This window comes from Rhinolophus sinicus, linkage group LG12 (assembly GCF_036562045.2).
Source record: "Rhinolophus sinicus isolate RSC01 linkage group LG12, ASM3656204v1, whole genome shotgun sequence".
Taxonomy (NCBI): Eukaryota; Metazoa; Chordata; class Mammalia; order Chiroptera; family Rhinolophidae; genus Rhinolophus; species Rhinolophus sinicus.
In genome coordinates, this window is record NC_133761.1 from 42,455,305 (window position 1) to 42,599,483 (window position 144,179).

The window sequence follows — 144,179 nt, forward strand, 5'->3', positions numbered from 1 at the left end:
TCTGTCACACCAGCCCACTCCACGGTGGTTCGGAATGACACACAACACAGGCTAGAAGAAACAGGGCTGAATCACAGGATGGAAGGCAGGCACCCCAAACACGACTGTGCCCAACTCGGCCGTCAATACATGTTCCTATTCATCACAACGTAACCGCATTTCTGTAACTGCTCAGTGGCTCATGACACTGAGGACACTTAAGACTGTATACCTGTGATCATATAAGAAGAAATCAAGTTTTAAAAAAGTAGCCACTTTTTTGTCCCTGACCTTTTAACAAATTCACATGTGAACAAAGAATCAACATCTAAATAGACTTTTATTTCTTTCTTTTACTTATTTGGACAGAAAAGAAAATTCATCAGCTTTCATTAGAGTCTCCCTAAGTGTTGGAAACACATTAAACTCAGAAATAGTGGACCTTGTAGAAAAGCATCACAAATTAAAAATATATTTCTCCATGTGGTAAAAGTGCTTTCAATCCAATTACAGGACACGGCGAAGGTTTGGAAACACAATTTAAAATCTGGCCTGCAGTCCGTGGCACTGAGTGAAAACCAAGGCTGAGGACAAGGGCAGCCAGCATGAAGCGAGGACAGTGGGTGGCATGGAGACCACAAGCATGCTGCCGGCAACACTGCGAATTAACTGAGTGTGAACACGGAAGAAAGTCCCAAAGCCTGAGTAGAATAGAGTTTGCACTTGTAAAAATAAGGGGGTGACATAAACTAGGGTGGAGGGGCATTGTGTCACCCCAGAAATGACTTGCTTCTTGTCCGTGGAACAGCCAGACCAGCGGAGGGCTCCAGGGAGACACGTGACCTTGGATCAGACAGCCCCAGCTGCTTTGGGAAACAAGTGGAGCCCTTGCTGCCAGCTGCTCGTCATGCAGCCCTTTCAGTCCTGCGTGCGCAGCCCCCGTGCCCTGCCCCCTTCCCCACGGGTGGCCCACCCCGTGTGGGGTTTGCCGTGTCAGCCACACTGTTCCGAGGGTGCAGCCAGACAGCCACCACGGCCAGCTCACTTACTGCACACGAGGGGAAGACACATAGCAAGTGCTCATCTGTGGACACAATTTGCTGTTTCAGCAATGCTACATATTTTTCAAAACAAGTAATTCTGTCAATGATAATGTCTCTGACAAAGTGTAAGGTCCTTGATGGAATGCAACCATGTTTGTTCTGGAAACAAGCTGCCCTTTCCGGCCCTGGCACAGGCACAGGGCCCAGAACACGGAACCATGATCATGCAAGGAGCCATGAGTGGGGTGAGGCAAGGGGGGAGTGGAAGAGAACGGACACGTTTTCTTTTACAGAAGATCTTAAGCAACAGTAAGAAAATAACCTGAAGATATATTTAAAAATAAAAAATAGCATCACAATTCACTGTAACTGTTGGCATTTCCCCTTCCTCCCCTGTCCGCCAGCCAAACAGATGATGTGGGCAGTTCATTAGTCAGAATGGGCAACCACTCCCCACTCAGCAGTGCACTTAATGGCACCCAGTCATGTTTCTTCTTCCATGGGACCTGTTCTAAGCTGCCTGCATGAGGCAAATTCTGGAAAACTCTCTGGTCTCCTACACAACCCTAATGGTACAGAGCCAGTATTTACTGGCTTTGGTCACCTGTAGACATGGCACAGAAGTGAGCCATGTCACAAATGTCCTTACGTCTTCACAAAGCAGGCATTTCTAGCAGAACATGCTACGGCTCAACCTATCCCTGGCACCTTCGGTGGCAACAGCCTTGCCAGGTCCCGGTGCTGAGAGCTGAGCTCTCCTTCTGGCTCCACAGCGGGCAGTGAGGATGGAGTGCCCTGCTGACCCGAACAGGACAGACAGTAGCACTGGTGGCATGTAGTCTAGGTGTGGCACCCCATCCTTGCAGAGCGTCACCATGAGGTGGGTAGCCCTTCCCACAGGGGGGACGTGCTCTTCTTTGAATGGAAACCTGGACAGCAGCCTCCTCTGACCAGGTCAGCTGGTCCCTGCAGAGGCCCCAGGCGCCCCTCAGGCTGTGGCCACACCAGGGACCAGGGCAGCAGGCTCCTCCCTGCCCCCTCCCTGCACCTGGTCCTGACCTAAGCCTGGCCCGGCCCGGCGTCAGTGGGTGGGGGAGGTGGTCTCCAGGCCCAGCAGCTCCCGCACAAGTCTCTCGCCAAACTGCGCCCGGCTGTACCTCTTCACGTGGTAGGCGTCCGACATCTTGTACAGGATGTAGGCATTGTTGACAGCAATGCTGACGGCGAACCAGAACACCTGCTGCCATGTCTTGTTTGGTTTATGAGAAATGAAATACCTGTGAGGACAGAGCGATGAGAAGGGCTGACCCAGCAGGCTCTCAGTGGCCTCACTGTGGTCAGCAGGGGCTGGGGGCAGGAACCAGGCTGGTGGTTCCATGGGGGGGGGGGGGCAGGAACCATGCTGGGAGGGGGCCCACGGGGTAGAAACCAGGCTGGGGGGCCCATGGGCAGGAGCCAGGCGGGGTGGGGGGGACCGTGGAGGGCAGGAACCAGGCTGGGGGGCCACTGGGTAGGAATCAGGTTTGGGGGGCTGTGGGTGTGGGTAGGAACCAGGCTAGGGGGTGCTGGGAAGCTCTTGCAGAGGCTTTGTCACAATCAACTTTCCTTAAGGAAGACAATCCCCCTCACAGGATAGGGCAGGCGGGGAAGAAGATATAAAGCCAGGAGCCAGGCTTTCTGTGGCCTTGTCCAAGGTTGTGTTCTGTGCACACCTCCTCGTTCCCCACCTTCCCTTTAGATTGAGGGCAGATGTCACCTCAGGGAGGCCTCCTCTGCCTGAGTGCCCTTCCTGGGCCAGCCCAGGGGAGGACTCCCAAGGTGGGTCCTCTGTCTACACCTCTGTCTCTGCACCAAGTGAAAGTGTGAGGTCGGGGCTTCAAGATCACCAAGGTGCCCACAGGCGCCCAGCAGATGGCTCCTCAGTAATGCAGATTGCTCTGTAAGAACTGCAGGGAGCTCAGTGCGGTGTGCACCGCATAGTAGGTCCTCAATACAAGCTTGTCCATCCAGGGCTCCCTCAGGACTCGGTTCCCTCTCACACCTAGGCTGTGTTTTCCAGGGAGGACCAGGCCTTGCTTTTCCCTCTCCACATGGAAAAGCCCAGAAGCGGGGGACGCCCTCGCCTTTGGGGTTGGTGGGACCCTGCTCTGGGCAAGAGGCCCAATCTTAGTAATTTGGTGGCACACGGAGGTCTGACAGCAAGCATCTCTTAGCTCCTGTGATGGACATGACAGCGCCCGGCAGGAGATGGCATAGTGGGTGTATGTTTGCACATGCATTGTACACACCCCTACACTGTGTGACACTGAAGACGAGACCACACCCAGCGCAGGGGCCTGTGGCTGAAGTAATGAAGTAACCAGTGTTGGTAGGCAGAGGGCTCTGTGTGACAACGCCAGGGGCTCCCTGAGGGTGTGGGTGTGGGTGAGGAGGGCGGTCTGGGCTAGCAGGACACAGAGGGTGCAGGGTCTGGGCCCACGCTCGTGAAGGGGCAGCGAGGTGGAGAGGGGGCAGGGCTGCCTGGGCGGAGCCTGGAGGTCAGGAGGAGGGATTTATCTCACAGGGTCATCATCTTTCAGTACTGAAACCAGGGAAACTACTGACCACCCACCAACTTCTCCCCTCTGTGACGGTGAACAGCAGGGGCCCGGTGGACAGGAGTCGGCTGGTCACTTACTTGCTGTACTTGTCGTCATATTTGCAGATGTAGCTCAGGTGAGCAGCAAACGCCTCCACCGCCAGGGGACAGGGGATCTCCACACTCTTCCTCTTGATGATCACGCCTGAGGAGGAGACAGAGGGTCAACCCCCCACAGCATCCTGCAAACACCCACCACAAATGTGCCTGTCTCCACCCTGCCTGGCTGTCCTGATGGGAAACAGAGAACAGGAGAGGGGAGAGGGGAGGCAGGAAGAGGAGAGGGGTGAGAGGGCAGGGAGCACTAAGTTTGTTCTCCTGACTTGGTTAAAGCAGGAGGAGGAATCTGAGGCTCAGGAAAGTGGGGTGCTCCCCCCAGCATCCACCTTCTCACCCCCCAGAACTTCTAGGCCCCTGTGGACTAAGGGATAGGAAGACCCCCTGCACGGAGCCCCTCCTGAAGCTCTGGTTGCTCACTTGCTCCCAAGCTTTCGATGCCTTTACCGCCACTAAACAGAAAGGGATGAATCCCAGGGGCTCCGCCCAAGCCCAATTCTGGCAGGATTTCAGGGTCCCACTGACAGGGCGTGAGAAGCCAGAGGACATCAGCGAGCCGCCCACACCCCTCCACCCCAACCCTGCAGGCTGCTTTCTTCCAGCCTGCGCGTGTGTGCAAGTGTGCTTGGGATTTCCAGGCCATTCCCTTGGCCTAGCCGTCTGCCACAGCATGTGACTGTGAGAAGTACTCTGTGTGTGTGTGTGTGTGTGTGTGTGTGTGTGTGTGTGTGTCTAAGGGATCAGTTCAACGAATTGTGAAATTTTGGCACTACTGAAACGGACAGAGTTGAAGTAAAAATGGCATGTCCCTTGTAGCACAAGGGGCTTTATCTGGGGCACCCCCTCCCCCTCTCACTGAGGGACACGAGGGAGACCAGAGTTGAACAGATCCATCTGTCTAGACTGAGTCCTGGGCTGCGATCTTCCTTTTTCATTTTGTCTCCCCCGCCCCCCAAATACTGGTGTTTCACAGAAATACCTGGAGAGCTTGTGAGGAACTCAGATCCCAGTGCCTCAGTCCTACAGAGGCCTGGGGGGCGGGGGAGGGGGAGGGGCAAGCATTGCATTTCCTAAAGCCCCGTGAGGGTCCGAGGGGCCCAGGCCAGAGGGCTGTGGACTGGACTAGCTTATGGATCCCCTCTCCGTTCTATGGTCGGGTGAGCCAGTCTCCCAGGGCGGACATGGCCTGCAGCCTCCCCACAGGGCTGTGTCTCCCCAACACCCTTCCTAAGCACATCTGTTATCTCGCCACCCCACCCCACCCCACCCCACACTATCCCATCCCATCCCATCCCACCCCAAGACCTGATGGGAAAACGTCCCAGTTGGAACCTCGAGGCCCTGGCCTTGGCAGGTTCCCCATCTCCAGCTCAGTTTTCATGTGCCTGACTTACAATGACAGCTTCCTCTGGGTCTAAAGTATCCTTTTTCGGGCCCAAGGGAATCCCTGTGGGTGCAAGCAGGTCAGACCTTCCCTATGAAGAAACAAAATCCCTTCTGTTCTTTTCCCAGAAGTGGAGGACAGCTGGCTCTGAGTCACCAGGGCCCCCTGCGACTCGGGCTCATCTTGAAGGACACACCTTAGAGCTCAGTGTTGCCCCAGCTCCTGGAGCCCTCACCACTGGCAGCTTTGGCCTCATGCCTTCAGCACAGCCAAGGGTGTCACCCAGCCACGGGAGCCTGGCTTTAACTCTTTGCTTCCCTCCCATGTTTTCTCACCTTTGAACTTAACACGAGGATTTCAGCTTGAAATCTCAGTAGAAGGGCTTCAAAACCCAGGTCTGCATTCATCTCCTGAAGCAGTTCCCCCAGTTCATAAACCACAGCCCCCTCCTCCTTGGTGATAATTTGTATTCTGAGATACTAGTCCACCTGGAAAGGGTAAGATTACCGTCTGTCCTATAATCACCTTTTCTGAGGATTGAAAAGCTTTAGACATGGGAAATGTTGACCAGAGGTTCTCTGATCTTCCTGGTCTTTGCTGTCGTCATGACCAGGATGAATGAGTGTGTAGCCCACAGGCTCCCTGGGAACCTGCCCGTTCCCAGCTGTGTGTGTGCATCTCTGGGCACTCTATACCCGCGTGGCTGCCTCTGTGCCCGTCACATCTGCATGGCACATCAACACTCCAGCAGCTGTTTGCCACCTCCCTTGGGCTTTTTGTGGCTTGGCTGGCATTCCTTCCACCATTCTTTGAGTCTGAATGCATCAAGACCTGACTCAGCGTCCTCTGCAGGCATTATGGATTGGCATCTGTCTCATGGAATTGGAGCCCTAAGTGGGCACAGACTCTGGCAGGGAGAGGACAGACTCAAGACGGATTTCAGGAGCAAAGCAAAAGCAGCTGGTTCTCAGTGGGGATGTCCCCTGACCCGTGACAGCAGGAAACTGGTAAAAGCCTGGGCATGTGCCTACCCTCTGAGAGGAGGGTCATTTGTTCTTAGAATCTGGAGTCAAGAATAATAAACCAATTCTAAAAATGTTCATAACTAGTTAGATATCTTCTAAAATCGGACATTCTACTCAACTTGTAGAAGAGTACATGTGGTCGCAGCAGAGAAGAGTACCAGGTTGAGAAGCAGTCTTTAGAACACAAGAGACTTTATCACCTGGATGACACGTAAAACGAGTAGGGAAAGGTAAGTGTACTGAGTTAATGGCTGAGGCATGAGGGCGCTGCTTGGTGAACCAAGCCTTGCCATATAACGAAACCCTGTCGTAGAGGCCCAGCTGCTGCCAGGCATCAGAAAGAATTAAAGTGGATTCTGTGAAGAGCATCTCCTAGAAACAAGAGGCAGCTTCTACTTGTACCCGCGAGATGTACACACACTGTCCCTGCCTTGGGACAGAGCAGGGACTTTCAAACACGACAGTAGAGTGCATGACCAACAGATGTGCCTATCCAGAAATGAAAAATGTTTTAATGTTAAAAATGCTAACCATAAATAAAAGCAAAAGGAAGACAAATGTAGAAAAGTATTTGCTATTGGCATAAAATTTGCTTTCAAGTCAATAAAACAAATACCTCTAAAGAAAATTTAAACGGACGTGAAGAAATCATTCAAAATTAGCCAATAAACACGTGAAGAGATGTTCCACTTCACCGTAGTCATGGCAATTTATATTTAAAATTTTGTAGCACTTTCACCCACCAGGCTGACAAACTTAGAAAAGAAAAAAAAATGTGTGGGTAAAGCAGGCGGAATGCCGGACCCCTGTAACCAATGCAATGGCAATTATGTACAGCCTTTTGGTGACATATCATCAAAAGCCTTAAACACGTGCAGACCCTCTGGCCCAGCACTGCACTTGTAGGTTTACTTAAGGATCAAAGATGTACCCAAGATTTAAATATGAAGATATTCACTACATCACTATTCATGTTGTGAAAAAAATAATCCTTAAGGGGGAGAGATATAAAAATGCGGACATCTAAATGGATGGAATACTAGGTGGTGGTTTTAGACAGCTTGTTTCTGAGGTACGTGGAAAGGAAAACTCCCTTCACCAAGAACAAGACTCTGAGCTGTGGACTGGGAATGGGGTTTCCAAGGGGAGGGGCATCTGGCCCAGCCCCCACCTCCACTGCATGTCTCCCTGTATCCCCTTCTCCATCCATCCTTCCGTGGGGGACCAGGCTCTGAGCTCACCTGCAGGGTGTCCCCGCACTGCACCAGGGTGTCCTGCCCACATTCCACCTGGAGTGCTTTCCAGGGGCCTGTCTGGGGGTCAGTCTGCGGTGCTGCTGTGGGCGCACTCTAGGATTGGGGCCTTATGATTTATAACAGATCCTTTAGAAATGGACACTATAACTGAATTAAACACAAACACCAACTTGCAGCCCACTTAAAATCAACTCTACCAATTTTCTCTTCTTCCCCCATCAGTATGCTCCTTACTCGTTGCCTTGGTTTAAGGGTGCCAACCCTTAAGATTGGGGTTTTAGGATTTGTCATCTGAAGTCCCACTGCACACTTCTTTCTAGCCTGCCAGTGCACTCTTCTCTGTGTTACCCCATTTCACCCAGCTCAGACAAGTGACAGCCTTTCACTTACAATAATTTGGCAGGAAGCAGCTCCTGCACCCCACTCCCACACATAACCCCTATAAATGCCCGTGGCCCACACTGAGGCCCAACCACTACAGCAGATGCCCAATTCAGACTCTCGCCTTCAGCTTGCAAGGTCAATTCCAAATATTTCCTCTAAGTGCCCTTGACATTGCACTTGAGAGTGGTGGCTTCCACACCCTCTAAACCTGCGTGGGATGAAGCCACCCATGTGCCTGAGTCCCTCGATTGTACTCTCCACTGAAATACAATGTCACTTCGGTGTGTGTATGTGGGGTGAAGGGATGGGATTAAATGAACAGACATTACACACACACACACACACACACACACACACACACACACCCGAGCTCTTTGACAGTATTCCTTCAAAAGTGAAGAGGAAAGGAGCCTTAATATAAAGGAACATAGGGATATTCAAAATATACTATAAAACTGTAAATATTTTTGTAAAGTGCCCCTTTGTCATTCAATTTCCTTTCCAGCAGTTAAATAATGTTGTGGTTAAATATAGACGCCTTGCTAAACAAATCCCTTTGTTATCAGTGGACTTTAAACCCTAAGGAAAATGAATGAGGAAATCAACTGAACACCCAGAAAACCCAGAGCAAGTACTTACCTTCTCAGGTAGACACTGAAAAGATAAGAACAGTTGATTTCCCCATCTCCCATCAGAATAGATTTTTACAGAATCCTAGATGATAAAGTGGTCATGTAAGGCCATTCAAATATAGCCAATTATGGACCCCATGTACCACCTGGGGGACCTACAGAAGGTGGCCTATGTCACCTGCAAACCCCACCATCATTGCTTCTCTGGATGGCTGATAGTGGTAGGGAGCTGCCGCCTGTGGCCCAGGAAGCACCTGGGTAGATGCTGGTCCATCTGCTACCTGGCCCAGCCGCTGAGCCAGATACCAGGGCTGCACGGCCAACCAAGGATCTCAAACTCAGGCCCGCATGTGCCCTGCTCAAGCTCACCCAAGTCCCCTCTGCCACCGCCCTGTGGTCGGTGGTGCCCCCACCTTGCTGCACGGGCGAGTAGGCGTTGGTCAAGAAGCGGAAGTAGCCTTTGTTGTACCAGCAGATCAGAGACATGTTCCCCTTGGTCCTGATCCGGTGCTGGCCCCGGGCCAGTGGCATGGCTGGGTTCGTCAGCATGGAGAGCGGCAGGCCTGTGCAGTCGCTCTTCCTGGGGCTCAGCAGACCGCAGCAGAAAATCCCTGGTGGGAGAGGGACACAAATGCTCACACATCACAGACACCGCCGAGGCTGCCCTGACCCGTGATGCTCGGGGAAAGGCCGGCACGTGGGAGACAGACCTGCGAGGAGTCCCTCTGGAAGGGACTGCCTGTCTGGGGACTTCTCTTCCGGTACTCCCACAAGTGTACTTAAGATTATTTATGACAATGCAGCTATGACATAAGCAGGGAAGTAACTAAGCGCTAACTGAACAGGTAGACCTGTCATCCCATCTGCTTCTAGAAACTTCTGCACTCCCATTATCACAGCCACATTCCAAAAGGGGGACTGCAGCTGCAAGAGGCTCCCAGGCTCCCAGCACAGGACCGACGTGTGAACTCAAGCACCTTTAAGTCACCCCAACACTCCCACCAGGACCGGAGCAGCGCCGGCTGGCCCTGTCCTGTCTGCACAGCACCCAGCGCAGCCCCCACCCAGTGCAGCACAGGAGAGTCGCCAGGCGGTGTGCACTAAGCCACGTCCCGCCTGCAGGCCCCAAGCACAGTGTGCAGATGAGAAGCTTCCTGAGGGAGAGGACTCTAGCCCCAGAAGGTTCCGTGGGGGCAGGAGGGTGAGCAGAGACCAGTAGAACAGGAGGATTCTAAATTCCTCCCTGGGCTCCAGGCGGACACAGGGAGCTCCTCCCCAGAGACCACGCCTCAGTCTGGATGCCTGGAGGTGACAGGAAGCCGCACTTCTGACTGAACACCTGGGACATTTATTCTCGACTCGGCTCACTGAAGGCTAACACCGAACGGGCAGTAACCTGAAACATCCTGTAACCCATGCGTGTCCCGCGTCACCGCATTCCCACCCCACATGGAGGACACGCGGGAATCCTTCTCCCTGAGCCCCTGTCCAGTCCCACCGCCCTGGGGAGCCACCCTGGGGGGAGAAGACCCTGCTGGTACAACATCCCCAAGAGGAGCGGGCACCCTGCTGCGTGGTCCTCTTAAACGGCACATGACTAAGATTTAAACAGAAGAGTCTACTTTTCCAACAGAGAGGACATTTGACCTCCCCTGGCCGGCAGAACAGCAGCTGCCTTTTCCTAACGGGGAGAAGAAATCCCAGTGCAGACGAGTCTTCACAAATCCATCCCTTTGTGAACATAGTGATTGTTACATGAATGTCTTTTTGTGGCTTAATAGCCAGAAAGTAAATTGGGTGCCCCTGCGAGAGACAGCCCGACCTGCATGAGGACTGCCCCTTCCATCTTGGCCACACACAGAATCCCCTGGGGAAGCCAGCCCAGACCAGTGCAGTCAGTCCCTGCGGGGGAGCAGCCACCGTCGGGGGCCCACGCAGAACCACCACTCATCGCATGTGAGGCCCGTGAGGCCCCGTGTGAAGGGCTCACAGCTTGAGATGCTTCTAAAAATAGGCAATGAAATCTTTGTTTGCTCTTGGGAAAACTCAAATTCCATGTGTAATTATTGCCTCCCCCTAGAAGGTTCTCCCCCATCCTGCCCCTAATTCCTGTGCTGGGGAACATGCCCTCCTCCCAGAGTCACAGGCAGCGGGAGGGAAGCAGACTGGTGACCTGTGACAGTCCCTCGGTCTCTCACTCTGGCCACGTGCTGTGAGCTGGCCCTGACCACACCACCTGACTCTCGGTCCAGGGAAGGCAGGAGCAGGCCTTGTCGGGCACAGGGGTACTGTCAGGCGGTTCACTCTGGGGCCACAAGGGCTCACGGCCACGCATGGGGCACCACACGCAGACTCACACACACGAGGAGCCAAGACTCGTGCACCGAGGGGAAACCCTTTCCGAGGCCCGTTGTACTGCTGCCACATAGTTCACGATTCTCCAGGTAGAAGGGACCCGTTATGACGGGGCTGCGTTCAGACTTCCTGGAGTCTTGGGAGGAGCTTTGCTGGGGAGCTAGAGAATGAATGTGCACGTCCCCAAGTTCCTCTGCTGAAAACCTAACACTTAAGGTCGTATCAGGACATCAGGCAGTGGGGGCTTTGGGAGGTGCTGAGGTCATGATGGTGGGGTCCTCGTGATGGCATTGGGGCCCTTAGAAGAGAGATCCCACAGAGCTCCCTCCATTTGAGGACAGGGAGAAGGCACCGCCAGTGACCCAGGAAGACGCCCCACACGACCACGCTGGCACCCCCATCTTGGACCTCCAACCTCCAGAACTGTGAGGAAACCTTCCTGTTGTTTATAATCTACCCACTCAGTGTTTTGTTACAGCGCCCCAAATGGACTAAGACACTAGAAGGGCTCCTTATAACAAAGGACACGAAGAAATGCACCCTAATGACTGGCAGAACTTGCTGGTGACGTGTCCCCCAGACCACCAGCCTGTGGCTGCAGCACCCACCAGGGCCCAGGTGGGCTGTGGGCTGGAAGGATCTGTGCCCTCAGGAAGCCCTGCACCCCAGGCCTCTCCCGCCACGTCTCCAGGGGAGCAGGGCGCATGCGCAGACCAGCCCGCCACTGGACAAACCTTGCTTTTCGAACTCTTCAAACAGGGCCAGGCTGCTGATGCTGGGCCCCGTGAACATGATGTAGTTCTTGCCGGCCGCGTTCCGGCACAGGCTCCTGGCCACCGTGCTGTGTAGCTGGGGCTTATTCTTCAGCGCATCCAGCCCATCTGGGCCTCCGCCTTCCTTCAGGTGGACGTGAATCTTTAACAGAAACATACAGGGGTCAGTGAGCTCACAGCAGTGTCAGGCCAGGCCCAAAGCTTCGGGAAGCGCAGGCTTCTGTCACTGGGCTGGAGCATGTGGGAAAGCCACCCCTCTCTGAGCCCCTGCCACCCCTGCCATCTCCTTAGCCCGCATAGGCCCAAGGTCACCCCGCAACCTGGGCAGCTGCTGGCTTGGCACAAGGCTCTTCAGTTTGGAACCGTCAAGGTGGGGAAGAAAAAGGACAAATGGTTATAAATAGTGAACCTGGCCGCGGAGGGCAGTTCAAACACATGCCCCAGTGTTGAAGCACAGGAGTGACTTGAGTGCACAATAAATAACAGTAAGGCTGTGTCACCTGGAGGATAAAGTGATCGTGCTCTTTTCATTTGAATACAGCTTTTCAATTCACAAAAAACATCATGTTATCATTTCCTGTATTCTTCACGGTAACCACCACGCAGGCAGAAAGGCAGTGGCCACCCCACACTAGAGAGGGGAGATGGGATCCGGATTAAAGTGTCAGAGAGGCCCCAGGACCAGCAAAGAGTAAGCAGTTTCTAACCCATCACACGAATGCAAAAGAAATGGGAGTGGATTCAAGTGTGTGACCCTCCCTAGAGCTGACTGAGCCACGAAACGTCATCACACAGGCATTAACTACTGTTCCCCTTGGGGACAATACTTCTTCCCGTGGAATGTTCTGGGTGCCTTTGCTGCAGTTCACAGGCTAATAGTGCCCCCTGTGTCTGTCCCAGCGCCACACCTGATGCTTGGGGGCAATGAGGCCAATGTCCTCTGAGGCACAGAGCTGCTGAGGGCAGAACTGTCCGTGAAAACCGCCAGTGATGCTCGCCTGAAGAAACCCGAGCTGGTCACAGGGAGGACCCGGGCCGTCCACAGTCCTGTCCTTGGTCAAATGACCTCAGACAATCACTCACAAAACAGTGTCTGATAGTCCCAGGGCAGGTGTATGCAGGTCTAATCCTCAAAGCCACTTACCTTCTGAGGGCAAATCCTGTCCCAAACACACAGCCAAAGCGTCTTCGGGGAGCGGGGCAGGCAATGCCTTAATAACACAGAATGTTTTTGTGGGTAACTCATGTTTCATTTTGGGGTCTCTCTGCCTTTACCACCTCAGTTTCCAGAAGGAATCTGATAGAGGTAGAGGAGCCAGTCATCACTGGCACATGCCACATGTGATTCTGGCTGAGCACGAACACATTTCTTAGAAGCCATCTTCTCTCCTTCAGCCAAGCCCCATTCCTGTGGCCTTTGCACCTGAGGCCAGCTCTGACCCACAGCCTCCTCTCCCAGATGCCCTACCTGAACTCTCATAACACGCTGGGCACGGTGTGTCCCACAATCCACTTGAGGGACAGTTAGTTTTATCTAATGTGTCACTCGAAAGAAATCCTCCATCCAAGCCTAGTATTGTCACCCAGAATGGGGCACACGCAGCCTGAGGCAGGCAACATTTCACAGGGTTAAAGGTGAAGTGCTATGACCAAGTTCAAAAACTTAGCTGCATCGAGTATAGGATGCAAAAATGTGACTTGGCAAGAACACTTTTAGGAAACAAACCAGAACAAAACCTTGGAGATGGATGATGGTCAGAACTGGATACCACAGTGCCAGGAGCCATGGGACCTGGGACCTTGGCCTGCGTCGTCAGCGAGGCCGGTGACCACCTTATTCTTCCCTGGTCAATTCACGACAAGGTGTAAAGAGAAGTGTGGGGGTTGGTGCAGTCTGCTCATGTAATGCAGGCAGCCATTACAAAGGACTGCAGATGGGGCAGGTTCAGCAACAGAAAATCCTCTCAGTCCTGGAGACTGGACATCCAAGATCAAGGTGTTGGCAGGGCTGGTTCCCTCTGAGCCTCTCTCCTTGGAGTGCAGACGGCCGTCTTCTCCTCATGTCCTCACATGCTCTTCCCTCTGCATGTCTGTGTCCTGATAGCCTCTTGTTATAAGGACACTGGTCTTGTTGGATCAGGACCCACCCTAGTGACCTCATTTTATCTTAGTCACCTCTTTAAGGACCCCATTTCCAAATACAGTTACTTTCTGAGGTCCTGGGGTTAGGACTTCAACACACAAATATCGGGGTTCAGTCAGCCAATAACAGACGAGGTGAGGCTAAACCTGGGTGGGGGGCACGGAAGAATCAACAGCAATTGTCAGGGGAGCTGGACTGCAGTGACGACAAAGGTTTTCTAAGGCAGAACCAGGGCGAATGCACAAGACAGGTAAGCACACAGACCGACTTGGCACCAGAGCCCTTCCTGACACTCAGAGCAGCCCAAACACTGAACGGGTGGCCTCAGAGAGGCTGCAGGACAAGCAGATGGCCACGCGGAAGGTCTGAACACCAACTGCAGGCTGGGCTGGGCAGCTGTCAAGGTCCTTCCTGACTGAGATTTCAAGATTTCCTTCACACCCCTTGGTGTTCACCTGGGTCTGAGTTTCAGATGTGGGGGAGTGTGTCAGCATCACAGGACTGCAGGACCACACACACGTCGCCTGCGGATGTGCCAACAAAGGGGCACACAGGACAATGCCCCCCTTTGATGAACGTGCAGCCCTGACTCACGAGAGGACAGAAGCCTGGAGGGCGCAGTCTGAACATGCCACCTCAGGGTGACTGACCACAGCAGATAACTGCCCTGTTCCCATCCCAACACAAAGGGTCCCATGGCGACACTATTTAAAACCCAGTGTCACAAATTATTTCTGCACTGACACACATAGCTGTCCTCTCCTCACACAACTTGGGGCACTCTTTTTATGGCTGGTGTTCCTGTACAGATATCCATACTGAGATTTAGAGAACTCTGTGTATTTGTTGCTTTTTTGCTGTTTATGGCTGGTGTTCCTGTACAGATATCCACACTCAGATTTAGAGAACTCTGTATATTTGTTGCTTTTTTGCTGCGCAAGAAATTACCCCAAACTCAGAGGCTTAAAGAATCCCATTTATCAATCACAGCATGGGCGGTTTTTCTGCTCGGGGTGGCCCCAGGCTGAAACCACCCACTCACCATTCTCGTCCAGGCTCAGTAGCTTGTTCCCTGTGGCTGCAGACTGAGGTCCCCACTACCTGTGGGCCGGGGACTGCTCTCAGCTCCTACAAGCCGCCTGCACTCTTTACCACATAGTCCATCTGCAAAGCCCGCAGTGCAGACCGCCCCTCAGGCTGCCCGTCTCCCTTCAAATCCCTTCGCCAGGAAGAGCCCGGGTCCTTTTCAAGGCTCCCCTGATTAGGCCAGGCCGACCCAAGACAATTTTTTCAGATCAACGGATTTAGGACCATACTTATGCCCGCAAAATCCAGACCCCTTCACAACAACAGCTAGCTCAGAGTCTGGGTGGTAAGGAGAGCTGCACACTCACCAGGGTGGGAATCTCGTGAGCACCTCAGAATTCTGCCTATCACCCACAAGACCACATTACTTGCACGGCTTGGAAGAACTCACGCACTGTAGCTGACAAACAGGTGCTCCCCCTTTATGAAGAGTGATGACGCTCTCCACTTCGTTCCCTGGCACATGTGGACATCCATGTACGATGATGGCGACCAACAGCGATACCTCCCCACCCAAAAACCCAAACAGCATCGGAGAGGGTTTGGGGGCTCTCGTCACTGCTGGGGATACGAATTGGATACAATCCTTCTGAGGGAAACTGTGCCACATGAAAGAAAATGCAGGGGTGCGTTTGGAACTTGTAGCATTTGGGAGAGCCCCAAACCCATCTCATGGCTGTTAATACACAGCTAATGTATACTGTTAACTCACTGTTAACACACTGTTAACACACTGTGAAGCACACACCTCAAGATGGGGGCGTCTGCCAGGCCGTGGCTAGCCTCTTGCTCTCCTGAGAAGAACACGCTGCCCCCAAAACCAGGGACATGACGATGACGCCCTGTTACAGGACCATCTGGCTTAGTCTGTCCCCACAGGCACGTGTGAACACTGCCACTTTCCCACATGCCAGCCAGTCTCTTCCCGAGAGCTCAGCTGCTCCATCACAGAGGGGAGACATATGGAATAAAGGGTCTTCCTGCCCCCAGGAGGAACCTGGAAGAAGGTTGAGGCCAACGGTGGCAGTGATGAGAATACAAGGAGGGGCCCCAATTTGTGGCGCTCAGTGCTATACAATAAGGAGTGCATTTTAAAAGTGAATAAAAATAGGATCTACGTTTAAATCGGTGATATAAGGAAATAGTAACCTCAAAAGCCCCACACGAGGGGCAGGATTTAGCGAGAACTGTTAAGAGGACAGTGGAAACCTGGCCCAGAAACGGCCAAGCATGACAGGTGCCGCTCAGTCTGGTGGCCACGCTGGTCCAGTGCCCCAGGGGTCTGCGTTTGCTTTGCCTGAGTAAGTTTAGCTGGTCTAAGATGTCAACTTGTACCCCTTAGCGGGATGAATAAATCTGTGAGCCTACGAAAAATATCATCCTCTCCAACGGAATCTTTTCCCAACTACACGCCATTGCTACAACTGCTAACGAGATGCCAATGGCTGTGTGCGGACTGGAAAGCCCACTGACCAGCAGCCTGAGATCGGTGACAGCACATATCCGCACACCGACACTGTGCTGCTGTGCTCTGGAAGTGTCAGACGGCTGGTCTGCTTCTCCAAAGCCTCCTCTCCCGCTGCGCACACCTAGAATGGCAGCACAAGCACACTACGCAGTCCCACCAGCACGTGGTCTCCCATCACTGGGGACATGGGATTTGCTGTAGTCACTTTTATTCTCTGAGCTACAAGCTTGGTTGACAAGTATCTTCAGGGCAGAAAAATGTATCTTTCAGTTGTCAAGCTCTTCACTTTTCCTAAAACACGTTCTGTGCTCCTATGACTCACTAAGTTTTAGACATTTAGATTGAGGACTTGCAAGAAGAAAAGGATGGAGGGGCATCACGCTCTGCCCAGGACACTCCTCATGTGTGTTCTATACTGACATAAAACAGAAAGAACCTCGTAGTACAACACCTTAGGGGCACACGTAACAAGTGACTATCTGACCCTACATCGGAGATGCCGCAAGACCTCGAGAGCTGGGGCCTGGCTCCATCCCGCCAACCGCACCCCAACTTGTCAGGGACACTGTGGCACCTGCAGTAGCGATGGGCTCAGATGCCATGGAGACACACTCAGCTGTCGCTTTGGGGCTTTGGTGCCCATCTTCGGGAAAAACGGGTTCAGTACACTGGTCTGGACCAGATCCCCTACTTCTCTTTCAGAACAGAAAAGAATCAGGAAGCAGGTTCCTCCACTGTTGGGCAGGGCGGGGGCAGGGAAGTCACTCATTAGGGACTGTGGTCCTTTGCTTGGATCTCTCATTTGCTAGCTGTACAGGCAGCAGGTGACGGGCGTACCCCCAGCAGTGCGGCAGACAGCATGAGTGACTGTCTCCCTCACGGAAACAACACAGCACGAGCTCATGGAGTAGTGCCACCTGGAACGTCTAGGGGGACGGCCACTCACGACAGCTGTAAAATTTAAATGAAGTTCATGCACCATGAGAGGAACTGAGTCTCCCACAAGGAGACAGTGGGGGCATACGTGCTGGATTCGATAGGCACGGGTGTGGCGCTTCCAGCTTAGCTAGTTTGGGGTAAGTGGCTTGCTGGCTCTGAGCCCCGGTTTCCTCCTCTGTAAGGATAAGACTCTGTGGACCTTACATGGCCACTGTCTTGAAGTGAATGTGCTATATGTAGAAATGATATTTTAGAGCAAGGCTTTAGCTCCACACGGTAGCCTCTAGACAAAGGGCCGTTTTAATTTAAGTCAACTAAAATTAAGTAAATTGAAAACTTCAACTCCTCAGTCATACTAGTCACATTTCAAGTGCTCAAGAACTCTTGAGGGTACCAGTCTAATCAGGAAGTGGCAGTGGCCATGCCAAAAAAGAAGGCGTCAGCTGTGGTCTCGCGCAGCACAGGGTGTCCCGTGCCCAAGGAGCCATACGTCTCAGGATTTCCTGAGCCTCACTTTATAAGCGACCCCGGCCTGCTTACTCCACTGCTGGTAAAAACCTAGACCCTGCAAGAGATCACAGCTGTGTATGCCCGGCTGTGGGCACTTCGGAGGGAAAAGGGGCCTCCATTCGCCCTGATGCTTGTTCAGTGTAGGGACAATCACAGCATGGATAACCCGATTCTCCGGAAAGGGACACGGCAGGGGTGAGTCAGAGAATACTTTCCACGTGGACACCGTGTGTGCAGTGACAGCCCTGAGCTGGGTGGCTGTGTGTCTTCCTCTGCCCTTGGGAGCAGAGGTGGCAGAGTGGGGAGCCAGCCACCCTTTGGCTCCCATTTCTGCCACCACCTATCAGCCTTGAGATTCGGAGTAAGAGACTTCATCTCTGGGAGCTGCAGTCATCCTGTGTAAGGAAGGGTACTTCTCAAAGGCTGTCTGGTGCTCCGTGGACGAGCCGCAGTGTATGGCCTGCGGTGAATGACGCTGGCTCCCCTCCAGTCCCTCCAACCCCTTGCAGTCCCAGCTCACCTTCTTCACAGGTACATCACACACTCTGCTCTACACACCTCGGGGGCCTCGCTCAGCCTGCAGGTTCCTTCCTACAGCCCATAACGTTCCACGCACACCCCCAGGACTGTACCCGTCACACTGCATAGACGGGTATTGTTAATAATGCCCAAAAATACGCCCACCTTTCCTACTAGAGAGGCAGCAAGGGCTCCATTTACCTGTGGGTCTTCAGTGCCAAGCTTAACTCTAACTCCACGAAAGTATGGTGAAAAACAACCTGCACTTTGGTTTTCATTGGTGGGGAGCTTACCTTCCTATCCATTTTGTAAACTCCTTGATAATAGGGACCTATCTAGACTTCATTCTTAAAAAAGGAAAAGACAGAAAACCCCCTGGGGTCTAGAAAAGCAAAGCTGAAGAAGCCACTGACCTGGCCCTCTGGGAACTCAGAATCCAGGCTGGTCAACAGCAGTGACCCTGAGAAACAAACAGGCCGCATGAGCCCAGACTACGGCGAATTCTTCTGCAGGAGAACCAATAGGATGGGGATATATAGAGATTGATTGATCTATTTACCTGGAGGTATTTATTTTGAGGAACTGGCTCATGTGATTATGGAGGCTTCATAAATCCAAAATGTGCAGGGCAGGCCAGCAGCTGGAGACCCAGGGAAGAGTCACAGTTTACATCCAAAGGCCGTCTGCTGGCAGAATTCCCTCTTCCTCAGGGCAGCTCAGCTTTTTTCTACTAAGGCTTCAACTGATTTGGTGAGGCCCACCCACATGATGGAGAGCAATCTGCTTTCCTCAAAGTCTACTGATTTCAATGTTAATCTCATCTAAAAAATACATTCACAGACAACCCAGAATAGTGCCTGACCAAATATCTAGGTACCATGGCCCAGCCAAATGTACACATGAAAGTAACTATCACACCCTCTGAGCCCTGATGTCAGGGGGTAAAGCCGGAAAGGCCAGGTCAAGGAGGAAGTGAGGCAGAGTGGACACTCACACGGGCTCGTGGTGTCCCACAGAGCTGCCCGGGGACACAGACAGATGACGATGGGACCGAGTGCGGTGAAACTCATCCACTGTCCCAACCACTCGTCTCTCCGTACTTGGAGTTCCACGGGCACAACACACAGAGACCACGGTGACGCTGACCAGGGGAAGTGCAACAGCTCGGGGACACAGCCCCAAATGTTCACGCAGACCCAGGCACCAGTGACCCCACATCTGAGCTCCTGCAGAACTGACGGTGTCCGAGGGCGCCCTGGCTCGTGTGGATACAGTTTGTACGTGACAGTGTATGTCCCCCAGCTGTCTGGGATGACAAAAATGCTGTGGAACTGGAGGGCGGTGGTGAGTGGACAGCGCTGTGAATGTATCTAATGCCACTGAACTAGACACTTAAAAATGATTAAATGGTAAATTTTATGTTATGTGTATTTTACCACTGAAAAATGATACGCTCCTGGGGCAGCTGGATGGCTCAGTTGGTTAGAGCGTGAGCTCTGAATAACAGGGTTGCTGGTCCGATTCCCACATGGGACAGTGAGCTGCGCCCTCCACAAGTAGATTGAAGGACAATGACTTGGAGCTGATGGGCCCTGGAGAAACACACTGTTCCCCAATTAAAAAAAAAAAAAAGATACGCTCCTGAGGACAGGCACGTGCCTTTCCTTTTAACCCCCACAATACACAACATGCGTGTCATTCCTCCTGTCACAGATAAGCAGGTGACCAGACACCCCAGGCCGGGTCTCACAGGTGGTAATCTACCTCACAGAGCAGCGTGGTGGCCTCATTTGATTGTTCCTTAGGCCTTGAGCCCTGCGTGGTGGAGTCTTCACATATTGACTCAGTGCAAGTTTCTGGTGTGTGGCCAGACACTAGATGGACATCGTGGACCAAGGTCCTGCAGGGCAAGTCTACACGCCAGCTGCGAGGCCGTTCACCTGCTGAGCCGGTGCGGCACGTTCGGGATTGCTGCAAGGAGCTCTGGAGGAGATGTGTGGACAGACGGGCCGTTACGAGCAGGACAGCATTTACACGGCATATACACGAGGGTCTGACTCACACTCTTTTCTCCTGGGAACGTTCTACTTCCTACCTATTGTACTCTCAGAATGACAGTTAATTTCTTTCTACTTCCATCCTACCAAATACAGTCGTCCCCTCTGATCCATGGTTTTGCTTTCTGTGGTTTCAGTTACTCAAAAATATTAAATGGAAAATTCCAGAAATACACAATTCATTAAGTTTCAAATTGCACGCCATTCTCAGTAGTGCGATGAAATCTCAGTCCGTCCCGTCTGGGACATGAATCATCCCTTTGTCCAGCGTCTCCACACTGTATGGACAGGACAATAAGATACTTACTCTGAGACAGAGAGACCCCATTCCCACAACATTTATTACAGTATATAATGTTATAACTGTTTTACTTTATTATTGTTGTTGTTAATCTCTAACTGCCTAACTTATAAATCAAACTTTACCACAGTTGCATGTGTATAGGAAAAAATATAATTTATAGAGGTTCGGTACTATCAGTGATTTCAGGCATCCACTGGGGGTCATCGGACGTGTCCCCCACGGATAAGGGGGGACGACATTTTCTTCATGGGGGAAACCACATAGCACTTTTAACCACTTTCATCTGATTCTAAGATTCCCCTTCAAGTGAACCCAAGAAACTGAAACCTATAAAAACCCAGGAATTCTCCTAACACCATCATTGAGAGCATTGTCTTGGTCTAGCTGTTGGCTTTCCCCCCTCATCCAGATGCCCGTGGAGATAAACTCGCCACTTCTGAAGCACAGATGACACGAGCTGGTCACATGGAGCGCCTGACCAGCTGTTTGCACTGACCACCTCTGGGACCACTTGAGAAATCACTAACCGACTTGGAATTTCTTTTCCTCTCTTAGCCCGATACAGAGTGTGAAGTAGAGCTAATCCTCACTGCGGCTCTACTTCAGAAGGGAGCAGTCTGGCCAGCAAAAGCTTCTGTCTCAGCAGAATGCAACTACAAAGCCAAAGCAGAACCCTGGTCTCTCCTGGAGACACACCTGCAAACCTGCAGGTCCGTTCAGGATACCATCTCAGTGTACGGCCAAATGGCTGGAGAGTCAGCACTGCAGACCCTGGTGACAGACCCCTGTCGATTATGTCAATGCATAGCAAACAGCACAAGAGGCCAGCGGTGAGCTTCTGGGCTCACGGGGCCATAGGACTCGGTAACCCAGCCTGGACATTTCCTCCCGGTCAGGGCAGAGACACCAAAGGGGCACCGTGCACACGCCCACCTCAGGCAGGGCTGGGCAGCCTCTGCCACCAGTGAGGGGACAGCGGGATGGCAAAGGATCACCCACACAGCAGCCTGGCCAGAGTATCTTTGAGGTTCAGTGACGGGGCTTCTCTGGTGGAAAGTCATTTAGGAGAAGAAAGGACGTGACTAAAACGCAGAGAATGTTCGTGTGTATACAACCCTACATGTGACATCTGCAAAGAGGACAATCACAGAATCTGGCAGTGAAGGGTCCTTATCGACTAATTTACCCCATCCCTTCACTCTGCAGATAAGGACACTAAGATCCAGGGCAATTTCAGGACCTCGCTAAGTTCCCCCCGGAAGCAGCAAGAGCTGGGCCGCTGCTGTCACTCAGGACCGAGGTGGGACACCACACAGGACACAGAGCATGAGGTGCCGCGTCTGCCAGCGGCACGTCCTCTGCGAGCTGAAGCACCTCATCTGGGAAGCGGGAGAAATGCCCTCCGTCCCCCACAGGCTGACATGAGCATGGAGGAGATGGGGGGCGACATTACTGCTCCCCCCTGCCTCCCCCCACCCTGGCCCATCAAGCTGTCAAACCAGGACTCGGATCTGCAGAGCCAAGAAAAGGGCCTTGATGCTAAAAACACAGCCGCTCCGGCCACACTGCTCCTCAGTGGCTCCTGGCTCCTTACAGGCAGGGGTGTCCCTTCCCTGCTTTGCTGCCTGCCATCGGCACCTTCACCTGGACCCAGGAACAAAGGGGTGAACTGGGGGGAGTGACGGGGTACTGAGAAAGCTGCTGCTGCTCCACCGTGGGACAGCTGCAGCTCAAGGGTGACGGTTCCCGTGCTCGGCGCTGTGAGCAGGTGTGTTCACAGCTGCCCCTGCGACGGTGGGAAGCTGGCTGCCTCTGGATGGGAGCTGCCAGCCCCAGTTCTGCCCTCAGAATACAAACCTTCATGCTGCCGCAAAACCTCCTACAATCATGTTAGAAATAAAAGAGGCCTATCCAAGCCTTTTATTCTGTCGATGGGATTTTATGGATTCTGTAGACATTGGGCAGGGCCTGGACTGAGAGAGGTCTGTGGCCTTGCTCGGTAATGGATGTGACTTCTAGCAACTCACCAAGTTTACGGTCGACAGGAAACGGAGATGCATACAGAACCCAAACATGAACGTTTACTCAAAAGCTACACAGGCAGAGCTCAGAGAAGGCAGGGCCACGTTGTCACAGCCCATTACCTGGCACAATGCTGGACTTCCCTGCCCCCATGGAGTGTCACTGCAAAGGACATTACAGAGGTGGCAGGGCCACTGGATGCTGTGCAGGGACAGACGGCCCAGGCTGCACATCTGGAGCGAATCCCGCTCTGGGACAGGCCCACTCTGGTGACTGCCTGACGCCTGTGTACAAGCAGACTCAGGCCAGGTCCCAGCTGGAGACCGTGGCCCCAGCCCATTCTGAAGGTCCCCCAGGCCTACAGGGAACAGGGGGACCGTGCTCTACCTGGAGCACGTGCACCTTCCTTGCTGTCGCTCTGAGCGGATGTGTGAGGAGGTGGTTGGCTGAGTCTTAGAAATTCTCCTCCAGCTCAGGGGGCAGGGGGCAGGGGGGAATACAAAACCATGTGCCCTGGGCCTGGGGCTGCAGCCAAGCAAGGGCTGTGTGAGGGGTCAGCTGTGACCAATGGGGGAAGGTGCCCAAGTCACAGGGCAGGACAAACCAGCTGAGGCCAGAAGCCATCACTTAGGTGTCTGTCACCTTCCGGTTGTCACCAGGCCCCATCTGCTCCTTTCGAGCCCTCTGCACCCTGGCTGCCCCTGGCTGCTCAGAGTCCGACACATTTCCTGGAGCACAGCTCAGCCACCTCTTATGAAATATGCGCCCATGTGTCTGGTGTGAGCTGAGGCAGGGAGCAGGTGAGGGGCTGGTGCTGGCCTGGGGCTGCCACACAGCATGCTCTCAGGGAGGTAGTGGTCCCGCCTGTGACCGCTGTTTCAGTGAAGCCTCCCGCCGACACTGCCAGGGCCTGAGTCAAGGTCAGTGTTTTTACCGCTGTTATTTACCTAGAGAGGCTGGAGTGGGCAGGGGACAGCGCTGGCCAGCCAGGGCCCCAGGGAGGAGGGGGCGGCCCAGCCCCAGCCTCAGTGGAGCATCGGGGCGACACACAGTGAAAGGGGCACGTGAGCGGCAGACTGGCTGCCCGCTGTGCTCTCAGCGCTCACTGGCCGGGCCTCACCTGGATGATGAAGCCAGTGGAAGAGCACTGCCTGACCCAGAGGCTGAACTTCCGCTTCTTCCTCTTCCGCAGCTCGCGCTCCGTGCACGTGGCGATGAACACAGGGTCCTCGTCTATCAGGGGTTCATGTAGCACCTGCCGGGAGAGTGAAGGTGGAGACCATCATGGGAGGAGCGTGAGCTCAAATCTCATCTCTGCCTTTGACCAGCTGTGTGGCCTTGGCTAAGTTACTTTACCTCTCTGATCCTGAATGTCCTCATCTATGAAAGGGTGATGTCAACATCTACACCAGGGTTTGGGAGGACTGAGCAACAACTGGGAGCAAAGCATGTAGCACAGGCCCCGACATGTAGCAGTACTTAGTAACTGGAAATAATAATGTTCATTATCACCATCATGATTAGCCGAAGGTCCCCAGTCCAGCCTCCCACTTGGCAGAGGGATGTCCAGCAGGGGTCCTGACCTCTGCTGGACATGCCTGGTGGTGGGCACCCACTTCCTTTCCTGAAAGACCTTTCCACTGATGGACGATGGCTCCAACTGCTAGAAGTTCTTTCTCTCACTGACTCAAAGTTTATCTACATTTAACCTAAACCTACTGATCTGGCTTCTGCCCTGGGAGAAACAAAGAAAAACGTACGATTTGTTTAGGTATTCAGACAGCTCTCACGTTGGCTATGATGCTTTTCTTCCTGGCCTGGACACTCCCTTTTAGAAACCGTTCCTGAAATCACCCCGGATCCCTGTTGCCATGACCCAGCCTCTGGCTGTCCCCCGGTCACGATGTCCTTTCTCACATGGGATCCCAAGGTGAGTTTAAACTCATTTCACCCATTTCACCTTCTTGACAACATGGTTACAAGACTTTTTCAGTGACAAGACAATAAAGTAAAAAGAAATGCCATTACGAAAATAGGCTCCAAGTGGTGGTCAAAGTTTTGTTTCTTCAAGTTAAAGCTTTTTTGGGAGACTTTTGGGTAAATTTTAGGAGTCTGGTACACTTCCCTCGCCCATCAAACTTGATTATGAATTGGCGTGTATGTCTGTAGTCACTTAAATGGGAAGTGTAGGAAACAATGATTCCAAGACCTTAACACACAGCTCTAGATCAGGGGCCAGCAAACTACGATCTAGTCCAGCCCCTCTGTCTGGTATAGATAAAGTTTTATTGGAACCTGCGTGCTCATTCACATACATGTTGATGGCTGCTTTGGGGCTACAATGGCAGAACGGACAAGTTGGAACACAAGACTATATGACCCACACAGTTGAAAATATTTACTCTCTGGTCATTGACAGAAGTGTACCATCCCTGCTCTCCATCGTGCTTTTCAAACTTCAATGAACAAACTAGTCACCAGAATGCAGACACTGATTCAGTAAATTTGGGGCAGGGCCTGCGTCTCTGCCTCTCAAAAGCTCCCAGGTGGTGTCAGAATGTGGTTGGCCGGCAGAGGGCAGGACAATACTCACCACCTGTGATGTGGACGTATCCGTCCATTCTTCTGTTAAGGTCACCTTCAAGTCTATGAAAGTAGTGTTCGCTCTTAGTTGTCTATACTGCCCCCTCAGCTTTCGTCGTTGGCAGTGGGGGACAAGCCGGCCTTCCCTGTCTCCTGCTCCTGAAGGCACGGGTGGAGAAGCTCCTGGCCCTGAGGCTCACAGGCTCACGCCTGCTTCTGAACTCGCAGGCTCTGTGTGGCTTGTAAAACACTCACAGCCCCACTGGGAACCACTTTAGCAAAATGGACAAGTGCCTCGCTGGGTGGGGGAGTGGAGCGGGGGAGGGGAGTGTGTAGAGACGTCCGTCACTCATCCTCCAACAGCCACGTGCCTGCACTGCACTTGTATTTAAGGTGTACTCAGTTGCACATTTATATTTCCTCATGTGCCTCACCAGAGCAGAACTTCTGGTCCTTAAATAAAGTCTGAACAGGTCACTACTACACGCAGGACAGAGCAGTGTGCTGTCCCCAGTTCCCCAAACCACCGGACAATCAGCTCCTGCTCCAGGCTGCAGCCTGCCCAGCACTTCTCAGCTACCCAGCTGTGCTTCCTGTGTGCCCTCTGCGTGTGACAGCCTCATTGTGGGGTGGCAGTGGTACAGGAGGGAAAGACAAAGCACCCCTTTCTTCACTTGCATAATCCCTCCCCCCAAACCACTCCTCTAATTAATCTGCCCCCAATCCTGAGGGAATGCAGTCGCCATTTTGTATTTGTATGTAAAAACACACGTGTGGACAAGCGCATGCACACACACAACCACACACACACACACACACACACACACACACGGCTGCTTGGGTTACCACTGGATTCTGGTTGTTGCTGGAATTCTGAAGACTGTGAAAGTTCTAACTCATCCCAAAGGGTCACATTTGCTGGAGTGAAGAGCTCCTGATTGCAGGGCAGAGGGTGTGTGGGTAGGTGTCCGAGGGGCGAGTGTGCTGTGTGTCCCAGTGAGTGTGTGTGACGCACAGCCACGCCAGGACCTGGAGCCGATCCACCCCCAAGTGCTGAGGGACGGGGGGCTGGCCCAGCAGCCTCAGCAGGCAACAGCGATGCCCCAGCTAGGGAGCTTGGAGGTTGCTGGGCGGCCAGCTGCAGCCGCAGCCAGACTCACTCCTGATCCCCTTCTCTGTGAGCTCCATGTTCCAGAGCCCAACAGGGACAAGTTGGGAAACCTGGAAAGCTCTAGAGCACCCGGCTTCTCCAGGACCAGCACAGGCGCCCTCCTCCCTGTCTAAGAGGGGGACGAGCCTTTGAGAAGAAATGCAGGAAACAAGCATTGTGTGGCCGATCGAAGGGAGAAGCCCCTGTAGCCACACCCAGGGACACAGAGCTGGCTCCACAGGCCTAGGGAAGAAGGAAGGTAGAAAAAGAGGAAATTCCATCTGATCATCAGCCAACTGGAGAATGGGTTCAGGGACCTTGACTTTCTGTCTGCCTCATGTTAATGTCTGTCAGGTACACTGTACTGGGTGCTCTGTTTGCCCCCGACCCACTTCTCACCCTTCCAACCCTGTACTGTGGCCTGGAGGCCAACCTCTTACAAACTACAGCACCCAGGCCCCTGCCCCCAGCATCTGGCCAAGCGGCCAAGTAAGAGGCATGAGCAGACACAGGACAGCCACACTCCTGTCCTGACCACGTCCTCGGGCCTCCTCGCTGGCTCCCTGGGCCTCTCCCCAGGTCGTGGCCCTCTGCTCCTCCCTTGCTCCCTTCTCCTTGGCCGAGGGCTGCCATCGGCTTCCCACTGCTGCTGCCTGGGCTGCCTCAGCACCCTGGTCACCCTGAAACCTGGCCACACCCTGTCCATCGTTCTTGCATCTGACTCTTTTCAACCACCCTCTAGTGGTTTTGTTTCCTGCTCAGATCCTGACCATCAACAGGGCACGGGGTAGAAAATGGCACCAAAAAGAAAACAACTTCGCAAACCCCAAGGTGAAGGTTAAGTACAAAGTAACAAAAAAGAAAGGGAGAAAAATAAAGTCCAACATGACCAGGGAACCCTTCCCCAAACTGAGCCTCATCTCAGGTCTATCCTCTCTCAGCCTTGTCACCTGGATGCAAAGAAAAGGTGTGCGGCCAGTGTAAAGTGACCACCTCTCCAGGGTCTCCCTGTACCCCACCCCCACTGCTGTTGGTGTACCACGGAGGAAGCAGAGCTGCCCCTGAGCCACCTGCCTGCCGACAGTCCCACAGTGTAGATACACCCACTCAGGGCACCCACACGTAGGCTGGGAAGGGGCAAGCCCCAGATCTCAGAATTTGCTAGTGGGTGCTGCTGCGTGGTCCCCAGGCTCTGGGATACACACACAGGTGGGGTGATCACCCCGGATCTACCCCTGCAGTTCCAGAAGGTACGGATCACAGGGCCGGGGCTACTGTGAGCCAACAGTGGGTAAGGCTCGCCGTGTCTAGGCCGTGTCTTCAGGCGGTGTCAGTCATCCACGGGCTGGTGCTTGTTTCTTGGGAGGCACTGAGGTACAGTGAGCCTACAGCCTTCTCCAGGAGCTCTTCAAGGACCCCAAGGCTATGTGACCCAAGCATGGTCAGAATGTTGTTTTTTCCCTTGCATCCAGCCAATGTGTCTCTGGTTTGGTTCATTTTCAACCAAGCAAATATTCAGTGACACGAAAAGCAACATGCCAGCCCAGTATTTGGTCCTGCAGGGCCCACTTTAAGGCGGGGCTTGTGCCCCCCCAAAAGCCCCCACCTCCTGGGAAGAAGGCAAGTGACACAAGTGGGAGATAAGACAAATGGCACTTGCCTGCCCTGGAAATGGGTGGGGGTCAGGAGAGTGAAAATCAACGTGGGAATGTGAACCTTACATCCGGCTGAGAGAGGCAGAGATGACAGAGAGCACAGCAAACACCCGGAAGTCACCATGAGCCTGGCAAACACCCGGAAGTCACCATGAGTCCGGGAAACACCCGGAAGTCACCTTGAGCCTGGCAAACACCCGGAAGTCACCATAAGCCCAGTGAGCACCCGGAAGTCACCATGAGCCCAGCAAACACCCGGAAGTCACCTTGAGCCCAGTGAGTACCCGGAAGTCACCATGAGACCGGGAAACACCCGGAAGTCACCTTGAGCCCAGGAAACAACCAGAAGTCACCATGAGCTCGGCAAACACCCGGAAGTCACCATGAGCCCGGGAAACACCCGGAAGTCACCAAGAGCCCGGGAAACATCCGGAAGTCACCTTGAGCCTGGCAAACACCCAGAAGTCACCATAAGCCCAGTGAGCACCCGGAAGTCACCACGAGCCCGGCAAACACCCGGAAGTCACCACAAGCCCGGCAAACACCCGGATGTCACCATGAGCCTGGCAAACACCCGGAAGTCACCACGAGCCCGGCAAACACCCGGAAATCACCACGAGCCCGGCAAACACCCGGAAGTCACCACGAGCCTGGCAAACACCCGGAAGTCACCATGAGCCCAGTGAGCACCTGGAAGTCACCATGAGCCTGGCAAACACCTGGAAGTCACCATGAGCCCAGTGAGCACCCAGAAGTCACCACGAGCCTGGCAAACACCCAGAAGTCACCAGGGGTAACCTGGACATGACCTCAGAGTCAGGGCATGAAGGGGAGGATGCCCAAGGCCACCCTGCTTCCTGGCGCTGCCTCCCCGGGGCCAGGCGCAGGGAGCACAAGGGGATGCAGGAGCTGTCTCCGGGCAGTGGCCTCACCTGGGTTTGGGACGGCCTGAAGGCGGCGTCGAAGCCGTTCTGCAAGGAGTCGAGGAAGGGCTGGACCTTGTAGAGGCCATGCGTGGTCTGGCTGGAGCGGAAGGCCACGACGTGGAAGTACTTGAGGATCTTCTCGAAGCGGGCCTGGCTCATGACGAGCGCCAGGCTGCTGTTGCCATAGAAGCCGCCGCTCCAGATGCTGAGGACAGACTCGCAGTGCGAGATGCTGGTGGAGATCATGTAGCCCAGGAAGGCCTTCATCTCCGCCAGGGTCACCTCCGCCCAGGTGCCGTCACTGCCGAAGCGCTCCTGGAACTTCTTGGCGTACATGTTCGTCTGCAGCACCATGGCCCCGAGGACATTGTCGGGCACAAAGAGCTGGAAGAAGTCCATGGCGCTGGCGCCGGGTGGCATCTTTCGGGTCGGACCTAAGACAAAGACAGGCCCAGCACTTATTGCCGAGACCGCCATGCTCTGGCCGGCTGGCGGACGCGCTCCGTCACTGGGCCGCTGCCTGAGTGCTACCCTTCCCAACACCCTTCAGGGAGGAGCTCAAACACCAGCCCGGAAGCTGTCCTGCCCCCCAGTCAGAGACCCCCGCCATGTTCCCTGGGTCCTGGCACCCGGGGCCCCTCTTTACTCTGCACACACCACTTTCTTACAGATCTGGCAAACTCAGAAATACTGATCCAAAGAGTAAGGGACATGTGTGGGGCAGGGAGGAGATGCAAAGGCACATGGAATCCCTAACCCAGGAGCCTGGCCACGGCTTCTGCCCGTTCATTTTCTTGTAGGTTAAGGTAACTCTGTAAATAAGAATGCTTGCACCACCTGGGGCCTGAACAACTCCATCCAGGTGACACTGCAATCCTTACTTGGCTTTCTCTTCATGTTAACTTTTAATTTATCAGTGAATAAATCTGGAGGGACTGGTTTAATTTCACCATTGCAGTAACAACCTCACAGCTATTAACTAAAGCTGGGACAGCCTTTCGAAATACACACACACACACCTTTCACACATGTATTCGTAAGACATGGCTCTGGACCCCACGCAGTGACTTAGCCAGGCAGCAGGGTGCAGACATTCGTAGAACACAAGCTCTGCTCCTACCTCTGTGTGGTGACGTCTCATGAAAGCTGTGCTCATTCTTCAGAATTTTACTCCCCTCCCAAACAACTTTCCTCTACTACTGATTTGCGCAGTCTCTGAAAACCAAGTTTTCCACAGCAAAATTAAAACTGACAGAGATATAAAGTACAGCATAGGGAAGAGAGTCAATAACATTGTAATAACTGCGTATGGTGCCAGGTCGGTACTAGACTTATCGGGGGATCACTTGTTAAATGATATAAATATATAACCACTACACTGTATGCTTGAAACTAATACAACACTGAATGTCAACTGTAACTGAAAAATTAACAATTTTTTTAAAAGACTGACAATGTACATGAGACACTAACGCTTTAGAGTCAGTCAGATTTGGGGAGCTGAAACCCTCAGTTTCCCTCCAGCTAACTGCAGTCTTAGACAAATGTCATCCCCCATGTGTAAGAAGGGAGGGGCAGCACCACCGTGCAAGGCTGCTGTGTGAGGTGGGCGACAGGGACGATGCACGGCGTAGCATCTGCCCCAGGGAAGTACCTACACCTGGGAACTCTTACTGAGACATTACAGAAGTCCACCGCCGGCCAGGCTGAGGGCTTACAATGCTCTAACTGCCCTCACTTTACAGATGAAGGAACAGGCCCAGAGAGCAAAGTCACCACCATATTCACTTAAATCAACCACTTTTTAGAATGGCGCTGTGTGGTGCTGGTCCCACGGGTACCAAACTGGCCTGGAAGGAGGAGGCCGCAGCTGGCATGACAGTGGGGCCAGGAAGGCAGAGGGGCCGCAGTCAGCAAGGACAGCTCCACACCCACCCTTCATGAAAATCATTCTATTTCAGCAAAGCCTTGTGGCCTCCAGTGGGCAGAGCCATAAATTATTCAGGGATAGCTCTCAAAACAGGAGGAAAACCAGCATTTTAAGTGTTACATTATGCAGGGTAGGCAGAAAGAAATTTTCTCTTCCAAAAGTTACCCAAAAAGTAATTTTGCCTCCTAGGCCATTTCAAAATGAATTCACACAGCAAACCCTGGCCGGACGATCTGCTGAACAGAGCAGGAGGCAGCCAGCCCCCTCCCCTGCTTAGTTTTTTGTTTGTTATTTTTTAATTATTGTTTTTAAACTTATTTTATTGGGGAACAGTGTGTTTCTCCAGGGCCTATCAGCTCCAAGTTGTTGTCCTTCAATAAAGTTGTGGAGGGTGCAGCTCAGCTCCAAGTCCAGTAGCCATTTTCAATCTTTAGTTGCAGGGGGGCCAGCCCACCATCCCATGCGGGAATTGAACCAGCAACCTTGTTAAGAGCTCGCGCTCTAACCCACTGAGCCATCCGGCCGCCCCCTCCCCTCCACTGGCTTCATTTTGATTGACAGGCATCTTCCACGGCCTCGAAGAGGTTGTGATGCTTCGTATTTGTTAAGTGTTGGCACAGGCCGGTCACCAGGAAGTGAGGGAGGCAGCGTTATGCAGGAGATTCAGTCTCTCTCACCAAATTAATAACATGGTCCGGGGATGGGCAGCACCCCTTACGTTTAACTCCTTTAGAGGGAGCTGTTCCAGGTAACCCCACGTGGCCCTCAGAATATCCCTGTGATGGTCAACCTGCTGTGCAGGCGAGAAACAGGAATGTGTGAGTGCCGGGTCAAGGGGTCTCCTTGTAGCGCAGGAGCAGTGAGCGTGAGTCCTAGTCGTGGCCCCTCATCTGTTGGCTGGGTGGGACAACAGGCACCTTTCTCACTGGGCACCTGCCAGCAGTGTCAAGGTTCCCCTTTCTGTTTAGGTGTGATCTGCAATGCTTGGTAACGCACCCAAATTAGGTTCAGATTAGGGCTTCTAGTCCTCCAAGTGGTACTTTCCAACAGTGGACACATGAAGCTCCGAACCGATCTCCAGAGCCCTTAGGGAACAGCAGAAACCTGGACAGACAAGCTCGCGTACAGAGTCAGCTACATGATGGATCAGCTGCTGGAATTCCTTATTAGGAAAGCACAAGCAGAAACTGCGTGCGTGTGTGTGCGTGCGTGTGTGTGTGAGCGCGCAGGCGGTCTTCCTCAAGTTAATGCAGCACAGCACTTGGCAAAGCTGGCAACACAAAGAAACACTTTTGGAATCAGGCACCTGAGTGAGGCTCACAGGAAACCGGACCACAGAATAGCAGTACAAAGGTCTGACAAATTCGCGAGCTTGTTGCAACGATGCTGCTAAATGTGTTTTGATATCAGAGGGATTATTCATTATGAATTTGTACCAACTGGACAAACAGTTAACCAAGTTTACTATTTGGAAGTGCTGAAAAGGCTGCATGAAAAAGTTAGACGACCTGAACTTTTTGCCAACAATTCATGGCTCTTGCATCAACACCATGCACCAGCTCACACAGCACTGACTGTGAGGGAGTTTTTAGTCAGGAAACATAACTGTATTGAAACACCCTCTCTTCGCACCTGATCTGGCCCCCAATGACTTCTTCCTTTACCCGAAGATAAAGGAAATATTGAAAGAAAGACATTTGGATGACATTCAGGATATCAAGGGTAATACGATGACAGCTCAGATGGCCATTCCAGAAAAAGAGTTCCAGAATTGCTTTGAAAGGTGGACTAGGTGCTGGCATCGGTGCATAGCTTCCCAAGGGGAGTACTGCGAAGGTGACAATAGTGACTGATATTCGGCAATGAGGCATGTAGCACTTTTTCTAGGTTGAGTTTGTGAACTTACTTGTCAGACCTTGTATGTTGTCCTTAGGGAAAGGGGCTAATTTGTTGGGTAAAATAGACATTAAATCCATAACCGTGACAAGATGTCATGTGACAAAGAGCTGGTATCCAGAGAAGAGGTGACATGCACATAAGCCTGATATGCCAAAAGTTTTAAAGACAGCTCATCTCCAGAAACACTCATCCTTCCACCTGGATCAGGTTCACCCACTAAGACCCTTTGCCACCAAAACCAGATTTCACTTTTCCTTAGTACCGAGCTACAATGAAGCAGGAGAGGGGTGTCTGTGAAGAATGAGAGACGGAGTTACAGTTGTCCCCTTATCCACACTTCCGCTTTCTGCAATGTTAGTTACCTACGGTCCAAAAACATTAAATGGAAAATTCTGGAAATAAACAATCCATAGGTTTTAAATTGTGCGTTGTTCTGAATAGCATGATGAAATCTCACACCATCCTGCTCCAACACACCCAGGACATGAGTCACCCCTTTGTCCAGTGTCTTCCTGCTGCCAACCCTCCCCCGTCAGTCACTTAATAGCCACCTCAGTTATCAGGTCGACTGTTGCAATACCCATTGCTTGTGGCCAAATCACCCTTATTTTACTTAATAGTGGCCACAAAGCTCAAGAGTAGTGATGCTGGCAATTCAGATATGCCAAAGAGGAGCTGGAAAATGTATGTATTATGCATAGAAAAAACATAGCATATATAGTGTTCGGTACCATCTGCGGTTTCAGGCATCCACTGGGGGTCTTGGAACGTGTCCCCCGCAGATAAGGGGGGACTGTACTTGCAGCTGGGGTTGGGGTGGGTGGGGCTGGTTCTGTTCCTGGCTCTTTCACTGTCTGAAGGAAAACTCCATGAAGCTGCAGTTTCTCTGGGTCTTAGTTTTGCATTGGTAACTTGCCTCATCAACCTTCCGAGACAAATGAAGCAATGGCAACGATGTAAGTATGTTGAGGAATGTGAATAATTACAGAAAAGTCCCATGTTACGATTCTGAAACAGTTGCTGTCTAGCCAACTTGAGGATATGCACTGGGCCCGAGCTGCATGGCTCCTGAGCTGTGTGACCTAGGCAAGTTACTTAACCTCTGTCTTGTCCACGTGACCTGCTGGAACAGAACACCAGAGGCTGGCGGCCTGAAGAGCAGGAAGTTATGCCTCATAGTCCCGAAGGCCAGAAGCCCAAGACCAAGGTGCCCGCAGAGTTGGTGTCTGGTGAGGGCTACTTCCTGGTCTTCTCACTGTGTCCCCACACGGGGGGAGGGGCCAGGGAGCCTCTGGGTCTTGTAAGGACACTAACCCCAAGACGAGGGCCCCACTCTCATGACCTAGTCACCTCCCGAAGGCCCCACCTCCTGACACCATCACTTGGGGATTAGGCTTCGCCTATGAATTTGGGGGGATTGAACAGTCTACAGCCCTCTTTGAACCGCAGTCTCCTTGTTGGTAAAGTGACGATAACAATAGTATGGAATTTGCAGAGTTCGGGTGATGCACAGTGCCTGCTTTCAGGTGGGTACCCGATAGTGGAACCCAGTCACGTGCCACAGAATCTGCTAACCCCTCACCCCGGGCTTCTGTCCTCTTCCCGGAGCTGACCTGCCATACGGCTGTCACAGAACAGCAGTCTTCGCGACTGAATTTATGTTTCATTTAGACACTGTGTCTGCTTTTCACATGGGGCTATATTGTTAAAGCCTTGGCTTGGGTACAGAAAGGAGAGAAGTGTTCTTCCCACTCGGCAGGACACGAGGGGGAAGGGACGGGACGGCGTGGAGCTGTGGGCTGCTGGCCAAGCCCTGCCCATCTCATCAGGCCCCATCTCATGCAGGGTGACCAGGGGGGTTGGGCCACCCGGATAGTCAGCTCACAGCTTCACACGACTTCACAGCTTTTCCTGCTTCCCCTCTTCCTGCTCCAAGCCCATCAGGTCCGTGTCCGACTTCCTAGGACACTCTCTTCCTCAGGCTCCTTCCCAGACCTACCTCCTCCTGCTCAGGGGGCCTCTGCTGAGTCACTGACAGCCCCCATGGACTGATGGCCCTGGCCGCTTCCCCAGGACCCACCCAGCACATCCTCCGAGAAAGGGGCCACTTGTGGAGAATCTGAGAGATGAAAAGGACGGGCAGTGATCTGAGGCTTCGCGAAGGGCGCTCGGAGCATGAACCTGACAGGACAGGAAAGTGCGCCCAGGCTGGGTCTTCTTCGCATCAAGCGCTCCCGCGAGCACTGATGGAATTCAATTCTCTCAACAGCCAACCGAAGAGGTACTGGGTCATCCACTCTGCAGCCATGGAGCACGGGCTCATGGAGAAGGACACAACCCAGGCCACAGAGCAGGGAGTGTCCCGTCACTGCAGCCCACACGAGCGGACAGACTCCCTGGCAGCTGAGCTTTCCAGCGTCATGGTTGCGTCTGATTTTCTATGTGACGAAGTCTTGGGTATGAGGATGGTGTAAGGAGGCGGTCAAGGAGAAGGCATAGGAAGGGGCGGACAGGCTTTAGAGAGACAGAAAAGAAGGTGGGTGCAAAAATAACTGTGGTTTAAAAGGTTAAAAATTGCAAAAACCGCAATTACTTTTGCACCAACCTAATATTTAAATATATATGGGCTTGGGAGTTGTTTTCTCAACAGATAAATTCTTAGAAAGAAATGTGTGCTGAGGTGAAAGGGCCCACCCTGAGAGCTGGTGAGGCCGGTGGGGGGTCCAGGGGAGCAGGACCAGTGGTTCTGGCTGCTGACGTGCAAACACGAAATCGTGGGTCATTTCAGAGGCTGTCAGCAGGGATTCTGTCACTTATGGCTACCAGAGGGGTACAGTAAGGTCCACAGGGATGGGGCTTCTTGTCTGTTTTGTTCCCTGCTGTGTCTTTGCTGCCTGGAATGGAGTCTGGCCCACAGGAGGCGCTCAACAGATACCTTGTTCAGTGAGTGAATAAATAAATATATGAAGAATGGACGAAATAAAAGGGAGTTGAAAATAAGAAGGGTAATGACCTTCCAGCAGCCTGCTGCCAGCTCAAGGGTCTAAAGCACTGAAGGGCTCACTAGAGAATGACGAAGCAAGAGGAAAAGTCAGAGGGCAGGTCCAGTGTGCCCAGCTGGGGCTGGAGCTAGGGGCTCTCCGCGGCAGCCTGAGGGACGTCCAGACAGGAGCACCCCAGTGTGGCGAGCGCATGCATGTGGGCACGTGTGCCTGGGTGGGACCCACTCTGCCCAGGCCCCACAACTCCTCAAGACCCCAGATTCATACCTCTGTGCTTATCTGCAGACGAGATCAGACGTATAGTTGTGGAGACCTACACGCTGGGCTGGGCCTATAAAATCTGCCATTTCTGCAATCCTGTCTTAGCATGTAAGGAATACTGGGAGCCTTAAGAAGCAAACAAACATAGAACAAGTGGCAGAGGCCTGCCTTGAGCTTGGGAAGGCCGTGGCTGCAGGCCCCAGAGAACGAGCGTCTATGGGGAAGCCAGAGGCCACGTGAGACCCCAAAGGGAAAGGGTCTGGCTCTTTCCAACCCAAACAGAAAGTAAAGGTCACATCGCCACATGACCCCCGACAGTGGACATCAGGAGGGCAGACCTGGACCTCCAGCCCAGGCCAGAGCGCTGCCTGAGAAGCAGCTAATTTGCAGCAATGTCAAGAGTATGTGCTGATGTGATGGTCGTCAGGCCACTGATGAAAATGACATCAAAGAAAACTGTTAAATCAGGCCTGGGGAGCAGGGGAGCTTGTCCTCTGCTCACCCTACAGTCCTGGCACGGGCAGCTGGTTCTGCCATGTGCGCACGTGCGTGTGTAAATGGCACTAGACTCCCTCCTTAGAAGGACCTACTCGGACATGGTGGTGGCCCTCCCCAGCTGATTGTTTTAGGCAGACCCCTCCACACACACACACTCCTGGTTTACAATCACTGGTGCAACCCATCACCTCCTCTGGCAGACATGCCGGTCACCTGCTGAAGTCACACAGCCCAGGCCTGCGGCCCCCGTGCTGTGCCTCCCTCCATCTTCAGGACCCTGTGTTTGCTCTGAGTGTCTGCGTGCAGGGACGGGGTGTTGGAGCATGGCTGTGGGCAGGAGGGAGCAGGAAGAGCATGGAGGTGTGGTGTCCGGGGGGGTCCACGGCCCTGTCTGCACCACCAGAGGGCCCATGCGGCCCACAGACAGACAGACGGCAGCCAGGCCTGTCTCAGCACAGCCGGCTCAACAACGTGAAGGCAGGTTGGAGCTGCTTATCCCTGGAGACGAGTTCTATTCCTCTCATTCCCCATGTGCCCACCCACACCCTGAAAGGAGAGGGAAAGCAGGAGGGGAGGGAAGGAAACAAGGAGAAAGGGAGGAGGCGCCAGGAGGAAGGGCGGGCAGCAGCTCAGCCACTGCCTGCCTGTCCGCAGGCAAGTAAGTGACAGGCTTCCTCATCGTAAAATGAAGGTGGATTGGTGACAGCCAGGGCCTCTGCAGGTGCAGGAGGGCGAGGACGGGACAGAGCGGGCAGGGGGCACGAGGGCTGTGCCGAGTCAAGCCGTGGTGGGAGCACAGCTGCCTCTGCGTGCAGGGCACTGTCCCACTGGTCACCCTGTGGCCTCCAGGACAAATAGCACCACCAGCCTCTTGTCACAAAGAGGAAACAGGAGCCAGAGGCCACTGTTACAGTGAGTGAGCTAGGCGATTCTGGCCTCCCGGCTCCCACTACCCACTCTTCCTGGTGGCCTTTCCTTTCTCAGGTCGTACTTCCCGAGTCCAGCTCCACAAGTGTTGCCAAGGGGAATATTATATTTACCAGTAAACATGAACAAATCAGGTTTATTTTATGACATACATGCACACAGCACTTACGTGTTTGCATGTAGGTGTGTGTTCTGCCTGCTTTATAAATGAAAACGCAATTCACTTATTTCTTGACAATAACAGAGATCTGTCCAATTACTTACCCCCCGCATCCAATGAGGAAACTGAGTCACAGAGAGGTTAAGGCACTTGCCTGACGTAACCCAACTGGGAAGGGGCAGAACCAGAATTCACCCGATGGCCCAGTTCAAGCCCACATCCCTGACCACCACACTGTGGTCTTACGGGAAGATTCTCCCAGTTCCAACGCCCCACCCCAATTACACGACCTCACAGCTCCTACACACTGATGGAGACAGGGCACAGAGGGCCAGGAGCCCCGACGCGCTGTGCCTCACAGAGCTGCCCAGATGTGACTGGTCCCCGGTGTGCAGGGAGGTAAGCCCCACAGGTACAGAGGCTTATTAGTCATCGTACGCAGTGGCATTCCATAAATGCTGGCTGGCCGAATAACATTTCCAGGTGTGCCCTCGGGACCCCCTTTTCCCTCCTGAGTTTGGATGGGATCAGGGCACTCACAGACCCTGTCCGAGTCTGTGCCCTGCTCGCTTCAAAAGGGAGACTGACCTTCACCTGTGCGAGCCCACCTCAGGTCCCTGAGACGCTGTGGCCCGCTCAGCACAAGCCCTGACTGCAGCCAACACAAAGACCACTCAATCGCCAATTGCGTCGCGATGTTACTTTTTCCTAAGACAACCAGCGGGACCTGGATTCTAACAACTCAGGGATGTTTAGGAAACACCTGCTCTCTGAACAGCTCAAGGCACAAAGATGACCGCTGCCTAGCCCGTGGCCATTGCTTCAAAGAACGAAAGAGCAGATATCCAGGGTGACTTGTTTTGTGCCCAGATTCGTTCCCGTGGACACAAGTCAGATTATTCCTTCCAGAAGGAAGCCTCTGAGGTACATCCTTTAATTCCGTGAGGCCCAGTGTGGGGAGAGGACACTAACCTATGTGTAGAACTGACGATGTGCCCGGAGCGCCATGGGGATTTACGTGTGTTGACACGTTTCTCAGGGAAGTTTCACACATGAGGAAACAGAGGCACAGAGCTCGGACCAATCATTCAAAGTCAGGACCCAAGGCACTTCCTTCTGAACCCGGAAGCGTGCTGCCTGGTGCAGGGCCCTGTGCCAGTCAAAGCTGGGCCGGCCTCCCAAGCCCCAAGAATGTCCCATTGAGGCAGCCCTACCCAACCAAGGCTCAGGGACCTCGATCATCTAAGCGGCTCATAACAGAGGGACACTTGTGTGTCTGCAAGCAGCACCGGGAGAATGGCCCGTGACGCACAGGCAATTGCATTCATTCGAATACTGGACGCCTAGGAAAAGAGCACGCTGAAGGCGGTTATGTTTGGAAAGGCGAGGTGCTCTGCAGCTCCACACCCACCTTCCAGCAAATCAAATTACCCAGGCTGGCTCTCACTGTGACGGTGTTTAGACAGCAGTTTTTTTCAGATTTCCTTTCTGTTCAAGGCAACCCCAAGCTAGAAAGGCCAAGTGCAAAACACATACACAACCATTTCTTATCTTCACGCAAAGACCAAGAACATCTAGACTGAATAATCAAAAGTGAGAGGCATTAGGAGACGCAGAACACTAACCACAGTGAGCAAATGCAAGACCCTGTCTTCTCCACCATCACAGACTAATGCGCTCGCTCCCGCACAGCACCCCACACAAACGCTAAGAACACAGAATGCACCTCTGACCGAAACTCTTCACATCAGAAGGGTGCAGAAGGCTATTCTGCATCTATGCAAACCTTAATTACTGCAGTGTCTTTAGAGAGACATGTTCTCTCCACTGGCTGAATGGGGATGGAGCTGGAAGCTACTGCCCCACTTATCCTCATCACACACAGTGCGTCCCTTCCCGAGATCCAGCCAACCCGAGTGCCAGGCAAGGGGTCTCAGGGCCCTGGAGCAGGTGCCCTTGATCCTGCCTCTGGCCCAGCCTGTCCACGGTGCATCCCCCACCTGCCACTTATTACTCACACTCTGCAGCCAGGACCCTGACTGTGAAGTTAAGTACCAGGAGAGGATGCCTCAGGCCTGACCCTTCCCTAGGGGTTTTCCTGTTCATGAAGGCTTCAAGGACTAGGGAAGGTTCCCACTTCCTAAGTGACTCCAGCAGTAGAGTGAGAACACAGAGGCTCCTAGGTGTGGAGGACGGCAGTGAGGGGGCTCAGATTTGTAGCCTGTGGTGTTCCCCAGATGCCTACAGAAATATTGCCCAGGGTATTTCCAAAGCCAGTCTGTGCTGGTGTTACCTCCATACCCCCAAACACACACACTCACTTTTCCAGAAATGAATAAACCAGGACTTGGACGACCCTTCAGAATAGGTGTCAGTCCCTGATCAGGAGATGGCAGACAGGTTTTGGCTCCTGTGTCAATTCTCATAGTTAGCACCACGCTTCCCCGAAAATAAGACCTAAACGGAAAAGAAGCCCTAGCATGAGTTTTCAGGATGACATCCCCTCAACATAAGCCCTAACGTTTCTTTTGGAGCAAAACTAATGTAAGACCCGGGCTTATTTTCGGGGAACACGGTAGCAGCGGCACACTTGTTCAGGAGGATTCTGAAGCCCTGGCTGGGGCTGGGGGAAGGGTGGGCTGTGACTGATGAGCAAAGTCTGCTGTGGGGGAAGGTAGCCAGGGTGCAAGGGGCCCTGTACCTGCCATGCCGAGTGGGGAAGGGCAAACCAGGAAGGTACCACTGCTCCCCCAACAACTTGACCTTACAGTGTTTGTAAGCTTCGAAGTTATTCTAAGGAAATAGAGAAACACGTGTTTTGTAATAGAAAATCAGTGCAAACAAATGAAATGTCACCAAATAGGAAATGCCCATGATTTGGAAGTCCCCACATATTAAAAAGGAATGTTCTTGAGGAATATTTAAGAGTATAAGAAAATTTTCACGAGAACATCTTTAAAACCATTACAAAAACAGTATGAACAGTATGATCCAAACTTAACTTCAAACTTTAAAAGTGTGCCTGTGAACTCAAAATGACTGAAAAGCTCCAAGACAAGGGCTTCGCAACGATCATCGTCAGGGGTATTTCAACCCTTTTCTTTATACTTCTCTGAATATGATTTCTGGAAATAATAGATATAATTAAATATATGACCTTTAGAAGTAGAAAAAGAACAGCTAGTGATATTTTAAAGAATGGGGCTCTTGAGGTCCTAATGTTCTTCTAAGGTTCCTTTGAGGTAAAGGGCTGCTTTCATTTGCAAAACCAGAGAGTGGGATCTGGGAATTTCTAGAGTACTTTCTAGCGCTGGTATCCAACGGCCTGTCAGCTTCAAGCATCAGGTTCTTCCATTCCTTGAGCAGGAGGCCACCAGCCCACAAGGAGAAAGTGGGGTGCCGCTGAGTCCCAGGTCCTCCCCTCGAGCCCACAGCCCCCTTGCCCAGAGAGCTCGCTGTGGCCCCAGAGGTTGGGGGCAGTGATCTGAAGAGACTTCCACAGGCTTCCAGCCCCTCTGTCTTCTTGGGACTTCCTCCTCCCCCGAACCAAGTTTCGAAGAAGGAATAAGAGAGCATAGGAGCAAACCACCCAAACTTATGGAGACTGAAAGCAGCACAGACCTCAGGGGATGCATTTTGAAAGAGATTAGAAGAAATACAAGAATCCCACAAATGTTAATATGGTAATCTAGTACTTGTTTGTGCTTCCAATGGGTTATAAATATTCCTCTTTGTAACCCAGGGTATGGTTTGTCAAGACTGCAGGAAGGAGAAGCAGCCCTAAGCAGATGGGAGAGCCCAGACTGGAGGGGCAAGTGCACCGATGCGTGAGTGTGTGTGTGTATGTGTGTGTGTAAATGCTAAAGACGCGGAAGCTCCCCCCACACTCTCTCCTGATTAGCTGGGAGTCAGTCCAAAACTTGAAAGCAGGTTGGCAGGTTGAAATCTCCACACTGGAGAGCCTTAGATGCACCAAAGAAAATAACCCCTCCCAGGCAAGAAAAAGCGAAGGTCCGAAGGTCCGCCTAGACTTGGAGTTTTCAAAGGCACCAGCTGATATCTCTCTCTCTCTCTCTCTCTCTCTCTCTCTCTCTCTCTCTCTCTCTCCGGATGTTACAACTTCAGAATGAAACAGCAGAACATCCAGGAGGACGTGGGCAGACAGCAAGCACAGGACTCTCTCCCTCATCTCCCAGGGGCTGTCGTGGGCACTTCTACATGAGATTTAAAAGAAAAAAATCCTCCCACAACAACTAGTGGGCAAGGTGCAGATTCTGGCATCAAGGGCCTGGGTGTGACTCTGCCACTTGTTAGCAATGTGACCTTGAGCGAGATACTTCCTCTGTGTGCCTCAGACCACCTGCCTCTTCGGGCTGCTGCAAGGATGAAGTGAGTCAGGACTTACCAGGATGCCCTCAGCAACTGCGGGCTTTTCCTTCTGTGGTTGCTGTTCCCATTATTTTCATTGTCATCCACAGCCTCTTCATGTGACATGGAATCAACAGAGAGCAGAGCGTGGGCAGCGCAGCACGGGATGTCCAAGCTGGAATGCGCAGACCCCTTCCTTTCTGTGTAGGCACAGTTGCAAAGGATTGCTTCAGGGAGAAGCTCTGTGTTGTTTTATCAGCACACTTCACTGCTCCGCACGCCCCACCAAACCCGGAGCTCAAGCTGCTGGCTTCCGCTGCAGGACTCTTACATTTGAGGTCCAGGATGCCCACAGGAAATACAGTGACCGCCCGCACCTGCAGCCCCATTTGCAGCTGGGCAAACTGAGGCCCTGGCCCTTGGTGTCCCCTTGGATGGCCCTGGCTCTGCAGAGCTGCCCCTGGGGCTGTCACTGTCATCACGTCATGGTCTGTTCCTATTACTCTTATTCAGAAACCTCATTCTCACCCCAGATCACTTTAAACACACTCTGCAGGGCCAGGACCTGGTACTGTGCCCACTGGCTAGGGTGGGCACTACAAGTGGGTACCCAGACACGGGGCAATGCCCGAGCAGAGAGAAGGGGGCTGCAGATGGAGGGGACGGGCTCCAGTCCGGCTCCACCCACCATGGATGAGCGGCCAGCTAATGACTCTGATTCCCGGCGTCAGGATGAAGGGGCTGCACGTACTGCGCAAACTCCTCCTGCTCCCGAACAGCACGGTGCGTCCACAGTCAGGAAGCAGACGTCTCCTGCTCCTGCTGCAGGGACGGGACGCCCGTCACTAAGGGGCAGTCACATGTGCCTGGCACAGTCCTGGTGCTCAGTTAGCAGCCGCTGCAACTACCATCAGCCCATAGGGAAGGGCCCTTATCTGAGGGAACGTCCCAAGAAGTGAGACGAAGGGCTGCCCTGCCTGGGTGTGAAGTCGGTCCTGCCGGGCCAGGCACCTCCTCGACCTGCAGGGCGTGAGATCTCACATGCGCAGGGCAAGGTGCTGGGCTTGGATCCCCTTGAAGCAAATTCCTGAGCTGGAGGGATGGTGATTTATCTCCGACCAGAGAGAGTCCTTAGACGACTCAGGCTTGATCCCAGTGCCGGGTGCTCCTGGGTCTGCAGAATCAGGTGAGTGGTGGCAGGAAGAAATGGCAACCGATGTGAAACACTGACGCTGATGGTGCCAGCATCGGATCAGCAGCAGCTGCGGGGAGGATGCTCACAACACCCTGCGGGGAGGACCCGGCTCCCAGAGATGAAGGCCCTGCTGATGCAGCTCTGCCCGGGGACGGGCCACCTTGAGCACAGCCCTGGCCGGGACGAAGCTGAGCTGCTGTGTCCGGCCCTGCCCAGTCCCCGCACAACGTCTCCATGAATGCGTGCTCAGGCACTCCTGAGGCATCGAGCAGGCGCCACGGACAGGTACACAGCCTTCCGAAGCCGGGTTTTCCCGTCAGTACAAGGGGATGGTTGGTGTACGGACCTCAGAGAGCAACCATGAGAATGAAACGAAACACTGCACGCAAGGCGCAGAGCTAGCGTCCTCAGTGCCATCTGGAAGGCTGCCACTGGGCACACTCCTCTCGGCACAGACACGGGGGTTGGACAAAGCTTCCTAAAGACCAGTGAGGCCCACTCAGGATGCACCTCAGGCTTGATCTGGAGTCTGCCGGGGAGGGGACAGGCACTTACAGAGGCTGACATCGCTTTCTGGCTCCCCTTCCCAAGTCCAAGTTCAGACAGCACAGGAGGCCCAGCAGGAGAGCACATCACAGGTTAACAGACAAACACCACACTCACTTTCCTTCGGATCAAGAGTGACAGCAGTTATGCCGGGAACATGTTGCTCACACACCTCCCGTTTCCGGTTATGATTTTACCACCATGTGGGAAATGCTCCCACCTTCCGTCGTCGCCCTTCCATGGAGAGAGGATCTAACAGCACGAAGCAAGCACATGGGCCCCTTTCAGGGTTCTAAAAGGGTCATCAAGTGGTTCTTTCATCAGTAAGATCTGCTGTCAAGTTGCTGCTGAGTGCCAAGGACATAAAAAAAGTCACCCCATCACCCACCCCGTGCTCATCCCTGTCATCCCTTTTCTCTCCACGATCGAAAACGCCCCAGACACAGGGAGCCACGTGGCTAGTTCATATCCACCCACCTACACACTCCCAAACATGCCTTAGAGTCCAAGCAGCAGTGGCATTGGGGTACAGCCTGGAGTCGGAAGAGCTGGGGACCTCCTGGCTATGCAGTTCTCCACAGGAAGGTGCTTATTCTCCCTTCACCTCGGTTAGAACCACCCATCTACTCCTTGTCTACACTGCATGAACCTTACGGGGACAGTATCCCTGTAAACACACTCCAGGCATGGAGGCTCAGATCACAGGCCTGGCCTCCTCGTCCCCGTGCTGGGCAAAGCCCAGCATGCCCGAGTAAAACGAGGAGCCCTCTCCCAAGCCCTCACTCCTGCCATCCTCTCAGTGACCCTGTGAGCAGTACCAATTTTATCCTCCTTTAGAGAGAAGGTCACTGACGAGTCAACCCAGAGACAGCCATTGTCCAAGTTTCCGGTGACACACACAAAAGGTATGAAGGACCCAACTGCCAAGTCACCTGAGGGGGCCTTCTTCCAGACCACAAAGCTACCCGAGGACTGGCGGGCCCTGAAGGAACTCACGTGGTGCCTCATTGCTACCCACAGCCAGTGCCACATGACCACCAACCACAGCCAGCACCACATGACTGCCGACCAAGGTCCGTGCCATGTGACCACCACCCACAGGGTACACCCCCTGATTTCTGACGTTTACCCAGCTCCTGAGCTACTCACCTTCACATCCACCTCTGGGGCCACGCCCCCGACCCAACATGGTCAATGGGTGCCCCTCCCGGCTGCCCCTGTTGGTGACTGGCACCTAGTCACTCGGTTATTCCAGCCACACCCTGCAGCCCTCCTTTCAGTCCTTGCCTTCCCGTGGCCTCCACACCTGTCAGCAGGCACTTCAAGCCCACAACCTGACTCACTCCCACCAGGCCCCGTCCTCAGGCCGAGGCGCCCATCTCTACCTTCACCATCACCAGTTAATATTTTTAAAATGGGACCCTGTAGGGAAAATAGAATTGGTCAGGCTGCTTCCCCCAGCCAGTTGACCTGGCCCGCTGGTCTGATAAGGTGGAATGTCGCACAAGTACCACCCATCCTGAAGCTGCTGTGTATCGCTTATGTAAGCACCCTGGCTATGAGCCAGCTTTGTCTCTCTACGGTATAAAGGGGTCCGGCCATTTTACTGGGCTGCTGCTATGGGCTGTGCTGTACTATGCTGTGTCCAGCAATGGGGCTGCTGGTTGTACCCTGAGAAAGCCTGACTGTGCCCAGAGAGCCAGGGAAGAAAACATGTCTGCTCTGCCTTTGGTTCCACGCATCTTCTTCCAGCTCCCAGAGTCACAGACACCTTACCCCCGGGACACCACCCAGTCGGACATCGACCTGACAGACCCTCATCATGCCACAGCCCAGTGGAAGTGCCCCTTGGTGCCCCAGTGCCTACAGCGCGAAGGTCAAAACCCTTCACTGGGAGGGCCTGACAGGACTGTTCAGCTACCTGCCAAGCCATCTCCCACCTTTGCTTTATGTACCTGCTATTGCAAGGGCTCGCCACACGCACTGCTCACGCTCACAACATGCACACATCAGACCTCGCTTTGCATCGCTCACTCCCGTGCTTCACACATTCCTCCTTCAACACCCAGCCCTGCCTGCCACTCAGCACCCCTCCCTGTGTGCTCGTGTAACCAGCTCACCTTTCATGAGGAAAGACAGTTACACAGCATGTCCGAAGTCATGCCAGGTGCTCTTCTAAGCTCTTCTTCCTACCCTGTGAGGCCTTATTATTGTCCCCATTCTACAGACACAGGAAACTGACGCGAGAGATTCAGTGACTTGCCCAAGAGGCTGGATCTGCACCCAGGAGCGGGGCTCCCGTACCTCGGTTCTTGGTTACTACCCGTTACACTTGGCTGTGTTACTGATTTCATGTTCATTGGCTGCACGCCTGGGCTGTGCTGCAGGGCAGGGCGTCCAATATTTGTGTAGCCGACCAGCACTCAGTGAGGGTTGCTCAGGGCAGCCAGGAGGCCAGGGCCAGAGGGAGTGTGCTCCAAGCTGCCCCAGTTAATTGAACCAAATGGCCCTCCTGTACATGGGGATGGAACACAAAGCCATGCCCTGGGGCAGCACAAACAGTACCCTGTGCCATCTGCCTCTACTTAATAACATGGAGAAATAACCCTGCTGCCAGTTCTGACTTTAGGCGCCAAACCAGTGACAGTGGCAGAGGCCAGGACCTCAGGGACCTCAAGGACAGGGCATACCTAGGCCAGGCGGGCAGCCCACAGGCTGGTCATTCGTGAGGGCATGAACCACTTCTTGGACAGAAGTCCACCCAGCCCGCTTTCCCTCCCCCACCCCAAGGGGACACATGTAAGAGCCTCTCACTCTTGTGCCCAGAATCTTTGCATCAGCAGAAAAAAGAAAGGAGAGGTCATATGCTGTGCACACCAGGCAGCTGATGGCTTTGGGGCTGCTATGGACCCTCCTGTGAGCAAGGCACACCTGGCCAGAGGCACCCACAGCCACACCCAACGCCCCGGGCACACGCTGTGCTGTGCAAAAGCCTCAGCTGTAAAGACAAGCGAGAGCTTAAGTGGAAAAAGGGTAGAGCACTGGCCTGCCCAAGACAGAGCAATGGGTGGCATCAACCCAGCAAAGAGCCAGGAAAACATGAGAACGAGCAGCGGCTCGGTGGCCGTGTGGAGGACAGGACGGCCCAGAGCCGCCAGACAGCCCGTCTGGTTCTTCTAGACAAGTGACAGTGAGGGAGGCACCTTCCGTGTGCACAGTACTCTACAGCTTATACATCGCTGTCACACACAGCCTCCTGCCGTCGTCGTCACAATGAACCCCTCAACACCTACTACTGGGCCCATGTCACAGATAAGCGACGGGGAGGCTGAACAAGGCTGAACTATAAAGTTAGAGCCAGAACGAATCCCGGGTTTTCTGTCCCCAAGCCCGGAGCACTTTCTTTCCCGACATGCTCCCCCGTCAGGGTGTGACCACACTCAGCCACAGTGCATCCTGCTGCACACAGTGGTCACCTCGCACCGAGTTCCCTGGGGATGCCATCGGCCTCCCCTCTGGGCGTCTCCAGGTTGGAGGCTGGAGTGACTCTAACCCCTGCAGCCTGGGTGGTGAGGTCAGACGGCCACCACAGCAGGCAGGTGGCACTTCTTGGGCGCACAGTCTCAGCACCATGCCGTGGACGGGCTGTGCACCCCCAACCTCAGAGTGGACCCGCTGCTGTCGGGGCTGGCCCATCCCTGCCCGAGCACGTGGCCTGTGGGCTGGATGGCGCCTGCTGAAAAGCATGTAGCAGAGAGGGTGGTGAGAGCCTCCCCCAGGCCACCTCCGGCATTAGCACACCAATGCCCTGACTACTCACCGGGTGGAGCAGGGACCCTTCTGCACTGGTCCACATCCCAGGGCCCCCAGAACCTCCCCCTCCACAGCACCCAGCACCCATGGCCCCTTCTTGTCCTGCACTCTCATTTCCCACCTCTCTTCCACCCTGCTGCCCCCAGGTGAGGAAGGACCCATGTTCCCATCCCACCCATCAGGCTGTGCCCTTCTCCCACCCACAGCTTGCAAATCCAGCTCAGCTGGGACTTTTCTCCTGAAACTTTTCTGTCTTCATCTTAAAAAAAACAAAAAACAAAAAACCCACTCCTTCCTCTGGTTTCTGCTGCACCCTGTATCTTGCTCATAGAGATTTCAGCTTCTCACCAGCCTCCTGCTGTTTACAGTGAGTGTCGGCTTCAGGCCTGCCCAGTTCTGCCCCTGCCAGCCCTCAGCATGGCACCAGGAAACACTCAGTCCACCCCGCACGTCTGTCTCGGTACAGAATTAGCCCGCGTGCTCAGGAAGGTGCTGGAGCACATCTACTCACAGCCTCTGTGTCCCTGAACAGACACAAAACACAGCAGAGGGCAGACCTGGCACAGGACCCCTGTCCTGCCAAGAAGGAGGTGAGCCTTTCTCCCAGCAGCCCCCACTTCAGCACCGGGCTTGGGGCCCAGTGGGCACCTGCATGGCCTCTGGTCACGTCCGCTGACACAGGGAAGTTGGGAGGGTCCTTCCCCAGAGTCCATGGGCCATCTGGGCCATCCTGCATTCTGCGTGCTTTGTCCTTTATTCTAATTCTGGATCTAAACCATACTGGCTCCTTAATAAGTAACTGAATCAGGGTCAAGAAAGGACGGTACTTTCAGTAAGGCTAATTTATTGTTGGCTGAGAAATAATGAATCCTGGAAATGAGGTTGTAAGTAAGGTCATTTCAAACCATGAACATCTTTAAAGCACATTTTTTTCTTTTTGTCCACGTTTCTACCTGCTTTCCATTTAGAATTTTCAAGTTTTACATAAGTGACCCTGTATACACACACACACACAAGATAGTAGTATTACCTGCCTGCTACATTACAAGGTTTATTAAAAAAAAATAACAAGTTCGGCAAGTTCCATGTTCTAAAAACTCCAGCATCAAAAATAGAAGAAAACAGAAGATGCTCCTTTCCAACGTCCGGCGAGGCTCTCTGGGCCCCTAAGCCGCAGGGACCGACCATCCTGGCTTGGAGTCAGTCGTTCAGTCAGAGCTTTGAACTCACTTCTTCCATAAGCGACAGTTTTTATGTCGGTTTAAGGAGGAAAGCACCGACAGTTACACTGAACATATTCTCCCAATGCAGACTTCCTGTGCCCAAGTCCCAGAACCCAGCACAGGGACAAAACACCATGAAGCAAACTACCTTTGTGACACATTCAAAGAGATAATATCTATGTATATAGGAGTTCTTAGCAAATCAAGGAGAAAAATGACAACGGCCTCAAAGGAAAAAGCAACAAGGGACCTGAACAACTGACGTGGTCAAACCAAAGGCCAGTAAGGAAACGCAGTCATGTTTAACCACACGAGTCATCAGATGAACTGACCACTGGTGATGAGGTCCCACTTATTTTGATCAAACTATCGAATATTTCACAAAGGATCACCACGAGAATCAGCCTGGGGAATGCGCACTCAGACTTCTGGCTGGCGTGAGAGTCGGCAGCTGTCGTGAACGGTCTACGAGGGGCGCCCTCCGCCTCTAATGCAACCCAGGCAGAAAACCAGACAGGGACGTGAGGACATGTGGTGTAAAGAGACTCATCAGAGTCTGAGTACAAAAGTGAAAATTTGTATCAAACCTACATGCTCCCATAACAAGAGACTGGTTATCGAAATTTGTAACACATTTGTAACATGTGATATTAGAGATCCATTTAAAATGATGCAGTTCAGGAGCTCTTAAACTCTGAAGCAGGTAAAAATCACCGGGCTCTTGTGAAAAAGCTGATTCTGGGGCCTGAGAACTTGCATTCCAACAAAGTCCTGTGATGCTGGAGCAAGGACCCCACTCACTATCTGATGTTAAGTGGAGGTGACACCAGGTTATCAAAAAATAGAACAGAAGCTCATCATTAAATTAAAAAAAAAAAAAACACACACACGCGCACACACACAAGTCTCTCTGCCTGTCTGTCTGAAAAGACAGTTACCAAAACACAGACGGCTTTTAGCTCACTGTGGTAATTTTGTGTATTTTTCTTTCTGCTTATTTGTATTTTCTAACTTTCCCCACAATGAATAAAGTTGCCCCTTGGCACAGGAAAAAGGGTGGCGGCAGGAACGGGCTCCAACTCGGCACACATGTGCCACGCGCTGCCCATTGAGACTGCCTGGAGGAGCGGAGCTCCGGCCTTTCTCTTCCTGCCATCACTTGAGAGGAATCTTAGTCAAGCTTCCTTTCCCCAAACCCCTTTTGCATCACGAAGGGAGGTATTTTAAGGATTCATTTAATTTTTCCTGTCACGTAAAAGCTGTGGCTCTGGCTCTTTAAAATACTGCTTTAGATGCTTCATTAAAAAACAAGGCAATTACTTGCCAATCCCCTGCTGTAGGAAGGAAACCTGGTAATTACCAAGCATCTGTCTCCCAACTCAAAGTCAAGGCCCCACAGCCAGAGGACACTGTGATTCAGCAAACAAGAGGGCAGAATGAGCGATGGGGGACCTACAGCCAAGGCCTCAAATACCATGTGCAGGAGACTGAAATTTCAAGCCAAGGCTGGGCGTGAATATATCAGAGGAGAAAAAGGCAAGCCTCTTTCATTTGGCATGTAGGCTGATGGGCAAAGTAAAGGCAGCAATTTTAACTGTCACCTTTGCAAAGAGCAAAGTTGAGTTCAATGACAAAAACTGTATTTCTTCAACGATGGTCCTTTTAGCTGAGTCCCCGCTACAATTCTGGGAAGACTAAGGAGGAGGAAGTCAGCAGGTCCGGACCCACATGGTGTTTCAGGACACAGCTTTCTAGAGCAACAGCTAAGCACTAAAGGAAGAAGGGAGAGGGGACATTTAACCGAGCACCTCTGGGTCCCGAGAACTATGTTAAGAACCTGTTCTGTTAGGAACTGCATTATTTCCTAGAATCACAAAGTGCCCCTTTTGCAGATGAGGAAACTGAGGTGGAGAGGCGGCAGGGCATAAAGCAAGAGTCGCACAGCCCTGAGATCCTCGCTCTGCTCTTACACCTGTGTGACCTTGGACAAGTGCCTTCTAGCCTGTCAGTTTCCGTTTCCTTATTTGTAACAGTTGGATAATAACACTACCACACTACCGTCCAGACTCATGAAGTTGAATTGAGGGCACAGATGGCAATTTTCTAGCAGAATGCCTAGCACATAGTGGGCGTTCCACAGATGGAAAGCAGTACAAGGATGGTTTATACTTGGCCCAACAACCCAACCCTACGTGCCAGAGGCAGGATTTGAAGCTGGCTCCATCTCTCCCCAGAGTGTCGCGCACAGCAATCTCACTGCACCGAACTAAACCCACCTGACCAAGTTCCCAAACATCCAGCCCAGCTGACACTCCAGGGCCTGCACATGTGCCAGGCTCTGACAGTGAAGCTCTGAAACCCCATGGAGCTCAGACCCCTTCGAACACCCGCTGGTGCCAGATGCTGTCTCCATGTCACTGTCAATCAAACTCGGGCAGTGAGAGCCTCTCGAGAAACAGCAAGATGGCACAGACCCATCGGCCAGACAGCTCCCACTGAACTCCAACCAGAGGAATTTTAAATAGAGACCTCGAGTCCTCACAGTGGAGTAGCAACATCTGACACTGAAGACCCTCACACCTCGCACCTGCTTTCCTAAGACTCGTCTCCTCACCCTCGGGTGACCGGCCATCCTGGTTTGCCTAGGGTTGTCTTAGTTCTAGCGTTGAAAGTCCTGGGTCCCAAGAAACCCCTCAGTCTTGTGAACACCCGGACGGCTGGTCACTCTGTCACTCCCAAAGCAGTGAGTAAAGGAACGAACTCCTTGAGATGCGGGGGTGTCTGGCCACAAAGCCAGCACCCACTTGGCTGTCCCCAGCCTGGCTGTTCAGTCCAGTTGAAGCCTCACAGTTGGTGAACTGTGGGCCTGGCACTCACAGCTCTTCTCTCTACTGTGGAAAACTCCCTACTAGTGGAAATTCATGACATTTCACCACTAGGGTTTCACTGCTTTGGGTCAAGACCCTTGTGTCCAGGCAAAAATTAAAGTACCATAAAGTGCTCAGGAAGAAAAACAAATCCTGAGCATTAAGACCTCAGCATGGCGACTACATCTGGTCTTTCATAAGTGTCAAGAGAACTTGTAGTGGGAAGAAAGGAAGGGAGAAGTGTAGAGGGAGAAGAAATGCCTTACACGAGGCTGAGTGGAGTGGGGCCTGGTCCCCTGTACCAGGCTGAGGGGAGTGGGGCTGGTCCCCTGTACCAGGCTGAGGGGAGTGGGGCTGGTCCCCTGTACCAGGCTGAGGGGAGTGGGGCTGGTCCCCTGTACCAGGCTGAGGGGAGTGGGGCTGGTCCCCTGTACCAGGCTGAGGGGAGTGGGGCTGGTCCCCTGTACCAGGCTGAGGGGAGTGGGGCTGGGCCCCTGTAGGAGGCTGGGCCCCTGTATGAGGCTGAGGGGAGTGGGGCTGGGCCCCTGTATGAAGCTGAGGGGAGTGGGGTCTGGGCCCCTGTATGAGGCTGAGGGGAGTGGGGCTGGGCCCCTGTATGAGGCTGAGGGGAGTGGGGCTGGGCCCCTGTATGAAGCTGAGGGGAGTGGGGTCTGGGCCCCTGTATGAGGCTGAGGGGAGTGGGGCTGGGCCCCTGTATGAAGCTGAGGGGAGTGGGGTCTGGGCCCCTGTATGAAGCTGAGGGGAGTGGGGTCTGGGCCCCTGTATGAGGCTGAGGGGAGTGGGGCTGGGCCCCTGTATGAGGCTGAGGGGAGTGGGGCTGGGCCCCTGTATGAAGCTGAGGGGAGTGGGGCTGGGCCCCTGTATGAGGCTGAGGGGAGTGGGGCTGGGCCCCTGTATGAGGCTGAGGGGAGTGGGGCTGGGCCCCTGTATGAGGGGAGTGGGGCCTGGTCCCCTGTATGAGGCTGAGGGGAGTGGGGCTGGGCCCCTGTATGAGGCTGAAGGGAGTGGGGCTGGGCCCCTGTATGAGGGGAGTGGGGCCTGGTCCCCTGTATGAGGCTGAGGGGAGTGGGGCTGGGCCCCTGTATGAGGCTGAGGGGAGTGGGGTCTGGGCCCCTGTATGAGGCTGAGGGGAGTGGGGCTGGGCCCCTGTATGAGGCTGAGGGGAGTGGGGCTGGGCCCCTGTATGAAGCTGAGGGGAGTGGGGCTGGGCCCCTGTATGAGGCTGAGGGGAGTGGGGCTGGGCCCCTGTATGAGGCTGAGGGGAGTGGGGCTGGGCCCCTGTATGAGGGGAGTGGGGCCTGGTCCCCTGTATGAGGCTGAGGGGAGTGGGGCTGGGCCCCTGTATGAGGCTGAGGGGAGTGGGGCTGGGCCCCTGTATGAAGCTGAGAGGAGTGGGGTCTGGGCCCCTGTAGGAGGCTGGGCCCCTGTATGAGGCTGAGGGGAGTGGGGCTGGGCCCCTGTATGAAGCTGAGGGGAGTGGGGTCTGGGCCCCTGTATGAGGCTGAGGGGAGTGGGGTCTGGGCCCCTGTATGAGGCTGAGGGGAGTGGGGCTGGGCCCCTGTATGAGGGGAGTGGGGCCTGGTCCCCTGTATGAGGCTGAAGGGAGTGGGGTCTGGGCCCCTGTAGGAGGCTGGGCCCCTGTATGAGGCTGAGGGGAGTGGGGCTGGGCCCCTGTATGAAGTTGAGGGGAGTGGGGCTGGGCCCCTGTATGAGGCTGAGGGGAGTGGGGTCTGGGCCCCTGTATGAGGCTGAGGGGAGTGGGGCTGGGCCCCTGTATGAAGCTGAGGGGAGTGGGGTCTGGGCCCCTGTATGAGGCTGAGGGGAGTGGGGCTGGGCCCCTGTATGAGGGGAGTGGGGCCTGGTCCCCTGTATGAGGCTGAAGGGAGTGGGGTCTGGGCCCCTGTAGGAGGCTGGGCCCCTGTATGAGGCTGAGGGGAGTGGGGCTGGGCCCCTGTATGAAGTTGAGGGGAGTGGGGCTGGGCCCCTGTATGAGGCTGAGGGGAGTGGGGCTGGGCCCCTGTATGAGGGGAGTGGGGCCTGGTCCCCTGTATGAGGCTGAGGGAAGTGGGGCTGGGCCCCTGTATGAAGTTGAGGGGAGTGGGGCTGGGCCCCTGTATGAGGCTGAGGGGAGTGGGGCTGGGCCCCTGTATGAGGGGAGTGGGGTCTGGGCCCCTGTATGAGGCTGAGGGAAGTGGGGCTGGGCCCCTGTATGAAGTTGAGGGGAGTGGGGCTGGGCCCCTGTATGAGGCTGAGGGAAGTGGGGCTGGGCCCCTGTATGAAGTTGAGGGGAGTGGGGCTGGGCCCCTGTATGAGGCTGAGGGAAGTGGGGCTGGGCCCCTGTATGAGGGGAGTGGGGTCTGGGCCCCTGTATGAGGGGAGTGGGGTCTGGGCCCCTGTATGAGGCTGAGGGAAGTGGGGCTGGGCCCCTGTATGAAGTTGAGGGGAGTGGGGCTGGGCCCCTGTATGAGGCTGAGGGGAGTGGGGCTGGGCCCCTGTATGAGGGGAGTGGGGCCTGGGCCCCTGTATGAGGCTGAGGGGAGTGGGGCTGGGCCCCTGTATGAAGCTGAGAGGAGTGGGGCTGGGCCCCCTATGAGGCTGAGGGGAGTGGGGCTGGGCCCCTGTATGAGGCTGAGGGGAGTGGGGTCTGGGCCCCTGTATGAAGCTGAGAGGAGTGGGGTCTGGGCCCCTGTATGAGGGGAGTGGGGCCTGGGCCCCTGTATGAAGCTGAGGGGAGTGGGGTCTGGGCCCCTGTATGAGGCTGAGGGGAGTGGGGCTGGGCCCCTGTATGAGGCTGAGGGGAGTGGGGTCTGGGCCCCTATATGAGGCTGAGGGGAGTGGGGCTGGGCCCCTGTATGAGGGGAGTGGGATCTGGGACCTGACCAGCTCTACTGGTCCCACAATTTTACTCCCCAGCAGCTAGAAGTGGAATGGCCGAGACTTCTCCATCAGTGTATGTGTGCACTCCTATCTTGAAGGGGCACCAGAAGAAATCCAGGACAGTCGGAGCCCATTTCCCCCGGTCCGTCCACCTCACTGAGGGACAGTGTGTGACAGGCAGCTCTACTCACACCAGATATGCCTAGAAACTTGGTGGCCCTGGCGCCACCACTGGGTCAGAGGGTCTGGCGTGGGCCTAGGCTGCGCTCCTAACTATCCCCCTGACGTTGCCCAGCACAGGGCAGGAAGCACGGTTCTTCTTCCCCATCAACCGCTATGAATCTGAAGCCTGAAAATGATAACCAGATATTTTCCGATGTTATTCACAAGACGAATGACTCATATTTGGGAACTGAGGTGACTGATTCCCAATAACTATGTTCTCACCTGTCACTGGACCCTTGTCGGTGCCTTGGGAATCTGACACACAGTCAGAAAAGGTCCTTGAAAACAGGTAACATCAAAATCACAACACCCAAACCCTCTCACTTCTATTTAAACACAATACTCGGGCTGCCTGTGTCATCTCTCAGAGTGAAAACCCTCCCCACCAGGGAAAAGCAGAGGGGCTACCACCACCTTGGGCTTTGGCTGAGTCAGGTCACCCCCGAGAAGAGGGGCCTCTGGGCTAGAGACTAAAAAAGGCAATAGTGAGGGGCTCACTCTTGTCCTCTGGCCCTCTCCTGTGCCCATTACCCTGGGGAGACAGTGGGGACACTGGCCCAGGTCCCGGGCGGCAACTGCAGGGACTGAAGCCAAGTGGGCCTGGCTGGCCTCCATCTTCCCCAGACAAGTTGGAACTTAAGGCCCCACATCTCCCAGAGCCTGGGGCAGGGAAGGCATCATGCCCTTTTATAAGGAGGGAGGCTGGGGACCACAGGTGGGAGGGTGAGAGAACCAAGCACAGCCCCAAGTTAGCAGCTAACAGCAGGCTGGGACACTCCCAACTGAACATGAACTGCACTGTAACAGTCACCAACGCCGCCGCTCAGCGACATGGTGAGACACACAGAGAGGGGTACTCTGCAACCAGGAGGAGGACTGAACATCCCCTGCTCACCCACGAGTGGCCACGCTGCATTACTACTGACAAACCAGCTCCATGTTCATCCTCACCTTCCAGATAAAAATGACAGAGACGCTCTATCACCGATGGGCCTGGACAGCCGCCAATGCAGAACTGGCCTGGGCTTCCTCAAACCTGCTTTAGAACCACCCAGAAGCCCAAACCCTGTGCTGACCTCCTCCTGAGCCCCTCTTACAAAGACAGCCACAGTCTGCTGTGCACTGTCTCTCGCTGCAGCAAACTAAACCAACCCACATTTATGTGACGAAGGGACGCTCCTGGCTGTCTTTGCTGGTGGCCTATGGCAAGGGCAAGGGCAAACCAAGTCCGAGGCTGGTGTCACTTGGAGTGGTGATACAGTCTCAGAATCGCCAGAGCACTTCCCCACTCCACTCACCCACCTGCCCCCCCCAGGAGCGCAGTGGCCCTGCAGCTCAGCGTCACTGAGGGGCTGCCTGATGGGAGCGGTTTCAGCAGGGGCTCAGTGCAGTTTCTCCACCTCCATGGTAGCCTGACAGGTCACAGAGATTGGGCCCAGCCCATGAGGAAAGCACCGGGCACTTTGTCACAGACAGTCTGCCTGAATGTGTGCTGGGGGGTGGGGTGGGCACGGCTGCCGTCAGAGTCGCCCACAGTACACACGCAGAACAAAGCACACGGGGCTTAACACAGGAGCTCCCAGTGAGGGTCCAAGACGGACGGTCCCTCACCCCGAGTCACACAAACAGCAAGGATTCAGCGCTGCCCATGGTAGCACAGCTTAGCAGTTTTCCATTCTGTGCCTCTTCTTCTCCCCTAGGGAAACTTGTCTGCTTTCTCCTTCCCACGGGGATGTAACAGTTTTCACAATAGGGAGCTCCTCACCTGGCATCATTATAAATGGGAGGTACCAGGGTGCAGCTCAGGTAGAATTCTGTGTCAGCAGAAGCACACCCTGCTACTACACAGAGGTGCCATCAGGCCCGCCTTCCTCCCTGCCAGCACCCAGGGCTGTCAAACATGCTCTGCTCCTTGTACGAGGTCAGTGTCCAGCACTGATCTGCGAGACGCCGTAAGCACACAGAGCGGTATTTGGTCACCCATAACACAGCTCCTGCAGTACTTTTGGTGCAATTAAGAGAACATGCTTTTTCCACGAGAAACAGACCTCACCATTTCTAATAGCCAATTAATAGAATGGGGCTTTACAATTATTAAGCAGCCCCACTGGCACTGACCTTTGTTATACCATTAGACAAAAAGGAAGCTGTAAGCTACAGGCCTTCCTTCCACACTCAGCGGAGCCCGAGTCTGCCCGAGAGAAGGGGCCACAGGTAGCCAGACAGAGGCGTCCTGCTGGGCAGCCGCTCATTAAACGGTGTGGTTAGAGAGAAGATGAAATGAACTTTTTATAGGAGAAGGAGGGATTGATGCTCCCAGGGCTGTGAAGCTTCACTACCCAGATCACAAACCCAAATGACAATCTCACGTCCTTTGAAATTTTTCAAAGTGTCTGGTGACTTTCTACAGTGCTGATCCCAGAGCAACAGCTGCCACACTGCCACCCCGGGGCCTCAGTGCACCCCATGGAAGGGGGCCACCGGGAGCTGAGAGCAAGGACACTCCTGATGCGGGATTCGGGCCCAGTGAGGACCCTCCCTGAGCAGCAGGAGGAGGTGTGCTAAAGGCATGCGGGCTCACAGGCGTGTCACTTTCACACGTCAATAACAATTTTAAAAAGGAGAAGGAACTCAGGGGTCCAAACTTTATTCTGCCATGAGCTCCCTCCCCCAAAAGAACTCTGACACGGGACCTTCGGCCTGGCCACCGCGGAGGAAACCCCTGCCATCGCCCCAGCTCAGGAGTCTGCGAGGGCGGGAAGTCCGGGTTCCAAGCTGCATTGAGCTGTCACCTGGCTTTGCTGACCTTACCTGCTACCTTCTCCAATTTAAGTTAAGCTCCCTAACTATGGAATCTAAAGCAAAAACTCCCAATAAATAGCATTCAGGTTGAAAAAGGAAAAACTTTGTAACTGGAAGTTCTAGAGCATAACAAAACAAATCATCTAGAATTAAGATTTGCTCTTATTCCCTCAAATTAACCAGTCTTCAAATTCCTAGTTTTTGACATGTCTCTGCTCCTGGTCCAATCCGAGTCCTTGACAGGCTGGGAAAGGAGCTAAGAGGAGCCATCTCCCTGAGGCCCAGGTGGCATTGGAGGTGACATTTCTATGATGGAAAATGAATCTTTAAGTGGCAAACTAAGCCAAGCAACAACGGGGTTTAAGAATATTTATCGGATTCGTTCCTAAGAACAATGATACAGAAATAACTTTAATTACCCAAAGATGTCACTGCCATAAAAATAGCTCTAGGAAAATATAGTTTTTCAAAACCTCCTCCAGGAACACGCACAGGTGCAAACATCCATCAGCTGTGACTTGACTGTCCCTCCTTCCGTAGGTGTGCTCCACACATAAAGAAGTTAGAGCCCCTCAAGGAAGACCAATGGTCTCACGGCCTCTGAGCCCGATGACATTTTCCTTCCATGACCTGCTGTCAATAGAGCTTACCTGCAAGATGCTGCTGGGAAGATGCCACCTCTGAAGCTGTGAGCATGTGAAAACTCAGAGCTAGCTCTGGGGACAGTGGCCCCAGCACGGGCACCAGGCAACTGGCCAGGGACCATCCCTGCCCAAAAGCCCTTCCCAGGCCAGGGGCCACACTGGGGAGGAAGTCTTTCATGTCCCACTGATCACATTCACATCGGAAATGGCACATCTGGTCCTGGGGGCTCCCACAGGCCTGACACAGTCCCAGAGGCAAAGGACTGAGTGGCACAGATGCTGAGACCACCTCATCTGTGTCCTCGAGTCCAGCCTCCCTGCCCTGCTTTCTTCTCTTTCATTTGTAGGACGGCCTATTAGTCTGCGGGAGCTGCTGTAACAGAGGAGCACAGACTGGGGGCTTCAACCACAGGACTTCATCGTCTGTCAGTCCCGGAGGCTGGACGTGCAAGATCAAGGTGCCACGGGGGGGGGGGGGGGGGGGCTGGGGCTGGATCCAAGGCCGTCCTCTCCCTGAGTCTTCCATCATCTTCCCTCTGTGTGTCTGCATCCTAACCTCTCATAAGGACCCAGTCATGTTGGATTGGGACCCACCCTAATGACCTCATTTGAACTTAATCACCTCTTTAAAGACCCAATCTCTGAACAGTCATGTTCTGAGGCACTAGGACTTCAACTTACAAATCTGGGGGGACATAATCAGCCCCTAACAGATGGGGGGTGATGTCTAGCAGAACAGCTGCTCAGGCAAGGACTAGAGGCAGGTCCCCCCAGAGGACAGACAGGTCCTCGGCCTGAGCGCGGAGCCAGCCTGGCCTCTGTGCCCCTGGCACCGACTCCACCCCCAGGGCTCCCACAGGGCTGAGCCTCAGTCCTCAGTACCACGTCCCTGGGCCAGCCGCACTGCCACATCCAGTAGGATTTAACACGCAGCCAGGGCCAGCACTCAGTCCCCGGAGCAATTCCTCTGGGAGAAACAGAAGACGGAGGGCAGGATGCAGAGCGAGCTCTGGAGGAGGCCTAGCGCTCAGCTCTGACGTGGGACAGGACTAACCCAGTAACACAGCAGAACCTTCTCCCCACAAACCAAATGGCTCTCTCTGAGTCAAGTCCTGTTACCTGGCAACCCTGACAGGTTACTAAGGTACAGGTAAGGCTCGGTGTAGCTCATCAATTAGTAAGAACACAGCATGCAAAGGTAGCCAGATTTAGCAAATGAAAACACAACATACCGAGTTCAATTTGAATTTGAGATAAACAACAAATGATGTTTTCATATGAGTATGCCCCATGCGAGATTTGGGGCAAACTTAGACTTAAAAAATTGTTTATCTGAAATCCACATTGAACTGGCATCCTATATCTGACACCCCTACCCCAGAAGAACAGCCCTCCCCCCATGTGACCACCCACCTGGTGTGTTCTCAGGGAGCCACTCAGCAGGCTGTTCTGCCCAGGGCATGGGGCCTCTTCTCAGTGGGGGGCCATTAGCAGGGCCAGCCCCTCATGTGGGCTCCTCTGCCAGCCCCTCCCACTGGTCCTGTGAGCCTGGCAGACGCTCATCTTACAGAGCAAAGCGTTTAAGCCCACCCCTTGGTGCCCAGACATTCAGCCGTAAGGGCACCTTACACCAGGCCTCTAGTCCGGCCCTCAGATGGCTGTTCGCAGCACTGCCACCAGGTCACCAGTAATGATAACATGAGCATAATATGCGTGGGCAGAGGGTAAGACGACTGAAGGATGGTCCTGCTGCTGGAAGCTTCACCTTATACTAAATCAAACTTTTGGCAAAAGGACGCATAGTTCCTCTGCCACCATTGTTGGAGGTGATGCCAACACTCAGGTCCCAAGGTCGAATCATTCAGGTGACCAGGGCACATAGCAGGGTACACAATAGTTTCCAGACACATCCAGCATCTGAATGCCTCACGACCTCCACTCCTCATCTTACCAGATGACGGCAATGGCCAGATCCCAGGGTCTGTGCTCAGCCCAGCGCCTACAGCATCTTCTAAAAGTTACATGGGCCATGTCACCCTTTGCCAAAAACACCCCGAAGGCCCTGCATCGCCCCCAAAGTAAAAGCCATGTCCTGGGACCTCCTGCATCCTCCGGGCACCTGCCCTCCAGGCACACTTCCACCTTGGGTTTTACCCTGGCCGGGTCCCACCCAGACGGAAGGATACCTACTTCCCAGACGCCCACCTGGCCCCTCTCCACCTCCCATGAGCCTGGGCTCACATCTCTCCTCCTCAATGGGGCCTATGTCATCCACCCTCTTTAATTCTAGTTGACCCTGGCCCTGCCCATCACCCCAAGCCCCTAACCCTGTCCACTCGCTCTTCCCAACACGCTGTCTGTTTGCCCTGGTCACTGCTCATTGTCCGCCTTCCCTGTCAGATGGACACGTCACGCAGAAAGGATCTGTCTTGTCACTGATGTGACAGTCAAGAGCCCAGAACAGTGCTTGAAACAGAGGAAGTACTCAATAAAGTGTTTATGTCACCACCTGCGCAGAGACAGACAGTCCCAGGGAAGTGGCAGCTCAGACTGAGCACCTGGGTGAGCCAGGCACCAGGAAGGGCTCTACAAACGTCACACAGGTTAGGGCTCCTGGCCAGCTTGGAAGGTAGGTTGAGGTTTCTCCACTTTACAAATGAGAAACTGACTCAGAGAGGTCACTCAGCCATGAAGTAGAAAGGTCGGGATTCTGACACAGATATTAAAGCCCAGGTGTGACTGCCATCACCCTGAGAAGCATGCACCGTCTATGGTCACCTAAGAAGCACCACTGCCCTTCAGCACTTGCTGTCCCTCCAACCTGACACCTAACATTTACAGTAGGGACGGCCCTGGGTAGACAGACGGGCATGGGCTGTGCTCCTCTGAAGGGAGGCTGCACGGTGTGAGGAAAAAGCTCTGAAAACACGCTGGCGCTGGTAAGAGATCAGGTCTCACACTTCCTAGACTCTAGGACTTCTGCTGCCTTGGGCCACCCAAACTGGAGACCTCAGGCCTTTGGCCACATCTGCTGCCCTCTAGTTACAGGCATTTCACTCCACCCTGGGTCTCATGTGTGTGAAGCCCATGGGTCCCGTGTGCAAGGTTCTGCCCACTTCACACCCCACCCCACACCCGCAGTGGTGCCAGGTCAGCAAATGTGCTAACACCTACCGACCCCAAGCAAGACGGGACAGGTGGCCTGGACAGGAAGGTGACGTTTGGGGCCCAAAGCTCCCAAACTGCCTGACACTGTAAGACAGCAGGGCTTAGGCACTGAAGCCCTGCCCAGAGTGATGGCCGGTGGGGAGGGGGGCTGCCTTTGGGTACAACCAAAGCCTTTGAATTCTCAGATTTTCCCAGTCTTCCCTGGAGAAAAATAATGATGACACCAAACGTTACTAAACATATTCTATGACCAAACTTCTCATGAGCAACAGGTTCCAGGTGAACTGATTCTAAATGACACCCAAGTACATCCATGAGTGATCACCCCAAAGCCAGTACAGACTGTCCCCGTGGCCCTTAGGAAAGGGCCAGGCAGTCGGGGGCAGACAGAGGGAGGGAAAGGGGCTAACAGTTACAAAGCTTTGCTAAGGGTCGGTCATTACAGGTTCTTTATAAACATGTGACCCCTCCCGACAGGCTGTGAGGTGTCTAATATGTCACCATTTTCCAGATTAGAAAACTGAGGCTCAGATGAAGTAACTTTGCCAAGTGACTCGTGGAGGCTGGGAAGTCTGAGAATTCCAGGATGTGCTGGTCTCACAGCAGATTCAGGGCGTTTGGGTCAAAATCCATGTTCTTTACACTCTCACACTCAGGGCGTTTGGGTCAAAATCCATGTTCTTTACACTCTCACACTCAGGGCGTTTGGGTCAAAATCCATGTTCTTTACACTCTCACACTCAGGGCGTTTGGGTCAAAATCCATGTTCTTTACACTCTCACACTCAGGGCGTTTGGGTCAAAAATCCATGTTCTTTACACTCTCACATTCAGGGCGTTTGGGTCAAAAATCCATGTTCTTGACACTCTCACACTCAGGGCGTTTGGGTCAAAAATCCATGTTCTTGACACTCTCACACTTAACCCGACATTACGTCAGAAATTGCCCAGACTCCCTCGGACGCAGCACCTAAAAAGTTGACGTAAGGACTGGGAGAAGATCACAGAACCCAGACGAGCCATGACCAGAAAACCATGGCCGCCTCCTTTTGGCTCTGAGGACCTGCCGTTTTAATCTCCAGGTAGAAAGTGGGGAAAATAGGTCAAAACAATTTTAAGCTATCCTAAAAGACCCAAACTAAAAGCCTCATATGACAGCAATAGCAACGTTTTCATATGCCCCACTGTGTGATATTTACCTAGCGGAACACATGGAACTCCCCGCCAGCGGCAGCTTCAAGCAACTGCTTATATGCTCATTGATTTGGTATTCCAGAATGAGATTCTTCAGGGAGATATCTACCCTTAATGGCTTCTTGTCTTCATCCAAACCATCACCAGACCAAGGCCCTGCTAGAAAGTTTGAAGAATGGAAGTTCTGAGCATAAATCCCACCTGGGAAAAACCATCCCTGCACCATTTTCTCAAAAGTATGCAGAGCACTACAAAACCATCTCAGCTCACATTAAAGAGCGGACTGCACACTAGGTCACCTCCAGGCCTCTTGTCTCAGAAGAGGCGTGGGAGCGGGAAAGGCATGCCACTTAATGGCTGGCTCACTTCCAGGGTCCACCACTCTTCCTGACTGCGTGAATCCCTACCTCCCAAAGTCTGTTTCCTTTGTATAATGAGGATGACAATACCTACCTAAGTGTGACATACAATAATTTAAGCCCAATAAATCCATATTCTTTTCCCTGCCATCAAGCCTTTCACGTTTCTCTTTGAAAGAAGATGGTGACCCCAACGTTGCCCTGCCCTCACTTCTGTCACCAGTCTGCCTCTCAGCGCTGAGAACCATAGGTGAGTGGGGGCACATAATGTGGCCGCCGGCGGAGGGGGCTGTGGGCTTTTCTGCCTCAAGCTGCAGGGACTGGCCCCAGAGCCCCAAGACCAGGAGGCCTGAAAACCCCTGTGGACCTGGGAAGACACCCACCGCTGGCCTGCAGCTGTGACTAGATACATTCCCAGGCTCCAGAGGTAGAGAAACAGCTGAAACGAAAGGTGGTGCTTCCTGCCCAAGCCTGAGAGACCAAGCAGGGGACCAGTGGGACTCTGCGATGTCAAGTGGGCACACAAGCAGGGCTGCTTTCTCTACCACACAGGCCTGGCAACCCCTTGGGTACCCCACCAGACCCGGGCCCCACGAGCGTACAAAGCAAGGTCTCAGAGCAGAGTCACAGGACTCAGAAGAAACAGGACACACCCGGAAGACAGAGCTCTAGGAAGATACAGACAACGTCTTGAATTTTACTTATAAGAACAATATCACTCAGAGAGATTCAACTGCAACACACACAGGGAAAAAAAAGATTTCCTGTAGCTAAAAACGATGATTTCCCAACTAAACAGCTCTTCAGACAAAGAGAAGGTGAAGGTGGTTGTTAGGCGCAGCCGGAGGAATAAGTCGCGGGAGACCAAAATTGGTCTATTAGAATTTATTTGGCATGTTTGAGCTGCGGGAAGTCAGGCTAGAAAAGACCATAACCTCTCCGAGCAAAATGGGGTATGGAGTTTTATAGGTGGGGGTAAACGAGGCTCTTCCCCCTTCAATGCTTCAGGGTGGTTTTGTTGCATTGCCTCTCGCAACAAAGGTTTTTGGGGCATGACCAAGCCCCCACCCTCCACGTTCAAGCCCCCAGGCCACTGTCTGGACTGCCCAGGCCTGCAGATCATAAGCCCCTAGGAGACCAACACAAGCCAGCAGGTACAGGTACAAAGCAAGATGGCTTTTCGGATAAGATGGTTTCTACATTCCAGGCGGCTTCTCCAGGCCTAAGGCAAACACAAGCCAGCAGGTACAAGGTACAAAGCAAGAAAAGGTGGCTTTGAAGGTTTCTACTCCTGGCCTACATATGGCCTAACAGTGGTCACGTATGGTTCCTGAATCACTGACTCAAGATCAAGTCCAAGAAATAACAAAGCAGAGAGTACAAGCATAAAGAGATGGAAATCATAAAAAACAAGATGTGACACGTTAAGGCTATATCCTGAGACCAAGAGAGAAAAGGACAATTGAAGGAGAGGCAATGAGGGCACCCAGGTCCAGACATACGCGACAGAAAAGACACACGGAGGCACATGCTAGCAAAGTTTCTGAATCTAAGGATTAAAGAAAAGAAAAAGACAATCCTGCAGGCAGAATGAAGTCACACTTAAAAAGGAAATGGACACATACTGGCTGTGGACAATGCAGTGACACCCTCAGAGCAGCTGCGTAGTGAGACGACTTGAGAGAAGCCAGCTATCTAGACAAAAAAAAAAAAAAGGTATTTGAGATAAAAAAGACAAAACAACAACAAAAAAAAGAATTCAGAATATATACTACCAGGCACCACAGCAGAAAAAAAGAAAAATAAAGGAAAGCCTCTAATAATAGATAGAGCGGAACCAAGATTCCTGGAAGAGAAAACTGATGACCAATGAGCAAAATGGTCCTGGCCTTGGCAAGGCTGAATGGCTGATGCCTACACACTTCCTGACACCCTTGAATTGATGGATGATCAATGTCATTTAATCGTGTCAATTCCCATCATGCCTAAGCAGTATAACCAGCTCAGTGACATACACAAAACATGTCATTCAGATTTGTTGCTGATATGAGTGTTTATTTTCACATAAAATTAAGCATTCTAGATGTAACTGAAAACCTAAACTTATGTACTTTCTATGTTGAAATTTTAAAATATAAATACAATTATTATTATAATAACCGATGTTGCAATATTAAAGATGGGAATAGCTGACAATTTTACAAACGAAAAGTAGAAAGATTAGGAGTTTTCAAATACTTGAATTGAGAAATGGAACAGTGTATATTTGGTCTTCCTTCCATTTCTGACACAGATCTCCCAAAACATTTGGAATTTCTTAAGTGATGAGAGTGACAAAGGTGTCTTTTGTTATGTTAATGAGGTCGCTTAAGGTTGAGGGCTGGTTGCTAGGAAAACCAACCTCGTGATTAGAAGATTGGAAGTCCTAGGACCTTGACCTCTGGGCAGAAGCCGCCATGAAAACCCAAAGGGACAGTGCTTGGTCCTTGTTTTCTTAGAGCTTCCACACAGGGAACCAGAACTCTTCCACGAGCCATGTCAGGCCCGAGGCCCCACGAGGACAGACGCTCCTTTGTTCAGGACCCCATCCTATGTACCTTTTCATCTGGCTGTTGATTGGTATCCTCTAATATCCTTTGTAATAAATCAATAATCCAGGGAGTAAATGGGTTTCCTGGAATACTGTAGGCTGCTCTAGCAAATTAATCAAGCTGAAGGAGGGGGGCGTGAGAACCTCTGATTTAAGCCAGTCTGTCAGAAGGAGAGGTAACAACCTGAGCTTGCGATTAGCATCCTGAGTTGGAGTGTGATCGCTGGAGGCTCCAATTTGTAGCTGGTAGGTCAGGAGCACAGGTGATAACTTGGGCTTGCGACTGGCATCTGGAGTGGAGGGTGGTCTCACAGGACTGAGCTCTTAGCCTGTGGAACCTGACTCATCTCTAAGTAGTAACATCAGGATTGAGTCAAATTCTTGGTGTCTAAGAATTGCTCGTTGGTGTGGGGAGAACCTCCACACATACATCTTCAGAATTGGGGCCAGGAACTCTTTTCAACAGTTAATACAAATATTACAAATATTAAGAGTATCCAGCAGAGGGAATATAGTCAATAACATTTTAATAAGTATGTATAGTGCTAGATGGATACTATACTAATTGGGGGATCACTCTGTAAATTATATAAATGTCTAACTACTATGCTATACATCTGAAACTAACATAAAATAATATTGAATGTCAACTCTAATTGAAAAATAAAATAATAAAAAAGAGTATGTTGTCCAGATAACGTCAGAAACTTATTTATCCTTTTAGAACTGACCGTTATAAAATGTAAGTAATGATATAAGGCAGAATAGAGTTTAGAGAATGTCATAATTATAATCTTTATAGAATTAGTTCATGTATTAACTTTCATAATACTAAACTAAATAGCCCTTAAGAATTTAATGAAACTTTATAGTCATTTGATTTAATTCAGGCTAATAGTATTTCGAGAAAAAGTCCTATTTGGGAATTTCTTCATCTAGTGAAGATGAATTAAAATCAGAACGTCAACTCTGCCACCTTAAAAATTCAGGAACAGAAAAGAATTCCGCAATCACATAGGACAACATCCACAATAAATCACTTCCAATCTAGATCTGAAAAATAATATATTATACAAATTACAAAGGAAAGAGAGTGTAAAGAACATTCTCATTTTCATGAATCAAGCTTCATAAAATTGGCTTCAGTCTTGCCTTAGGCAAACATTTAGCCACTTAGACAAAATGTGTATATTTGGTGCATGCTGTATGTGTGTGTGTGCACATATATGTGTGAAATACAGGGACAGTAATAAATCTCTAGGATAAAAGTTAAATAAGGATCCTTGATAAAGAAGGTCTTGTTCTAGAGAAAATAGTCTTAGTTGGGGAAACAGTACTTTTGTTTTCAAAGGACAATAGAGAAATATATGTTTAATTTTGAGGGTGGGAAGTAAAAACAAAGAAAATATTATTAAAATGGAAAATAAACTATGGTCAATTAATTTTTGATAAAGGTGCCAAAACAATTCAATGGAGAAAGAACAGTATTTTCAACAAAGAGTCCTAAAACTACTGGATATTCACATGCAAAAGGATGAAGCTGGAAACATACCTCACACCATATACAAAAAAATAACAAAATGGATCAAAGACATAAACACAAAAGCTAACATGATAAAGATCTCAGAAGAACAAATAAGGGTAAATTGTTAGTAATCTTCAACCTGTCAATGGTTACTTAGCAATGACACCAAAGGCAGAGCAGCCAAAGAAAAACATATGGATAAATGTGACTCCATCAAAAGGTAAAACGTTTGTGCTTCCAAGGACACCATCCAGAAAGTCAAGACAACCCACTAAATGGAAGAAAATACCTGCAAGTCATATATCTGATAAGGGGCATGTATCCAGACTGTATAAGGAACTTTTACAATTCAATAATAAAAAGACAACCCAATTTAAAAACGGGCAAAGGACATGAAGTCACACTTCTCCAATATACAAATATCCAAATGGCCAATAAGCACGTGAAAAGATGCCCAACATCACTATCATTAGGGAAACGCAAATCAAACCTACAGTAAGATACCATCTCCCACCCATTAGGATGGCTTCTATCAAAAACCAGAAAACAAGCGTTGGTGAGGATGTGGAGAAATTAGAACCCTTGTACATTGCTGGCAGGATTGTAAAATGGTGCGACCACCTTGGAGAACAGTTTAGTAGTTCCTCAAAATGTTGAACAAAGAGTTACCACATGACCCAGCAACTCCACTCCTAGGTATAGACCCAAGAAAAGTGAAAAACATATTCACACAAAAACATGTACATGAAGGTTTTGGCTTTATTCATCATAACAAAAAAGTGAAAACAACCCAAATGTTCATCAACTGATGAATAAATAAAAAGTGGTATATCAATTCAATGGAATATTATTCAGCCTTAAAAAGGAATGAAATTTTGACACATGCAACCAAACGGATGAACCTTAAAAACATTATGCTAACTGAAAGAAGCAGTCAAAAAAGACCACATATTGTAGGATTTCATTTATATGAAATTTGCAGAATGGGCAAATGTATAGAGATAGAAATTAAATCAGTGGTTGCCTAGGCTGGGGTGACGGCTGAAGGTTCCTTTTGGGGCTGGTGAAAATGCTCTACCGACTTTGATGATGCGAACACCAACTGGGAATACACTAGAAGCCACTAAACTGTACACATTAAACAGGTGAATTATACGGCATGTGAATCAGATCTCAATAAAGCTGCTACCCCCAAATGGAAAGAACTTCCATATTTATCATGTAGAAAAAGAATGAATATCTGGATCAAAACATCAAAATCAGGGAAAACCAAAAAAAAAAAAAGGGGGGGTGAAATAAGATGGAAGGAATAAAGTCATGCCTGTCTGTCATAATTTTAAATGGGTACAGCCTGATTTCTCCAATTAAATTAAAGAGTCTCTCAGGTTGTGTTAAAAATATATACTTGTTTATATGCTGTTCAAAAAATGTACTTAAAATAGCAAATAGGAGTTGAAAAGAATGCACCAGGCAAGGAGATAACCAGGCAAATGCAAAGGAGAAAGCAAGAAAGACAAAATTAATAGCAGATAAGCTGGATTTAAGGTTAGAGGTATAAGCTAGATGAAAAGGCACAATTTTAGGGGAGATAGAAAAACTATTAGTATGTATGCACCAAACAACACGGCAGCTAAAGACTCTTAAAAATGCAAGAACATGGTAAAAATGTAGCTCTTCGAATGGGGAATGTCTACTAGAGAGAACAAAATAAAGATACACAGAAGATAGATACCCTTACTTTCCCAAAATAAAAAACATTTTTTTCTTACGTCATGTATGTCACATTTGTAAAGAATAGATGCATATTTGGCAAAAAAAAAAAAAAAAAATCTTAACAACCTTTCAAATTAAAGACTTAGAGGAACTCTTTGATCCCAATCCAATAAAATTAGAATTAAGTAATCAAGTAACCAAAAAATCTTAACTACTTAGAAATTAAGAAATAGTCTCTTAGATCAAAGAAGAAATAAAAAAGGGGGATTTAAGAAAATCTTAAAAGCAATAGAAAGGACATTTCATTCCAAAATGTGTAAAATACACCAGAAGTTATACTCTGAGGAAACCTCAGTGTCTAATGCTTTCATTAGTCAAGTTTTTTTTTTAATAAAAAGAAACTTTGTACTCAATTAAAGACAGCTCAATAAATCAAAAGAAGTTGTAATAAATATAAAAATTTTAAATTAATAAAAAATATGAGCAACAAATAAACTTGAAGCTGGTTCTTTGAATAAATTAATACAATAGAAAAACACCTCACATGGCCAACTGAGGATGAAAGACAGAGAAGGTGGGTGGTGGGGGGAGAAGAAAGGTGGGGAAAGAGTAAGAAAAAGAGGTGAAAAGGGGGTTAAGGGAGAGAGAAAAAGGGCGCACAAAAACATAAGATCAGGTTTGAGAACAGAGATAGAAAAGCAAATGTGGGATATAAAAGCAAATAGAAGAATCATTCTTAGAAACTGCATGGAATTTTATGTTAACAAATTTGAAAACCTAGAAGAAATAGATGGTTTCCTAGGAAAACATTAGTCATCAAAATGATTCAAGAAGTAGAAAATTCAGAAAAAAGTACCAAGACCAATCAGTTCGCAGCTGACTTGTATCTAACCCGTAATTCTACTGTTAAATGGCAACAGGCAATTAAAAAATCAGCCAATTCATTTTATGAAACAGAGCACAATTTTAATACCCAACCCTGAGAAAGATGAGACGAGATGAGGGACAGCTATTAGCAAATCTGGGTTACGATGAATCTGTTATAGAAACTCTGAACTAACGTTGGCGAACAGAACTCAGCTACATATCAAGGAGAGACCAACCTGGACTGATTCCAGGAATGTACGGGGAGCTCATGTCAGGAAATCCATCCAATTTACTTCGTCAATAAAGTAAATGTGAAAAAAGTATAAGACCATGTCAATAAATGCATTTTGATAAAATAAAGGCATTTGATAGTCTAGCAGCCTTAATTCCTTATAACAATTAAGATAGGAGTAGAAGGAAGCTATTCATGACGTGTTAGGGGATGAGAAGAGCTTGACAGAAAGGTATATAAAATGAGCCCATCTAACAATTGTCACCCCAATAAATAAAAAAAATAAAAAAAATGAGCCCATATTGGTAAACAAGGACCAAACGCCTGTATATGGGTTTACTGATTCTCACAGCTCTGGGAAGGAACTGATCACACAGATGACAAATGGCTTCACAGGGCCACCTGCCCAAGAGCTCGTGGCCAGCACATGGCAGAGCCCAGGCCCACTCACTCCCTGGCTAGAACTGACCACCAAGCCCCTTTGACCACGTACAGCTACAAAACATCGATGTGCAATTAAACACATGCGTCTGGGACATCCTGTGCCTACCACCCACCTGCGTTATCCCACCTGTGCACTCCCCCGTTATAGGGCATTTCGTGGAGAGGATGCAAATCACTTATGTTTATTTCTGGGCTCTTTTCCCAACATTTCCTCATGAGTCCTCACACAATGATTCAGCACGTGAGCCCACATCTTTGCAGCTGCTTTTCTCTGGCAATCTCCTTTTTCTTCAGTGTCTGTGCCAGCTGGCGGCCCTAGCCACCTTCCAACCTAATGGACGCCGGAACTAACAGGGAGCAGCCCACATAAATTTAGTCCACGACAGACGCCCCTGATCCATGAGTGGCTTTGCCCCAAACGGTGATTCAGGCACAAAAGTCCTTTCACCTGGGGGCCTTGGCATCTCTGATGTGGGGCTCAGAGCTGCCTCCTGCAGTCAGACCTGGGAAAGGGGTCCACCTTCTGTCTACTTCCCACTGCCGAGTCCAGGACGTGGCTCCATCCCACTACAAGGGGCTGCATGACGAGGGGCAGCCACTGCCGGGGGTGAGAGTCAACAGGGAGATGGTTTGGACAACAATGCAGCCCTTGTGCGGACTAACTGCTAATGAGTTGATCTGACCAGCATACACCGTATTCCACACTCCTGCTCTAAACTTGATGGGTGCTTCCTTGTCCCCAGATCAAAGGGACCAGTCTACTCTGTCACTTAACCTCTCCAGGACTCAGGGATAATAATAGGACTTCACAGGGTTGTTATGAGGATTTCATAGGTTGGAGAGTGCTTAGAACACTATGTGGCACACAGTAAGTGATACATAAGCATTTGTTAAGTAAAGTGGGGACAGGAGCTAAGCCCCTTGCAAATTCCTAATAGATCCCTGTCTTGGGGTCTCTAGTGGGCAGAGTGCCGAAGCACAAGGGTTGGAAAGCTCCCCAGAGGCCAAGTTCAGTCTTCCATCTGGACATAAATCCCTTAACACCCCCAGACTGGCCTCAGCGTCTTCCTGGTAAGGAATTTGCTCCCTCGTGGGCTGCCCTGGCTACTGCTCCACCATTTTGGATGTTAAAATCACTCAGCTCCCTGTAAACACTTCTTCACTGATGCCCATCCCATCCCCAATGTCTACATCTGCGTCCATCTCCTGCTCACTCATCCATTCATTCATTCAACAAAACTTGTGGACTTGCCATGTCGAACCGTAACCAAGACACCCACGGCCTCAGCCCACAGGGAAATGAATCAGCGCATGTGGCTACTGAAAGCGACCCGAGGGAAGGTGGTGGTCTTAGATCCCTGGAGACAGGGACATTTGAACCAAGACCAGACCACGAGCAAGGGTTGCCATTCGAGTATCAGAAGAATATTCCAGGTGAGAGCCCAGGCATAGAGGCTTTGAGATGAATAGATGATGCGGCTGAGCAGTGTTGACGGTAAGACAGGTGACCAGAGATGACACTGAGAGGAGGCGAGGAGGACCTGTGGGCCTTGGAGCCCTCACGGAGGACGCGGGAATTCCCTTTGGCTTGAATTGGAAGCCGTTGGAAAGTTTTACAGAGAAGTCGGAAGATGAGCTTCTGTGGGTAGAAGATCACTTCTCCCACGGCTGATGGAGAGAGATGGGGGCAGGGGTGATAACAGGACTGGCGGCTGGGAATCCAAGCAGATGAAGGTTCCGGAACCCTGGCCAGGAGGCGATGCTGTCTTGTTTCAAGGTAGTAGCAATGGAAATGATATAAGAAGGGGCAGAATTTGTGGTTCTAAACTTTTTAATAAAGGATTTCTTAAACATACACCTAAATTGGCTAGATGTCCATACCCGTGTAATAATTCTTCCTGGAATTCACAAATAGGGGGTAGAGGGCTTTTTCTCCCATGTGCTCATCTAGGCAGAGCACCCCTTTACATTACAGGGCATTTTCAGGATTTTATTACATTATTCTTTCAGCATGGTGTCGTGCGGGAGACCCTGCTCGCTGCGCCATTTGTCATGCGCGGAGGCCTTCTCGCCGTGCCATCTTTCAGGCGGGGCGGCCTGCGGGGTCTCTACTCCCGCTCCCCACACAAGAACGCAGGATATGGTGAGGCCACGGAGCCATAGGTAGGGGAGTCATACCACTGTGGTCTCACTGGAGGCTGGGCCCACTGGACGCGCGACCTGCTGTCCGCCTTTCCGCCGACCGACCGACGACTCTTCTCCACTCTCTCCTCTGTTCCTCTCTCGGCTCTCCTCTTCCGCTCTCCTCAGCTCTCCTCTTCCGCTCTCTTTGGCTCTACTCAGCTCCTCGGCAATCCTCGGCTCTCCTCCGTAGCCGCAGCAGTTATACCAGCGGCCAATTGGCTAACCGGCCACAGCCGACGGCCAATCAGCCACAGCCGACGGCCATTCACCACCCGAGCCAGCACCCTTCCACGTGAGGCCGAGAGCCTGTAAACTACTCTCTGGGGCTCTGTCCCCACACATGGCATTTCCGCCCTTCCCCCAGAAATGATACTATATTTCCTTTAACCAATAAAGATTTAGCACATCAACTTTGCTGTCATTTCCCCTTTTCCTTCCATAAACGAAAGACCCCAGGGCTTCTCCATGGGTTTCACCCTCTCTAAGCACCTTTTCTCCCCAAACCTGCCCAGTCCCCCTCCCTGGGGATCCAGCATTTGCTAGGCAAACCCATATTCACACCTGGAGGTGGAGTTGAGTTCCAGCTATAGTCGCCTGCAATGATGACAATTACAAACATCAAATCTCAGGATGTTTTCCCTAAGAAGGCCTCAGGTAAGGATGCTCAGCCTGGGGAGGAGTGGCAGCCCTGCCCACAGGCAAAGCTGGCATTGCTTCTCTGCCATCCCGGCTTGCCCAAGTTGTTCCCTGGTTTGAGATGCCCCTTTCCTTCCTCTTCATCGAATTTTTGTTCTTCAAGAAGCAGCTTAGGGACCCCCTCATCTCCAATCCAGCTGGTTGAGGGGACATGCTTGATCACAGAGACCCTTGTCTCTTTGTCTTCACTTTGTCTCTCTATTGGACCCCTGGGGACATCCTTTATTCATCGTTTTAGCCCAGCAGGGCTCCATATGCTGACTTACACGGCCTGTCGCTTGCATGGCTGGTGGGTGTATCAACTGGGACACCGCTTGGCAGCATCTATTAAAGTGGTGGCTCTCAAGTGCAGAAAACTGCTCCCAGGGGACATGTGGCCACGCCCCGGGATACATCAGACTGCCACAGCAGAGGAAGTGGTGCTCCTGGCCCCAGTGGGCGGAGGCCAAAGTGATGCTAAACATCCCGCAGTGCACATGGCAGCCCCCAACACAGGGTCACCCAGCATGTGACAGTGCCAAGGCTGAACCATCTAGGACCCAGCAGTCCTAGCCTAGGTATGTATGCCCAAGGGAAATGAAGTGCGTGTCCACCAAACACACGGGCAACCACGTCTGCAGCAGCTTTATTAATAAGAGCCCAACCTGCAAACAATCAAACGTCCCCTGACAGGATAATGGGGAATGAACTGGAGTCTTGATCCAATGGAACACTACACAGCAACATAAAAATAAGACTCCACATGCAATAATGTGGGCAAACCTCACAGATATAATGAGGAAGGAAAGAACCAGGCCAAAAGAATAGGCAGAAAGAATCGATGGTGATGGAGATCTGAACAGCAGCTAGCCCTGGGGGCGGAGGGATTCTCTGGATGTGGGTGTGCCACACACGTTGGACTGTGCACTGTGACACATGACCTGTCTGCGTCACACCACAATGAGCTTCGTTAAGCAGAGCACTCCTCTCAGAGCCACCCTGCCAGCAGGAGTCACCTATGTGGCCTGTTGCCTTACACGCAGGATTTTCTAGTGGACCTTCTGGTACGTACACTTCTGGGAGGTGATTTCACAACAGATAACAACAACCTTAAAATGTGCACGGTCCTTAATTCAGTCCTATCCTCATCGTTTTATGCTAAGGATGTGCACAAAAACGTAAGCCTCAAGAACATTTACCACAGCAGGGGCGGATGAGTGGCTCAGTTGGTTAGAGCGCGAGCTCCGAGCAGCAGGGCTGCCAGTTCAATTCCCACATGGGCCAGTGAGCTGCGCCCTCAGCAACTAGAATGAAGTCAATGAGCTGCCACTGAGCTTCTGTGGCCAGATGGCTCAGTTGGTTGGAGCACGGACTCTCAACCACAAGGTTGCCGCTTTGACTACCGCAAGGGATGGTGGGCAGCGCACCCTGCAACTAAGATTGAATGTGGCACCTTGAGCTGAGCTGCTGCTGAGCTCCCGGATGGCTCAGTTGGTTGTAGCGCGTCTTCTCAACCACAAGGTTGCCGGTTCGACTCCCACAAGGGATGGTGTGCTGCGCCTCCTGCAACTAGCAACGGCAACTGGACCTGGAGCTGAACTGCGCCCTCCACAACTAAGATTGAAAGGACAACAACTTGACTTGGATGGAGCTGATGAGAGTCCTGGGAAAAACACACCACTGTTCCCCAATAAAAAGTCCTGGAAATACACACTGTTCCCCAATAAAGTTCTGTTCCCCTTCCCCAATAAAAATCTAAAAAGTGAAAATAAAAAAAAACATTTACCACAGTAAAGTACATATAAATAAATGTATGTGAGCAAAAGGGGGAGGGGCTACAAACTGAATGCTTACCCACAGGGAACTGTACAGTATTATGGATTCATTAAAATGACATTTTAAAATTTAAATGGACATGTTTACAATATATTGGAACTGAAAAGCAGGCCACCTAACAATATGGAGTCTAAGATACGTGAAGGAGGCTCTCGATACGCTAACTGTGGTCATCTCGGGGTAAAGGGACATCATGGGATTTCTATACATTTTATCATTTTTCTTTCTCTTTTTTCCTAAAATGAGGATATGTTACTTGTTACTAAGAAAAAACATATAAACAATAGTTGTTGAAAATAAAGGTAGGTTTAGACTGGAAAACTGAGTCGGAGACCTCACACAAACCCCCAGGTTGCCAGGTGTAGTCGAAGCCCCACCCCCTCCAGAAACTGTACAGTCGCATCTCACAGCTAGGCTGGGGTTGCAGGGGTTAAATAAGGGGCTGGATAAGATTGTCTCCTGTTCCACATCCTGACTGTGGGACTGGTTACATAAATCCACACATGCGTTAAACCTGACAGAGCTGTATGCACCCCCCAAAAAATATGAAAATATATATTTTTGACTGTCAAGAAGTTCTAGGTGCTATAAAAAAGGGGGGGTACTACCTTTCCTGGGTGATCAAGTCTGACTAGTGGGATGGTGGTCACTTAACCCAGTCACCTCATCACCCCCAGACTCTGCCTGGAAAGACCATCTGTGGTTCCTGTGAAGTGGAGACAACTTCCCTCTCAAAGGACTGTGGAGGTGCGAGAAGCTGCCTGGAAACGCGTGTTATAAACCAAACTGCGGTTAGTGTCCTCATCCCGAGCCAGGCTTCTCTCCCATATGAACAGTCTCCCCCAGGAAGCCCCTTCTTTGGTTTCTGTGTGGCACGGCACGATTTATCTTGTAGCTGCCAAGATTTGAGATTTGCAGTTCCTGGAGCCACAGGGCGCAGCCCTAAGCTAAAGGTGGGAGCAGCTGCTCATACCTGATACCACAGATGAGGGTTCCGGTAGCTTAGCTCACAAACCCCATTACAGTAAGGGATCTCAGTGAATCCTGGTTTGAAGAGAAAGAGTTTTCTCTTCTTACTTGTTAGTCAAAGGCTTTAAACCAGATGAAGCAACAACAGACTCTAAAGATAAAACATTTAACAATGTTAATTTTCAAGACCATGTGTTCCTTTCCAGCTTCTCAAGGTCACACCTCCCCACTGAATGATTACAGAACACTGCTGACGGAACATGGGAGAACTCTCATGCGAAGTCCAACCTCTGACAGAAAGAACAAGCAGCTCACATCCCAGCCAGCATGACAAAGGACCAACAACCGAACAGAACAGAAGGCCACCTGGAGCATCTGCGAATCTGCCTGTTCCTTCGCCTCTTCAGAGAGAACAAATCACAAGACTGCTCAGAATAATCTGAAAGGGCAGAAGCCCAAAAAGCAGCTGGGCCTGGATTTCATGCAGTTTCCAGAGTGAGCTCGCACGTTGTCTTGGTTATTTGCACAGTGGGCACGAGGCTGACAGCTTGAGAGGGTTATTTTAGGGGGATCTGCTGCAAAGTCTGCTTGGGAGAGAGTCTGGGCCCTGCGCCCCCAAGGCTGACCCCATTCACACATGGGTTCTGAGCCAGTCAGCCAGCCCTACAAGCAGTCTTAGCATTTAAGTTATCCCTAGGGAAGCCACACCTCAAGGCACAGTCAGAACCTGAGGGAGGGAGAGGACAGAGAAGGGTGAGGGAGAGGATGCTGTCCACCCATAAATGCTGGCTGCACTTCTGGAGAGCCTGACCCAGGAAGCTGAATACACACGAAAAACAGAAGGAAAGGCTGGGAAGACTAAAAGCACCTGAAGAGCGGTTAGGAGGCCCAGCCTTGAGCACAGAGACGCTTCGTTCCCTCCTCTCCCCAGCTGGGCACCAAGTGCACCCCCCTTTCTGAACGCAGGTCAAAGGCACGATGGTGCCCAGTGCCTACACCCCACTCCTGCACAGGGACTCTCTGAAAAGGGCCCTAGGTTATCAGAAGGCTCCCAGACAGCACTGACAGTCTCTTTCTGACAGAAGAAACCCTACTCAGCCCAGAACAGTGCAAGTAATGCACTGGCACTTAGGACACAGTGACACACATACCTGTACAGGTTTGTACGGTAAAGGTGGGCAGGAAGCTGTTCCACAGTTGACAAGCCTTTGCTTCCCACATCTGATTCTATCAGCAACAGCAATTTTTATTATGTATCTTCTATTATGAGGACTGACTACAGATCAAAATGCCGCCCTCTTGCTTGCCTCACCATCCCACCCAGTGAGGTCTGTTAATAAACTGGGGAACAAAGATGGAAGAGAGCCAGGCTGCACTCCCTGAAAGAAGGGCACACACTCTTGTCGGAGTGTCTTAGACACTGTGCTTTGATAAGTGTAGCTGACTGACCCTCTTTGCTCAGGGCGGCCAGGGTGCAGCTCTTGGCCTCTTACTAAACACATCCGTCTCTCTCCATGCTACTAGGCACGAGGACTTCCTCCGAGCAGCAACATTTGTCTGCATCTATTTTCAGTCCCCATAAATCATATTGCATTGTTTCAGGGACTCTGGATTCACACACTTAGTAAGTCACCAACCTCATCCCTCCACCTCCACCCCAAATTTCACTTAGGGAGAGGGTGTTGCAAAGAGGAAAGGAAATTATGAGAGCTGGATTTGAAAAGCATGCTCCCACTCCAAACAGGAAAACAAAATTGCGCGTAAATACCCTCAAATAACCACTAATGTCTTTGCTTAAAGTGCTTGACTGTGATTCTCAGGCCCTGCTGTGAACTCCGTGGACATCCGAGGGAAGCAGAATTTGAACCTAACACTAAATGACACATGACACTGCTCTTCACGACCATGTAAGTGCTGCCGTGGCTAGATTACATTGCTCTGCTGCAGAACTCCTATTTCTAGGTTACTAATATGATATCACTTGAAATTGATTCCGGGTGTTCGTCTCTCACACCAGCACACTCATGAATATTATTCATAACTAGGCTTAACCTGACACAATGCTGCTCTTTTCCCTCGAGACACAAGAAGACTTGCTGCATGCTCCCAGGCGGACACGTTTCTCAAATGTTCCAAGATGGACAACTGGATTGCAGACACTCCTAGATAGCACACAACCTGCTGAACCAGGGCTCTGGCAGGTAAAATTCTTCAAGAGCCATTATGGAAAACAGCTGTCCAGGCCTGTAAGACCTAATGACAGTCTACAAAATGGAGGGGGTGTAAAAGGAGTATACATGTACAGTGATGTAACGAAAAACTCCAAAACTCAACTGTAGTCCAAATGAGAACATGTTTCCAAATGGGGCCACCCCCAAGCACTGCCCAGCTAAGCTGGACTGAGTAAGTCCCGCAGCAGCTCAGTGCACGCATCCTGCAGCCTGCCTGCTGGACCTTTGGAGACCACTGCTGAGAGTCCAGTCAGCCCTCCCAGGCTGCAGCGTGCTGTCCAGGTCCAAGTCCAGCCCTGTGCCAAGGGTCCCTTGGGCCCGCCTCCTGTGTGCTGTACTCCTGTCTGGATGAACCAAGTCAGGAAAAGCCACATCACCAGCAGCAGCATCGTGCTCAGTGCGGCCACTCCCTGGCCTCCAGCACCGCTGCGCGCACTTCCACCAGTGAAAACCGTGTGCGGAAACAAACAAGGGCCTGCCATTGAAGGCAACCTAGCGAGGGACAGGAGCCAGCGTCAGAGGCCAGCTGGAAAGGACGGGTCTCCACCTCTCAAAGGGCGGAGGCTGCTGAGCAGCTTCAGGGTAAGTAGCGGTATTTTAAAACCCGACTCCCGCAAAAGCAGGCTGTAAAGAGGCCGCGGCTGCCAGCACTCCTGCGACCTTCTGCAGGTATCAGGCGCTACTCTGTGGCTATCGCGGTAAGCAGAACACACGCCCAAGTGCCTTCTGCTGTTACAGCAAACACCTTAACGATGCAAAACTGGTCCTTTCACGCTTTCCTGTGCTGGAGATCCTGAATGACATGGACAGGAAAGTTTCTCAGATTAACTGGAGAAAACCGAAGCTTAGTGACGACATGGTAGGTGGACTCTCCCTCACCTTCTTCCACTGGGCCTAGCTTCAACTGTTGTTACCTGCCCCACCCCTGCCACCTGGGTAAGGCTTGCTCCAGGGCCATTATTACAAAATGATCCGCCCCTCCCCAAGGCGTTTCAGGTTTTCAGAATTCCCTCAACTAGGTAAGCCTGCCTTTAACTCACCACTAAGGTGCAAGTCCACAGGTGTGACTGGCTTCTGCTGCAGGACTCAGGGACACTCCTAGCAAAAGAGGGAAGCCCCCTCCCTCTCGTCCTTCGCCATAGGCAAAGCGCTGGCCCAGGCCTCCGCCTCACGCTCCCTACCACAAGGAAGTCGCAGACCCCACATGCAGTCAGGCTGATTCTCGCATTCTAAATCCCCAATCCCGCAGCCTCATTTGTTACCCAAAACGCACAGCTGCCATCGACGAGCCGGCCCACAAGCAGCTGGAGTTCTCCCGCCCGGCACTCAAGCTTCCCCTGGGCCGGGAACCAGACTGCCTCCCGACCCCCTCCCCGCGGGCCGCGCCTTACCACCAGTGTCCTCGAAGCGCGGAGGTGCACGGTCCCGCAGCGCGGAGCTCCAGTCCGCGCCAGCCTCGTCCTCCTCCGTCTCCTGCGCGGCGGCGGCCCGCGGGGGCCCGGGGCGCTCGTGCTCGTCGTCCGAAGAGGCGGCCGAGGAGGAGTGCGAGGCGGCCGAGGTACTGTAGAAGGGGTTCCCGCCGCTGTCGGGGCCCGACTCGCCGAACACGTCGTCCGAGATGTGCAGGCTCTCGTAGCGCGCGCGGGCCGCCTCCAGCAGCGCCGGCGCCCTCCTCCGCGCGCCCCCGCCGCCCTCGGCCATGGCCCCGGCCGCCGCCCGCGCGCCTGCCCCCCACAGCGCCTCCCAGCCGCACGCGCCGGGCCCCGGGCCCGCGCCGCGGCCCGCCGCCCCCACCAGCGCAGCCCGCAGCACAGCGCCCGCCGCCCCGCGCCCGGCCGGCCCGCCGTCTTGGCCGCCTCGGGCCCCGCGCCCGGGGAAGCGCCCTCGGAGCTCGGGCGCCGCCGGCTGCGGGCCGCGGCGTGAAGCTGAGGATGAAGACGGGGCCCGGGCCGCCGCTCCTGCCGCCGCTGCGTCTCCTCCGCCGACAGCGTCCTTGCGCCCTCCCGGCTGCACCCGGCGCTTGCCAGCCGACCTTCCCGGGCGCGAGCCGCTGGGGCGGGCCCCGCCCCCTCGCCAAGCCATCCGGCCAATGGGCAGCCACGCCCGGGCGGAGTGGGCGGGCCCTTTGCTGGGGACGCCCCTCCCTCCTCACCCGGGCGGGGCGGGCGGGGCGGGGCGAACGACAGGGCCCGCGGGAGGGTGAGGGCCGCCACGGCTCCGGCCGTCCCCTCGCCTGCAAAGACTTGCCGCCCGAGACCGCCACCCGCAAGCCCCGTGCTGCCCCGCAGGGTGGGTGTGGGGGCGACACAGCGGGTTCTTCCTGTGGCCCGAGCCCGCTGATCAGCGTCAAACGGCTGCACTCGCCGTTCCCTCTGCAGTCAGCGCCAGGCGCCGGGGAGCTGTCCTCCCCAGTGGTTCTGAACCAGGCGCTGTGGAAACGCTCCAGGGAGGCGGGAGCCGAAGGCCCGCTGCACCGCATGCTCCTGTAAACACAGGAGTTGTCTGGTTTCCCAGAATCTTGCTCTAATTAGAACCCGACCTCCCTGGTCCAGTTCTGGGGTCAGATGCTAACTCAGTCTCGCTTCAATACCCCTGTAATTTGAGGGTGGCGGCATCTGGAGTTGGGTAGATTGTCATTCCTCATCTTCTCTGACATTTGATATTTTTAAAACTCAAATGTTCATTACTTCCAAAACACAGATTACTCCACCACTATTTCAACATCTCCTTCACTCATGCATTTGACACACGTGTATCAAAATACAGCACAATCACCTGGGCTTCGGTACTCTGATAAGCAATAGAACAGAAAGGTTCCGTCCGCCTGGTTCCTTGGTTAGGAGTATATGGAAATCACCCTGTTGATGTCAACACATATGATCAGTGTGTCTTGTCTTCTTGCTCCCCTCTCCCTCCACAAATAGTCCAATAAGTCGCATTGATGATAATTGGGCCATAAAGTCCCTTTCACTCTGAAATAAAATAAATTCACGCAGATGTGAAGGGCTTACGAATCCTGTTGGGTGTTAACTAAATAATTACACAAAACAAAAAGGCATGTTGCTATTTCTAAGCGTGCACAAAGGGTGAGGATATTGAGACCATTCTGCCACCAGCTGAGGTCAATTCTGTTGTCAGGCAGACAGCTTGTTCTCCTTGCATCTCCTCCCCAACCCGTGTTTCCTCCTCCCCACACCAGAGCCATTGTACAGGCATGAATTCATGATAACAACTGAAAGGCAATATACAAAAAGGAAGGGTGTCATATAACATTCCTTGCTATATTAATTGGCTGATAAATGAAAAATTGTTAGCAAAGCATATCCACTCTCTTGGAAGAATTATACCACGGAAAAATACTGGTTTCCACCATATCTATATGAGTACACTGTGCTAACCAGCCAAAGATTTTGAAGAGGGTACATACAGGTCATCAGACTTACCACCAAGCGTCACAGTGAAGCACACATTGCAAAGAACAAAATAAGCCTCCATAGTTCAAGCACAAATTCAGCAATTAGGAATTGTGTAAGACTCCTATAAGATTTCACGCTATCTATTAAAAATAAATGAGTGGAATCCAGAAGGGTCAAATCTATAAAAAAGAATCCTCTTCTCTAAGTAGACAATTGAAAAGTCAGCAGCGAGTGTCTTTTAAACTGAGTTGCCTTGCTACCGGTAGGAAGCACTGCCCTGAGCAATAACAGTTACAAGGATGGAGGCAGTCTTCCTTCGTCCCTAGTTTGCATTTGTGTGGTGCTAATCCCAAGGGCTCACAAGTGCTTGTAGCTCACATGGCAGGCAACATTGGGAAGAGGATTATGCGGTCACAAAAGAAACACTGGAAAATCAAATGGTTACCCCAAAGCTTGTCAAATAAAAGCTAGATGACTATTTCAGTTTAGAATCCAGTGTTTAGAAAGTTACTTTGTTTTAGCAAGTGTTGTCAACCAAGAAAAGTAAATATAGTCCATCCAAAAATATTCCAGCAGACAGGTGGCTTCTTCTCCTTGTGGAGAAAGGAGAGGAAAGGAAAGAAAACAATTGGAAAACAAAACCAAGAAAACTTTCCCATCTGCCTGGCAACCTCCTTCTTGATGCTACAATTATGATTCCACATCATTAACTTTTGTAAGTCACATTATCTCTGAGGATAATTATAGAACCAATATTGCACTGACTTTTTAAAATTTTGAGTCATTTGAAAATATCTTCCAAATAATATAATTTTGTAATATAATTAAATAATTTTAGATTAATATTGAGCTTTCAGTTTATAGTCTTCCCAAAGAGCTCCAGATAGTAAAAGCATTCCACTTGCATAGCAGATTCCTTAGTTTTTGTTAAACCAGGGGTTCATGCTTTTATGTAACTGGGGCTAATAGCCATATTTCATTGTGTCTGGGCCTCCTTTCATGCTATAATGCACCATTGTTTTATGTATCATGAAGAAAGAAAAAATGTTACCATTTAAACTGTGAGACAATGTTTTCTTTGCACTAATAATTTAATCTAAATATCTGGAAAAAGCTCTTTGACAATTATTTAGACACATTTTTGTTATATGTCACTCTAATACATACATAAAAATATAAGCTAAATAAGTGGTTGATGTTTTCCTAAAACTTTATGTTCAGAGCCTCACTATTTTTACATACTTTCTAAGTGAAAGTTTTCAATGCCTGGTTTTTTCCCATAATATGTTCTTCTGGGCCACCCAGGGCCTCTGTCATGCCACTCCTCTCATAAAGTGCTCAGAGGTCATCAAAGTGGTTGCCCCTCCATTCTGCATAGCTTGATGCTGGTGGGCTTTGTTTGTCTATTTTTACCTTTTTTCATATAATAACCAGATTTATTTTCCTCCTTCAAATGGTCTGTAAAGACCTGTGGCCTGGAGCACTGAGGGGCATAAATGACCAGGCATGCCACAGTGTTGTGAGCAGGAGGTGGCTGTCAAAGCAGCAGTCTCACACACGTTTGTGTCTTTCCACAATGTCAGACTTTATTAGAATAAATTGTGAATCTAGTCCTACTGCCTCGGTTTATCACAGGCATTGACCAAGGCTTTGGCCAGAGGATAGTCTCCAATAGTCAAGGTACAGGGTCACACAGGTTTGCAAGCCATAGGGTTAGGCAAGATAAATAGAGTCTTACGAAAGAAGGATGAGAGGTCCCGGTGTCCAGTGAGAGTCCCCTCGGCACTGGGGTGCATAGCATTAGGCATCAGGCTGGGCCGGTGAGATGGTCAGGAAGCCAGGAAGTGAGGCTTCAAGCGCTCTGTCTGGGACGAGTGCAGGTGCAGCTGTCAGCTTGTTGATTGAGCCCTGAGCCAGGAGACATTGGAGAGCTCTGATCTTATGCTCAAGACGGGGTGCAGTGCCCCCATCTACAGTCTGATAAAGCTGTCCAGATGGTCACATTCCACGCTGAGTCTGGAGTTATCCAGTTAGGGCATTCACTGGGTACGCCTTTCACATGATGCTCTGGCATGACTGCTACTTCGTGACTCATGTAGCTATCAGAATTATTAGAGTCCATTTTGTGTTCATAATTAACACTCTATACGCCATAGGAATGGTAACCAAGTTGGCACAGGCTCAGGCTGTGGTAACTTTGTAGGGACTTCCACCTCTCAGCATCAACTCTAAGACAATCCCTGATGTTACAGACGTGAAATGTGAAAAAAAAGAAAAAAAATGCAAACGAGGGGCATCAATAAAATACAGTATATTTCTTCCTGTCATTAATTTTACAGTTTTTGATTTTGCAAATGGCCAAGCTGCTGCAGGGAACAAAAATGAATAAAAATCCTAAAGTGGCACAGATGGACCTGGCCAACCCAGACTACGCAGGCCCCACTAGGGTGGGGAACCCATATGTTGTTAGGTCATTATGGATGGAGAGGATAGAGGGGGAGTCAGGACAGCTGCTGCTTCTCCCCACATTGCCTCTATCACCAAAAAGATGGGGGCTAAAGCCAAGAAGAAGCTCCTGGAACTGAGGGCAGGGGAGAAGAAAGAAAGAGCTGCAGCTGCTGAATCACAGCCAACATGAGGGGGAAGAGGTTGGAGGCAAATGTGCAGGGCATAGTGTGACATTAGGGGTCATATCTGACACAGGGGCTAAGGATCCACCTTGTTCAAAATGACTCTATATGATGAATTTATCTAGGAGTGTGGGGACAGAGTCCCAGAGAGTAGTTTCCATGCTCTCGGCCTCACGTGGAAAGGTGCTGGCTGTTATCAGCTGTAATCAGATGTCCATCCTCTGTGACTGGGTGGCCATCAGCTGTTACCTATTAGCCATTAGCCACTAATATAACTGCCGTGGCTATGCTAGGGCGTTGGTTGGTTGGCAGAGAAGTGGACAGCAGATTGCGGCCAGCAAGTGCGGTGAGCAAGCGGATTACATTGTGGATCGTGTTGCTCCTACCTCCTGTCTTGCCCAGGCACCAGTGAGACTGGGGTGCAGGCAGACCCCACTTTGGGGTGCTGGCCCATGTTTGCTTCAGTGTCTCCAACCCAGCTGCCAGCAAGAATATAGTGGTATGACTCCCCTATCTATGGCTCCGTGGGTGTTCCTTTTTGGCCTCACCATGTCCTGTTGTCGTGCGGGAGACCCTGCTCGCTGCGCCATTTGTCGTGCCGGGCAACCTGCGGGGTCTCTGCTCCCGCTCCCCACATAAGAACGCAGGATATGGTGAGGCCAAAAAGGAACACCCACGGAGTCAAAAGTAGGGGAGTCATACCACTATATTCTCTCTGGCGGCACTATACTCTCACTGGAGGCTGGATCCACACTGTCCGCAAACCGCCATCCACACTTGCCAGCCCAGCTACCATCTTCTTGCTAGCCCCCATCCTTCCTCTCTCTGCTAGTGTAGCCACAGCAGTTATATTAGTGGCCAATGGCTCACTGGTTACAGCTGACAGCCAACTAGCCACAGCTGATGGCCATTTACTACCTGAGCCAGCACCTGTCTATGTGAGGCCGAGAGCCTGGAAACTACTTTCTGGGGCTCTGCCCCCACACTCCACCCCTACAGGCTCTCGCCTCACAATCTATGCGACAAGCGTCTTCCGCGAGGGGCCCTGTGCGAGGAGCCTGGGGGTGAATGCAATATCCTGGACATAGCCAGGCTCTCTGGGCACAGCCAGGGTTTCTCAGGGCACCACCAGTGCTTCTGGGCACGGCCAGACTTCCTGGGCTTCTTAGGGTACCACCTGTCTTCCTGGACACAGCCAGGGTTTCTCAGGGCACTGCCACTCTCTCTCTGGGAACAGCCATACTACCAGTCTCCCCAGACACAGCCAGGGTTTCTCAGGGCACCACCAGTACTTCTGGGCACAGCCAGACTTCCTGGACTTCTTAGGGTACTGCTAGTTTCCCCGGGCACAGCCAGGGTTTCTCAGGGCACTGCCACTCTCTCTGGGAACAGCCCGACTTCCTGGACTCAGCCAGGGCTCTCAGGGCACTGCCACTCTCTGTGGGCACAGCCACACTTCCTGGACACAGCCAGGGCCTCTCAGGGCACTGCCACTCTCTCTGGGCCTCTCGGGGTACCCTGCTGGAACAACAGCGACTCACAATCAAGGTGCTTACATATTCTCAATGGTGGCCAGTCAAGACACAAAAGCAAATATCCCCCAGTTCCACTAACAACTGTTCCCAAGCAAACAGTCAAGCTGTCCATTAAATTAGGGATGGAAGGCAATTCCCCATAGTCCATAGTCATTTGCCAGGGCTGTCCTGGGGGTGAGGGACAACCTTGACCTCACCTTCATCTCCCACGGAGGACTCAGCAAGCGTTACCTCCTGGGACTACAAGTCCTGCATCCGGGCTGCCTGAGCAGGAACTTCCCGGCCCATAGGGCTGCAACGACCTTCGCTTTCTCCGGCCTGTGCTGGTTGGGGAACCGTCCACATCTTCCCACCTCTCCACGGGGCTCCATCTCTCCAGCAGCTGCATGGCTTTTCCTGTGCTGGTGAGAGAACCGTCCACGTCCTCCCACCCCTCCACAGGGGTCCAGCTCTCCTGCAGCTGTTCCTCCTGGTCTTCCAGAGACTCAGTGTTCATACACACAAACTGCTCCACCACTCTTGGGAGAACTTTGGCTGGCACCATACCCTGCTCGCTGCGCCATTTGTCGTGCCGGGCGACCTGCGGGGTCTCTGCTCCCGCTCCCCACACAAGAACGCAGGATATGGTGAGGCCAAAAAGGAACACCCACGGAGTCATAAGTAGGGGAGTCATACCACTATATTCTCTCTGGCGGCACTATACTCTCACTGGAGGCTGGATCCACACTGTCCGCAAACCGCCATCCACACTCGCCAGCCCAGCTACCATCTTCTTGCTAGCCCCCATCCTTCTTCTCTCTGCTAGTGTAGCCACAGCAGTTATATTAGTGGCCAATGGTTCACTGGTTACAGCTGATGGCCAACTAGCCACAGCTGATGGCCATGCAATCACAGTTGATGGCCATTTACTACCTGAGCCAGCACCTGTCTATGTGAGGCCGAGAGCCTGGAAACTGCTTTCTGGGGCTCTGCCCCCACACCTGTGTTCTTGTGCGGGGAGCAGGACCAGATTCCCCACATGACAAGGAGCCAATCCAGAGAGGCAGAGAGAAGGAAATAGGGCAATGCTCTGGAAAACCTTGGGGGAAATCCCTTTTGTTGGAGTTGATATGCTCTGACATTTCCATTGACTGAGGGATTGATTCATTCATTCACTAATTCAACAAATATGTATGGAGTACCTATCATAATAGCTGTCTTCTAAGCCCTGAGACTAAGTCAGAAAATAACATTCTGGTTTTTATAGCACTTACATTCAAGTAGAGGGGAAGGCAAGACAAAACGTCACATAAGTTGTAATATGCTAGTTATTGATAGGGATAAAAAGTAGACGGTCAGAGATTACAGTGGTTGTGATAGTAGGGGTGAGGTAGGGGAGGAGGTGTATGCATGTGTGGTCGAGGGAAGTTTCTCTGATAAAAAGACATTTGGGCAGATTCCAGAATGGATTCAGAGAGTAAGCCACGGGCATCCAGGAAGAGGAAATGGGTGCAAAGGCTGGATGGCAGGCGCACACTCGCTGTCCTCAATAAACACCAAGGAGGCCGATGTCACTCAGGCAGAGAGTGGAGTGAAGTGTTAGGAGACAAAACTGGAGAGGAAGTTGGGTGTCAAATCTTGTAAGACTGGATTTTATTTTGAGTGAATGGGGAGCCACCGGAGAGCTTAGAGCACCGCAGTAACAAGGTCTGACTTGCACTTTAAATGGCTCGCTCCAGCTGCTGAGTGGAAAATAAACTAGAGCAAAGATGGAATCCAGAAGATGGGTTAGGATACTACTGCAATGGTCCAGGCCACAGAGGAGGGCACTTGGGGCCAGAGTGGTAGTGATGGAGGTGACGAGAACTAGTCAGATTTAGAATATATTTTGAAGGTAGAACCCATTTTTACTGAAGACTTGAATGTGAGCAGTGAGAGAAAAAGATGAGTCAAGAATGACTCCATAGTTTTTTGCTTGAGCTCCTGCAAGAGTAGCAGGACTGGCGGGGAGAACAGGAGCCCGGCGTCACACGCGTGGGGTCAGACACATCTGAGAGGGTCTGGAAAGCGGGCAGGTGAAGAGGGGAGTCTGGAGTTGAAGGACCAGGTCTGGACTGGAGGTAGAATTGTGGGAGTCATCAGCAGGAAGATGGTAGGTAAGGGATAAAATCACCAGGGATTGCGTATGGGGTTCTGAGGATGAGTCCTGGAGCACACTCATGTTTAGAGATCAGGGAAATGGGAAAAGACCACCAAAGGAGACTGAGAAGTTGGAAAACTGAGACAAAACAGAGTTTCTGAAGCTAAGAAAGTACTTCGAGGAGGGAGTGGCTGTGTCAAATGCTGCTGAGAGATGTAGTAAGTGAAGGCTGAGAAGTAGCCACTGCGTTTGGCAAAGAGAGGAGACAGTGACGAAAGTGCGTTTCAGAGAATGAAAGAAAGAAAGAATATGGGTATTGAGTAGAGACAAATTTTAAGGAGCTTTTTTTGCAAAAGCAGAAGAGAAAGGGGAGGTGCCAGAGATGGCTTTGGGGTTGGGGGATAGATTTCTTAACATTGGGAGATTTTGAATGGTCATGGGAATTGTTCAGTGGAAAGGATACCGGAGAGATGCTGCAGAGAGGGAACAATCACTGCAACGAGGTCCTTTGTCGCTTGGATGGTGATGGGCAGGCATGCACAGTGCAGGGTCTCCTTTCTGCTGTAGAGGGAGTGGCGTGAAGGTCCCACGCAGGCAGACCTAGTGGGGTTCTGGGTGGTCTTTCCACACGGATCCCAGTTTGTCAGTGAAGTCATCAGGAAGGTCATCAGCTGTATCCAACGAAGGTGTTCAACCCTGTCTATACGTTAGACTTATCTGCAGAATTTTAGAAGTAGACTCATATCCAGACCCTGTTTCACACCAGTTAAAGCAAATTCTGTGCACGTGGGACCTGGACACTGGTGTGTTTTAAAGGCTTCCAGGTGATTCGAAGGTGGAGCCGGAGTCAAGTATCCCTGGGTGAGGGGTTTAAGGAAAGAAAGTGTGAAATAGTCAAAACATTCCTCCAGGAGGGAGATGCTCAGCCAAATGAAGAAACACTTGGATTTGTGGTGGAACATTTTGTGTGAAACCTGCCAGCATCCTTGTGTTTTCCTCCAAGCACGTCCAGCTGCCCAGGGCAGACACAGGGTTTTCCCCAAGTGAGCTTCTGCCAGGTTGTGTATGAAGGAGAGAGCACAACACAGTGACTGTGTGATGGGCCTGGAGTCTATCCAGCTAAGGAGGCAAGAGAGAAGCCGGGGAAGGATTAAGGGATGTTAAACAGGGGATAAGTAAATAGCTTCTTGCCACAGAATATTTTTTCTCTTCTGAGTCGTTTAGATAATTAATATTTCCACTATAATTTAGTGCAGCTAGACTCCTGCAAAGCAACACAAACAACTCTGATTAATGTTTCAAGCTACCTTTTATTCCCAGGGTTTGACATCAATTTTTTTTTTTCAATAAGTGAACACTTTGAGACATTTAGAGTGAAGAAAAAAATACATATTGGAAGTTAGCTTTTCACATTCTGAGGAAATGGGATTGTTGATGTGTCAGGGCTGATTCCTACATTCTCAGTGACTATGCTTTGGTCTGTGTCCTGTCCTTACCCCCTTTAAAAACAACCACACACACACACACACACACACACACACACACACACACTCACACTTGCTCTCCAACAAAAGAAAGGGATCTGAGGTGAGTACCATTCCTAGAATTCATTTGCCTTTAAAGGAGAAACCACAGTGGTAGGTTGGTGTTAAATACAAAATAATGAATTGCTCAGTGGTAGAAATGCACGCAGGAATTCCAAGAAACAGGTAGACATGCTCCCTTCTAGAGAGGGGACTGGGACCTTTTCAACGTTCCTGTGACGGGCCAGCCGCCACGAGTTGATGGGTTCCCGAATGGGGGAGTGGGAATGAATAAAAGACACTCTCACATATGATGGCGATCGCGGACTTCAGTGATCCTGAAGACACTAAGTTTATTTTACTGCTCCCATATAAGCAGTTTGAGCACGTGCAAGTATGTATTAACATAACAAATGTAAATTCTTTAGCTTTCACATAGAGGATACAAAATTCACCGAAACTCTCACAAGTAATTATCTTATCAATTGCCCTGATAGGCATCAGCCTTCTGTGTCCGGGAACTGGCCGCTCCCACCAAATTCCTCAGCAGCTTACAAGCTCAAGCTCCCCTCAGGTGCAGGCAGAGACAATTGCCTCAGGGGGAGGAAACAGGTAGCATAAACCGAGCCATTCTGCAAAGCTCAGAGTTTCCTGTAACCATGGCTCCCCACACGTTCCTAAATTTACAAACCTGTAGCTTAAAGACACAACTTAAAGTATAAATTGGAGTTTCAGGATCAAATTCCACTAGATTATTGAACTGATATATTGTTATAGACAGTGTGGAACGCACACCTGTCCGTCAGCTGTCTTACAGTGATGAAGACCTTAGGATGGTTTTTCCAAGGTTGTGTGTGAAAGGCTAGCAAAATGGAACCATCACCTAAGTAGAACATAACGTGTACTCTAATTGTAGGAGACAGAACAGTCACAAGAAGAAGCACTCTTGTTGGGGCTTCCATCAAATGCAGTGCAACCTCCCATCATTTCTCTATCTTCGTTTGCAGTACTTTTTTATAAGCACTAATGTTGGGATTAAAAATACCCTTAGTTACAATGAGCACCTCAATTAGAAAAACACTGGTCCTACTGTTTCTTCTAATTACTAAAGCAGAAGGGCTAGCAGAAAAATTTTAACAAGCTTGAAACAAAAAAGATTTTCCACTTCCTTCTAATTAGGCCAACGCAGACATCACTTTCCCATAACATTCCGAGCACTGGGTATTTCTCAGGGATGCCATTTGGCCCCTTACAGAAGGCTAGAAAATGGAGGTCCATAAAAGTGACAACCGCCTTTTACGTACTAGGCCTTCTGTACTCCAGGAGCTGTGCGAAATGGTTGGCCCAGAGAACCAACTTTACTCCTCACAACAAACACTGGGAGGTCAGTCCTCTCATTGCCCTCATTTTATGTAATATAAGTGATGCTTAGAATCAGAACTCAGGCAGCCTCATTCCAGGCTGAACTCTTCATGGCGGCTACCCGTAGTTTTTTGACTGTCACCTGCTCTCCACACCACTCCCACTAAGGGACAATCAGCAATACCTAAACCACAGTGGCTGTGGTTGTGACGGCCGAGGGGGCACTGCTCGCTGTAATTACATCTATCCAGAGTGAAAGGGCTGCCTCGTGTGCTCGCCTTCAGCTCTTTCCCCTGCCCAGCAAAGTAGCCTTCCTTCAGACCATCAGAATTGTTGCTCAGGGATGACTTAAGCTGCAGGGGTCGCACGCAGTTTACTATGTCATCGTATTTCTTTTCGAAAACCTAAAGAGCATTCACTCAGAGGTAAGAAGGAATGATGGGGGGATGTTAACAGGGTCTCCCCAAAATATTTCTGGACCAATAATGGTCACTAGCTCTTACGTTACTTATGAAGTTATTTTGCTGGTTCTTGAAATGTATTAATTTGCCCTAAATTACTTGACCCCTCATGATAATCAAAAGCTCCCAGGACGGGTAAGCATGTCACTCCATTTGCTGTAATTCTGCAGTTTGAATGGACTTATCAGGCCCTTCCCTGAGCACGCCACTCTGAGGGGAAGAGTGACCAGCGGGCAACAAGGTATCAGGTGGGAGGAGGCCTACACATTTGCAGGAAGGAGATGGCAGTGCTCCCTGAGCATATCCCAAAAGTGCCCACACCCCTCCACAGCTTGGAGGATCACACCCAGCCAGGACCAGCCGGCTGCCTGCTCATTTGGGCTTCAGGACTCTTTCTAACAGTCCAAGAAGAGAGAGCACTCAAGACTTCCCCTCCCTTCACCTGGTTTTGTTTCCCTGGCCTGTGTCTCCTTAGGCTACTAGCTTGAGGCAAGAGGCCATGTACTGGGTGTATAACTTTAGGCAAGTGATTGGACTTCATTGAACCTTAACTGTAACATCTGAAATGTGGGGATGTTGTAAGGATTCACTAAGAGAATGCTTAATTGTTATCATGGAGTTAAGGAAAAATCTCTTGCATGTAATGCATTGTATCTTACCAAAATAGAGGGCAAATCAGTATTTTCAATAACATTTATATTTTTATTTCTATATGTAAATATAGAAATAAATGTATATATGTAAATACAAAATATAAGTATGCTTAATATGTATTTATATTTATCTCAAGGTGCAGCACTGCCCTCCTGAGCAATAGAAAAGGGTGGATTTTTGCAGAGGCTCATCAAACTGAAACTCACCCAACTGGAAGGCCAGGCTTGCAGTGCATTATAAGGGAAAGCCTGGATTGGAAGGGGGTTGAAAAAAATGAGAAAAAACAATCAGTGTTGAAAAAACACCATTCCACCACAGTTCTAAAGCAATTGGACATATTTCTTTAGTTTTGACTCTAGTCTCCAAAGCATGAAGGTCCTTGGGGAGAGGGAACAGAGGGAGAGGCACGGTCAGCTTCAAGTCAGGCAACCCTTGCACTTGCAGGGGTCTGGTCCCTGAAGACCACGCCTCCAGAAGGCCCCTCCCTCTGAAGGGCCCCCATGCTAGATTTAATGCCGGGCTGTCACTGTCTTGAAATTCTTAGTAATTTTATTTTTGAACTTGTGTTTTGTGAGGGAAGTGATGGGACGATGGGAGCATGTGTCTGAGCAGAGGCGATTGCCCCATGTGTGTGTCCATCACTCCTTGCCTCCCTGTGTCCACCCGCCTGGTGGGCACAGCAGTTCAAGTGGACACACCAGCGTGGGGTTCAGCGAGACTCACAATGAGAATGGGTAAGTGTTTTACATCGACGACTAAGTAAACGGAGCGCCTTTTCCCTGCAAACCTCAGCTTGCTTTGAACACAGACAGAAGACAATGGTCTTTTGTGAAAAAACAAGAACCCTGTCACATCCTTTTTCATTCATGTTACTTCCCTGTTAGACAACCACTTATGCCGCAAACAGTGACGGGGAAGACAGGGCAACCCTTTGTTCCTTGTTCCTCTAGCTATTCCTTAGCCGTCAGTAAGCCAAAGGCAGGAGGCTTGGTAGGACGTGTGTATCAAAAAGTCAAATAGAAACAGTTGGGCTAGTTTTGTGCAGGGTGTTCACTGTTCTGGTAAGAACAGAACACTTGCACGCACCAGCTGTGAGGTACGACCTTTATCCTTCTGGTAAGTCCACATTCGAGCTATTTAAAACCTGCATTGCACAATATAAAGACGAACAGCAAAATTCATGGTACTCGTTAAACTTAAACTTTTTCATTTACGTAGAAAGACATTAAACAGCAAATACAAAAACATCATCCATGACAAGTTGAGAGAATGAGCTTTCTATTTTGGCACCTTTAACAATGCTTCTTTCATGCTTTTTGAACAAAGGGCCCTATATTTTCATTCAGCACTGGCCCTGCAAATTATGTAGCCAGCCCTGGGTACAGCTGGGCAGTGTCTCAGTGGCCCAGTGGGGTAAATGCCATGAGCCTACTGCCCTGACACAGCGTCACACAAGCACCTCAAACAGAAACAAAACTTTCGGGTAAAGGAGGGATCCTCAAGTTGAAGGAGGCCATTTCTGAAACATACCTAGGTGCATATACCTGCTTGGGTGGCCATAACAAAGGAGCAGATTGCGGGAGGGGGGAGTGGGGTGGGGGGAAGGGAAGGTTTAAACAACAGAGATTTATTTCTCACAGTCCGGAGCCTGAAGCCCCAGGTCATGGTGTTGGCATGGTGGGTCCTCTCAGGCCTCGCTCTTTGGCTTACAGATGGCGCTTTCTCCTTGTGTCTTCACATGGTTGTCCTTTGGTCTATGTTTTCTGTGTCCTAAGCTCCCTTTCTTAGAAGGACACCAATCATATGGGATCAGGGCCCATGACCTCTAATGACCTCATTTTACCTTAATCACCTCTCTAAAGGTCCCATCCCCAAATACAGTCAAAGTCTGAAGTACTGGGGTTAGGTCTTCAACATGAATTTTGGAGGTACACAACTGAGCCCATAACAATAGGCAAAATTGGATTCAAAACAAATTTAGATACATTAAAAAAAACTAAAATTATATTTTTGTGCACTTTAGTTGACAGACTGAGATGTATTTGCAATCTCACAGCAAATCATTCTTTGAAAGGAACAAACAGCGCTTGTATACAATTCTGTGCATCCGCAATCAGAGCAAACCCCAGGGCTTCCTAATCTGGGACTTGGCCATCTTACATTCAGTGGCAACAAAATGCCGCTGAGGACTTTTCTTTTGTTCCAGCAGAAAATTAGCAGGAAGAGAAGCTGAGCACTTAGACATATTGCTGCTGTTTGTTTCTCATCATACTCTGCTCAGTGGTTCAGAGCTAATGAAGCTCTTGACTTCATAGAGGAGGGATATTAATTACATGTCCTTGGCCTTAAAGGGCCTTTTTATTATTATGACTATCTGTGTTATTTTTAGATAGGAGAGACAGGCATTGTCATAGTCTGCTGGGGCTGCTATGTCAGAAATACCACAGACCAGTGGCTTACACAACAAACACTTTCTCCCCACAGTTCTGCAGGCTGGCAAGCCTAAGATCAAGGCCCTGGCAGGTACCCTGTCTGATCGTGAGCCCCCTTCCTGCTTCACAGATGGCCATCTTCTCGCTGTGTCCTCACGTGGCTGAAGGGGTGAGGGAGCTCGCTGGGGTCTCTGTTATAACGGCATGAATCCCATTTGCAAGGACCCCACCCTCATGACCTCATCATCTCCCAAAGGCTCCCCCTCCTGATACGCTCGGACACTATGTTTCAACATATGAATTTTGGGAGGACACAGCCTATCATGGGCTTCATTGAGCATCTTCTATGTCCAAAGCACTATTAATTGGCACAATTAACAATTTCCCCAACACCTTTTGAAGACAGATTTTGCTCCACTTTGTCTTCCTTGAGAAATTTTTTCCAGGAATGACCCTAAAATGTTCAGAAAGTATTCAGAAGAAACTCAGTGGCAGCTGGTTGAACCATTCTTCACAGTAGAGCTGAATTCATTCTAAAACAGGTTAATCTCAGATATCCAGGCAAAGAGACTTGGCTTTAAAGTCATCTCAAATTATAAATTTCCTTATTATGAGTAATAATTGTGTCATTGGAATTAACCCCTGGTCGTTTGCAAATGGTGAAAAGAATTCACAGACTCAGCCTGAAATGAGGAGAGCAAGGAAGTAAGTTTATTCAAGATGCCACTATAGACGTTGCCAGGGCAGACGACTGCACCTAACTTCAGGTAAGCTTTTTCTTATATAGGAAAGGGTAGGTCAATTTCCTTGTAGCAGGAGATGTGACGTATAGACTGAGGTCACTTGATTAAGATATGTTGGTTATATAACTAGTTTCTTTCTGTGCATGCTCTTACCCATAAAGCATATAGAAAAACCCATGGAGGGAAGGGGCCAAGCCTTAATATTCATTTTATTTTAATTGTATTGTAATGAGGCTAGAGTTCAAGTAATGGACAGTTTTCAGCAGTTTGTGTGGGTGTCAAAGCCAGATTACTCCAGTTAAGGTCTTATCTCCTCTTTTTAGGAGTGTTTGGACACCTTTGATTTATTTCTATGGGGTGAAATTGGGAGGGGGTTGCAGGCCTGGGAGGTTCCCCTTAAGGCTCACTTTTATTAACCCTTTTTTGCCTCATCAACAATAACTGTAATATCAGGGGAACAACTTTATTCATTGAGGACCTACTATGTGCCAGGTACTACTGAGCACCTGAGCCTCGTTATCTTGTGATCCACACCAAAGCAGGTTGCACTAGTTCCAACCCCACATTGCGGATGAGCAGTGTCTGCTAGTGAAAGTCACATAGCTCTCCCAAGGCCACACTGCTGGTGAAGGAAAAAGTTCTGAGAACACATCACTGATTAAACACATTTATTTATAAATTGTAGACTTGTACATGTACACTGCCCTAAATTATTCTGTGCATCATAAATGGTATACAAAAGCTAAGCATTTAAAAGGATGACATGAAAATTAAACAGAAATAAAGCTTCTAGTATTTTCTTCCTGCACCTCACTGGACTACCCTTCAAGGCTCACTTTGGAGAAGGTTTTAAAAGCGAGACAAGGTGCTTTGGTTTTTACCATTAAATCCCAGGACTGATGGACAATAGAGATGGTTTTGAAAGAAATACACTATGACAATTCGAGTGTACGGGAGCCAGTCTGTGTCTGGTCTGCTGACCCGTGCAGCATCCATGGGAACCTGGAAGCCACAGCTGGAGGACCAGCCTCTCAGCCCAGATGTGCCAGCCCGAAACTTTAAAAACAGATTTCACTTAAATCACTATCATCACAAAATGCTTTCAGCCATTAGTGCTCCAAAAACCAAAGTAAATGTTGGCAGCCTCCTTCCGGGTTAACAAAACCAAACCAACAAACCAACCATTAGGGAAAAACACGTCACTTCATTGGGATGAGAAAGCAGAACCACAGCACATGACAAGATTTGTTTTAGAGAATTGTCACCCAGAGGGTTCCAGGTAGGGAGGCAGTGACCCCACACTGACCGAGTGTTAGAATTTGACCCGGCAACTTCCCAATGGAGAGGAGAATGGTGTGTGGGGCCTGGAGCAGGCGGGAATGAGAAGGTCACGCACATGTGTGACAGGAAGAGAAAAGGGATTTATTTTCCAGTAATGAGTTGATGGGGTAGGTTAGGTAGATGTCTGGACACCTGAAGAAGTCAGGGAAGGGGTTTCCAAGTCACCATCCTGCCATCTCGTCAGCCTCTCACGTAAGGCTCTCTCCATAACTGGTCAAATGGACTGATGGACAAACCTGACTCCCGGCTTCCCCTCGGGCTGTGCATCCCCATAACTAAGGGGAGGCTTTAACGTTACAGACATCTTTATTATTTTGAAAATTAGAAACGTACACATTAGTAATTTGTTGGCTCCAAAAATAGGCAATGTGTTGTCATCTTTTTTTGGTAGATGGAATAAAACTCTCTTCTTTTTTATTAAGATGCGTATAACAATTTTCTGAAAGATGCTGTCAGTCCACAGGCACTCCTGATGTACCAGTTTTGTGGACTCTGTTGAGCCCAATGTTTGTAGTACACACATTTCTCAGTATGAGGCTTTGCAGGTGTTCCTATGGGAACTACTCCCAAACCTGGTCCAGGTTGTAGGTGAAACCTTCACCATCATTGTCAAGGCATAACAAAGAGTTTTCCTACAAACTATACGTGGTCATGGAAGAAATTCACCCTGTGATTTCTGTCTGGTTTCAAGGGCTCTCCAGAGGTGCTGGACACCTAGGCAAGGCTGTGACTCTTGCAGGTTCAGCTGTCTTGAAAAAGATAGCAAGCAAGATAGAGGAGAGCTAAAATCTCCTGCTGTGGGATTATCGAACCCCTGGCCTTGACGAAGACTATGGTGAAGGCCATAGAAGAGCATCAGACCAAAGTCCCAGTTTAAAGTTATATAAGCTGCGTGTCCTGATCTTGACATGAGACCACAGAGTGAAAAGCCTTGCTTTTATATATGGCCTCATGCCTCCGTGGCACCCTACAAAGACATTTATACACATGAACACCAAATGGAAGCAGACCTCCCCTTGGCGACGTTTCATCCTGTGGTGTCACCACCTCCTCTGAAGATTTCCAGGAACCAGAGCGTCTACAGGAGCAGCTTCTCAAGTTTTCTCAGCTCCACGTGTCGACTTTTCCAGTGAGTATAATTGCAAGATTTATTTTGTTGAAAACTTCTGTCTCATTTTCTCTGTGCATTATCGGCTGTGCTATCTTGTAAATGCAATATTGCGTGTGAGTCCTACATGCTGTTGAATACACAGCAAGTGTTGCTTAACAGTATATTAATTGTTGGGTGATCAGGATGCAATGTGCAAAGCATTTTATATCCCTCCATGAGTTTACTTACATGCAGGCTTTTCTCTGTGTTTTAGTTATGTCTTAGTAAGTTGGTTAGGGCTTTTCGGTTGTCATACAATATATAGTAAATTTTCCCACTGAAAAACAATGGGGAAATGACTACTTTTTATTGCTGCCATTCAGAACATCAGAGATTCAAGAATGGATGTTACGTGGGAGAGGTCTCCGTATTGTTCTGCTTTGATTATGAAATAAAAACATGTTGGATAAATACCTTTTTGCCCAAAGAATTTCTAAAATAAACTGCTCCAAGACAGAACTGCTTTTCTGACTCCCATACTGACTGAGTATCTTAAAATTAAAAATAATACACCATTAATAATAAACATCAGCTAAATTTGATCTTTTGAAGTTGATTTGCTATTTATATCTTCTGATATTTGTTTACTAAAAATAGAATGGTATTTTAAGTTCCCCGTTTAAATCTATAAGTATTTTCATTGTGACACAAATAATTTTAAGTAGCTAATAGTAATTTATCATTAAGGGGCCACAAAGTATTACACAGAACTAACTTAGAAATTACTACAAAATGGTCCACCAATTGGGACATTCTATATTCCTTCTTCTGTACATTATTAATTTGTATTTTGAAATAAGTCAAAAACTCAGGTAATGAGGAACTTTTTTTCCTAGACCATTTGAAAGCTTATTGATAATCCGATGATTAATACTTTGGTGTATATTTCTTATAAATGAGAATATTCCCCCACATGCCACAACACAAGCATCAAAATGAGGACATTTACATGGATGCATTACTACCATTTCATCCACAGACCCCATTCAGGAGAGTAAAAGGCCGACAGCTACATGCTTCCCATCGTGGGACCATTGGCAGAACACGAATGGGCTTATTGAATATAAAATAATTAGAAACTCAAGGTCACCAGACTCTAAAATAATTACACTCAACATCTTGCTTTCATGGCAATTTTACTTACTTTAAAAGACTTAAGGCCTACAATGTCACAAGAAAGATGATGAAATCTAAGCAAATATTTCTACAGAAAACAAGATACCAGGACAAGCAAGCAATGAAACTATCGTGGCAACATTGCCATGAAAGCAAGATATCGAGTGTAATTATTTTAGAATCTGGTAACATTGAGTTTCTAATTATTTGTGATTAACTTTTCCATTTTCTATAATTTTGTATTCAATACTAATGAAATCCGCAAAATCTATACAGATTGACTTTACTTTGGTAATTATTATGATTGGAAAACAATTTAGTAATTGGAGGTTTTTACTTAGGAAGAGTCACTTGCAATTCCCTGTAAAGAGTCATGGGAGCCCACACCAGCCTTGTGTCGTGGGGGGCCTGCCAGCTCCTGGGCATTGGGACCTTCACAGGGGAGCAGGAGCCCCCACCGCACCTCTTACTGCCTGTACATCAGGAGGGGGCTGTATTTTGACCCCTAGTTTCAGTTTTCCTCAGCTTAGAGAGGTTTCCCTCACTCCCCGCAGCCTAGAAAATGACTGCTTAACCCATGAGCCATGGATGTATGTGCTGCCCTTGGGAGCCTCTATGACTTGCAGGCCAAGTGCTGGTCTCTGTTCTTAGTCAGCAGTTACACAGGAACGTTCCTTAAATACATTACAGGCTAGGGCTTGGCCTGCCGGGCTTTGTTCTCTCCATAGTCTCTCCATAGAGGATTGCCTGGTTAAATGTGGGTGCCAGGTGCAGGACACACTTATACTACAGGATTAGTTGTTGTTTATTTGGAATTCAAATTTAACTAGGCATACTTTTGTTGTTGTTTTGTTGCTGGTTTGTTTGTTTGTTGTCGTTTGGAAATCAGGCAACCCTACATCCGAGGAAGAGTACAGTGTATGGGTAGGAGGAAGGCTCTGGAAATTCTTGGTGAGCCCCTTAGATTCCGAGAGTTTGCCTGAAAGATGGGCTGTAATGACACAGGGACTCAATAAAGCCATTGTCCCACAACTCCTAATAACAGTAGGCATCCTTTAGATGGAACCATGTTTAAATTAGTTTGGAAAAACCACACTTGCTCTCTTTAGGCGTTTGCTTCTTCTATGAAAGCTGTGGACCACTCTCCAAAATCATGCATAAACAACATAAAAAATCAGGTGCAGTTTCAGTGGGTCACAGCCTCTGCTTGGAGGCCTTCCTTGGACCTCAGTCAGGGTGTCATAGACTAGACGATCTCCATGGACCCTTCTAGCAATGAGAAGTCATCATTCTGTGGGTCTCATCCTACTTAAGGAATAATAATATGCAAAAGTAGCAAAAACATGTACTGCCTTAGAACATTTTTACCAGACGACATCAGAAGATTTTACTAATGTCAATCTATGTGTTCCCACATCTCTACTCACCTGGTAGGTCAACAGACGTTCTGTGTTTGCTATTTATATGAGAAAACTGAGTCATAGGAGCAAACAAGGACTCTTCAGGATTTCAGAAGAATTCTCTAAGCATCATACCTTATTGGACGCCCCCTTTTCCATTTCCTTTGAAGGGAGATGAGACCTAAGAAAAGGTGAGATTCTCTAACACAGTGGGTTCAGAAGAGTCAGAGCAAAACCAGCATGAATGAGACACCCAGCATAATAGTGAAGCCTGGAGAAAGTACCACCTGGGGACTCTCATAGGAGAGAGTAAGGTTGTGTGATGTTATTAGAAAAATAATTGCACACAATCATAGTTACCATTTGTTGAGCGCTCACTCTGAAGAGAATGTGCTGGGAACTATTTTTGTTTCTTCATTCAATCCTCAGGACAGCCCCGTGAGGTCAGTATTATCATCCCCATTTTGTAGAAGAGGAAACTTCTATAGACCTCTAAGGCTTAGAAAGAAAAACTGGCCCAAGGCTGCAGAGGCTTCATAACGTTTACCTTAATCCATAAAATATCCCATGTGGCACTGACAGGATGGAGAGAAAGTAGGGTCCCACATCTCTATTCTTTAATTCTAGTCAGACCTCATGATGCCAGAGCATAAGGAAAACCTGGAGGTGGAAGGCAGAGCTTTGGGATCCAGGTGGCCAAGTCTCCTGGGACTGCTGATGCGGGAGGAAGGGGACCCCAGCCGTCAGAACCAGGGAAGGGGTGGAGTTTAGCCTTCGCCGCTTCTCGCTAGCTCCAGAAGCACGCAGTCTGCTCCCAGCCTGGCTACCCAATGATCAAGCCTAGGCCTGGAGGGAAAGTCAGGGAGACCTTGCACTGTCCCAGGGGCTGGTTGTCCCAGGAAGATGGGCAGGGGCTGCAGAGGACCAGCATCGTGAAGGGTGGAGCGGTGGCTGTTGGTCCCCCTCACCGCATGCCCTCCGAAGCCAGGTTAGTGGTTGTCACAGGCCCTCCTACCTCATGTCATCTTCAGGTTCTCGGACATGGGCTTGAAGTCTCAGATCTGCCTGCTACCCACAGCCTCCCAGAGCCCCATGCAGCCATTCTGGTGCCTGCAGGAGAGGGGCTTGCTCTCACAGCCTGATGAGGGCTGACATCCTCCTCACCTGGCTGTGTCGTGATGCCCCTCAGGGAAACGAGTGAAAGGAGCTACATCAAAGGTTCAGCATCACAGCAGAGTCCAGAGCCCCGAGGAAACTCAGCTCCAACTTCAGAGGACAGAATGCATGTCACAGGTCAATATACAAATTAACCAACAATTACCTTCTTTGTCTACAGTAATAAAGTGACAGCACCAACCAAATTCAGAACCTTCAGTGGACATTTCCTGAAGGCTTTTGTCAATGAGCCGCTCTTGTCACTCACTCACTGCTTTAACAGAACAAAACAGATCTGAAATTTGGGGAACAGACTTCAGAAATGACTTTTAACCTTGCCATTATCTAAATTGTTCAGTTTGACCCAATTTTGCTTTGTGTCAAGGTCCAAAGCACTTGTGGTTTTACGGACTGAAATTTTCAATTTCTAAACAACAGAGGCATGCTTGGAAAATTGCCAATAGGCACAAAAGATAGCCTAGACCTTGAATTAGTTGGAGCAAAGCAATCAGGATAGAGAATTGTCCTTTATTTTTAATAGCAGGACAGAGAATGACCATTTTTGGAACACTATTTTGTGCCAGATACTAAGATGCTGAGCATATTTTATCCTTAACTTAATCCTGACAAAAATTCTATCAGGCAAGCATTATATTCCTTAGATTGCCCAGGCTGAGAGGTCTCCCAGCAAGTAGATGGGAATCTATTTCACTAGATCCCACTGCTTCCCAAGAGAAAAGAACGATTCTCCAACTCTTTTTGTCTAATATATTTTTTTAATTTATTGGGGTGACAATTGTTAGTAAAATTACATAGATTTCAGGTGTAAAATTCTGTATTACATCATCTATAAATCCCATTGTGTGTTCACCACCCAGAGTCAGTTCTCCTTCCATCACCAACTTTTTGTCTAATATTTAAAAAAAAACACACATTTTTTTAAAATGGAGGTAAAATCTAGAAGCCATAAGATGCACATATGCACCTTAAGTGATCCATTTGGTAAGTTTTGGGACTTGTTTACATTTCTGTAACCACCACCCAAAACTAGATAGGAAGCAGACATTTCCATGACCCCAGGGAGCCCCCTCCAGCCCCCCAGTCAGTGCCTGTGCACCCCAGGTAAACACTGGTCCAATGTCTATCACCACAGATTCACTTAGCCTGTTCTCTAAAGTCATAGAAAATGAAACAATACATTCCATTATGTTTTTGTGTCTGGATTTTTTCACACACGTAAGCTTTTGAGACTCATGCATACGGCTTTTTGCGTATCAGTTAGTACTTTGTTCCTTTCCATTACTGAGTACTGTTCTATTTAAGGGCTAGACTGTGATTTGTCTATCCATTCTCCTGTTGATGGACATTTGGGTTATTCCAGTGTTTGGCTGCTAGGAATAAAGTTGTTATGAATATTCTTGTACAGGACTCTATATTTCTTTTTTAACATATGTTTTCATTTCTTTTAGGTTGGGAAATCTAACTTAGTTGGGAAATTGCTGGCTCATAGAGTAGATGCTTGTTCAACTTTTAAAGAACCACCAACAGGTCTCCAAATTGTTGTGCTCTTGGTTAAATATTAAGGCTCATTCAACAAATATTTGTCTGTGCTATCATTTTCCAGGTACTGTTCCAAATAACAGAGAGACAGCAGCAAATAAAATAGAACAGAAATCTCTGCTGTTGGGGGCAACACAATAGACAAATAAACAAATTAAATACAAAATGTCAAGTGGTGATAAGTACTGTAGAGAAAAGTGAAGTGCCAAGGAGGGGGGAAGAAGCACCTGGCTTGTGCACAATTAACATTAGCTATTGCCATCTTTTTAAAAAGAGACTGGATTCTGCTTCTTTTGTCAGAAGTCAAATCACTGGACTTTGCAAAGGGGGGATGGTTTGGTGACCTCCACAAAAAAGTTTCAGTAAATCGTAAGACCTCTTAGCTGTGACTCATTCTTGCCAGTGGATGCAAAATAAATAAATAAATAAATAAATAAATAAATAAATAAATAAATAAATAAAAGTGGGGTGGGGGGCGCTGTAAACCACTGTGGGAGAGCTTTGGGCTGTAGAGTCCAGCATTCTGGGCTCAGATCCTGGCTGGGTCACTACTGAGTGCCCTTGTGCAAGTTATAACCTCTAAGTCCCAATTTTCTTATTTGCAAATGAAGGTAATAACAAGAGTGCTAACCTCATAGAACTATAGGGTCAAAACAGATGCTTGTAAATTGCTTGACACAAAGACTGAAACACGATAAACACTCAATTAACACTGGTTGTCATCGCTTTTAAAAAGGAGACGTTTTGTTTCTTTTCATGACCTAGGTGAGCATTTGTTCCTCGTATCCTACATTTTCTCCATGATGTCTGCACATTCCCTGAAATTTATATTCTCATGGTCACATCGGCCTTGACTTGCTGCTTCTGCAAGACCTTTTGGATATCAGTTGTGTTTTACCCCCTACAGCTTCTTTTGTGTGCTGACCCAGATGCAGAATTCAGCCTCCTTTCCTTGATTTCCACCCAAATCTTGGTTTCACACAAAGCTGTTGGGTATAGCACACATAACTGATAGAACAGGAAGGTGAGGAAGGGGTCAATTTGTGATGGCATCTCAGACCTTGAAATGACCCACACACCGTGAACTTGGATATTCCTTCCACAGTAGACTCGAGTCCTCTGACACCATACCAGACTACTCAGTCACCCTCTGGTTTTTCTGTTTCTCTTCTCCCCTCTGTTCTCAACTTTCCATCCGCCCCCAAATTCCTGTTGATTTCTCCCAAGAGTAGTTTGTGTCGTTTGTTTTCTTGAAAGTCCTGCTGTCAGGGTCCAATCTCTACTACCCAGTGACTAATAAACAAAGACTCTTTCCTCTCCAGGAGAAAGTTTTACTGCAGCAGTACTTGATAAATAGCATTTGTCCTAGTTATCCTCATGTGTGAGATGAGATGTTTAGTTTTGGACAGGGTGTGGCATTTCCCCCGAGTGCGTCGGAGAGCCTGTACTTTCTCAGAAGAGGTGATGTCTCAGATCCCCCACCTGGCTTTCTGATCAGTGGAAGTGAGATTTGGGGCCTTGAAGGGCCCTGCTGGCACCCTCTCTCCCTCCCCCTCCTCCTTGCCTGGCCTGGGCAAGGTGCAGGGCAAGTGGTAGGGGCCTACTGGCTGGATGTACTCACTCTGGAAAGAGCCGGCTCCACCCAGAACTGTGCTTGTGAATCTCAGCTCATTTTCTCATGTTTGTTTCACTACAGAAGACTTTGGGGGTTTCTTTATGCCTTTAGCAAACTATTCTGTTGTTTTGGTGTTTTGCATTTGGAATTATGCCTTAAATTACAGCTTAATTGTTCTTTTATGTTACTTCTCTGTAATTTTATTTTCTCTTCAAAATACCTTATAAAGAAATCCTCTTTCCTTAGCGCGCACACACACACACACACACACACAAATATCAAAACCTTTAGACATAAATCTGTCAAAATATGTACAAGGTCTATATGAGGAAAACTACAAAGTTCTGATGAAAGAAATCAAAGAAGAACTAAATAATGGAGAAAGACTCTATGTAGATGGATAGGAACTCTCAAATGTCAAGATGTCCATTTTTTCCAAGTTAATCTGTAGATTCAGTGCAATTGGAATCAAAATCTCAGCAAGTTATTTTGTGGATACTGATAAACTGATTCTAAAGTTTAAAGTTTATACAGAAAGGCAAACCCAGAATAGCCAACACAATTTGAGCAAAGTTGGAGGACCGACACTATTTGACTGCAAGACTTACTATTAGCTACAGTCATCAAGATGATGTGATATCAGCAAAAAAAATGGAAAAATAGATCAATGCGACAGAGCAAAGAGCACAGAAATAAACCTACACAAAGACAGCCAACTGATCTTTGACAAAGGAACAAAGACAATTCAATGGAGAAAGGATAATCTTTTCAACTAATGGTGCTGGAACAACTGGACATGTATGTGCAAATAAACTATTTTAGACACAGATCTTACGCCTTTCACAAAAATCAACTCAAAATAGAGCATAGACCTAAGTGTAAGACACAAAACTCTAAAACTTACAGAAGATAACACGATGCAATCTAGCTGACCTCAGGCTTTCCAATAGCTTTCTAGATCCAAAAGCACAGTGAAAGGAAAAAAATTGATAAGTTGTATTTCATCAAAATTAAAAACTCCTACTCTGCAAAAGATACTGTTAAGCAAATGAAAGACAAGCTACAGAGTGAGAGAAAATATTTGCAAAACGAATATCTGAAAAGGAATGGCGTTCAAAATATACCAACTCAATAATAAGAAAACAAACAACCCGACTTAAACATAGACAAAAGATCTGAACAGACATCTCATCAAAGAAGATAAACTGATGGTAAATATGCATATGAGAAGATTCTCCACATCATATGTCATTGGGACTTGCCAATTAAAACAACGGGGAGACACGGCTACATACGATACAACACCAAAGACTGGTGAGAATGACTCAACATAAGCTCTCATTCCTCACTGTTAAGAATTCAAAATGGGGGGAGACTTCCGAAAAATGGCGGAGTGAGGTGAGCCTCTGTAAAGTTCCCCTGGAATTTACAAAGAATCGAACAACAAAAACTCCACAAAGGACTCCCTGCACAGCAGACAGGCAACACGAAGAGGCCCACTACCGACTGAAATCACCTACAGGTGGGAGATTCGCGCAAGTGGAGGGAGGAGGAAAGGGAGAAGTGCGCGGAGATGGAGCCGCGCGGGTGCGCAGGACGCAGACCTCGCTCAGTGCGCCGAGCTCGCTGCTTCCCGGAACTACCGCAGCTGCGGGAGAGGGAAGAACTCGGACTGCTAGGGCTCCGCCAGGGCTCCACAGGGCTGAGGGGACAGCATATAACACAGCTGAACCCAACGCTCACGGCAGAGACCTCGGAGAAAAGACTGAGGGAAAAAGGCTGAAAACGGTGGTTTAAGCCCGCACTGCCGAGCAGAGAACGGAGCCTTAGGCACTGAGACTAGCCGCCCCCTCCCTACCCTCCCAGAGCTCGCCCCGCCCCCACCTGCCCGGTGCTAGAAGCGAAACAGTAGCAGTGTGAGATCAAAACAACAGAAAATTTGCTGTTTTGAGAATTGTGGACTGCAAACACAAATTCACAGCCCAACTAGTTCTGGCAAAGGGGAGAGAGCTGTGGAAGCAGGACCGGCTGTGGTGGTGGTCACCGCCATTGCTCTGGGCCACCTCTCACAACTCACCCCGCCCCTGACCCCACCTATCTGGGCGGATCCCTGCAGGAGTAAACAGAACTGCTGAAATATACGGGCTCTGAATCAGGAGCTGGAAGAGCTTTGGAACATCAAAAGCTCTCCGCATACCCACCGGGACACTGCGCCCTGTGACCTAGACGAACTATTAACAGAGGAGAAGCCCGTCTCCCAGGGAATCCCCCCATTGTGTGAGAAGTTGGAATAGTGCAGAGAAAATATAGCACTACCGTGTGGGAGAAGAAAAATAAGTTGCAGTTGGAGAAATAATAAAACATTCTACCAACAAGTACTGGCAAACAAAAGAAAGACCGCTTTCTATCAACCTGTTGCAGAAGTCACTCCTGTAGATGTCTAGGAAGAGAAATAGTAAACCAGTAATCGCCATGAATAACCAAGGCAACAAGATAGCTCAGAAAGAAAGTGAAAAATCTCCAGAGAAGGCACTTAAAGATACAGAAATATGTGACTTAAATGACAGAGAATTCAAGATTGCAGTTCTGAAAAACTCAACGAGATACAAGAAAACACAGATAGGCAGTTAAAGGAACTCAGAAACTCAATCAAAGAACAGCATGAGCATTTTACGAAAGAGATTGAAATCTTAAAAAGAACCAAATAGAATTTCTGGAGATTAAGAACTCAATAGAAGAAATTAAGAATGAAATAACCAGCTTAGGTAGTAGAGTTGACCAGATGGAGCAAAGAATCAGTGACATCGAAGATAGAAACCTGGAAATGACACAGAGAAGAAGAAAGAGACTTGAGACTTAAAAGAAATGAAAGAACTCTACAAGAACTTTCTGACTCCATCAGAAAGAGCAATATAAGAATAATGGGCATACCAGAAGGAGAAGAAAGAGAGAAGGAACAGAGAATATATTCAAACAAATTGTCGATGAGAACTTCCCAAATTTGTGGACAGAACTGGACCCTCGAATCCAAGAAGCAAATAGAACACCTAGTTACCTCAATCCCAACAGGCCTTCTCCAAGGCACATTGTATTGAAGCTGTCTAAAATCAACGACAAAGAAAGAATCCTCAAGGCAGCCAGGGAAAAGAAGACGGTAACTTACAAAGGAAAGCCCATTAGATTATCATCAGATTTTTCAGCAGAAACTCTACAAGCCAGGAGGGAGTGGAACCAAATATTCAAACTATTGAAAGAGAGAAACCATGAGCCAAGAATAATATATCCAGCAAAGATATCCTTTAAATATGAAGGAGGAATAAAGACCTTTCCAGACGTACAGAAGCTGAGGGAATTTTCTAATACACGACCTGCACTACAAGAAATACTAAAGGAGGCTATTCGACCACCATCAACAGGGACAATTTGTGGCAACCAAAACTCAAAAAGGGGGAGAGTAAAGGCCTGAACCGAATATGGGAATGGAGAAAGTAAGCGTGCTGAAGAAAATGGAATACTCTAAATATCAAACTTTCTTTTACATAAACTTAAGGGTAACCACTCAAAATAAATCCAGAATTGAAATATATACTGAAATAAAAGAAGAAACAGAGGGAAACATCATAGAATACCACCACACAGAAATAATAGACAACAACAAAAAGGCAAAGAAACAATGGAGACACAGCCTTACCAGAAAACTAAAGATAGAATGACAGGAAATCCTCACATATCAATAATCACCCTAAATGTAAATGGACTGAACTCACCAATAAAAAGGCACAGAGTAGCAGATTGGATCAAAAAACTAAACCCAACCATATGCTGTCTCCAAGAGACACATCTCAGCTACAAGGACAAGCATAGACTCAAAGTGAAAGGGTGGAAATTGACACTCCAAACAAATGGTACCCAGAGAAAATCAGGTGTAGCCATAATGATATCAGATGAAACAGGCTTCAAGGTGAACAAGATAACAAGAGACAAAGATGGACATTTCATAATGGTGAAGGGGACTGTACAACAAGAAGACATAACAGTCATCAATATTTATGCCCCCAATCAGGGAGCACCAAAATATACCAAGCAACTACTAACAGAACTAAAGGGAGAAATTGACCAAAACACAATTATACTAGGGGACTTAAATACATCATTGACAGCTATGGATAGATCTTCCAAACAGAAAATAAATAACGAAATAGTAGCCCTAAATGACACATTAGATGAAATGGACATAATTGACATTTATAGAGCACTTCATCCTAAAACATCAGACTATACATTCTTTTCTAGTGTACATGGAACATTCTCAAGGATAGACCATATATTGGGACATAAAATCAGTCTCAACAAATTTAAGAAGATTGAAATCATACCATGCATATTCTCTGATCACAAGGCTTTGAAATTGGATATCAACTGTAAAAAGAAAGCGGAAAAACACAAATACATGGAGATTAAACAACATACTTTTAAAGAAGGACTGGGTCAAAGAAGAAATTAGAGGAGAGATCAAAAGATACATAGAAACAAATGACAATGAAAATACATCCTACCAAAATTTTTGGGATGCAGCGAAAGCAGTTTTAAGAGGGAAATTTATCTCATTACAGGCCTATCTCAAGAAACAAGAAAACTCCCAAATAAATAACCTCATGTTACACCTTAAAGAACTAGAAAAAGAAGAACAAGTAAAACCCAAGGTCAGCAGAAGAAAGGAAATAACAAAAATTAGAGCAGAACTAAATGAAATAGAGAACAAAAAGACAATAGAAAAAATTAATATGACAAAGAGCTGGTTCTTTGAAAAGATTAACAAAATTGACAAACCCTTGGTTAGACTTACTAAGATAAAAAGAGAGAAGACACTGATTAACAAAATCAGAAATGTAAAAGGGGAAGTTATCACGGACACCACAGAAATACAAAGGATCATCCAAGAATACTATGAAGGACTATATGCCACCAAATTCAACAACCTAGAAGAAATGGACAAGTTCTTAGAAACATATAGCCTTCCAAGGCTGAACCATGAAGAACTGGAAAATCTAAACAGACCGATCACCAGTAACGAAATTGAATCAGTCATCCAAAACCTTCCCAAAAGCAAAAGTCCGGGACCAGATGGCTTCACTAGTGAATTCTACCAAACCTTCAAAGAGGATCTAATACCAATTCTGCACAAACTCTTCCAAAAAATTGAAGAAGAGACAGTACTCCCTAACTCATTTTATGAGGCCAACATTACCCTGATACCAAAACCTGGTAAGGACAGCACAAAAAAAGAAAACTACAGACCAATATCTCTAATGAATACTGATGCAAAAATCCTAAATAAAATTCTAGCAAATCGAATACAACAATGCATTAAAAAGATTATTCATCACGACCAAGTGGGGTTCATCCCCGGGGCACAAGGATGGTTCAACATACGCAAATCCATCAATGTGATACATCACATAAACAAAATAAAGGACAAAAATCATATGATTATATCAATTGATGCAGAAAAGCATTTGACAAGATACAACATCCATTTATGATTAAAACACTTAATAAAATGGGTATACAAGGAAAATACCTTAACATAATAAAGGCCATATATGACAAGCCCTCTGCTAATCTCATAATTAATGGAGAAAACTGAAGCCCTTTGCTCTACGTTCAGGAACACGACAGGGATGTTCCCTATCACCTCTGCTTTTCAACATAGTGTTGGAAGTCCTTGCCAGAGCAATCAGGCAAGAGAAAGAAATAAAAGGCATCCAAATTGGGAATGAAGAAGTTAAATTATCACTCTTTGCAGATGACATGATGCTATATATAGAAAACCCGAAAGACTCCACCAAAAAGCTATTAGAAACAATCAACGAATACAGTAAAGTTGCCGGCTACAAAATCAACGCACAAAATCCATTGCCTTCCTATATACTAACAATGAAATCTCAGAAAAGAAATACAAAAAACAATTCCTTTTGCAATTGCAGCAAAAAGAATAAAATACCTAGGAATAAACTTAACCAAGGATGTGAAAGACCTATATGCTGAAAACTATAAGACATTTTTGAAAGAAATTGAAGAAGACACAAAGAAATGGAAAGACATTCCGTGCTCATGGATTGGAAGAATCAACATAGTTAAAATGGCCATATTACCCAAAGCAATATACAGATTCAATGCAATCCCCATCAAAATCCCAATGGCATATTTTAAAGAAATAGAACAAAAAAATCATCAGATTTGTTTGGAACCACAAAAGACCCCGAATAGCCAAAGCAGTCTTAAGAAAAAAGAACAATAATGGAGGTATCACACTTCCTGACTTTGGCTTGTACTACGGGCTACAATAATCAAAACAGCATGGTATTGGCAGAAAAACAGACACATAGACCAATGGAATAGATTTGAGAACCCAGAAATAAAACCACATAAATAAGGACAGAAAATTTTTGACAAAGAAGCTAAAAACATACAATGGAGCAAAGACAGCCTCTTCAATAAATGGTGCTGGGAGAATTGGATAGCCACGTGCAAAAGAATGAAACTGGACTGCTATTTGTCACCATGTACCAAAGTTAATTCAAAATGGATCAAAGACTTAAGCATAAGACCTGACACAATAAACTGCATAGAAGAAAACATAGGTACTAAACTTATGGACCTTGGGTTCAAAGAGCATTTTATGAACTTGACTCCAAAGGCAATGGAAGTAAAAGCTAAAATAAACGAATGGGACTATATGAAACTTAAAAGCTTCTGCACAGCAAAAGAAACCATTGACAAAATAAAGAGGCCACCAACTGAATGGGAGAAGATTTTTGCAAACAGTGCCTCCGATAAGGGGCTAGTATCCAGAATATACAAGGAACTCATGCAACTCAACAACAAAAAACAAACAACCCAATTGAAAATGGGCAGAGGACTTGAAGAGACATTTCTCCAAAGAGGACATACAAATGGCAAATAGACATATGAAAAATGCTCAACATCACTAATCATCAGAGAAATGCAAATCAAAACCACAATGAGATATCACCTCACCCCAGTCAGAATGGCTATCATCAACAAGACAAATAATAACAAATGTTGGAGAGGCTGTGGAGAAAAAGGAACCCTCATACACTGTTGGTGGAATGCAGACTGGTACAGCCGTTATGGAAGGCAGTGTGGAGGTTTCTCAAAGAATTACGAATAGAATTGCCATATGACCCAGCAATCCCTCTTCTGGGTATCTACCCAAAAATCTGAAAACATTTAGAGATAAAGACACGTGTGCTCCAATGTTCATTGCAGCTTTGTTTACGGTGGCCAAGACATGGAAACAACCAAAATGTCCTTCGATAGATGAATGGATAAAGAAGTTGTGGTATATATACACAATGGAATACTATTCAGTAAGAAAAGATGATACAGGAACATTTGTGACAACATGGATGGATCTTGAGAGAGTAATGCTGAGCGAAACAAGTCAGACAGAAAAGCAGAGAACCATGTGATTTCACTGATATGTGGTATATAAACCAAAAACAACAAAAGAACAAGACAAACAAATGAGAAACAGAAACTCATAGACACAGACAATAGTTTAGTGGTTGCCAGAGGGTAACGGGGGTGGGGGGTGGGGGGTGGGAGATGAGGGTAAGGGGGATCGAATATATGGTGATGGAAGGAGAACTGACTCTGGGTGATGAACACACAATGGGATTTATAGATGATGTAATACAGAATTGTACACCTGAAATCTATGTAATTTTACTAATAATTGTCACCCCAATAAATTTAATAAAAAAAAAAAAGAATTCAAAATGGTGCAGCCACTTTGGAAGATAGTCTGGCAGTTTCTTACAAACTAAACATACTCCTACCACACCATCCAGCAATCATGTCCTTGGTATTTACCCAATAAGTTAGAAACTTACATCCACACAGAAACACAGAATATGCTACACAAGAGTGAGCCTTAATGTAATCTATGGACTTTCGTTAATAATAGGTATTGATATTGGTTTATCAATTGTAACCCATGTACCACACTTATTATTAATCATAAGGGAATGTGTGTGTGAGGGCATATAGGGAACCCTCTCCTCTCTGATCAGTTTCTTTATAAACCTGACATTTGCTCTATATTAGTTTGCTAGGGCTGTTGTCACTAAGTACTACAAACTGGGTGGCTGAAAATAACAAAAATGTGCAGTCTCATGGACTGGAGGCTAGAAATCCAAAACGCAGGTGTTGGTGGAGCCGTGCTCCCTGACACTCTGGGTAGAATCCTTCCTTGCCTCTTCCCAGCTTCTGGGGTGGCTGGCCATCTGCGTGTTCTGGGCTTACAGGCACATCGATCCAATATCTGCCCATCACCACATGACCATTTCCCATCACCTTCCCTCCGTGCATGTTTGTGTCTGGGTCCAAATTTCCCCATTTAATACCAGTCATACTGGATGAGGGCCCACCCAAGCTAATGCCCTCATCTACAAAGACTCTGTTCCCAAATAAGGTCACATTCACAGGTACCAGGGACTTCCACATAACTTTTGGGGGGACACATTTCAAACCACACATGCTCTACAAAATAAGTGTGAAAAATTCTATGGGTGGAAGGAAGATAGGGACAGACATGAAGAAATGTTTTCTGACTTTGGTTTAATTCTCTGGCATAAATATTTGACTAGTAATAGGTATAAATTCTAAGACTTGATGGTATTACTAATATGATTTTATATTATTCTCAGTATTCTATTGAAGTAGAGGGAAAATATTTAAGTCAAAAGAATCGGAATCTCATTCTTCTCTTATATGACATCTGAAAAACTGAAAATGCCTCCATATATAGGCTATAATGGATCTCAATGTCTAAAAAATTAAACTTCTAGAGCTTTTAAGAAAATTCCTTGCATTTAATGGCATTAGGACAAAAAGTCAGGGTGAGGGGAAGAGAGGACGAGAGTTGGTGACTGCGACACCATCACAGAGTCAACGGGCAGGTGAGCTACCTTGGTCAGACGATGGTAGTAATGAGAACACAGATTTCCTTACAAGTCAGAAATGTCCCTCTGTTCCAAGCCATGAGCTGTGGTCTGGGCCGCCGCCATGTCTCTGCGTCATCAGGTGAAGCCATGTGTCTAGGACAACACAAATCCATCTGTACCAGAGACAAGAGGCTGCGTGCTGCTTAATGCCCACTCTCCCCTTGTCCTAACTAACCTAAGCCCAGTTTCCTTGACACAATGTAAACTCTTTTGTAGCTGGGGGTGCCAGGAGGCCTGAGTCTGCTAGAGTTGTGGTTGGAAGTCCCTGAAAAGAGCTGCCGTTCCGAAATCGAAGAAAGACTTTCAAGTAGAAGAGGGAAAAGAGGGTCAAATATATGGTGATGGAAAGAGAACTGACTCTGGGTGGTGAACACACAATGTGATATATCGATCATGTATTATAGAATTGTACACTTGAAATCTATGTAATTTTACTACCCATTGTCACCCCAATAAATTTTAATGAAAAAAAAAAAAGAATTTGTTCCTTCTTGCTTCCTGGATGTGGATACAATATCTGGAGGGTTAGAGTCGTCTCTTGAAAATATGCAGGTCTCACTCTCAGGAGAGTGGACCAGATAGAAGAAATCTGGGACGTTATGATTGTGGGATTGCTGCTCCCCCAGCCTTTCTTTTCTCCTCCCCTCTTTTCCTTGCAGTTTGATTTGTGAAGAAACTCGGTCATTTGTCCCTTACAATTTGCCACATGTTGGGTTTTGCTAATTGCATCTCTGTGCTATCAGTGCTCTTTCCTTCCTGTTTCCTGTAAATTGATAAAGGCGTGCCTGGTTCAAATCTGATCCTTTGGGGGGTGGGCAGTGAAAGGAAGAACTTGACAGACCATGGGGCATGTAACGTCTAGTTATTCTTTATGTCTGGAACACATAACATCTAGTTACCTGTCTTTATGTCAGGTATGCAACCACTGATGATTGTTAGGGGTTCAAAATACATGACATTCTGATCTTATTATTTCTTCATTTACAAGCAGTAATAAAGGGGAACTTTTTCTCATCAACTATTTGCTTGCTTTGAGGAACAGTTCATACAGAAAAGATAATATAAACTCTTGATTCTTTTCCTTTATTCATCACTTTTCAAAATAAAGGGGTTAGTTTCCTGGTTTCCTAAAGGCGACCAATGAAGAGATTTTAAATGCGTTCATTTGCTTGTTTGCTTTTATCATGAATAACTACTGAACTTAATATTGGTGGTGCCAAAAAAACATATACAAGTAGACACTTTGGTCAACATTGCTCAAGCAGTAGTTTGCCATAATCAGAAGTGTCTGGACGCTGATGGTAACAACTTTGAGCACCTCTAGTAATTGCAGAAGTCAAATATAACTTGTATTCATCTTTTGTTATCAGTATATGTTGAGTATTACAATTTTAATACAGTTTCCCTTTTTTAAAATGTGTATACATTTTTTGGGGCACCCTCTGTATATGTTATATGCTTAAGTCCATAGCTGTAATTTTTGGTAACACTCAATCTGTCCTACCTCTGCCCCCTGGAAGTTTCATCAAGTGGCTTCTGAGTCCTTTACACAGCGAGCTGTCTGATGGCTTCCTTGCTGTCCTGTATGACAAGATGACTTGTTTCCCCAAAAATAAGACCTAGCAAGACTATAGCTCTAATGCGTCTTTGGGAGCAAAAATTAATATAAGACCCGGTATCATATTATATTGTATTGTATTATACTATACTATACTATACTATACTATACTATACTATACTATACTATACTATACTATACTATACTATACTATACTATATTATATTGTACTATATTATATTAACTTTTGCTCCCTAAGACGCATTAGAGCTGATTGTCCAGCTAGGTCTTACTTTCGGGGAAACACGGTGCTACATGCTGAATACCTGCTGGAAGCAGCCGTTTCTCCCAGGAGCCCTGGTTCCTGTTAGCAGGAAATGGCATGTAAGGACTCCAGTCTGGGCCTAGTGGGTTGGTCACTGGTTCAAGGCCTTTTCAGTGGACAGAGCTAAGAAATGTATGTTTAAAAAGATTAAATATTAAGTATACTTTGAGTTCATGGACTTCTTTCGTTTTATATTTGACATTGAAATCTTAGTTTCCAACCACATTGACATAATTGTTTATTTGCTTCTTATCTACCTATCTGTATTAGTTTCAGAATACCAAGAGCAATATTATTACTAATGATGTGATTACATATTTACAGTTCTTAGGATATATCTCCCTAGAAATGCATCATCGAATTACTATGTTTTAAAGTCAATTAGAATAATTTCCTCTATGTTGTAATACCAACAACTCAATATACCGTTAGATTTGTTTCATTTTGCTTTTGAGTTTTAAGGATTAATATGTAATTTTGTTTCATAATTATGTAAAACACTTACAAAGTTTGAAATTTAACTCTACAAAACAAGTTGTATTCAGAGAGGTCTAGCTTTTATCTCTTTCTTTTCCATTCTGTTCCTTTCTTCTCCTCAGAGATAACCGTTCTATTTTAGTTTTTTATTTATCCTTTCTTGTTTTATTTTTGACATAAACTGACATCTGTATATTCATATCCACCCAATGGTAACACATTTTCTCAGCCTTACTTTCGGCAGAGCATGGAGACATATCCCATAGCAGGATCTAGAGGTAGACCTCATTCCTTTTTGAACAGCAAGGTACTCAGCTGTGCAGAGATATCATACACAACCAGTTTGTTCAATCAGTTTCCTGCTTATGGACAATTGGGTTATTTCCTCCTTTTGCTGTTACAAACAGTGCTGCAACACACACGCTTGTGCATACTTCTTTTCATTATGCTCTCTTTGAGGTGCATCAATAGGAACAGGGCTGCATCACCAGGGCTAAGTGCGTATGTAATTATAAAACCCCTTTTCACTGAGGAATTTTGTATATTGATTTTATACAGCAACCTTGCTAAATTCTCTTGTTAATTAAAATAATTTATTTGTGGCTTCTCTTTTAAATTTTTTACTTATACAATGTCCTCAAATAATAATGACAGTTCCACTTCTCATTTTACATATTTATTTCATTTCTTTTTCTTGCTATTGTTCGTTCTAGCACATGCAATAAAATACTGACTGGAAGTATTGAACACCAACTACTTTTGCTCTTTATCTTAAAGAAGATGTTTTCGACATTTTGCCATTAGGTAGGATATTTGTTATAAGTTTTTAAAAATGCTCTTCGTTAGGTTATGAAAGTTCCCTCCTCCTTATAGTTTGCTAAGAGATTTTATCATGATTATAAATGAAATTTTATCAAATGTTTTTTCTGCGTCTTAATCCCTGCATAGATTATTGTAGTGAATTTCATAAATCACTTTTCTAATTTTAAACTAACCTTTTAATCCCAGGGTTAGATCTTACTGGTCATGATGCATTCGTCTTGTTGTATATTGCTTGATTTCATCTGTTCTGTGGGCTTTTTTGCATTTACACTCATGAGTGAGATTGACCTACGATGTTACTTTCTCATATTTTTCTTATCAGATTTTTGGTACTAAAGTCATGCCGACCTCACCAAGTGAATTGGGTTTTTTTTCTTTATTTTATATTATCTGTCACTTACAGTAATTCTTTCTTCCTGAATATTTGCTAGAACCGCTGGAGAAGCCAACTGGTGTTTGAGAGATTGTTTTTAAACTACTGACTTGATCTCCTTAATCATTTTAAGACTGTTCATCTTTTCTGTTTCTTCTTGATGAACTAAATTTTAAAGAACATTTCCCCATCCATTACTTTTTGAAATGTAATGGCATGAAGGTGTAAACATATTTTCTTATCTATTTAATGTCAGCAGGGTATGTTCCCTTTTTATTTTCCAGTATAATTCTCTGGGTCTTTGTTCTCTTTTTCTTAATAAATCTCAGCAAAGGTTTTCTCTTCATGTAACCTTTTCAAAGAAACAGCATTTGGTTTCATTGATCCTTTCCAAGGCAAGTTACATTTATCATCACCATCTACTTCATCAGTCCTTCCACTGTCTCTGGATAAATTCTGCTGTGTTCATGAAGAGAAACTGGATGCTTTCCTCGTTGTTTCACAGACTTTCTCTTTTTTTCTAATGTTAATACTTAGGCTAATAGAATACTGTTTTGGCTGTCCCACAAGTTTCATATGTAATATTTGTATTATTTTTCATGTCTAAATATTTTTCCATTACAATTCTTCAGGGACCAATGCGTGGTTTAGAAGTTTATTTTTAACGTTGAATCGTCTGATTTTCTCCATGTGTTTGTTGTTGCTGTTTTATAAATGTTCTCTAGCATAATTGCATTGTGGTCACGTAGGATGCCAATCTTTGTAAACTTGATGCCGGTGGCTTTAGAACCTAGAAGATGGTCAACTTTCACAGGCATTCTAGATGTTTGAAAGGGAGGTGTTTTCTCTAATTTTGAGGTGTGCTATTATACATCATCTATATACTTATTAATATTTGGGTTGCTTGATTTAGCAATCACAGTTCCTCAGTTACAATAACTTACAGATAAGATGAATTTGTGTATTTCTTTTTTCAGATAAGTCAAATTTTGATTTAGGTAATTTGAAGGTAAATATTAATTTCTTACAAGTTCATTCTTTTTTTTTTTTTATTAGTTTCAGGTGCACAAGACAAAGCAAAACTTAGACGTTTATCATTTATATCCCTCACACTGTGTGAACCCCCCTCCCCCCATCCACTATCCCTCTGTACGTTCCCCAAATTAATTTTCAAACCCCCATGAACCATCTTGTGATTACCGACTATTTTTCAAAACCTCTCACCTTCCCCTTATCCCCACCCCCCCCTGCCCCTCTAGCAACCCTCTGTTTTTCCTCCATGTTTCCAAAACAGTCTCTGATTAGTTCGTTCACTTATTCTTTTCTTTAGATTCCACATATAAGTGAGATCATATGGTATTTGTCTTTCTCTTTCTGACTTATTTCACTTAACATAATGTTCTCTGGGTCCATCCATGTTGTTGCAAATGGTAAGATTTCTTTCTTCTTTATGGCTGCGTAATACTCCATTGTATAAATGTACCACAGTTTCTTAATCCAGTCATCTACTGATGGGCATTTCGGTTGTTTCCAGGTCTTGGCTATTGTGTATAGTGCTGCAATAAACATAGGAGTGCATAAAGATTTTTGAATTGGAGTTTTGGATTTCTCCGGATATAGATACCTAGGAGTGGAAATGCTGGATCATAAGGTAGTTCCATTTTCAGGTTTTTGAGATACATCCAAACTGTTTTCCATAGTGGCTGCACCAATCTGCATTCCCACCAACAGTGCACCAGCGTTCCCTTTTCTCCACATCCACGCCAGCACTTGTTGTTTGTTGATTTATTGATGATAGCCATCTTGACTGGGGTGAGGTGTTATCTCATTGTGGTTTTTATTTGCATTTCTCTGATGGTTAGTGAGGTTGAACATTTCTTCATATGTCTGTTTGCCATCTGTATGTCCTTTTTAGAAAAATGTCTCTTCATGTCCTCTGCCCATTTTTTAATTGGGTTGTTTGTTTTTTTGGAGTTGATTTGAGTGAGTTTTTTATAAATTTGTGATATTAACCCCTTATCAGATATATCGTTGGCAAATATCTTTTCCCATTCAGTAGGATCCCTTTTTGTTTTATTGATGGTTTCCTTTGCTGTGAAAAAGCTTTTTAGTTTGATGTAATCCCACATGTTTATTTTTTCTCTTACTTCCCTCGTGCGAGGGGATATATCAGTAAAAATCTTACTCCGGGTAATGTCTGTGAAGTTTCTTCCTATATTTTCTTCTAGGAATTTTATGGTTTCAGATCTTACATTTAAATCTTTAAGCGATTTTGAATTTATTTTTGTGTGGTGTAAGGAGGTGATCCAGCTTCATCTTGCATGTGTCTGTCCAAGTTTCCCAGCACCATTTATTGAATAGACTGTCTTTACCCCACCGTACATTCTTGCTTCCATTGTCATAGATTAAATGGCCATATAGGCATGGATTTATTTCTGGACTCTCTATTCTGTTCCATTGATCTATGGGTCTGTTTTTATGCCAGTACCATGCTGTTTTGATTACTGTAGCCTTGTAGTATAATTTGAAGTCAGGTATTGTTATACCTCCCACTTTGTTCTTATTTCTCAAGATTGTTGAGGATATCCGGGGTCTTTTGTTATCCCATATAAATTTTAGGATTATATGTTCTATTTCTGTGAAAAATGTCGTTGGTAGTTTGATAGGAATTGCGTTGAATATGTATATTGCCTTAGGCAGTATGGACATTTTAACTATATTAATTCTTCCTATCCATGAACATGGTATGTGTTTCCATCTATTTGTATCTTCTTTCATTTCTTTCTTCAGTGTCTTATAATTTTCTGAGTACAGATCTTTTACTTCTTTGGTTAAATTTATTCCCAGGTATTTTATAGTCTTTGGAGCAATTGTAAATGGAATTGCTTTTTAATTTCTCCTTCTGATGTTTTATTATTGGTATATACAAATGCAACTGATTTCTGAATATTAATTTTGTATCCTGCTACTTTACTAAATTCATCTATCAGCTCTAATAGTTTCTTGGTGGAGTCTTTAGGGTTCTCTAAATATAGTATCATATCATCTGCATATAATGACAGTTTTACTTCCTCCTTACCGATTTGGATGCCTTTTATTTCTTTTTCTTGTCTGATTGCTGTGGCTAGAACTTCCAGCACTATGTTGAATAGAAGTGGAGAAAGTGGGCAACCTTGCCTTGTTCCTGATTTTAAGGGGAATGGTTTTAGCTTTTCCCCATTGAGTATGATGTTAGCTGTGGGTCTATCATATATGGCCTTTATCATGTTGAGATATGATCCCTCTATTCCCACTTTCTTAAGGGTTTTTATCATGAATGGCTGCTGAATTTTATCAAATGCTTTTTCTGCATCAATTGATATGATCATATGATTTTTATTTTTCATTTTGTTAATGTGGTGTATCACATTAATTGATTTGCGGATGTTGAACCACCCTTGCATACCAGGGATGAATCCCACTTGATCATGGTGTATGATCTTTTTAATGTATTGCTGAATTCTGTTCGCTAGTATTTTGTTGAGGATTTTTGCATCTATGTTCATTAGTGATATTGGCCTGTAGTTTTCTTTTTTTGTGGTGTCTTTATCTGATTTTGGGATCAGGGTGATAGTGGCTTCGTAAAAAGTGTTTGGGAGTCTTCCTTCCCTCTGGATTTTTTGGAAGAGTTTGAGGAGAATAGGTGAGAATTCTTTTTTGAACGTTCTGTAAAATTCACCTGTAAAGCCATCTGGTCCAGGGCTTTTGTTTGTTGGGAGATTGTTGATTACTGATTCAATTTCCTTGGTGGTAATCAGTCTATTCAGGTTTTCTGTCTCTTCTTGAGTTAGCCTTGGAAGGTTGTATGCATCTAGGAAATTGTCCATTTCTTCCAGGTTGTCAAATTTGTTGGCATACAGTTGCTCATAGTAATTTCTTAAAATTTTTTGTATCTCTGCGGTGTCTGTTGTCACTTCTCCTCTTTCATTACTGATTTTATTAATTTGGGTCCTCTCTCTCTTTTTTTTAATGAGTCTGGCTAAAGGTTTGTCAATTTTGTTTATCTTCTCTAAGAACCAACTCTTGGATTCATTGATCTTTTGTATTGTTTTTCTGGTTTCTATTTCATTTATTTCCGCTCTGATCTTTATTATCTCCTTCCTTGTACTCCCTTTGGGCTTATTTTGCTATTCTTTTTCCAGATCCCTTAAGTGTGAAGATAAACTGTTGATTAGTGATGTTTCTTGTTTCTTTAGGTAGGCCTGCAATGCTATGAATTTCCCTCTTAGGACTGCTTTCGCGGCATCCCATAGATCTTGGGTCGTCTTGTTTTCATTTTCGTTTGTCTCGAGATATCTTTTGATTTCTTCCTTGATCTCCTGCTTGACCCATTCATTATTTAGTAACATATTATTCAGCCTCCATGAATTTGTGTGTCTTCCAGTTTTTTTCCTGTAGTTCATTTCTAATTTCATAGCACTGTGGTCAGAGAAGACAATTGGTATGATTTCAATTTTCTTAAATTTATCCAGACTTGTTTTGTGGCCTAACATATGGTCTATCTTGGAGAATGTTCCATGTGTGCTTGAGAAGAACGTGTATTCTGCAGCATTGGGGTGGAATGCTCTGAAAATATCAATTAAATCCAAGTGGTCCAATGTGTCATTTAAGGCTGTTGTTTCCGTATTGATTTTCTGTCTGGAAGACCTGTCCCTTGTTGTCAGAGGTGTGTTGAAGTCCCCTACTATGATAGTGTTACTGTTGATCTCTGTCTTTATGTCAGTCAATATCTGTTTTATATATTTAGGTGATTCTATGTTGGGTGCATAGATGTTTACTAGGGTTATGTCCTCTTGTCGAATTGATCCCTTTATTATTATATAGTGCCCATCTTTGTCTTTTAATATTTTCTTCATTTTAAAGTCTATTTTGTCAGATATAAGTATTGCAACTCCAGCTTTTTTCTCATTTCCATTTGCATGGAATATCTTACTCCAACCCTTCACTTTCAGCCTGTGTGTGTCTTTTGATCTGAGGTGAGTCTCTTGTATACAGCATATACAAGGGTCTTGCTTTCTTATCCACTCAGCCACCCTATGTCTCTTGATTGGAGCATTTAAACCATTTACATTTAAAGTGATTATTGATAAGTACATAGTTATTGCCATTTTTAAATTTGTGGTTAGATTGTTTTCATCTTTCTTCTATTTACAGAAGTCCTTTTAGTATTTCTTGCAATGCTGGCCTGGTGGTAATGAATTCCTTTAGCTTATTCTTTTCTGGGAAGCTCTTTATCTCTCCGTCAATTTTAAATGATAGCCTTGCTGGATAAAGCAACCTAGGTTGTAGGCCTTTGTTTTCCATCACTTTGAGTATCTCCTGCCACTCCCTCCTGGCCTTCAATGTTTCTGCAGAAAAGTCATTTGATAGTCTTATGGGAGTTCCCTTGTATGTAACCCTCTGTTTTCTCTTGCTGCTTTTAGGATTCTCTCTTTGTCTTTAATCTTTGCCATTTTAACTATAATGTGTCTTGGAGTGGACCTGTTTGGGTTTACACTGGTTGGAACTCTCTGCACTTCCTGGGCTTGTATGTTGGTTTCCTTCATCAGGTTAGGGAAATTTTCAGACATTATTACTTCAAATATGTTCTCAATCCCTTGTTTCTTCTCTTCACCTTCTGGTATTCCTATGACACACATGTTGTTGCGCTTGATGTCATCCCATAGGTCTCTTAAACCATCTTCATTGTTTTTTATTCTTTTTTCTTTCTGTTGTTCTGTTTGGGTGATCTCTGCTAACTTGTCTTCTAAGTCGGTGATTCGATCCTCTGCTTCATCTAACCTGCTGTTAATTCCTTCAAGTGAGTTCTTTATTTCCATAACTGTGTTCTTTAGTTCTAACTGGTTGTTCGTTATGATTTCTACATCCTTCTTGATGTCCTCTCTAAGCTCCTTAAATATTCTTATCATCAGTATTCTGAACTCTGTCTCTGATAGTTTGGTTACCTCTGCCTCATTTAGTTCCATTTCTGGAGGTTTCTTCTGTTCTTTTATTTGGGATATGTTTCTTTGTTTCCTCATTCTGGCTGACTCTCTGTGTTTGCTTCGATGTATTAGGTAGATGCCCTGGAGGTCTTAGTTCTTGCTGGATTAGTATGTAATAAATGTCCTTTATATTTCACTTGCACTACTTCATTCTTCTCCCCTGCGTGTGCTCCAAAAGTGACGCTTGTGTTGTGTATATTGTCCTGTTAAAGAAGATCCTTAATTGCTTTTCGCTTGTGAGTAGGTGGCGTTAACTCCTAGGCTGACTAGTTGTGAGACTTGGCTCTGCCCACACAGAGTATTCTGCTGCGTGAGTGTTGACCGCTTAGATGTGGTTTGGCCTCTATGTGCCTGTAAAGAATCCCCTCTGGGTGTGTCACTTGTAGGTCAAACCTGGTAGTACTCTGGCTTGGTCTGGAGTTGGCCGCTGGGTATGTTGAATCTTGTGCCTCTTAAGCTGGGCACTGGTAGGGCAATTACAGAACAAAGCAAATCACCAAGCACAACAACAACAACAACAAGGAAAAAATCAAATACATTCACATGTAAAAAACAATCGACAACCTCCACTCGACAAAGGGAATGTCAAAGATATAAAGACAAATCAAAACAGAACAAAAAACAGCGCCAGTTGTGGCTTAAGCCCACCAAGTAATCTCCAGGTTGTTCTCTGCTGTAGCACAGAGTCCCCAGTGTATTGTGCAGGTAGAGCCGGTCACCTGGTGCCCAGAGTGACGTTGGGGCTGCAACTTTAGATGCGTGGGGCTGAGGGGTCTGGACAGTAGTTTTTACAAAGCCAGTGCAGTTTCTGCCCTTGCCTGTACATATGCACACTGAGAGTAGCACCACCAGCCCTGTGTCCAGTTCTCCTGAGTCTTAGGGCACCTCTTCCCTATGTGTATGTGTGGCGGGCGGGAGATTCCTCAGCTGCTGGAAGCTGAGAGCTGTATCTGCCACTTACTGCTGATCCCTAGGAGTGCCTCCGGAGATGTAATTGCCCTGCCCTAGGCAGGCCAGAAAGGGTGGGGGCTGGGGATGGAAAGAGGGGTCTTCTCTTTCCCAGCCCAGCTGTGTCACACCCCACCCGCAGGCCAGAAACGGTGGTGGCTGGGGATGCAGGAGTCTCCTGTCTCCTAGGCCAGCGCAAACCACACTCTTCTCAGCCTCTTCCCTGGGCCAGAGCCACCGCCAGTCTTCCCAGAGCCCAAACACCAAGGCTCCTCTGTAATCTGACACTGCTCTTCAGATCAGGAGCCAGTTCAAGTCTCTGGAAGGGTGGGGGTAGGATTGGAAGAGCGGGGGGAGGGGCCCAGGTATGGAGTTTGTGTCCTTTGTCCAAGCTAAGGCTTAACTGGGGGTATCAGCTGATGTTAATTGCCTCAAATGCTAGATATGCTGTCTCCGTGGGGGAGAGGTCTGCTGTGGGACGCAGAGTAAAGAGTCCGCCACCTGGCTTTTGTGTTCTCTCTTTTGTCCTGGGATCCCACGTGTCTCTGCAGCTGGGGATGTGGTTGCCCCGCCCTAGGCTGGCCAGAAAGGGTGGGGGCTGGGGATGGAAGGAGGGGTCTTCTCTTTCCCAGCCCCGCTGTCTTACACTCTTCCCGCAGGCCAGAAAAGGTGGTGGCTGGAGACGGAAGATTCCCCCCTCTCCCAGCCCAGCTCCTAGCCTCCTCCCTGGGCCAGAGCCGCCCGCCTGTTTTCCCGGAGCCCGGGCTCCAAGGCGCCTCTGTAATCTGCTGCTGCTCCTTAGTGCAGGGGCTAGATCAAGTCTCTAGAAAGGCGGGGGTAGGGTCGGAAGAGCGGGGGGAGGGGCCCAGGTATGGAGTTTGTGTCCTTTGTCCGGCCTAAGGCTTAACTGGGGGTATCAGCTGATGTTAATTGCCTCAAATGCTAGATATGCTGTCTCTGCAGTGGGGAGAGGTCTGCTGTGGGACGCAGAGTAAAGAGTCCGCCACCTGGCTTTTGTGTTCTCTCTTTTGTCCTGGGATCCCACGTGTCTCTGCAGCTGGGGATGTGGTTGCCCCGCCCTAGGCTGGCCAGAAAGGGTGGGGGCTGGGGATGGAAGGAGGGGTCTTCTCTTTCCCAGCCCCGCTGTCTTACACTCTTCCCGCAGGCCAGAAAAGGTGGTGGCTGGAGACGGAAGATTCCCCCCTCTCCCAGCCCAGCTCCTAGCCTCCTCCCTGGGCCAGAGCCGCCCGCCTGTTTTCCCGGAGCCCGGGCTCCAAGGCGCCTCTGTAATCTGCTGCTGCTCCTTAGTGCAGGGGCTAGATCAAGTCTCTAGAAAGGCGGGGGTAGGGTCGGAAGAGCGGGGGGAGGGGCCCAGGTATGGAGTTTGTGTCCTTTGTCCGGCCTAAGGCTTAATTGGAGGTAGCTGAAGTTATTGCCTCAAATGCTGGATATGCTGCCCCTGCAGCAGGAGAGGTCCGCCGCGGGACGCAGGGCAAAGCGCCCACTTCCTGGCTTCCGAGCTCTCCTCCGTCCTGGGATATCCTGCGTATCTGTAGCCGTGGGTGTGGGCTGGATTTTCACAGGCACAGGTGCGGAGCAGATTTCCACAACCCAAGGGTGGGGGCCGAATTTCTACAGCCACAGGTGTGGACCGCGATTCCAACCCGCGTCCCCACCGCTGCCGCAGGTGCGGCGTGTCTCCGCTCAGCTCCCTTCCTTCTTCCCTTGCTCGCCCACTTTTTCCCCACCTGCAAGTAATCCCTGTGCGAGTCTCTTCGCTGTTCTGCGTGATGAGCAGAGAATCCTTTGATGGGTTATAAGCTTCCCGTTTCTGATAAGATTGGACGGAGAACTCAAAAAGTGCGCCCCGCTGCCGCCATTCCTATGACGTCACTCTGTTTAAAGTTTTTGAGACTTGCTGTATGGTCTAGCATAGCATCTATTTTTCTGTCTGTGCTGGAGGTTGCGGCTCCCAACTCAGCAAAGCGGGAGGAATTGTAAGGAAAGAGAGCCTCAGGAGGCAGGCTTGCCCATGCCCTTTGTTTTCCCCAGAAACTGTCCGCCCCGCGCTCCCTTCCCCCAGCCTGTTCGGGCCCAGCGACAAGCCTGCAGCACAAGTTCATTCTTATCTGTTGAGCTTTTCATCATTATCTTTATCACTAGTGTGGGGGCAGAGCCCCAGAAAGCAGTTTCCAGGCTCTCGGCCTCACATAGACAGGTGCTGGCTCAGGTAGTAAATGGCCAACTGTGATTGCATGGCCATCAGCTGTGGCTAGTTGGCCGTCAGCTGTAACCAGTGAGCCATTGGCCACTAATATAACTGCTGTGGCTACGCTAGAGAGAAGGAAAAGAGAGGAGAGGAGAGTGGAGGAGAGTGAAAGAGAGTCGTCAGTGGGTTGCAGACAAAACGAACAGCAGGTCGCACGTCCAGTGAACCCAGCCTCCAGTGAGACCGTAGTGGTATGACTCCCCTACCTATGGCTCCGTGGGTGTTCCTTTTTGGCCTCACCATATCCTGCGTTCTTGTATGGGGAGCGGGAGCAGAGACCCCGCAGGCCTCCCCGCACGACACTAGTAAATGTCCAGCAAAATTTATTTTCTGTAAAGTCCGTTTGTCAGCTTTTAGGGGGTTAATATTCACCTGATACATATTTTTCCATTCATTAACTTTCAACCATTTCCGATCCTTTTGTTTTAGATTCCCCTCATATAATCAGCATATGCACAGAATTCTTGTAACTCAGTCTCATATTCTGTCCTCCTAACTGCAGAGTTTAGTCATTTACATTTATTGTAGTTACTGATATACTACATTCGAATTCATTGCTGTTATTTCAGTATATGCTTATATTTGTCCCTTTTTTTCTATTTATATGTTCCTCCCTTTTTTGCCTTCTTTTGGAGTGATTGATGTTTTCACTCGCCTCAATTTATTTTTTCTGTCCACTTTGTTTCAAAATTCTATTTTCATTCTTTTTATAGAACCCTACTGCGTGGCTGTATCATGATACATTCAACTAGTCACCTACTGATGCACATGCGTTGTTTTCAGTCCTTTGCTATTACACATAGTATTGCAATAAAGAGCCTTTTACCATTTCTGTTTTTAAGAGTGGTTTCTGGTTTCACGTTGGCTGCCCTGAGCTTCAAATACATGCAAGGAGCTTCTAAGGACTGAACTTCAACAGCACCTTCAGCTTCCTCTTGAGCGATGCTTCCTGCTTGAGTGAAGACTTCCAAACCCTTGATAATAACCAACACACTTCCAACTCACATTCTGTTGTCCAGAATTTTAATACCATACTGTTTTTGACCAATAAATCACATGGTATTAATATTATGCTGCATTGTAAATGTACATTAGATTTACTTACATATTCACCACTTTCTTTGCTTAGCATTTTTTCTTGTACGACAGGTCTTCCATCTGCTTTCATCTTGGAATTCACCATACTCCTTGGATCTGAAAATTGCTGTCCTTCCACAATTGTGAAGAATTTTTCATCCACGATCTTTTAAAATATGGCTTATTCTCCATATCTCACGGTGATACTTTATTAAGACACATGTTATGCCTTACCATTGTAGCCTCTCTGTTTCCTCTTTCATGTTTTGTTTCCCTTTATCTCTCTAAGTTGCATTCTGGAAAATATTTCTGACCTATCTACAAGTTCACTAAACTTCTCTTTAGCCATATCTTATCTGCTGGTTAATCCATCCACTGAGTTTTCATTTCATGTATTGCTTTTAAATTTTAATCATTCTTTTTTTTTAAAAAAATCTTCATAGTCATTTTGTGTGATCCATTTTTCCTAGCTCATATTTTCAGGTTCTCTTTGAGGACTTGTTTCTTCTGTCTGTTGATGCTGCTGGTTCTCACACATGGTAGCGTACGTCTTTGTGGGTTTTGTAATTTGTGCTATGAGCAGCTTATTTCCTTGGATCATTATCCCCAGAAGTTCTTTGAGTCCTGGGCTAATGTTGAACTGAGTTCATTCAAAGAGGATTTACATTTGCTTTTCACAGTAGCCTGAAGGTACTACCAACCTGGGACCACTTCAAATAAAATTATGCACTTGTGGTTTTTGGCGGGCTCAGAGATTGTTTGAATTTAGATTGAAAATTTGTATAGTATATGTGTTCTCAGAGGAATGCATATTCTTTTCCCCAGCACTAAGTCTGGACAGGTCAGTTTCCTTGCCTTGCCTTCTGCATATTAGTGTTCATTTCTGGTTCATACTTACACTTAAAATTATAGCCCAGAACACCGGAGTCCCAGTTTTTCTTTTGCTTTTTTTTTTTTTGTCATATGAAAATTTATTACTACTGTGTTTTCACCGTCAAAACTTATGATCTTGGTCTTTCCTTCCTGCCTTTGTATAAGGCCAAAAGAGAGGCATTGGCTACTTTGACAACCTTAAAGCGGACTCCAGGAATGTCACCAGCAACATGACCTTTGCGACCAAATCCAGCAACCAGAACTTCATTATTTTCCTCAATAAAATTCAAACAACCGTCATCGGGTACAAAGACTGTGATTTTTTTTTGCCATTCTTGATCAGCTGGACCCTGACACACTTCCTGATGGTAGAATTTGGCTGTCTGGTTTCAACCCCTACTTTTTCCAACACAATTCCCTTTGCATGGGAAGCGCCTCCGAAAGGGTTGGCCTTCAGGGCTGTGCCCAAACGGGCTTTCTTGTACTGTTTCTCGTGCCACTTCTGATCTCGTCGGTGACTCCGGAGCTTCCTGGCAGCACGAAGACCGCGACGCTTGCCCATGCTGCTGGCACCACGAGCCTGAGGAAAAGAGAGCTGGGGTCCCAGTCTTATGCAGGTATTTTGCATCAGATTCCTCACTAGGGTGCTCCTTAGGGGGTTCACCTGGCCTCTCTCACCGAGGTACTCATCCAAGCGGAAGCTCAAGTACTTCCTTTCAACAGAAACCTTCAAAATGAAAGCTAGCTTTGTACTTGCTTAAGCCCTAAGGCTTGTCATCTTGCTTTGTTTTGAGTTTCTGTGGACTTCTTACATTGGTGCCATCCAACAATGCATTAAAAAGGAACTATTTGTTCAACAATGTCGTCATTTTAATCAGAAGGGTTGAGCTGGGTGCCCAAACTGCCTTACTGCCAGGAACAGAAGTTTAGCTTTTGGTTTTGATGGAAACTCTGGTGACTCGGTGACTAAACACAAAGAACCCTATAATGGGTGGTAGAAAAGTACTCACACGCCACTTCTCCTCCATGACAGGTCTCTTAGGTGAAAACCAAAACAGTAAGTTATCAATTTATAATAAATTACCAATTCATAATAAATTACAAAACAATAAATTACCAATTTATAACAAATTACTAATGCTATTTATAATAAAACAATAAATTACCAATTTATAATAACATTTTTGGCATGTTGTCCATCACAAGTAAAAGATATCTTTTTCTAACTGCTTTTCTTGAGGAAAGAGTGGGTTGTTCTTGGGTGAAGGTTAAAATAACCTGACACAACTCCTGTTGCTCAGTGGTGAACTCTACGGGACCATTTCAAAATGTTCCAAAGAGAATAATATCCAGGTTTATAATGAGTCCTTAAAGCAACACCTTAAGTGCCAAGAATAGCTCAGAGCATTTGAATCCTGCAGTTACCTTCTCTCCTGAGACTCAGCAGTGCAGACATTTGCAACGTGAAGAGCATCACGTATTCATCCCCCAATATAAGAACCAAATGGACAGAGCTCATGAGGCAGCCGCACTCTAATCACAACATCCTTGTGAGTTTTACTGTGAAGCACAAGCATCGAACAGAGATTAGAAAGATCTGGGCTTCAACAGCAATGGAATATTTTGGCCCAAGATTGAAGTGAGTTTTAACAAAGGAAATGGGGAAACATGCCAGTAACAAGCTTGGCTAACATCAAGTGCTTTCTCCGCTTTGATAAATATTGTGCTTCAGACTCCGTGAAACTACGTTCCTCAGGATGGCAGGTAGAGGAGAGAGAGGGGATATATAATGATCCTACGGGCAGTTTCCTTCAAGAGACTAGCAAAAGCTGGTGAATTTTTCTGAAGGAGTCCTAGCAGCATAAAACTAGCTTTGATTCATGGAAAATACCATTTACTTTCACGACAATGCCATGTCTTCTTTCTGGGAGATATGACCTATTTCAATGAGATACTAAAGATGTGATTGCACCGCATCTCACCTTCAGTACGCACATCCACATGCAGACGCTTCTCACACTGCAGTTCTCAGAGATCATTTCTGAGCCAAGCAGACTCACCAAAAAATAAAAATTAAAACAAACAAACAAACAAACAAAAAGCCAACAACAAAATCCTCAAAAAAAACAAAAACAAAGAACACCAACTGTTAGAACTACCTTTAGGAGGCCATGATGGCACCACTTTTTCCTGGGGCCTGCCTTCCATAGTGGTTTACATTTTGGCTTCACCTACCAGGCTGTGAAACCTTGGACAAAGTACTTAATTTTTCTCCTTGTCAATTCACTCCTCCTCATAATTGCCCTAATGATATCAACATCATGTGACATCACAAGATTGAATGCGTGTGAAAATAAAGCCTATGCAAATGTTGACTGAAATTATCACTAGGCACTTATATATAGAATCACGGCTAAGTGAATGTTACAAATGGTCAGTAGAACACAGAATAGCAGCAATCCACACCCAGAATGAATGGGCCCAAAGTATACTCCTCCGCCTCTGAAACTCTTGATCCTGCTAATAAGTCCTTTTGTTACAATGTCCACACTTTGTCATGGCAGCAGCATTATGTCATAGCTCTGTGGGAGTGATGAACCCTGGGATGGACTGTGTCCTTTCAGGCAGGGGATTAGCCCCCAAACCAGAAATTCCCTTGGATTCAGGTGGCCCTGTTCTTCAGGAGCTCCCTTGTTCAAATGTTAATGTGTTGGGGGAAGGTATTTGTTAGCAGGGGGATGTGATGGGGAGAGTTTGTCATTGGAGAAAACTCATCACCAACTTTTCCCAAGACAAGCCTAAACTAGCCTGTGTAAGCACTGCGCCTCCTCTGAGAGTCAGGGACTCCCAACTTTTAAGCCTCGATGTCTGATACATGTGACCCCAGCACTCGGTCATAGTTCATTGGACCGTGGTGGGTGCCTTTCCCAAAGCCCACCTGTGACCTGTGAGCTCAGGTGTCTGGGACAACTCAATCCACACTGGATGATGGTGACTGTCTGAACCAATCATGTCCTCTGTCAGGGCTTCTGAATATGACAGACACGAGAAAAGCCCACGTATAGGCAGGAGCTGCAGTCGGTGGTGGAGAGGATGGGCTCACAACATGAAAAATGAGAGAAAGGGGGCAGTGGAAGCCTGCGCTGTCCCCAATGCTACTGGCAGGCTGCAAAAGCCACTGCTGACCCAGAATGGTGTCTCACCTTGAACATCTAAAATGACCTCTATTCCCATGCTGTTTTCAGTAGAATTGTTTCTTCAAGAAAACTGCTCTCAGATCGTGGCTCTCCCTTGGCTCTCAGACTGTGTGCATTTTTTTAACCCCCTGGTCATGGTGTCCAGTTTTGCTAAACACTTTGTGAGTGTGCTGTAACAGATTGAAAATGTGAGCATGTAGGGTGTGTGGTATGAAAATGTGAACTGCTGAGACTTACAATGTAACAGCTTGTCAACCTTTGAAGATACTACTATTTGATACCTTCTTAGGGAAAATTTACAAATTTTAAGCTGGAAGATCATTAGAATAACTGTTTAGAAAAGAATTTAAAACTACATTGCTTCTTATACTTTTGATATGTATGCATACATTAAGCATTGTGTACAAATTTTTCATAATTGCTAATCCTCCAAACAGCTAATACAATCTCAATTATGAAAGAAAATAAGATCTGAACAGACACCTCATCAAAGAAGATACACAGATGGCAAATAAGCACATGAAAAGATTCTCTGCATCACATGTCCTCAGGGAAATGCAAATTAAAACAACAGTGAGGTAACACTCCACACCTATCAGAACGGCCAAACATCCAGAACACCGACAGCACCAACTTCCAGCGAGGACGTGGGGCAGCAGATCACTCGCTCGTTGCTGGGGGCGCAGAGCGGTGCGGTCACTGCGGGACAGTCTGGGAGCTTCTTACAAAGTTAAACGTAGTTTTACCTTACAACCCAGCAATTTCTCTCCCAATTTACCCAAGTGAGTTGAAAACTTGTGTCCGTACAAAAACCTAGATATGAATGTCCATAGCAGCCTTACTCATAATCACTAAAATCTGGAAGCAACCGAGATGTCCCTCAAGACAACTGTATAAACAAACTGTGTTATATCCAGACAAAGGAATATTAGTCAAAGATCAAAAGAAATGAGGTATGAAGCCATGAAAAGACATGGTGAAAACGTAAATGCATACTGCTAAGTGAAAGAAGCCAGACTGAGACTACATACGATATAATTTCAGTTATATGATGTACTGGAAAAAGCAAAACTATAAGACAGTAAGAAGATCGGGGCTGCCAGGGGTGTGGGGCAGGGAGGGGTGAATAGGTGCAGCACAGGGGACTTTCGGGCAGTGAGACTATTGTCTATGATAATATACGTACGTGTAAAGGTGAGTACATGACATGCATTTGTTCAAACCCACAGAACTTTATCACACAGTGAACTATATTGTATGCACATTTCAAAAATCATTCAGTAGGTTGGGGGACCCCAGGAAAGACTATACCAGGAGACTCTAATTACAGTGTATGAAACAAGGGCACTTAAGGGGGGTGGGGAAAGGTTTGATCAGATAACTTTGGAAATGAATGCAATCGATAAGCCACTTAAATACTGCGCCCTAGTTGAAAAAGTGGTTTCCCATGGGGTACAGGTTAACATTTCTGATACTTGTATGCATATATACTAGAATGAACAATTAAGTAAGTGGATGGCAGCTGGTGGCAGCTGGGTTTCTTACTGTCAGAACGGAAAGTTACAGGTCAGCAAGGGGAGGAGGCTAGTGTGAGCCACATGGTAACGGATTAGAGTGGAGACATCAGTAGGAAATCACGTTGAATTTAGTGTAGCTACCGATGACCATATGTATAAATGACCATCTCTCTCTATATGTATTTGTATATGTGTATATTTCTATGTTTGTCTATGTATGTGTGTTTGTACAGACTCGTATACACTGACATATATCAGTTAGTATTCACACACTCACTTTTTCTTGCTTTGTCTGCTGAGAGTCCTAGAAGCGAGGACACCCCAGTATCAATGAGTGCACCTGGTACCCAGATCTTGGGCTCCAATCAAAGGAAATAGGGTTCCTTGGAGAAATGGCTGATTCTAGGACTGGGGCAGGAAATATCTGAGATGAGCGTGGAAAATCTTGTAGTGCCAGAAAGTAAGGACATGGGCTGAAACCACAATATCAACAAATAACAACAGATCGGTACCAATAAATGATGAATAACTTGATACACACAGAAGATGGGACAAAGCTCCCATGTGGAAGAATTCCAAATCAATTGTGTAGCTATTCCCCCCAAAGGAGGGGCAGCAGAGCCCCCCACTCCTTAAGTGCGGGCTGCACATAGTGACGCCCTTCCAAAGAGGACAGTGTGGAGGAGGGGAAAGAAGAGTCACTTCACAAGGGAGAAACCTGACAGACACGACCTCAGGCAGGTGATGAAGGCGAAACAACAGTGACAGGTCACATTGCGGGCATGAATCCTCGATGTAATGTGACGAGAAAGGCACTTGACTTCGATGGTCTTCTTCCCGAGAACCTTCAATCCCAGTCTAATCATGAGAAAACCACCAGATAAGTCACAGGTGTGCATCCTACAACATACCTGACCAATCCTCAAAACCATCCGAGTCATCAAAAACAAAGCCTGAGAAACTGTCACTGCTCAGAGGAGACTAAGGAGACACGATGACTAAGTGTCATGTGACATAGTGGACAGAAACCTCAAATAGAAAAAAGACATTAGGCAAACACCAAGGAAATGTGAATAAACTATAAACTTTAGGTAACATATCAACATTGGTTCATTAATTGTAACAAATTATCACACTAGTGTAAGATGTTAGTGATGGGAAACTGTTGCTGGGGTGGGGTGGGAGCTGTTTTACAACTGTAAGCAATTCAGCTGATTTTTATGAAAATGACTATTGGCCACAGACACAGAAATAAATTTTTTCCACTGGAAGTACAATTGATTTCCTTCCCACCATGGAAGAAGTCAGTTTTGCATCTATCTATTAAGCAAATTCAGGTTGATATTCTGTATTGCCTTTCTATGTCTGCTCTTTGGAGTTTTCTTTTTAATCATTTGTAACCTATTGTTGTTTTTCAGATTAAATAGTGAGCAAAATAAACTCTGATGGGTATTCCTTGGTAAGACAGTAATTATTGTACACTTAAAAATGTTATCCTTTAATAATTCTATAACACAGTATAGTATACTAAACAATTGGTTTAATATAACTGAAACATAAAGCTTATACACGAGAGTCTGTATGCTAAGCTGTATACAGAACATGGATGTCATTATGTAGATCATAAGAAATTGTTTTAAAAAGTATGGATGCAGGCAGTGACAGGGACATATTTGTGTTTGGTAGAGCTCTATGTCAGCTTCACAGAGAAGACCAGGCTGGTGGCAGGGCAGCCAGTTAACAGAGCCCTTCCAGTGTCCAGGTGAGAGCTAACAAAGGCTAGATTTGAAAAGTTGTGCATAAAAGGTGGGGAATGTTTGCAGGACCTTTAGGTAAGGATGTGCAGAGTGAAGAAGAGAGAAAAGGCCTCAGTGAGCCCCAAGTTTCTGACTGGTAAGCAGCTGGAATCGGCTAGAAATGTAGAAGCAACAGTGTCTGGGGGGAGAGGGGGGGAGGCAAGTGATGAGTTCTACTTCACACAGGCTTCATTTGAGGTGGTTTGGGGCTCCAGGGGAGCAGCCTAAAGTAGACAGAGAGGTCAGAGATATAGTCACATTTAGGAGATGAGGGGTTGAGACCAAAAGAGTGGGTCCGACTGACCAGGGAGAATGAAGATGGTGGGCCAAGCCACCTCCCTCTAAACACCAATGTTTAAGAGGCAGGTGGAGAAAGTGGAAGCTATGAAGGAAAGCAAGAAGGTATAAATGGAAAAGTAAGAGGAGACAAGAAAGAGAGGAGTTCCATAAAAATAGGGGTCAGTGCAAAAGTACACAGGTAAAATAATAAATGACTTTATTTTGTTAAAAAATAAAACAGTACTCTTTACAACAGCATTAAAAATTAAATATCTAGGAGTAAGTCTAATTAAGGATGTGTAAAATTTTTACCCTGAAAACTACAAGTGTTGTTGAGAGGAATTAAAGAAGACACAAATGGGTAGAGAGATATACCATATACATGGATTAGAAGACTCAATATTTTAAGATGTTTATTTGCTCTAAATTTATCTATATTTCCAATGAAATGCTTATCAAAATTCCAGCTTTCTTGGAAGAAACAGAAAAGCTAGTTCTAAAATTTTTATGGAAATTTAGAGGACTTAGAAGTGCCAAATCTTTTTAACAAGCAGTGCTGGAAATACTGGATATCCTTATGGCAAAGAGTAACCTCAAATATACCTATAAAAAATAATTTGAGATGAATCAAAACTCTATCTGAAAAACACCAGAAACATATAGCTTCTATTAATAGAAGAAAATACAAGAGAAATTCTTTATCACCTTCAGTTAAGATATAGATTTTTGATACAAGATACAAAAAGGACTAAACATAAAAGAAAAATAACTGATAAATTGGACTTCATGATAATTAAAATTTTCTGCCCATCAAAAGAAAGTGAGCAGACAAACCACAGATAGGGAAGAACTATTTGCAGAACATATATCTGATAAAATACTTGTATTCACGATATATTATTAAAAAATAAATTAACAAGATAAACAATCTGATTTTTAAAATGGACAAAAACTTGGACAGGTAGTTCACAAAAGATAATATACAAATGATCATTAAGTACAAGAAAATATGCTCATATCATTAATTGTCAGAGAAATGCAAATTAAGACCATGATGAGATACTATCACACACCCACTAGAATGGTAAAATACAAAAACCATTGACAATATTGAATGGCAGTGAGGATGTGGAGCCACTGGGGCTCTCATCCTCATATATAGTGATGGAAGAGTCCAAAGGTACAACTGGTTTGGAAAACTGTCTGGCTGTTTCTAGTAAAGTTAGACATACAGCTAACTATGACCCAGCAATTCCACTCCTAAGTATTTGCCCAAGAGAAATAAAAACAATTGTTTGCAAAAAGACTAGCCCAAAAATGTTCTTAAATACCTTATTCATTGATTTCAAACTAAAAACAGCTGAAATGTCTATCAAGAGAAAAATACATTTTAAAATCATGACATATTCACACAATGAAATGCACAGTATAGTACAGTTTATAAGATTCCATTTATGAAGTTTCAGAACAGACAAAACTAACCTGTGACGAGACAACCAAGATGGTAGACTAGGTAAATGCTGTGTTTACCTTCTCTCACAACCACATCAAAATTACAACCAATCTACAAAACAACCATTATTGAGAATCGCCTAAAATCAAGCTGAACTGAAGTCTCTCAACTAAGGACTTATAGAAGAAGCCACCTCCAGGCTGGTAGGAAGGGCAGAGACGCAACACGGTTGGTCCCACATCCGTGTATGGCCATTAAAGATCGTGGGGCAATTTCAGCTGTGGGGGTCCCCCCATCCCCTAAAGGAGAGATCCCAGCCCCACCCCAGCTCAGGATTCCAGTGCCAGAGAAAGAAGCCACCAGAATTTTTGGTTGTGAAAACCAGCAGAGATTGCGACTGAGTGAGACAGTGCGGCTGCACTCACAGGCGCTCCTCTTAAAGGGACCCCCCCTTTAAGTCCATGGAGCATGGACTTACCCACCAAGGGAATCACTCACTCTGAGCTCCAGCACGGGGGCAGCAGCTGAAGAGGCAGCAGGGACAAATGGTAAGGAATTGAATTGTCTGGCTTGCGCAGGGGCTGCAGAGGTGGCTTTCTTCTGGACAGGGAAGCTGGCAGAGGCCTTTGTTTCTTTGTTGAGGCCTTCCTCTTCCCAGTGTGCAAACACAGGCGGCTGCTGTTTCTAAGTCTCCACCGTTAGTTTGCCCCACCCTGGTGATTTGAGACCTGGCCCCGCCCAACTTTCAGGCACACTAGGCCACTTTCAGTGGCTTTTTCCATGCAGACCCCCTGCCTTTGCTCAAGCAGCAGTCTTTCCTAGGGTCTCTCAAAGGTTCGTGGAACCCAGACAAACAGCATCTGGCTTGAGCGTGTCCTGTACCTCTGGCTGAGCAGCCCTAATGCGGCACTAGTGACAGCCAGCCTAGGTTGGCAGCTAGGCCTCTCAAGGCCCTTCCAAGCACAGCATGGGCAGCAGCCATCTGTGGATTTCTTTCTGACTCCCACTTTGTGGCCCTGGGTGGGGCACAGGCTGTGGCTGAAGTAGACCTACAGCGGAACCCCTCCAAGGTGGTCCGAGGTCTGGCGCTCCCAGTGGCCAGCTTCAGAATGATCTGAAGCATCACCCAGCTGCCTCCAAGTATGACACACCCAAGGGACAGATTGGACAGGCACCAGAGTCCTGCTGAGGTAGACCCTGCTCTGTAGGATCAGCCCCTGCACAACAACTCTTCCACTGTAGTCAAGGCCAGTCCTCACAACCAGTGAGCGCAAGGGTCAGTCCTTCACATTGACGTGCAGTTATCAACCAAGGCTCAACTATAAGAGGAGGGCACACACAACCCACACACAAGACACACCTGGAGCACGTGGTTCAGTTGACCAGAAAGAGTGCACCACTGAACCCCACAGCACACCTATTACATAAGGCCACTCAACTAAGACCAGAAGCTATAGCAGCCCTACCTAATATGTAGAAACGAACACAGGGAGGCAGCCAAAATGGAGAGACAAAGAAACAGAACAGAACAAAGCTCCAGAAACTAAGTGAAACAGAGATAAGCAATCTATCAGACGCAGAGTTTCAACCACTGGTTATAAGGATGCTCAATGATCTCAGGGAGAAGTTCAACAGAGAGATAGGAAGCATAAAAATGGAGATGGAAACCATGCAAAAGGACCAGTCAGGAGTAAAGAGTACAGTAATGGAAATGAAGAATATATTACAAGGAATCAACAGTAGGTTAAATAAAGCAGAAGATTCAACAAGCAATGTAGAAGATAATGTAGCAGAAAACACCCAACCAGAACAGCAAAAAGAAAAAAGAATCCAAAAAAAATTAAGGAGGATTTAAGGGGCCTCCAGGACAATAATAAGCATACCAACATTCACATTATAGGAGAAGAAGAGAAGAGAGAGAGTGGGATGTTGAAAACCTATTTGAAGAACAAATGACTGAAAACTTCCCTAACTTGATAAAGGAAATAGACAGAGAGTCCCAAACAAGATGAACCCAAAGAGGCCAACACCAAGACACATCATAATCAAAATGCCAAAGGTTAAATACAAAGAGAGAATCTTAAAAGCAGCAAGGGAAAAGCAGTTAGTTACCTACAAGGGAGCCCCCATAAGACTGTCAGCTGATTTCTCAATAGAAAATTTTCAGGCAAGAGGGAATGGCAGGAAATATTCCAAGTGATGATAAGCAACGACATACAACCAAGATTGCTCTACCCATCAAGGCTGTCATTCAGAATTGAAGGACAGATAAGGAGCTTCCCAGATAAGAAAAACTTGAAGGAGTTTATCACCACCAAACCAGTATTACAAGGAATCTTAGAGGAACTTCTTTAAGATGGGAGGGGGGTTCAGGATGGGTGAAAGGGGAAGAGATTAAGAAGCACAAATTGGTTGTTATACAGTAGTCATGGGGATGTAGGGTATAGTATGAGGAATATAGTCAATAATATTGTAATAACGAGGTTGGTGCCAGATAGGTACTAGATCTATCAAGGCGATAGATAGGAATGTGGTTGGGGGCAGAGTAAAAAAGGTGAAGGCATTAAGAAATACAAATTGATAGTTAATACAGTATGGGGAATATAATCAACAATGTTGTGAAGATCATGTAATGTGCCAGATGGACACTGGACTTATCAGGGGGATTATGTCATAAACTGTGTAGATGCTGACCAATGTGCTACACACCTGAAGAGCTGAAGTAGAATAACATTGAATGTCAACCATAACTAAATATATAGGTATATATAGTCACGGGATGTGGAGTACAACATAGGGAAGATAGCCGATGGTATTGTAACAGCTGTATAAAATGTCAGAGGGGTAGTAGCATGGGGGGTGGGTGGGTTATCACTTTATGAGGGGTTTGAATGTCTGACTATTATGTTGCTTTGTACACCATAAACTAATAAAAATAAATAAATTTAAAAGAATCCATCACATTAAAAAAAACACTAATCTGTGGCAATAGATGTCAGAAAATGTTGCCTTTGGCTTGAGGGATGGATGGTAGGTTGACTAGAAAGAGTCATGAAAGAAATTTCTACAGTGGCAGAAATGTTCTATATCTTGCCATGCATGTACAATTGTTAAAATTAATTGAACTGATCACTTAAGATTTTTTTTATTTTATTGTATGTTAATTATATCAAAAGGAAGGAAGGGAGGCAGACAGGAGGTCAGGCAGGCATGCAGGCAGGCACATGGTCTAGTCAGAGAATCTTGAGTAATTGTGTATGCCTAGAACATTAATATTGTGCAGGGAAAGGGTAGGAAGGGAGTCCTGCCCCTGTTTTTAAGGACCAAGCTGATTATGACCTTTTATCCATAGTCAAAGAGGAAGCCTGAATGACTCTATGCAAGCTAATTACATTTGTGCCTTGATGATAGACGAGATTGAGGGAGTTAGGCATCTGCAATAACCAGAGGGATGTTACAGAAGATAATTTGGAAATTCTAGTTGGTTACAGTAGCACATGCAATGTTATTTTTAATTTCCCCAACCCAAGGGAATAGCATTTCTCTGGTTGCTAGGGAAATTGTGTTTTTAGCAGTTACATATTGGTTCTTAATTTTAAGTCTTGGGGGAAAGAAAAGTCTTGGGAAAATAAGAAAACTTTGTAAACCAGTACTGCTATGTCATGTAGGAGTGTATAGTGGCTAAAATGTGGCTATTTTTCACTTAATGTATTCATAGGTTATTGTCTCCATAGCAACAATGATGTTAGACAATGCTGGGTCATTAGTGGAGGACTGCTGCTGATGGAGGCCAGTGCAGGAAGCCCTGTTAAGGACTGGAGGCAGGTGTTAGAACAGATGGATACGCTAGTAGCCACTGGAAGTGCCAGGGCATGGGGTGGAGAGCTAAGGCAGAGGGTAATCTGACAGGAACATAGGATTTCCGCCAGCCAATCAGGATCATGTTACTATTGGGCAAAATCCTGCACCCCCTCAGCATTAGGCTAAAGCTTAGTGTGGTTTCTTGGGCATAGTCAACTTAAAGCACGTGTTCATCAGATGAAAGATATCATGGTAGCAGTAAAAGAAGAATCCCGAATTGCACTCTGGCTTTGAAGCCATCCAGTTACTGGAGCAACAAGGGTAGCTTTGGGGCTCTAGCATCCTCATAATCTCCATCAGTGTCCATTTCCATTTAGTAGCATGGACAATTGCCTTAAATATTTTGTAAAGTGCTATTAAAACATAGTCTAGGAGTCCAGGAAAGATGGTGGAGCAGAGAAATGCTATGCTTGTTGCCTCCCATGACCACATTAAAATTACAATTAAATTATAGAACAGTCAACTTGGGGAAACACCAAAGTCTAGCTGAACAAAAGTTTTATAACTAAGATTATAAGGAAAAAGCCATGTCGAGGCTTGTAGGAGGGGCAGAGAAATGGAACCAGCTGGTCCCACACCCACATGTGGTAGTTAAAAATCGGGAGGTATATCTGAACTGCATAGGTCCTGTTGAGTAGCACAGGGTCTCAGATCCACACCAAGCTCCCCAGCCTGGAGGACCAGTGCTGGGAAAAAGAGCCCCACAAGATCTGCTGTGAAAAATCTGTTTTTCTCAGCCTTCCAGGTGAGACGAAAGGTTGCAGGAATATCCTCTTAAAGCGCTCACATACAGACTCATTTGCAGGTACTCAACTGGGGCTCCAGTGGAGGAAAGATGGCTGGGAATGCACCTGAGACATACAGGGAAAGACTGAGTTTGTGTGGCTGCAGGGCGAGGGCTGGAGAGAGCCACCATTGTTGTGTTGAACCCTCCTCCCATGCAGCCTATGGGCAGATGCCATCTTTACTGTGTCTAGCCCTACCCTACACAGCCAAATATGAATCTTCATTGGCCTGATGAACTCCGCTGTCTCCATCCTGCAGACTCCCTGGGACCCTGCCCCACCCAACTTGCTCACCCCTAGAGGCACTTTCCCTGGCGAGCAACCAGGCCTGGCCAATGCTGCAGTCTTTCTCAAACAACTTTTGGGGGTCCTCAGGCTTCAGGCAGGCCGTAGCTGGCCTCAGTGTATTCTGAGCCTTTTGCAAAGTGGCCCCAGCCTCAGCATTGGCACCAAACCTGAATCTACATTAACCTGGTGAATACCTTGCCCCACCCTAGTGACTCCCTGAGACCACCTTCACCCCAAAATCAAGTACCCATGAGGTTCCTTCAGCAGCTGAGACTTATGGGCAGCTGGCAGGCAGCAGCAGGCCTTGGGGTTCACTGGGCCTTTTCCAGAGCTGCCTAAGACTGAGTACTAGTGGCAACCAGCCTTGGTTCACAGTGTGGCTTCTCCCACATGCCTCCAGGTCTAGCACAGAGAGTGACCAACCACAGACCACTTTGTAGCTTCTACCAGGTAGTCCCTGGCTAGTCATAGGCAGCAGCTGAACTTGGCCTGTGCAGGATCCCCTCCCAAGAGACTCCAGAACCAACACACCCTGAGGCTTGCTTCAACCACAACAGAACACAACCCAATTAGCTCCACAAGTGGAACACCCAAAGAGTGGACTTGTCAGGGACCAGAGCTTGCTAGGGTGAATCCCTCTCCATGGGGTCAGCCCCACATAGTAGCTCATATGCCATGGGCATGGACAATGTCACAGCCAGTCATTCTGAGGGTTAATTCCACCCACTGACACAGCAACAACAATCAAGCTGCAACTGCAATAGGAGGGCACACACAACCCACAAAATGGACACTCCTGGAACACCCAGCACAAGTGATCAGGGAGACTGTGCCACTGGAACCCACACAGGACCTACTACATAAGGCCACTTGCCAAGACTGGGAGATAGTAGATTACCTAATACATGGAAACAAACACAGATAGGCAGCTAAAATTAGGAAACAAAGAAACGTGCCCCAAATGAAAGAACACAGAAAACTCCAGAAAAAGAACAAAACAAAATGGAGGCAAGAACCTACCAGATACAGTGTTCAAAACAATTGTTACAAAGATGCTCAAGGAACTTAGTGAGAACTTCAACAACGAGATAGTAAGAATAAAAAAGGACATAGAAACCATAAAAAAGAACCAGTCAGAAGTGAAGAATAACTGAAATGAAGATTACATTAGAAGGAATTAACAGCAGGTTACATGAAGCAGAGGATTGATTCAGCAATTTGGAAGACAAGGTAGCAGAAAACACCCAATTGGAACAGCAAAACAGAAAAAAGAATTTTAAAAATGAGGATAGTTTAAAGGACTTCTGGGACAACATCAAGCATAATAACAGTTGCATCATAAGGTTACCAGAAGGAGAAATGCGAGAGCAAAGGATTGAGAACCTATTTGAAGATATAATGATGGAAAACTTCCATAACCTAGTGCAGGAAACAGACATACAAGTCCAGGAAACACAGAAAGTCCCAAACAAGATGAACCCAAAGAGGCTCACACCAAGACACATCATAATTAAAATGCCAAAGGTCAAAGACAAAGAGAGAATCTTAAAAGCAACAAAGGAAAAGCAGTTAGTTACCTACAAAGGAGTTCCTGTAAGACTTTCAGTTGATTTCTCAACAGAAAATTTACAAGCAAGAAGGGATTGGCACAAAATATTCAATGTGATGAAAAGCAAGGACCTACAACCAAGATTACCCTACCCAGCAAAGCTAACATTTAGAATTGAAGGACAGAGGAAGATCTTCCCAGACAATAAAGAGCTAAAGAAGTTCCTCATCATCAAACCAGTACCACAAGAAATGGTAAAGGGACTTCTTTAAGAAGAAGAAGGGAGAAAAAAAGAACATAAATCTGAATAATAAAATGGCAATACTATCAATAATCACTTAAAATGTAAATGGATTAAATGCTCCAGTCAAAAGACATAGGGTAGTTGAATGGGATAAGATAAAACTCTTACATATGCTGTCTACAACAGACCCACTTCAGATAGAAAGACACACACAGACTGAAAGGAAAGGTATGGAAAAAGATATTTCATAAGAATGGAAACAAACAAACAAAAAATACGAGGCAGTAATATTTATACCAGACAAAATAGACTTTAAAATAAAGGCTATAATAAGAGACAAAGGACATTACACAATGATAAAGGGATCAGTCCAAGAGGATAAACTCTAGTAAACATCTATGCACCCAACATAGAATCACCTAAATATATAAAGCAAATACTGACTAACATAAAGGGGGAACTCAACAGTAATACAGTCATAGCAGGGGACTTTAACACTCCATTGACATCAATGGATAGATCTTCCAGACAGAAAATAAACAAGGAAACAATGGCCTTAAATAACACACTAGACTAGGTGGATTTAATTGATACATATAGAGCATTTCACCCCAAAGCGGGAGAATATACATTCTTTTCATCTACACATGGAACATTGCCAAGATAAACCATATGTTAGGGCACAAAACAAGTCTCAATAAATTTTAGAAGATTCAAATCATATCAAGTGTCTTCTATGACCACAATGTATGAAACTAGAAATCAATTACAAGAAAAAACACTGATAAACACACAAACACATGGAGACTAAATAACATGGCACGAAACAATGAATAGGTTAACAATGAGATCAGTGAGGAAATCAAAAGATACCTTGAGACAAATGAAAATGAAAACACAATGATCCAAAGTCTGTGGGACATGGTGAAAGCAGTCCTAATAGGCAAATTCATGGAAATACAGAACTACCTCAAAAAAATAAGAAAAATCTCAAATAAACAACGTAAACTTACACTTAAAGGAACTAGAAATAGAACAGCAAACAAAGCCCAGAGTGAGTAGAAGAAGGAAATAATAAAGATCAGAATG

The 144,179-nt window shown here is 47.8% G+C and overlaps 1 protein-coding gene and 1 pseudogene across 1 annotated transcript; both read right to left on the bottom strand.

Moving 5' to 3' along the window:
- Nucleotides 1–300: 300 nt before the first annotated feature.
- Nucleotides 301–80,200, bottom strand: PGBD5 (piggyBac transposable element derived 5). The gene is made up of 7 exons (XM_019757370.2): nucleotides 79,524–80,200; nucleotides 28,895–29,322; nucleotides 23,695–23,829; nucleotides 11,488–11,668; nucleotides 8,812–9,009; nucleotides 3,700–3,805; nucleotides 301–2,299 (listed from the first exon to the last, which is right to left on the bottom strand). The coding sequence occupies exons 1-7, from the start codon at nucleotides 79,831–79,833 to the stop codon at nucleotides 2,104–2,106; spliced, it is 1,554 nt and encodes a 517-aa protein (XP_019612929.2). The 5' UTR covers nucleotides 79,834–80,200; the 3' UTR covers nucleotides 301–2,103.
- Nucleotides 80,201–128,200: 48,000 nt separating this feature from the next.
- On the bottom strand, nucleotides 128,201–128,683 carry LOC109461256 (small ribosomal subunit protein uS12; annotated as a pseudogene).
- Nucleotides 128,684–144,179: the final 15,496 nt, after the last annotated feature.

What these genes read in the sequence shown, in the direction of transcription:
- PGBD5 (XM_019757370.2), bottom strand. Translation starts at nt 79,833, where the DNA reads ATGGCCGAGGGCGGCGGGGGCGCGCGGAGGAGGGCGCCGGCGCTGCTG. An exon ending in TCAGGCCGTCCCAAACCCAG is followed by an intron (nt 23,830 to 28,894) that starts GTGAGGCCACTG and finishes CTCTCCCGGCAG; the next exon opens with GTGCTACATGAACCCCTGAT. An exon ending in TGAAGAGTTCGAAAAGCAAG is followed by an intron (nt 9,010 to 11,487) that starts GTTTGTCCAGTG and finishes CTCTCCCACCAG; the next exon opens with GGATTTTCTGCTGCGGTCTG.